Here is a 137,082-nt window from a genome sequence, read left to right as displayed (position 1 = left end):
GCTATGAGATATGAAAATTATATTAATCACTTGTTTAAATTTCTTACACCACTCTTTATCAAAAGAAAGCACCAAATCTTGGTAAAACCCATCGATTTATTTTTGTTGTTATGTTTAATAATAGAAATTTGAATGAAATTTTGTGAGAATGCTTAATGTGGCGAAGATGATATTGAAGCTACTTAAATAGCAAGACATTCCCAATCATAATAAAATAATTATAATAAACACTACTTAAAATGCAAAACTATACTTGTCGAGATATTATATTCTCCCTATATATAATACAAATATGTTTCGAGGTTAGTTTAATGCATTTGCATCAAGTTTCCAATTTTACGTTAATTGAGACTAGTTCAATGTATGTAGTTGGATCTAGTTTATGATTTCCCATTAATTATTCTTTTAGGTTAATTCAATGTAGTTGTATCAAGTTTCTGATTTCCCGTTAATTATTATTTGATGTTAGTTTAGTGCAGTTGCACCAAGTTTACGATTTCCCGTTAGTTATTCATTAAAGTTAATTCAGTGCAGTTCTATCTAGTTTTCAATGTTTCGTTAATTACTCTTTGAAATTAGTTAATTGCATTTGCATCAAGGTTCCAATTTTTCATTAATTACTCTTTGAGGTTAGTTTAATACATCTACATCCAGTTTCTGATTTCGCGTTAATTATTTTTCGAAATTAGTTCGCATCTAGCTTCCAATCAATTTTCGGTTATTTATGCTTTAAGGGTAGTTCAATGTAGTTACATCCAGTTTCATATTTCTAGTTAACTATATTCTTTAAAGTTATTTAAATACATTTGCGTCCAGTTTCTGATTTTTCATTAAATATTCATCAAGGATATTGCATCCAATTTCTGATTTCCCGGCCTGTTAGTTAATATATGATTTTAGTTTAATGCAGTTACATCCAGTTTTCGATTTTCCATTAATTATTCTTTGAGGTTAGTTCAATGCAGTTGCATCCAATTTCTGATTTCCCATTAATTGTTTTTTTAGGTTAGTTTAATGCATTTGCAGCAAGTTTTCGATTTCCCGTTAATTATTTTTTGAGGTTTGTTCAATGCAGTTGCATCAAATTTATGATTTCCCGTTAATTATTCATTGAAGTTAGTTCAGTGCATTTGCATCCATTTTTTGATGTTTCTATATTTGTTAATTAATCTTTAGATTAGTTCATTATATTTGCATTCAGTTTTCGATTTTTCATTAATAACTCTTTGAGGTTAGTTCAATACATCTGCATCTAGTTTATAATTTATGATTATTTATGCTTTGAGGTTTTAATTAGTTTGATGCAATTTCATCCGATTTCTAATTTTCCGTTAACTATTCTTTGAGGTTATTTTAATGCATTTGCATGTAGTTTCTGATTTCCCATCAATTATTTTATGAGGTTAGTTCAATGCAGTTGCATTTGGTTTTTGATTTCCTGTTAATTATATTTTGAGGTTAGTTCAATGCATTTGCATCCAGTTTTTCATTCACCGTTAATTATTATTTGAGGTTTGTTTGATGCATTTTTGCATACCATTTCCGATTTACCATTAAATATTTTTCAAGGATTTGCATCCAATTTCTAATTTCCCATTAGTTATTCTCTGACATTAGTTTAATACAGTTGCATCCAGTTTTCGATTTATAGTTAATTATTTTTTAAGTTTAGTTTATTGCATTTGTATAAAGTTTCCGATTTTCCGTTAACTACTTTTTGAGCTCAGTTCAATGTATTTGAATCCAGTTTTTTATTTCTTTTTAATTATCCAATGTGGTGTGTAATACCAATTTTCTACTTATCCATCTGTACTGTCCTTGCAAGCATAACATAAAAATAAATTATGCTTAATTTACTATATTGGATCATCAAAGATTATCTAGTTCCCGATTTCCCGTTAATTATTATTTAAATTATATACCTGACTCACTATGTGGGATCTTCAAAGATTATCTACGAACGGGTCCTGTCATATTAATTATTCTGAAAAATATATGCAACTATATATGCATAACTATTATATACATATATTATATTGCTCACTCATCCAAATTTCTTATAACATGAAAACCTCGCGCACTCTCTATTAAAAAAAATAACTCACTATTGATAAAACCTTTTAACTTCATTTATTGTTTAATAATATAAGTTTGATTGGAGTTTTGTGAAATTGTCTAATAAGATGAAGTTCATATTGAAGCTACTTGAATAGCAAGGTATTCCCAATTATACGAAAAAAGATAAGATAAACACAATTTTAAATGCAAAACTATACTTATCGAGACATTCCCACAACATATAACACAACTATATTTTGAGGTTAGTTCAATGCATTTGCATCCAATTTCTGATTTTCTGTTATTTATATTTTGAGATTAGTTCAATGCATTTGCATCTAGTTTATGATTTCTTGTTAATTATTATTTGCTGTAGTTTAATGCATTTGCATCCAATTTCTAATTTCCTGCTAATTATTATTCGAGCTCAGTTCAATGCATTTGCATCCAGTTCCCGATTTTTCATTAATCATTTTTTGAGATTAGTTTAATACATTTACATCCGGCCAGTTTCTAATTTCTCGTTTATTATTCGATGAGGTTGTATTTGCATCTAGTTTCTGATTTCACGTTAATTATTGTTTGAGGTTAGTTCAATGAATTTGCATCCAATTTCTGATTTTCCATTAATTATTTCTTGAGGTTAGTTCAATGCATTTGCATTAAATTTATTTTTTGAAATTAGTTTAGTGTAGTTGCATCTGGTTTCCGATTTCCCGTTAATTATTTGTAAAGATTAGTTTCATGCATTTGCATCCTGTTTCCAATTTATAGTTATTTTTTTTAGGTTAGTTCAATACAGTTACATCCAGTTCTGATTTCCCAATAATTAATTTCTGAGGGTTAGTTCAATGCATTTGCATCCAGTTTCTGATTTTTCGACAATTATTTGTTGGTGTTAGTTTGATATATTTGCATTCAAGTTTTGATTTCCCGTTAATTATTCTTTGAGGTTAGTTTAATGCAATTGTATCAATATTCTGATTGTCCATTAATTAATTTTTAAGATTAGTTTAATGCTTGCGTGTGCATCCAACTTCCGATTTCCCGTTAAATATTATTTGAGGTTAGTTCGATGCATTTGCATCCAGTTTTCTGTTTCTCGTTAATTGTTCTTTGATGTTAGTTTCATGCAGTATTATATATATTTGAAAATATTTGTTATTATTGGGGGGGGGGGGGGGTTCCAGTTGGTATTATATATTTTGTGATGTTAGTTTTTGTATAATTTAATTTTCTACATGTAATTTGTTTTGGTTTGGTTTGGTTTGGTATGGTATATAATTTATTTAATCCCAACGTCTACTTTCACTAAATCAATAGTTATATAATTTATTTAAGCCAACGTCCGTTTTAACTAAATCTCGTTCTTCCGTTAAATTTGAAAATTATAAAATTCATAAATTTAATTAGAATATGTCGTAATTATTGTGGCTTGTGGTTTTTGAAATCTTTAACTATGACTAAATTTTACACCTCAAATTGATTCAACTTTATTTGTTAGGCCTATATATATAGTGCATACAATACAATTTTATTTGTTTTTGGTGTACACTATTACTTATTTTATGATTAATTTTATTTTTTTTTATTTTTTTCCCAGTCACATGTGTGGTTAACAAATGCATAAAGTAAATGTTCAAGCAACTCAATTCATTTTTTCCTTTGTTCTTTCATAGTTCCATTATCATTTTCTAGAAAGAAACTTTGTTATGTTAAACTTGACCTGAGATTAGTGTGGAAACTATTCTTTGTGGCATAAGAGTTTTAGGAAAATCGTTTTTGGTTGAAAATATTGTTTTGTGCAATTTAATTATTTTTTTTAGGTTAGTTCAATACAGTTGTATCCAGTTTCCGATTTTCCGGTAATTTAATCTCTGAGGGTTAGTTTAATGCATTTGCATCCAGTTTCCGATTTCTCGACAATTATTTGTTGGTGTTAGTTTGATGTATTTGCATCCAAGTTTTGATTTCCCGTTAATTATTCTTTGAGGTTAGTTTAATGCAGTTATATCAATATTCTGATTGTCCATTAATTAATTTTTAAGATTAGTTTATTAGTTTAATGCTTGCATGTGCATCCAATTTCCGATTTCCCGTTAAATATTATTTAAGGTTAGTTTGATGCATTTGCATCTAGTTTTCTGTTTCTCGTTAATTGTTATTTGATGTTAGTTTCATGCAGTATTATATATATTTGAAAATATTTGTTATTATTGGTTGTTGTTTTTTTCCCAATTGCTATTATATATTTTGTGATGTTATTTTTTGTATAATTTAATTTTCCACATGTAATTTGTTTTGATTTGGTATATAATTTATTTAAGCCCAACGTCTATTTTAACTAAATCAATAGTTATATAATTTATTTAAGCCAACGTCCATTTTAACTGAATCTCGTTATTCCGCTAAAATTATAAATTATAAAATTCATAAATTTAATTATAATATGTCATAATTAATTATTATGGCCTGTGATTTTTGAAATCCTTAACTATGACTAAATTTTACACTTCAAATTGATTCAACTTTATTTGTTATGCCCATATATATAGTGCATACAATACAATTTTATTTGTTTTTGGTGTACACTATTACTTATTTTATGATTAGTTTATTTTTTTTTCCCTTTTTCTCAGTCACATGTGTGGTTAACAAATGCATAAAGTAAATGTTCAAGCAATTCAATTCATTTTTTCATTTGTTCTTTTATAGTTTCATTATCATTTTCTAGAAAGAAACTTTGTTATGTTAAATTTCGCCTGAGATTAGTGTGGAAACTATTCTTTGTGGCGTAAGGGTTTTAGAAAAATCGTTTTTGGTTGAAAATATTATTTTTTGCAATTTAGTTTTTTTTTCCCGTAATTAGCTATATTATTTAGGAAAAGTTGGACCCTCTGTGAAACTCTAGATGAAATTGTTTATTTATTTATATCCTACTTTTTCATAATTAGTAATAGAGTTTAGAAAAAACTGGAGTCTCTGGAGTGCTAAAAAAAATAGATTAGTGAGGGTATAACTATAATATATATCTAAAGACTTGAAATTCTTTTTTTTTTCGTAATTAGTATTAGAGTTTAGAAAAAGTTGGAGACTCTGTGAAGCCTTGAAAAATAGAGCCAAGAGGGTATATATATATATATATATATATCCTTAGATATATATTATAGCTATACCCTCTTGGCTATATTTTTCAAGGCTTCATAGAGTCTCCAATTTTTTATAAACTCTAACACTAATTACGAAAAAGTAGAATATAAATAAATAAACAATCTTATCTAAAGTTTCACAGTCTCCAACTTTTCCTAAATAATATAGCTAATTACAGAAAAAAAAAATTGAGACGGACAACTAAATTGCTAAAAACAGTAATTTCAACAAAAAACGATTTTTCTAAAACCTTTACGCTATAAAGAATAGTTTCCACACTAATCTCAGATGAAGTTTAACATAATAAAGTTTCTTTCTAGAAAATGACAATAAATCTATGAAAGAACAAAGGGAAAAATGAATTGAGTTGCTTGAACATTTACCACACATATGACTGGAAAAAAAATAAAAAAGTCAACGAATCATAAAATAAGTAACAGTGTACACCCAAAACAAATAAAATTGTATTGTATGCACTATATATATGGGCCTAAAAAATAAAGTTTGATCAATTTAATGTGTCATCCACTGTGGGATTTAGACATTTAGTTATAGTTAAGAATTTTAAAAACCACATCTCCGGCCACAATAATTACAACATATTCCAATTAAATTTATGAATTTTATAATTTCCAATTTTAACGGAATAACGAGATTTAGTTAAAGGAAACATTGGCTTAAATAAATTATATAACTATGGATTTAGTTAACGTGGAAGTTGGGCTTAAATAAATTATATACCAAACCAAAACAAATTACTATACATGTGGAAAATTAAATTATACGAAAAATAACATCACAAAATGTATAATAGAAAATAAAAAATAAATAAATAAATAACGGCAAACCAATAATGACAAATATTTTAAAATATATATAATACTACATGAAACTACCGTCAAAGAACAATTAACTGGAAACAGAAAACTAGATGAAAATACATCAAACTAACCTCAAATAATATTTAACAGGAAATCGGAAATTGGATGCACATGCAAGCATTAAACTAATCTTAAAAAGTAATTAATGGACAGTCGGAATATGGATAGAACTGCATTAAACTACCCTCAAAGAATAATTAACGTTTGGTTATCGAAAAAATAATAATAATAATTAACGTGAAATCAAAACTTGGATGCAAATACATCGAACTGACATCAAAAAATAATTGTGGGGAAATCAGAAACTTGATGCAAATGCATTGAATTAACCCTCAGAGATTAAATTAACGGAAAATCGGAAACTGGATGCAACTGTATTGAACTAACCTAAAAAAATTAACTATAAATTAGAAACATGATGCAAATGCAAGCGTAGAACTAATCTTAAAAAATAATTAACTGGAAATCAGAAACCAGATACAACTACAGTACTACACTAAACTAATCTTAAAAAAAAAATAGATGCATATGCATTGAACTAACCTCAAGAAATAATTAACGGAAAATCAGAAATTGGATACAAATTCATTGAACTAACCTCAAACAATAATTAATGGAAAATCATAAACTAGATGCAAATGCAACCTTATCGAATAATAAATGAGAAATCATAAACTGGATGCAAATGTATTAAACTAATCTCAAAGAATAATTAACGGAAAATCAAATGTTGGATACAAATACATTGAACTGATCTCAAAGAATAATTAACATAAAATTGGAAATTGGAATGCATTGAACTAATTGCAAAAAATAATTAACAAGAAATCAGAAACTAGATGCAATTGCATTGAAGTAACCTCAAAAAATAAATAACATAAAATCAGAAATTGGATGCAAATGCATTGAGCTAATCTCAAAATATAGTTGTGCTATATGTTGTGAGAATGTCTCGATAAGTATAGTTTTGTATTTAAAACGGTGTTTTTCTTATCTTTTTTCGTATGATTGGAAACGCCTTGCTATTCAAGTAGTTTAAAGTAGATTATTAGACAATCTCACAAAACTTCAATCAAACTTCCATTATTAAACAATAAAATGAAGTTGAAGAGTTTTATCAATGGTGATTTTTTTTTTTAGTGGAGAGTACGTACGTAGGGTTTTCATGTTATAAGAAATTTGGATGAGTGATCAATATAAAATTTGTATATAATAGTTTTGCATATATAGTTGCATATATTTTTCAGAATCATTAATATGACAGGACCTGTTCGTAGATAATCTTTGAAGATCCCATATAGTGAGTCAGATATAATTTAAAAACTAACGGAAAATCGAGAACTGGATAATCTTTGATAATCCCATATAATAAATCAAGCATAATTTATTTTTATGTCATGTTTGCAAGAACACTATAAGTGGATTAGTATAAAGTTAGTATTATACACTACATTGGATAATTAAAAGGAGGTCGAAAACTGGATTCAAATACATTGAACTGAGCTCAAAGAGTAATTAACGGGAAATCGGAAATTTTATGCAAATGCAATAAACTAAACTCAAAAAATAATTAACTAGAAATCGGAAACTAGATGCAACTGCATTAAACTAACGTCCATAACTAACGGGAAATTAAAAATTGGATGCAAATCCTTGAAAAATATTTAACGGGAAATCGGAAACGGTATGCAAATGCATCAAACAAACCTCAAATAATAATTAACGGTGAATTGAAAACAGGATACAAATGCATTTAACTAACCTCAAAAAATAATTAACATGAAATCAAAAACTGAATGCAACTGCATTGAACTAACCTCATAGAATAATTGGCGAGAAATCAGAAACTAGATGCAAATGCATTGAAATAACTTCAAATAATAGTTAACGGGAAATTAGAAATTGGATGAAATTGCATCGAACTAACCTCAAAACATAAATAATTAGAAATCATAAACTAGATGCATATGTATTGAACTAACCTCAAAGAGTTATTAATGACAAATCGGAAACTGGATACAAATGCAATGAACTAATCTTAAAGACTAATTAACAAAACATCGAAGACTAAATGCAACTGCACTGAACTAACCTCAATGAATAATTAACGGAAAATTGAAAACTTGCTGCAAATGCATTGAACTAACTTAAAAGAACAATTAATGGGAAATCGAAAATTGGATACAACTGCATTGAACTAACCTCAAAGAATAATTAACTAGAAGATCGTAAACTGGATGCAATTGCATTAAACTAAAATCATAGATTAACTAATATGCTAGGAAATCATAAATTGGATGCAATATCCTTGAAGAATATTTAACGAAAAATCGGAAACTGGATGCAAATGCATTGAAATAACCTAAAAAAATAATTAACTAAAAATAAAAAACCGGATGTAACTGCATCGAACTACCCTCAAAGCATAAATAACCGGAAATTGGAAACTAGATGCAACATTTTATAGAGTAGTTCTTTCCCAAGACTAATGCTTTTCCAATTTGCCTTGCAAGCCACTTTCTCCTACATTTTACTTATTTTTTTGTCTTGAAGTATGGTATTGGACTATTAGTATTCTATCAATCTAAACTCAAGTTCCATGAATTCCCATAGAAAGATAAGTACATATATTCATGGAACTGTAGCTTGTATTTGATCTTTGAATTAGGAATCTTAGCAGGTGCATCTTTTGAAGAAATGTGCTATGTAAAAAAGAGAAAGAAAAAGAATTTAGTAGTAGGCTTATTTGTGCTAGATGTATCAATTCAAACTTCTTCTATTCCTATATACTTCCGTAGTTCTTACAAGTAACACTTTCTTTAGTTTAAATACTTCCAACTGAATTTAAGATCATTTGGTATTAGATCAATTTTCCATGGTTTATTTTTTTTAATGGAAATCCATTTTTGGTGTTTCTGTTTTGTTTTTGTCGATAAATTAGGCATATATGTTGGCGGAAGCAAAGTGGTTCATTTTACACGTGAACAAGGTGGGAGTTCAAGCAGTTGGATCTTCTGTTTCAAGCTCTAAGCTTCCATCTCCCTATCCAACTTTCCCTGACTGTGGTTTCAGGCGAGAAAATAGTGGTGTAGTCCTCTCTTGCTTGGACTGTTTCCTTGGAAATGGATCCCTTTACTGCTTTGAATATGGAGTGACCCCATCTGTTTTCTTTGCCCAAGTCCGAGGGGGAACAGGCACTACATCAACATCAGACCCTCCACAGACAGTGGTTCACAGGGCAATGTTTCTTCTTCAGAATGGATTTGGGAACTACAACATTTTTCAGAACAATTGTGAGGACTTTGCACTTTATTGCAGGACAGGTCTTTTGATTCTTGAGAAGACAGGTATTGGGAGGAGTGGTCAAGCTTCTTCGATTCTTAGTGCCCCAATTGCAGCCCTTATTTCCTCTCTTCTGAAGATGTTAATGGCAGGACCAGTTGGGGTGGCTACTGTGACAGCTGGGATGTACGGTGTGAGCAGATATGGTGCTGATATGGGCGTTCGAACTAATGTGGTTAAGGTGGCGGTCGAGGACATGGCTGTGAACCTTGGTTGGGCTGGGAACTCTCCAGAGGAAACATCAGAGTCAGGTCCTAAAATGCCAGCTCCACAAAATCTGGTGGATTCTTAATTAATTAAGAAGCAAGCATCCACTTAACTGTAATTTTACGTGTCAGTCGTAGGTTCGCAACGAAAGCATTGCATTTGTCATAATAACATGTTTGTTTTGTGGGTTGTTGGCATTCATGTATGTGTGAAAGGAATTGTTCAGTGTTGAATATTATTTGTAAGTAGTTTAGATGGAATAAATAGAGATTAATGTAGTGTCCCGTTGTTTTTTTTTTTTTTCTTCTTTGATAAACCAATGTAGTGTCCCGTACTCCCGTTGCATTAAACAGAGTTCTTATTAATATTATTCTAAACACGCAATTTCAATTTTATCAGGGAACCACCAATCTGGTACTTTAACTTTTGACTACTGATCAAAATACATCCAACTTAACCAAAACGCTTTGCATTTTTCTAACACACGCGCTTTTCTAACACACATCCAGAGCGCGCACGCGCTCATGCTTTACCAGACGCAACTGATGATACCTATTTGTATGTGAAATGCTATAGGCTAACTGATGATACCTAGCTATTTGTATGTGAAATGTGAAGGTCTTGGCGAGAAGGAGTTATAGTTTATACATTAGGCCTACATGTCAAAGTTTGTTATAGTGTTAGTGTAAGTTTGGTATGCATATCAGAGTTTTGTTATGTGAGGAGTGTGCTTTGTCATGAGTCAGAATTATAAGATGGGATGCTCTAGCTAGATGAACTTGCTAGAGAACCCAGCAAGTTAAATTTGTCTTTCCTGCTCATTCTAGAATTTTGATGTGCAACTCCCTGAGCTTTAAGGAACTGCATAAACTTCTATTACTAAGCAATGTATAGCTGCAATGTACAGCTTCTCAAAAGTTAGAAAAAAAGAGCAGTACTTGCTTGCTATTCCAACACTCCCCACTAGCACGAAAGCCCAATTTACTTGCCCCCTCTTTAGTACACACGTCTGATCCCAAAAGCCTTCTCATCAAATTTAAAAATTCCACAAAGCTAGATTCCTCTGTCTCGGAAATAAAGCTATGGAAAGAGATTTAGTTTGCAGAAGAAAAACGTAATCAGAGATATCAACACATGACGATTAAAGATAAAGTGAGAACTTAATTTTTTTGAAAGAACACTACCTAAAAAGAGAAAATTGATACATTAACCGCCAGGAATTTTTGACGGTGCAGAGCTTTATCAATTGTAATTGTATGTACATAAATGGTTCTCTTGGTAGACAATGCCTGAATATCTTGATCACCTGCATGGTAGTTAAGCCTTTAAAATTAGCTTGCAAAATGCACGTATAATATATTCAACCAGCTGGATATTCAAACAATATCAAAATCCCTAACATTTTTTCCCTTTTAAACTGATGATACATGAACATGATGATCAGGAGAACTTGATACTTGATATGATCCTCAAGTCACCCTCCCCAAACTAAATTTGAGGACTCGCCACAAAACCATGTGTTGAAGGGAATCTAAAGTGCTTGAAGTGTCACAATAGAACAGAATATCTTTAAAAGTCAGAGCCTTTTGCTAATCCCAGTTGAATTGTAGATGTAATAATGGTGTCTTTGAGGGAGAGCTTCTATGGGATTGCAGAATCATTAGGAGGGATTAACAACTGGCAAAGCCATCCAAGGGTAGATACATAGCACCTAAGAAGTTGCAGAAAAGTTTTCAAACTTAGAGGAGTGACATACTTTAGTTTTCGGTAAGGTTGAGAGAGAAACAACTTATAATAAATTGAATATAAGTGTACCACAAGCTTATAAATTGAATTACAAGAGAAGCAATAATAAATTGCATTAATTTTACAACCGCAGCATTTATCCTTTACATGCAAGACTATGCAAATATTGTACCAGGAGCATCATCTCCTTCCATCAATTCATGGCTGTGGGAGGAATAGGAGAGCAAAATGCCAGACCAAAGTTGTAGTTGAGCGAATGCACAACTGCTGCAAAAAATGTCGAGTACAAAGAGCAGATCACCCTTAAGTTGCTGGGAAGTCATTCAACAATTGTTCAGATTCAGATAGTGTACAACCCAAGAAGATGACAGAATCGGATTTTCGGTACACGTGAAGACCCATTAGGAAGGCAAATCATATACTCCAATTCAGCAAGGCTTGTCCTTGCCCATTTTCAAGCGAACGTTGAACCATTTGCTTTTCTTTGGCCTATCCTTTGCCCAATGTTTTTTACGACTGGTTTGGCGTTCTTCTTCCTTCTTGGATTCTTTGAAGGAATCACTGCTTTTGCTACTACTTGAACTTCGTTTCAGAGGAGGAGCAGTTGAGTTACTTGAGTAGGAGGCATGGATTGTGTTTCTTTGTTTCAGTAGTTCATCAATAGCTTGCATTTCCTGTGCATATCTACTGGTCATCTCTGTGAATTGTGCCAACACCTCTCTATACTCCGTTTCAAACTTGGATAGTTCCACCCTTTTAGTCAAGATTCGAGCTTCCACAGCCCTGAGTTTATCCTTTTCTTCTGAAAAAAGTCTAGCACAAAGAATTTCTATTATGTAGCTTGCACTTTTAAAGAAGTTGTCACCATAAACAGAAAATACATGGGTGCCTGCTTTTAGCTCAGATATTTCACATGGCTGAAATCCGTCCAATTTTTTAAGGAAAGCAGTATCAGGATCCTTTGTTGCTGCCACCGAATTGACTGCTTGATCCAACCGGTAAACAGGAAAACCAAGAAAATACATCCCAGCTGAGGTACATTTTCCTATTTTTGCGCTCTCCTCCTGCAATGCCAGGCTTAATCCACCGTTATCCTCCGGTTCAAAATACAATAGCTTAAACTTGCTCTTGTCCGATGATTGGACTCGACAGACAAGGCCTGCTTGTGCTTCTTGTTCGGTTATGTCGACAGAATAAAAGTGAGCACACTGTTTCTCAACCTTCTTAGAACAAGATTGTCCCAGCTAAAGTGGATGAACAGTAACCACACCATTAAGTGCTTCCTCCAACACAGTTGCTGATACAGTAGTCTTTATTGCCACACCTAACTTACTAAAAAGTGCAGCGAACATGGTGTTGACGGTTCCCAAACTCGATAGGTCTAGCTCCAATTCTTGACTTTCTGCTTCAATAGCCTCAAAACCAGCTGTGTTATACTGACGGCGTTTATCCGGATCAGACAAAATATTGTAAGAAAATGCGGCTTCCTTAAACATATCAGCTGCTTCAGAATCATTTCTTGGTCAGTAGAGTTTCTAGAAACAGAAAGAACTTGATATGGATCTTTTCTTTCTACTTTGGCAGATTCACTACTACTACTAGTACTATTCTTCTTCGAACCCCATGCCCCGTCATTTTCACCTTTATTTCAGACCTACAACCAAACAATTATTTCTCTCATTTCATCCAAGAAGAGAGAGAGAGAGAGAGAGAGAGAGAGAGAGAGAAAATGGATGGGGAGATTTCGAATGAGGTGCGTACTGTGATACAGAACAAGTTAGCAAAGCTGATTGTATGTTATACTACACTGAGTCACTGACTACTAACAAATCTTTGTTGTGGAGAAGGATTGGAGAATGGAGAATGGAGAATAGTTGATTTCATTCATCCCAAGTGGTGCCCGCATCCAACTTCAAAGTTTTTAACAACTTTTCTTCATTCTTTCTGGTGGAGATGTGCTATGTACCGGAACTGTTTTGCCATTTTGTTTATTAGAACCTAATGATGAAATTTTAAGAAGATAACATGGATAGTCATTTGATTGAGGAACTGTGACCTCTGTTACAACTCAAAGAGCTCAACAAATTGACTATTGGATAAAAGTCATTCTACTCTGTATTTTATAACAACTTCTACACCTTACATCAGTGTTTGATTACAGCTCAAACATACCAATAACATTGGTGGCGGTTTACAACCACTACTTAGTACTTACCAATGTTACTGAACTAGGAGTTCTTCCCTATTTACTAGGACATTAACTTGACCAACTAGGACTCTTTGAACTCAAGAATTTAACACATACCACGGAACTTACTCAAACAACATGATTTTACATCTATGGCATATTCTAAACCCCCTCAAATTCATTCAAACTAAGACCTATGAGCACAGTAGCACACACCAAACTCACAATGATAAACATAACTTCAAACATCCCAATGTAGTGATGTGTACACGGCAGCGCCCTCTTCACTGTATCATCAACACCCAACAACAGATACCCAAACGGCCAAACATACACAATGAAATACAACTACCAACTGAAACCAGGAATTTAAGAACCAACAAGATGAGTCTGGGAATCAAAAGACAAATCAGCGACACGACACGGGATTGAGAAACAATTTGCAACAATGAATGTACACAAAAATCACTAAGAGTTGGATATAACGACAGGAAACTACCCAATTAAGCAGCGAATCAAATCACATACATAACATAAGTTAGAGAAACACTTGGGTACTTTGAGAGAGCAAAAGCTAGAAAATACAAATCAAAATGCAACTAGAGTTCTCACAGTTTCATAAGAGACTCCAAGCCCCATTCACAATTTCCCAAGAGAGAAATGTTCTCACAGAACTTGTATCAAATACCTTCAGAGTTCAGACTCATACTACACATCAGTAAAATCTTATTAAACTACTTAACGTCAAAATTATATCTCCAATAATCCAATTCTGATAAATAAGCAATCACGAGTACTACGCAGAAATTAACAATAGAAATCACATTACAACCATATTATTATTCGAGACACAAACTAGTTGTACTTATCTAGTTTTTGATGAAATATGTTGTTAGAGCACCACCATATTATTCTTCTTAGGACCAATACTGTCAATAGTGAACTGATCATTAGCTAGCCTTCGAGGATTAACCCGACGAAACGGAAGAAAAGTAATATACCCAGCAATAGCTATTAAATAACCAGCTCTAACTTTTTTCAATAAAAATCCTTTAACTTTTCTATTCATTCTCCAAATCTGATTCAATTCCTCCCAAGCACGAACTTGTCTAAATCTCTGTGGTAAAAGTATCGTCGGTTCACCAGGGACAGTATCTTTTGTGGCACCCACCATAGATTTAAACCTTGCTGTTGATTTCTCTTTAGTCCGGTCATCACCAGCCACTATATCGACAAATAGTTTCTGTAAAACCCTGCTTCGGATTAGTTGCTCCTTTGGACGGGTGTTTTGGAAACCTACTTTGGTTTCAAATGTGGTGTTTGGTGTTGATATTAGCTCGTCTTTGGAACAAAGTTTTGGGGATCCAATACCTGAATCTACTGAGTAAGTTCCATCAATTACGTGACTAGCTGTGGCTTTTAAGGCTTGTCCATTGCATAGGAGAAAACTCGCATTTGATTTTAGATATGATCGAGATAGAATACTGCTCATTTTTTTGGAAATGCCTACAAACCCTAGATCTTGGAACAAAAGAATAATGTTTCAAGAGATTGTACAGAGGGTACCTTTTGTCATTTACATTCGTTAAAGCGGCCAGGCCCATTCGTCCAAACTTGCCATTATTTTACTTGGATTTGGATTGTTAACTTGGATTGGCCCATAGTCTGGGTTACTTGGGCCCAAAGAGACTTATTAAGTTACTAATCTTAAAATGACCCCAAGGTTTTATCAACAGTTGCAAACTATTACTAGATAACTGCAAGCAGTGGGGGAGTGGAGGTGGAGAAGAGAGAAGGAGAGATGGATTTGTGGTGGGGAGAGAGAGAGTTGGATTTTGTTGAGAAAGAAGGAGAGAGAGGGAGAAGGAAAGAGAAATTGCTCGAGAATAATGACAAACATAAACCAACCAAAATACTTTTTGGACCACATAACCCCCTGTTGATCCAGAACGTTCGCTTCGCTCATTTGATTACTACTATGTGAAGTGATTTAAAAGATTTGAATTGTGATCTTGCATGTGGACGGACGGTCCTTTTGTTTCGTTGAAATGGAAATGATTATCGTACTCATTTTATGATGATGGATGCTTCGTTTTTCGTTTTATGGGATATTAAAATATTTTTGAAAAGTATGGACGAAACCAGAATTCAATGTCTATAGGTGTGAGGGTAAATGCAATCATAACTTTTGTTAAGATCTTGGGGTGTCAATCCTTATAGTTTGGCCATTTTTGTAGCAAATTGTTTTTTTTTTCTTTGCTCGCTGGGTAAGTTAAAAATTATATTAAAAATTAAATAAAGGTTACATTGTAAGTGGTAATGTTGCGTGCATTCTAGTGGTAAACTTGATATGGGACCTCCGATTTATGAATCCATGGAGGTCTCCCTATGTGTTCAATATGTCCACCTATAGGCATATTAGATGGTTTTTTTTAGCTACAATGGTCGGTGGCAACATTTGCTTACCTCTGTATGTGTGAAACATAGATGGACTGAGCTATTTTCAAACAAGTGTTCCACCGTCTTTGAGCTAACAAAGCATTGAACCGTTTTCGAAAGGCTGAAACAGCAGTGGAAGAGTCTGATTCAATCCACAAATTTAACCAACCTGTTCTATGGCTACTTCAATATTTTCCATGATTGCACAACACTCTGCAGAGTAGTTATCTGCCACGCCCAAAGCTGTACCTATAATCAACTTAAAGTTGTTGTCGCATTCCCTAAAGGAAGCATCGTAGACTGCAGGACCTGGGTTTCCCTTTGAAGCGCCATCCTTGTTTACCTTGATCTACTCTGGAGATGGAGGAAGGCATATGCATCCATGTTTATTACCACTACAAGCTATCTCACTCTGTCAAGTAACGGGCTCGAACTGCGGTTTGTTGCCAATTCACATTCATCATTTGTGTAATCAAAATGGTGTTCAACGATGTCCTATTATGCTATACATTCAATGAATTTGAATTTGCTTTAGATAACAATTCTAGTTCTTACTACAAGAACAATTTAGTAATCAAGTGAGCGGGGCGAACGTTCTTAGCAGAAAAAGGGGGTAAACAGACAAAAAAGTGTTTGGTTGGTTTCTATCTGTCTGTCATTATCTCTTATATTATCTTCGTTCCTCTCCCTCTTCACGCACTCTTAATCTCTCTCCTTCACTCTCCCTCCTTTATTCTCAACCAAATCCAACTCTCTCTCTCTCCACCACAAACCCATCTCTCCCTCTCTCTTCTCCACCCCCGCTCATGCCCCCACTGCTTGCAGTTATATAGTAATAAATAAAAAAAAGTGTAAAAGAGCCAATAGCTAGGGGTAGTTTAGTCATTGAAATAAAATTATCCGGTTTATCCCAGCGTCTGAATGCAAATTACACGTACACAAGTAGCGCACCTTGTCGACACTTTTTACGTTTACTGACTAAACTACCCTTGTGCACATCTTGAAATCACTCCAAAAACAAACCCTAGAAACAGAGCAAAACAAAAAATAAAAATGGCGATTGCAAGAACAGGAGTTTACGTTGACGACTATTTGGAATGTAAGTATCTCTAATTCGTAAACTTAATTAATTGTTTTATTAACTATTTGTTTATATTTGTTGTGTGTTTTCAGACTCAAGCACATTACCAGCAGAGCTTCAAAGGCTTCTCAATACCATGAGAGAGCTTGATGAAAGGTCTCAAGGTTTGATTTTTTCTCAATAACTTGTTGTTTTAAGGGTACTCTTTTTGTTATTTTGTTTAAATTTGAGGTTATTGGTTTTAAAGGTATTGTTAATCAGACTAGAGAACAGACAAAGTATTGTTTAGCTCAAAGTTTGAAGAGAGGATACCAGGAAGAAGATGAGGTGGCAATGGAGAAGATGCGAAAGGATATTGAGTCCAATCAAGAGAATGCATTGAGCTTGTGTACTGAAAAGGTTTTTGCTCATACGGCAAGCTTACGACCTTATGCGCATTTCTTGTTTGTTTGTTTCAGCTGTAGTTAATGTGCTAGAGATGTTATCAAATTACTTTTAACATTTTATGCATTATAACTTGTAACTTGATTGAATTTTGATACATTTTATTATAGAAAGTGTTTTCATTAAATATTTTATGAGTATTTGTGGAGTTAATCACTCTCTTGTTGTGGTGTGGGAAAACTGGTTTAGAATTCAAGAAAAAGAAGATAAAGCTCTACTGTAATAGAGTATACAAACGTTCAAATATAGTGGGAATAACATGTAGTTAAGATTATTGGTGAAAGTTGATAACATGAAATAAGGGTAGGGCTGTCCAATAATTTTGGTTTGGTGACTACTGACTGGAAGCAATTTATTGAAACAGACAGCTGCGTTGTCATAATGGGACACAGCTACAAGTCCAATCTCTTACTCTTGGAGAAATAACATCCACTTAAACCATTCAAAATACAGTGTCCTCGTTGAACTGAAGGGGATTACTAAGTACCAGTCCACAGTTTCTAGAGTAAACAGCAGTATCATAATCTGTGCTCCTGTGACCCACTTGAATGTCTGTGCTTATTATAGTAGGGACAATCTTCCACTTTTTCCTTGTTCTTGTCCATTCCTATGCAAAAGCCTTTTTGAAGTTTCTGTTTGCTCTATAGAAAATATTGAGTGGCTTGTTAGTTCATACTGTGTATGGTGAAATTGCCTAGTAAGGGGGTGCTTTGTAGTTGAACGTCATTGATGATTGGATGCTTACTTTTCTAGCAGCATGCCAAAGTACCAATGTTTAATTTGAACTCTTTTTAATGTGATGGAAATACGGTTCGGAATAAGTGTCGACTTTCTATTGATGGATTGAGTGCTTCCGAAACAATATCTCATGCCAGTACATTGCCACCAAAACTTTGATTACCCTGGTGGCATATAATTGTAATGACAATGCAGATAATGTTGCAAAGTTGCAAACCACACAAAATCATGCAATGAGATTTATGTTAGTAATTAGTAAGTTGAGATGACATATTAAACCCCTCACAGTTGAATAAATTGACGCAGAATCTTCAATGAAGTCGCATTGTATGATTGACATCATTATCTTTTTCGAAACTCTGTTTGCAGATAGATAGCCATGTGAAAAGGCTCGATGAAGATCTTATTAACTTTGCGGATGACCTAAAACAAGGTACAACGAGTTATCCTTTGAAACTAATGAATGTGTCATTGTTCCAGTAAGCTATATTATGCTAGTGAGAAGTCATAAGTTAAATTCGTTAATTATCTTTATTGTGGTTAAATCTAAACAAGGATTGGAGTGTAGCACTGAATAGGGCTTGGTATGTTTTAATCATATCAATTGCGACTTCCGTAGAAATTAATCTGGTGTAACTGCCTAACTATTTTTCCTGATATACAAATGTCAAGAAAAGGTGTGATTCTGTGAGTGAAGATTATTGAACCAAGCTATTTATAGACTATCAAGATTTGTAGATAGTGCTTGACACTTGACAGGGGAATGCTTTTTCCTGAAAGAGTTGTACGGAGAAATAGGATTTCTTCCTCAATGTTTGAGAAACCGTAAGTGTTTCCACTTGAATTTCTTTGTTTGACACATCTTCATCCTCTCCACTTCGTGATCACCTAGGTTTTTTTTGCGTGCGAATGCTTCCTCAACATAGAGACCACTGTTGTATAGTCAACTTATTGCAGTTGGGGCACGAGAATACCAACTAGATGCTCAATGTGCAAGTGCCGAGAAGAGGACGTCACCATCGTTTTCATTAGGTGTCAAATTTCAGAATAGGTACCGGGGGAATTACTGCAGTGATTATCCTCATTGTTGACTAGAGCGCTGTAAATTCATCATTACTTTCTTTTCGTTGTGCCCTGGCATGAATATTCTCAGAAGATGTTCAAGCACCAGTGCATGACAATCCTATGTGGTATTTGATGGGGTGGGGGGACGGAGTTTCAATTAGCTGAGCGTTTTGTTGATCGTATCTTCCAAGTCAAAGGAATTCTTTTTTATTAGTGCAGGGGATTCCCTACATTCCAGGATTATTACTTTGGTGACTTTATCAGAGGTTTAGTTCTACTACATATAGCCATGTGGCTAGGGTGCTAGGATAGCTTTATTTTTTGGATTGTACCTTTCTTGGTGCCATGTTTAAGGGGTTTATGCTCTTGTATTGGTTGTTTGTACTTATTTTCTGTTTTGATGAATTTGTTTTATCATTACCAATAAAAAGATTATCATTGTAACTTGGTCCTAATTGAACACAAATTTTTCTAAGTAGTAAAGGTGAAACCCTCTACTGCCACTTATTTATAACCTAATTCACCTATTTGTGCGATATTTTTTTTTTGAATGTTAGAAATGATTAGTTATGTTTGGGTTGCAGTGATTAAGAGACAAAGCCAAAGCTTAACTCATTTCCAGGTGGATCCAATTGAAGGGTGTGTTAATGAAAACATAAGAAAGAAAATAAATAAATAAAAGTACATGCACATGTGTACTGGTGTCCAACACTGGTATGGAATGTCAGCATGCTGTTTTATGTAGCTCTGATATACAGCTTCTAAAGTGTCTGCCTGTCTAACATCTGGGGCGTGATACAACAAGGTCATACATTTGTAATGTCCGAGTGTCTGTTTGTCCATTCATGTGCGTGTGTATGCATGTGAGCATGCGATTCTGTAGTTTGTTTAGAGAGTGACCTTGAAGTAGTTTACGATTATTTATAATCAGTATTTTCTGTTTCTCCTCCAGAGGGAAAAATTGCACTAGATGAACCTGCAATCCTTCCTCCACTGCCTTTAGTACCAAAAGATGAAAAAAAGAAGTCCTACTTTGGAACATCTCAATCAAAGCGATTTGACTACCGAGACAGGGATTGGGACCGAGATAGAGATTTTGAGCTAATGCCACCTCCTGGAAGCCATAAGAAGAATGTTCCAGCACCTGTTGATGTTGATCAACCATTTGATCCAAATGAACCGACTTACTGCGTCTGTCACCAGGTTACGTTACAGAATTCCTAATTCTCGTACGAGGTCTTTTCACAAGTCGCACATGGATTGCAGTCATTTTAATACTGTCTTTCCTGATATCCAGATTTTAATAGTTCTGATCTAATGAATTTCCAGGTATCGTTTGGAGACATGATTGCCTGTGACAATGACAATGTGAGTTCTTAAACTTTGATCTTCTCCGATTGTGGTTTTGCATATACATATATTTATTTGTTATTTATTCTCTGCCTTTTTCATCCGCCACTATTGGATTTCGTACCTTAGCTACATGTGAATAAACACACTCGAAAATGCACAATGCAGCAATGAGGTGTCAGGAACATCTTAGAAGACCAGATAGTGGTGCACAGCTCTGGATATGTGGCCAATTTACATATGAGAAACTATTAATTTCATGAGGAAAACTTACAGATAGTTATCCAATAAGAAGACGAGACACCATTCCTTCCTGACTGTGTACGACAAATTACTTGATAACAAACATGTGAAACACTGATAAAATCATCTGAATATTCACGACAGTGGAGAATCTGTTTGTGTGGAAGGATGTTTCATGGCAAATCTAATATTTTTAACACCGACATGTTTAATCTAATTGTGGTGGAATACACAGGTTATATGTACTGGTACCTGAACAAAAAGTGTTTTGTAATTGCCACACAGTCGACCTGAGTGATGTATTAAAAGCAAGTAAACTACTGGGATGAACTATTTTTGTTCCTTTTATAATTCATAATTTAGAAATTATACATCTTATAATTGCTCACCTACATCTTATCTGAGGAATGCATTAGCTAGTTCATGAAATTGTGATATAAGATGAGATAAAGCGTTGTAATTTTATTATTTTTTACAGTGTCAAGGAGGTGAATGGTTTCATTACTCATGCGTTGGGCTCACGCCTGAGACAAGGTTCAGAGGAAAGTGGTACTGCCCGACATGTGAAAAGCTACCACAGTATCATCCTTAACTTCGGATCTGTACCACTTCTGGTCTGTAAAATAGTCTTACTGCTGCGTTGTATTTTTACTTTTGGGCATAGTAGCATGTAGTACTTGAAATTTCTTGGCAGAATAGAAGGATTTTACATTTTGCTGGAAAATACTTCTCATGTGATGAACTGATGATTGATTGATATATACGAGTAAACGAGACGTTGTTTTGGATCCAACTCATGCAGATTTTTTATCACGCAGTCAGTCTAATGGCTTGGTACACCAAACTACACTAAAATTTCAGTTTTCACGTTGCAGTTTTAACCTTTCCAATGAAATGTTTGTCTCTGCTTAAAGTGCATTTTTGCTTTCAAAAAGAGACCCATTCATTACTACATGGCAAAAGAGTTATACAGAGCATTCTGGACTCTACTGAAAGTCTGAAACTTGCCCCGACTGACATAGGGATCACACCATTACATAACTGAATATGCAGTCTAGCCAATTCAGCCAAAAGATGAGCATGCTGAATAAGATCCCTAGGACAAAAGACAACTGTACAAAACATAAATGACTTGAAAATTTTGAATCTCCAACAAAAGACTAGACTGACTCCAACCCTCCAACAAACATTTGAAGCTTTTTCCATTTAGCTCATTGACAATTGTTTGATTGTCAGAGCAGACCACGACCCTTTCAATACTTTGTTGTGATGCAGACTGCAAACCAAGTTTTAGAGCTTGCAACTCGGCTCCTTCTGCTGAGTCGGCTTCAAGCTGCTTGCTTCCTACAAAAGAAATACCATTACTCAATTTATTTATTGTGAAACCAGCACCAGCATTTCTAGACGTAGGATCGAATCCTAAGTAGACAGCATGTCATGGCTGGCTCAAGCCAAAATGTGGCCTTAGGTGAGCCCTTCATTTGCGAAGCTTTTATTTCATAGGCCATCTATAATCACCAAAAAAATTCACTACATATTCACAATTTTATTATAAATTAAGAGCGAAAAATCTAGTATCATGACTCAAATCGAACGAAAAAACGACAAGAACGTAACCAAATAAACATCAAAACTATAAATAATTAAAATAATAGATTCTTATTGAAATTTAAAAAAAAAAAACAAAATTAAATTTCACAAAAACTGTGAGTATTAGATGATGAATTGATGATTCACAATTTATAACTCAAAAGTAAAATTGACAAATGGTTGAACTTGAAATTTGTGAAATATAACAAGTGAGAAAGAAAGATTTAATGAGAGAAGTGTAATGACAATTTATTTAATTAAGAGAGACGAATAAAATGCATAGAATGTGGAGATTCTTTCACTAAACGTGGGATTTCCCATTTGTTTTTATTCTTCCAATGAAACAATTTGATTAAATTAGTACACTCCTACAAAAACTGAAATTATTATGCGCTTGTAGCCATTAGATTTATATTAATACATTGAGATGTGCAGTGGACTATTGGATTATATACATTCCACATTAATTCACTCCGAAATTTAGTGCTTGGATAGAAAACCCATTGGTAAACAAATTGACTATCATATTTTTTGTTGGCGTTTTTTTCTTTATAAAATTAGGTAATAATAAACAAATATGTGGATAAATTAAGAAATATGAGGCCTTCCAAATTTGAGTCTTTAGAGCATCTTTAGCAGTGATATCAACCTAGCATCAAACACTGAGAATTTGGTGTTTTTTCAACTTCAGGAGAACTACACGTTGATAAAAATACCAAAAAAACACCAAACCAAACACCAAATCGACCAATATTTGGTTCCAGGTTTGGTGTTGTATCAAATCACTCACGTGGTTTTGCCAAAACTGCACAGTTTTTCCAACACCGCGTGGGCTTGGGCTGCTAAATGGGCTTCTATGGCGCGGTTTTGGCAAAACCGCGTGGGCTTCATAGAAGGCGTTTTTGCCAAAACCGCTGCGTCGTTTTCAAAAAATTATAACTGTGGTGCATAGAACTTAAAAAATTATGAGTTGTGCATAGAAGTTAAGAAATTAACAATTGTGCAATTGAAGAAATTAATAATTGTAATTCAAAATCGAAAAAATTAAATAAATTAAAAACCTATGATTATGATTATGCAGTCCAAAATCTATGATTATGATATAATCATATAATATCCAAAATAATCCAAAACCTATCATATTACATCAAATTTATTTAGCTCTTCTTCTACGCCCCTTACCACTCGATCCCTCTCCTCTCTCTATTTGGACGTTAAAGTCGCTCCCTCTAAGTTCCTAATCGAGAATTATGATCTTCTCTCATGCGCTTGGGAGATTAACTACTTCACTGAAGTTCCTCATATCCCCGATGTTCTTTGGGTGTACACTTGTCGATATCTTCATATACCTGGCGGGATTGTCGATATGTCTGAGAATATACCTCCTCTCTTTATTGGCTATAATGATACAGGCGTTCTCATCCCATCAAACATAAGAACACGGTTCTCATATCTTTCTAGAACCTCGGCCTAAAAATCCAAGAAAATACGATGTGAGTACATATTATATATATAATGAAGAAGATAAATAAAACAATTAAACTCACCATGGTATACTGATCAATATGCGGCTCTAACTCAAAGAAACGAGCATGAGGCACCTCAGGAATGGAAATATAAGTAGGCTCCCCATCAAGTCCACACACGACAAACATCTGAGGATTACCGCGGATTACCGGGAGTTGGTCGATATGCATTCGAGGTTGTGGGTTGTAAACAGTACGCGGGGCGGATGAGGAATCACGAGCTCACGCCTCATCCCTTCCAGCCCACAAACTCGAAGTTGCTAGCCCGACCAACGAGAGGCAACAACGGACCCATGGAGACACGTTTCCACCATCTATAATATCGGCGCGCTGCTTACTCGACAACAAAAAAGAAGACGATCCGGCCAAGGACCACCAACGGCATGAACTTCATGAACTTGAATTATACCCCACGACTTTGCATTACTAACATCCGCATGGGAGCACATGAAACTCCATAACGCGTCCGCGGTCAACATCCTCCGACATCTGTCACCACGGTACCAAACCCGACAAATCACGCGTCGCGGCAAAACAACTCGTGATGTGACAACACACAAGCATGCCGTATAACCGGATCGTCAAAGGCGGTGACAAACGCCAAGGTCTCCACTCAATAGATGACAATAATCTAATATCAATCTGAGCACAAGCCATACAGATATTATTCCTAATTTGCCCTCTGTTACGAGTCAAGTGAGGCCCTGACCAACTAGCAAATCTAAGGCGAGTATCAGCAATCATGTCTATGTTAGGACAAAGACATCGAAAGTACTCATAAAACCAAATCTCTAAAAGTCCCGTGAATCCTGCAATCTGAGGACTTCTACTTCTAAATGTCTGTGAAGCTTTATCTAACGCCGATATCAATGTGACATATACTGAGCTACCCAGGTCATAATCTCTCATAGTATGCAAATAAGATACATAAGCATAATATCCGAGTCGTACCATAGAATGACCATTGGGAAACAAAATATGCCCAATAAAAAACATCAAAAAAGCCCTAACATACTGATCAGCACCCTCACCACCTAGTAGAACAGTCAAAGCTAACTCCGCTCGTGTATCAGGATGCAAGAGGGGTTCCATATATGCAGTCTTAATATGAGATAACTTAATCCCAGAAGAATCATAAGCATCCGCACCCAAACGAGGAAAACTCATAAGCATACTATCCATATTCTCATAATTTGTATGAAAATGTATCGGTTGGCCTATACCGATACTCAACCCATAAATCATAGTGAAGTTTAGTGGTGTGAACCCTAACTCCGCACAAGGAAAATGAAATGTATGAGTTCTACTCCACCATCTTTCTACTAAAGCTACGACCACTGCCCAATTAGCCTTCTCATAATCCGTATCAATCAAAATACCCAAAGGTGTATACAAAATACTATCTCTAATATGTACAAACTCATCCAAACTCCTAATAACCTTTCACCACTCTCTAACACCAAGTAAAGTCGATCTAACTCGGTAGTCAACAACATGCTGATATTATAAAAAAAAAATAATGCGTATAAGATAAATAATTAATTGGTCCAACTCAACTAATTAATATTCAAAATATTTAATCAAAACTAATTAATTACGAGTATTAGCCATCGCGACTCGACCGTGTTTTGTATCACATGTAGAAGACACAACTTCCATATCAAGTGCTTCTCCGGTGCAAATTGCCAATCGAAGTCGTTCATCCGATACTCCAAAGACATAGAGATGTCTATCGGTCGGTAGCGACATCCTGGGTTCTTCTTCCCCAATCGCCTTCTCCCCCACCGTATTCTACTTCCTCAGGTTCTTCTCCCTCATCGCCAATGTCGTCTGTGTACTGCCAATCATCACCGTCGAAAGGTTCAAAAGGATCCATATCAAATTTTAAGAGTTTAGGTAGGTTTTGGTTTTTTTTTTTAACTAAGGAGAGGGTTTTATAATTGTGAGAAGAGGTGAAAGTGGACCGAACCGCATCGACTTTGAGTGTTTATATAAGTAGCACGTGTTCAAACACCAGCAGCGGTTTGCCAAAACCGCGTGGGCTTGGGCCTGTCAGTTGGGCTTTAGTGGCGCGATTTTGGCAAAACCGCGTGGGTTATATGGCGCGGTTTTGGCAAAACTGCGTAGTTGCTTGGTGTTTTTTTGATGTTGCTCCTAAAGTTGCTTGGTGTTTTTTTGGTTCAAAATTTTAGTGTTTTTTTGGTTGCTCTGCTAAAAATGCTTTTAGGTGACGCTTAAGGGTTGAGCCCAGCGTGTATATATAAAATGCATTTTTGCTACTGAAATGCAACTTTATCTATATCATCACCATGAGGCTCATCACATCCGAAAACCAAACCAATTTCCTTCTGTAGACAAGAATTTCATTGAAAAACTCAAAATTCCAACAAAAATTATGTCAAACTACTTAAATTTCAGAGATAATTACATAGGAATACCGAATACGGGTAAGCTCATGTGCAAAGTGGACCGGTAGATTCACGAGTGTAATAAGACAAAATTAGTCAACTCCCCGCGCCTGTTAGGACAGCGGGGGAATTATTACAAAAGATTTCAAATTTTCAAAATTTTAAACTAATAAAGAAACTAGGTCAGTACTGTGAGAAGTAGAAGATAAAACAACAGCAGCTCAAAGACTCCCCATATTCAATAAATAAATTTTAAAAACAGAAACTGATCTACGTTTCTTGGATTCTTCCTTAAATTCTATCTCCATTTACTAACTTCTCTTCTTGGGCTTTTTTTCAGCCCATGAAAGTTTGGCAAGTTTTGCGGAGAAGCAGAGAGAAAAGAGGTGAAGGCCTTCTGATTTCAGGTCAAAGTTAGTTTCTTTATGTGGTTTTTTTATGCTTGGGGTTCGTTTAAATTGAATATAATTAATGCCCAGTTTGTTATTTGCATGTTTTTATTGGTAATTTAGCTTGAGAAATGAGAATTTGTGTTTATAGTTGGATAAAAATTACTTCTTTTTTTATATTTGTGATTGTATTAGCTGAGAATTTCATATACACATTGCACCATTTGCAATTCTAGCTAGAAAACTCATTTAGGAAATTTTAAGCTTTTATAGCATGTACAACTCATGCAAGAAGAAATCCAGTAAGTTTTACTTAAATGCTTTCTCTGTATATTTAGAATCTGTATACAAGAATTATCACATACCACTTTTGTTATTTTCACCTTTTATAGCTATTGCAACTTAAGTAAAAATGATATACTTGTGCAGTAGAAATTATTTTTGTTGAGAATTTTTAGATGCCCATTTGCTTAGTTTCAGATTTTGTAGCTATTTCAGCTGCTCATGGTAGTTGACTAGTTGTGGCAATCTTTGAACTGTGAAAAAAAAACCTGTTTTTTTGGTTTTTGAGAATTATCAAATGTGCATATCAAGTTATTAGTTTTTTCTTCAACATCAAACAAACCTTCAAAAATTTTGTTGAGTTTATAATTTCAGTGGCTCCAAGGTTTGGCTGTTCTCTCATTTGTGGCATTGTTGTTTTAGATTCTTTCAATGGGACGTAATCTCAGTCCAGCAGTTCAAAGAGAGCTGGAAAATTTAGACAAAGATGCTGAAAGCCGGAAACTGGCAATGAAAGCATTGAAATCTTATGTGAAAGACCTTGATTCGAATGCCATTCCACAGTTTCTTGCTCAAGTTTCTGAAACCAAAGCTCCCTGTTCGTCTCATGTGGAACACACTATTTCCCTTTATGAAGTTCTTGCCAGGGTTCATGGTTCTAACATCGTTCCTCAGATCAATAACATTATGTCCACCATTATAAAGACGTTAACGTCTAGTGCTGGCTCCTTTCCCCTGCAGCAGGCTTGCTCAAAGGTTGTCCCTGCCATTGCGAGATACGGCATTGATCCCACGACACCATTGGAGAAGAAGGGAAATATAATATACTCTCTTTGCAAGCCTCTTTCTGATTGTCTACTGGGATCTCAAGAAAGCCTTGCCTTTGGGGCTGCTCTGTGCCTGAAGGCTTTGTTGATTCTGATAATTGGCGATTTTGCATCAGATGAGCTTGTTAATGAGGTTTGTCTAAGAGTTGCTGGGGCCTTGGAGGAGAATGTAACCCAGACGAATTCCCACATGGGATTAGCTATGGCATTGGCAAAGCATAACAGTTTCACAGTCGAGGCATATGCTAGATCACTCATAAGATCTGGGTTGAGAATTTTGAACGTTGGGGCTGTGGAGAGGAATTCTCAGAAGCGGTTATCAGCTATTCAGATGGTGAATTTTCTGATGAAAAGTTTGGACGTCCGAAGTATATTCTCAGAGCTTGATATTGTGATTGAGGAGCTCGAGAAATGTCACTCTGATCAAATGGCATTTGTGAAAGGCGCTGCTTTTGAAGCCTTGCAAACAGCTAAGATGCTTATGCAGAGGAAAGACCAAAGTTTGAGAGGGATAGTGGCTCTGTTACAGGGTCAAATTTTGGTAGGAGTAACAGGAGGAAGAATTTACGGAATGCTCGGGACAGATCTCCTTTCTCTACATCACCAGAATCACAGACTGTTGATTCTTTCATCAGGTATAACTCGTTTGAGGAGTCACCAATGTCAACTGGACAAGTTTCATGTAACTTCAGTTACGGTGGGAGATCTGTGAGTCGAAAGCTTTGGGGTGGTGAGAATGGTGGTGTGGATGTGTCTCTCAAGGATGGCTTGTACTCTGGGTTGTCTCTGGGCGGTAATGGTTCAAACATGCATTCTTACCATTACAATGATGGTGAAATCAGTGATACTGGGGAAGAACGTTCGGAGGAATTTTCAGGATTTATGCAAGCAACACCGAGAAATCGAGAGGTCGCAACTAGTATAAATAGAGCCCAACGGAGTACTACTCCCAGTCCTCAGGTAAATAACCTTCCTGTAGTTTTGCAAAAACAACCAAATATGATTCTGGAAACCCAAGGAGATAATTAACAATTATATAGAAGTAACCATTTTTGTTACGTTCCAGATATTTTACACCTGCTGTGTTCTTATATCTTTTTTTTAAAGTTATGCCAAGAAAAAGAAAAAGAAAATTTAGATCAAAGAGTTGGGTAATACAAAAAATGATGAGGCCATGAGGGTGATATCGAACAAATTCTGAATGTATTGATTGTTTCCATAATAATGCTTGAAACTTGAAAGATAAATATTGGCTTCTGAGTTAATCTGATTTGTATATGATGTTGTATGAAATCAAATCAACAGTCAAGTTTTTGAGACTTTACTTCTAGATAGGTCATGATGCATAAAATGCACTTTTTGAGGTAGATATTTATTTCACAACACTGTAGACCTTGTGTTTTAATTTAATCAGTTTCACTAAAGCTATTGTACTTATTTTGATGTTTCAGAGGAGAAGCTCCCAGATTAACATTGATAATGTTAAGATCTTTACCACGCCAAGGAAGCTATTACACTCTCTTCAAGATCTAGATGATGAAAACTCTGATTACTTTGAGGAACAAGCTAGGAGGATCATAAGCCCATGCTCAAGTAAATCTGAATGGAGTCCTACAAGTCCTTTGGATGGAGATGGCCATTCTCATAATTCCAAGGACAATGGCAACCGCAGCTATTCTGAACTTGGAGAGCAGGTAGAAGATGGCTCCGAATCTGTCTCATCAGTGGAAGGTGTCACTACTGTTTCACAGCCAGATGCATCTCTTGAAATAGGCTCTAATGAGAAAAGTGGAATTCAAAGTTCAAACACACCACCGATGGTTTCTTGGAAGAATGTTCTTAAGTGGGTTTTTGGTCTGCTCTTCATACTTCTAGCCTTTGTTGTTTCATTTATGTGGAGCAACAATGCGGAAGAAGGTTCTTATCTTCCTCCTACTTAACCTGTTCCTCAACTAATCAATGATTGTAATTGTCCCACTTTATAATTTATGTAGCAGCCAGCTTTACTTGACTCCAGTAGGACAGCTACTAGGTTAACCACTATGAATGTTGTGGATATAAGGATTTAACAATGTTCAGAGCTGAAATTTATTTATTCTGCTGTACTCTTCTCAGTAAGATATTGTAATTTATTTTCTACTTATTATTTCCTTTAATTTAGAATCTCTTTGATATTAGATATTGGCAGTGCTTTGTTTTCGCACTAAAATAGAGGAGATTTTAATGTAGCCAGTAGAATTGTGAGTGAGGAATATCTTTCTTGTATTATTAGTCCATGGTTCGAAGAATAAAAATGTCCTTACAAAGCATATAATCATCTCATGGTTGTGAGACTGATTCGTATCATTTAAAAGCAGCATACAACTTCCCTAGTACATGGCATATAGCCATATACCACATTACCACCTTATAATCTTTTCCCTCAGTTTCTTCGAAGAATTGTAAGCAGATTTTCGCAAAGAAGTTGGTTTGTACTTGAGAAAGATTTTCGAATTTTCGATGCAAGAGAACAGATTAGAACATAAGCATATTAGCAACTTAAACCAAGCATATGTGCTTATCCAACAAATGAGTGGTCACAATTAATTTTGGCAATCTTCCATAACTCAAAAGCATCATCAGTTCGTCAAAAGAATATGGCGATATTTCTCTGAGAACTTTTTCAATAGCTTAAAAGACCCTAATGAATAGATACTTCACTAAACAATGGTTACACTTGACATTAGGTGCGAAAACATTCATGGTCTTGGTTCACCAACACGTGTTCCATAACATAATTGAAGCTCAAACAATGATTTAAGTAGTTTAGAAATAAGTAAGGGTGACCTAGTGTTACCCTTACTAGATGAGCCAATTAGGATTCCCCCTAGAATTCCCCCTAGATGGGAAATTAGGGTCTCTCTCCATACACACAAAAAAAAAACAAAAAAAATCGGTCAACCCAATTTGGGCCCAATTTGACTTTTTTTTTTTTTTTTTTATTTAGAGAGAAACCCTAATTGGCTCACGGGGATCCTCTAGATGGGTAATATTGGTTAACCCGCACACAAAATAACTAGTTTGGAAATGTCTATAACATGGTATGCTGAATAAGTGGAACCCTGGTAATCTCAGCCAAACAAATATGACAGTAAGCATGGCCCAAAATATCGCCGAGATATCCGATATCTCGCCGATATATCTCGGTAAATTGGTACACCGAGATCGATATTTCCGAGATATATCCACCGAATATTAAATCCCTTTTTTTCCGAGATATATCGGAATTTCCGATATGAAAGTTTATATCGCCGATATAATCGATATTTCCGATATAATCGATATATATCGGTTGACTTTTTGACCAATTTTTAATAATTTAATATTGAAATTTCCGAAATATCCATATCCGAGATATATCGGCGAGATATCCGAGATATATCGGTGAGATATCCGATATTTTAGAAACTTTGGACTGGTCACCAAAAAAACCGAGATATCCGAGATATCTCGGTTTTTGGGTACACCGATATATTAAACGATATCGAAATTTTGGGCCTTGACAGTAAGTGACTCAAGGAGTGAAGAACCTGGTATGCCGTATTTTGTTGTGTATGAATCTCATAAATAAGTAAATAACCGAAAGTCTAATATTAAGTACAAAACTGCAAGTTCGACAATACAATAATCTGAGGTATCTACATTCTGCAGAAAATTTCTACACCAAGAAGAATGCGAATACTGCTACAATTGACAAAGTTACCAGTGACGAAGGTTCAGAAGAGTAAGAGGAGGAAATCTGGATTATGAAACTGCAGCTCCCCTGTGAGAGATTCTGTTTTGTCCTCATTGCTAGGCCTCCGAAACTGCAACTCATATACGCCTGGTTCTCAGCTTGAAAATACATGTTAAAGGCATAAGAAGCATTACTCTGGGCATCTAAGTTATTACAAGATGACCCATACCCAAGGGAAGTGCAATCAGAGAAGGTGCAAGCATAATTGATATTATCGCCTAACTTGCTCAGGTCCCTGGCGTTCGGATTGAAAACACACCATTCAGTGGGCAGATACTCCACATTTTTAGCTGCAGTTAGATATCTTTTCTGTCCCTGGCCTGAGAGATCCATCGGGAATTTAGGCTGACCATCGTATCTAAAGATTCCCCAGTGGCGCTCAAAATTACCAGGTGCTATGCTTTTCGCATCTTCATCAATCAAGCCAAACAAATATATTTCAATATTCCCTGGTCTCAATGGAGTGCCTTGTTTGGCTGCAACTCGTTTTAAAAGTCCAGTATAAAACCTCTCAGCATAACCAAGATTGGCATCCTTATTCCCGTCTGTAGGCCAGCCAACCTCACCAACCAGGATAGGCATGTTGCCCAACCCAACTGCTCTCAGAGACGAAACTAATGTATCAAAATTTGCATCAAAGACATTAGTGTATGTGATGTCATTATCAATCACAGTGCTTCCCCCGTCAAAGAAGGCATAGTCTATTGGGAAACCTTCACTGCCGTAAAGGCTCAAGAATGGATAGATATTAATACTGAAGGGAGCATTGTTCCTGTTAAGGAACTGGACAATCTCAGACATGAGGCCACTTATGTCAGCGCGAAACCTTCCAGAAGAGGGTACTTGATTGTTGTCAGGTGAACTGTAGACATCAGCATTTAGGGGCACAGTTGCCTTTATGTTGTCTCCAACCCCAGCCTCATTAAGGGCATTCTGGATGTTCTGAAGGGCTGGCAACGTAGTGTTTAAAAATGAACCGTTATAGGATGGCAGGAAGGGTTCATTTCCAACCGCTACATATCTGCCAGAAAATATTGCCAAACCGGAAACATTAGACACAGTAATACATGATTGCTAGTGATTACAATGAGCAGAAAAATTACAGGTGAAACTTAGGCACAATGTTGCTAGATGTTTCCTAAGTAAAAGAGTTGATCTGCTTCCAAATATTCAAATATACAAGGGACTTGATATATACTTATCATAGCTGCATCCCAAGATTCGGAAAACACACACACACACACGTTCCACAGCTTCAATCACAAAAAAAAAAAACCTGAATTTAGAGTACTCTAGAAACATATATACTCTAGTTATTAATTATCACAGATAAATCTTTTGTTGTTCATAGTGATGATATTATCATACATATAAGAATTGATTGCAATAAAAATATACATTTGTAGTGATATCTTTTAGACTTTTAGTAGCTTGCTACAGTTATCAAAAGTTTTCCCAAATCAAATTGGATGTCTTAGTTATAGAGTTTTGTATATCCGAGGGAACTATCTACTTCTAATTAAGATTAAGAATTTTCAACCGATGTATAAAATTTGCTTCGCTCCGCCATTTCCATTTTCTATCTTCACTGCCTCTTAAAAAAACTCGTGGATTCTTATAATAATACCACAATTAGAAGGCTGGCATGATGGTTGACAAATTTTGCTTTCTTTAAATTTATTTCAAACTCATCATTGATTTGAATTATACAATTATACCTAATAGTCACACAACTTAAACAGATAAACTATTCAAAACAGAAGCTGAATAAACTAAAACATTTTTTAGCAATACTATTCATTGACCAAATATTGATATACACTTCCCATATGAGGCCATATCTGATATGGTAAACAACAAATCTAACTAAAAGCTGATTTCAAGTGTATCTATAAACAAAATATTAAAACAGATGTAGTAGTATAAACTACAATACAAGCATAGCATGTCAAATAAGTACAAACTCAAATAGCTTAAGTCAAGTCTAGATCACAGCAATAGACACCATCATATAATTAAATTACTTCAAGATTGAACAAAAAAGATAAGTAACTGGAACTTTACTTGATATTTACTCCATTGAAATTGAATCTAGTAACATTTCTGCTGACCCATTGCTTAGCTCTTTTGTAGCTTGTCATCGACGCAAGCTGATCGTTCGGAATGGCTACCATTACTTCAATCCCACTTCCAGCCAATGCATTCATTGTATTTTGAGCAGCATCAAATAGTTTCACTTTGTTAATACCATTAGCTTGTAACATCTGAACTACAGTCTTAGGTGGTAACTGATGTGTGGCCATAGTTCCCCAATTTACACCAATACATTCAACAAGACCAGCACTCAATAGTCCTACAAGTATACTACTTAGTAAAAACCATATCTTTACCATTTTCAAGGTATGAACTATGGAATGAAGCAGCTGAGTTTTGAGGGGAAAAGATGGACTCAATTGTATATTTAACCTCAAGTGTAATGAAAACCAAGAAGAAAAAAATAAAAGAAGCTTTTGTTTGATTCTTATTTGGAGTGAGAAAGAGAGGAATAATAGAGTGACTAGGAAAGTAACTTTCCAGAAAGAAGGGGCACCAAAAAGATAGGAAGCAAGAAAAGCAAATGAGCTGAAATCTTATTATAAAGAATAGATAAAATAAAATAAAAATCTCAACTTTTTGAGAAGATAAGTTGTAACTGACTCCAGAAACAATCAGACAACATTTCCCAACAACCCCATCACTGAAACTAGCTCAAATATCAATTTCAAAAGATGGGGTTAACAGAGGATAGTGTGAAAAATGTGAAAGAAGACAACTATAAGAAGATTTTGAACATGAAAAGAGATGAAGAAGAGTGAGTTTCTTGAGCAAAGAGAGTTGAAAAGAATAGAAAGGCAGAACTAGGACAAAGCTAGAAATAAGTAGTCAGTAGAGAAGTTGGAAATGGTTATCGTTTCAAACAAAACAACTACCTCAAGTGATGATGATGTAAACTTGTAATAAAGAAGAAGATTTAGGGGGAGGTGGATTTGTCTTGATTTGCAGACTCAAATTTACTTTTTTGGAGACAAATCTCACCAGCTTGAGAGTGATGAAAAGTGTCTTTTTTTATATATCCACTTGGTTTTTTCTACAATACTATATTCTCAATTCAGTCTTGATCGAGTGGTCTCGTGAGTTACATATGTTAACGTGCTCAAAGGTTTCAATGGGAGCACAGACATTCAAAAGTTTTCTTTTTGAGCGAATTTGTGTATTTGTCTACAAAAAGCAGTTTTTCATTGGTCCAAACACTTTGTGGGCTAGATAAACATTTTCCTAGGCAGTCTTTCCACCAATCACAATATGAGGTATTGTGGACAGCAAATAGTGGTATGCTATGTTGCACGGACGTGGACGCGGACGCGGACACGATCGTGACGACTCGGTTATATCTTAAAAAGGTAGGACGTAAACGCAATAAAAGATGCATAAATTAATTAATATTTATAATTTTATTTTATATAAATTGAACATTAAAAACTAAATTAAATGTATCAACATTTATAAATTCAAAACTATTAAAGATAAATAGCCACAAAATTAAATTTAATATTTCTTAATCAAACTTTAAAAATATGTCATAAGTTTTAACAAAACAAAAAATAAAAAAATTGAGTTTTTTAATATTATTTTGATTTATTTTTTATTTTTTTGGTTAAAATCCTCAGAATCTTTGACCATATTGGTTTTAACCAAAAATGTCCGATTTATGTCTTGACCCGCGTCCAGTTTAGTTGACCACGTCCAACGTGCGTCCATGTCCGCATCACAGCCCATAGGTTGGTGCGTCTACAGACTTATTCTGTTTTTTTTAGTATAATAACAAGTAAATTAATCAAGTGTCTACAGTAAAGTAGCATAGCAAGTATTTACATTCCTAAATATTATTATTCCTCTCAAGCGACTTTTAATAAAGTGCTATGTATGCAACTTACGAATGTGATGCCTACATGAAAGAAACTCAATAAAAGCAAAAAAGTTAGGAATCAAAATCTAGTAAGAATTGAAATGGAAGTGGAATGTTGTCGTGGCACACGTTTACCGACCTAAATACATGAAAATAGATGATATTCTAATGCTTTTCTAGTTTGAATTTAAAATTTTGTTTTATTCGTTGTTAGTTGGACTTAGGTCGGCCACAATATGTGGTTATGTACCATGGCCCTTACAATGCACTTTGAAAAATTGTATTTTAGAATTTAAAAGGCTAGAAAATATTATTTAGTGAAAACATTTACAAAAAGATTTTAAAAAGATTATTCACTTTATTAGTTTCATGAACAATCACTAAGTTTAAGTTACATAAAACCCTGCTTAACAAAACTTGTTACCCAAGCGAAAAGTATTTATAAAATTGATAAATCTACTATCTTGACTGTTAAAAACTAAATAGGAATGGTGATGGTAAGAGAGGAGGCAATGGTGCCATAATTCCATATCCATTGATCACGATATGGACGTTACTGTAGGTTTCTGTGATATGGACCTACCATTAAATGTCGCAATAAGCTTTATTTCAAGGCCGCACCCTCAAGGGTGTCCTCTTTTGACCAACAGAAATGAATGCGCCACTTCAAAAACTTGCTGAACAAGGTCATTAATATGAGTACAAGGAAATGTCGACACCAAGTATGAAATTATGAATGCTGTGACTCCTTATTATATAGTCATATATATATATATATATATATATATATATATATATATATATATATATATATATATGTATATATACCGTAGATGGTCGCTATCACATATTCAAATTTTTAAAACAAAGTTTCTTCCAAATTCGCGATGTCCATAAACGTCTAAAGTTGCACTATCTGTAGAAATTTATTGATAGAGATTCTTTCGCATGTTTGATGTTTGAGACCATGAATTCTTTGGCTATATGTCATTACTCCCTAGTGCATACAAAGCGCCATAAAGAGACCATACAGTCTGTTGGGGCACCAGTATATTTTGATCTGGAGAGCAATGCACTGGCGTAGGGCACTGCATTGAGCTGATAGGCCAAAAATGCTATTAGATATGTACTCACGCTAGTGTAGAACTCATTACTTAAAGATTGACCAACACACACATTAGAAGCCCTAGCTTGATCTATCTATTCCATTTTGGATAAATTATTGACCGAATACAGATGCACACTGGAATACTAGGTGCAATTATTTCCTTTTGGTAAACTTTGCGCGTATCTAAGATCCTTGCATATCACAAAGTAGTACAGGTGAAAGACTGGAAGGATGAGTTCTATAAACTAGTGAAAGACTCAGAGGATGAGTTATATAAACTTTTTGGTCAGGGAGGATTGCTTGAATGCATTTCTCCAAACTGTTTCATTCCGCAAGTGATGCTTCAAATCTACGGGTCCAGTGAGAAGGTATTTGATATTTTCATCAAAACAAAAGTATCATGATTAGAATTGAATATCAGCTTTACCGAAAAATAGACATACTAGATCTGGTGACAAAGATAATCTTAAACTACACAAACCCAAATCAAAAAGTTTAAGTAAATTTGAATTAATATTAGGGACATGTATGTCATTTAGATTCAACAAAAAAACATGCATCATGCTAGTTAAGTTAATGGTCAGAGCCCCCACACACATACCTGCCCATGGACATGGTTTTAACTTTTCATAAAGGAACTGGTCTGAAATAATAAAATCACATGGGCACTCCATCTTACAGGCTCCCATAAACATGTGACTGAACGTCTGAACCCAAGATATTTGTGTACTTAGGCTGAGTTCAATGGTACTGCAAGTCTGCAATACACAATGGTTTGCAGTACACTAAAACACCAGCTCTTTATCTGCATCTCACACTAAATATGCGGGGTAAATGGGTAATATTAAGTAATGGGTCAACAGACTTCATTAATGCTCCTAACATAGTTAACAGATCAAACTGGAGCTCAACCAGAATTTCTTTTGTTTTTGTGAAGGACTCAAGGACTACAATACGAAAAGTATATGAGCAATTAACATCAGAAATTAAAACAACTATCCAAAACTAAACTTTGAAAAGAAAATTATGGAGTTATATGAAATATAATTTATGGCGTTCTTTCTTCTTTTTATTTGCCAATAACCATAAGGAATACATCCGATTATCAAACAACTGCACTGGTTATACAGACGTAGGGAAAAAATGTGAGAAGAAAAAGAAAACTTAGGGTAGATATTTATTTTTTTTTAAACGACAATTACATTACACAATTCCAGGAATTACATTATGAACTGGGGGGGTTGGGATTGAAAAATAAAAAATAACAGACAATACTATAGAAAAAGATAAAAGAAAAACTATAACCCAAAGCAAATTGGCTTATAAGAAATTTGGAAAGGAATGCGAGATATATCTTACAGCAGACTGGATGTGGGGTCAGGGCGCTAGTTGAAATTGAAACCAATTCCTTCTCTAGAAACACTTTTAGAACACCACCGGCTCCTTGAAAAACTTTTAAGAATGACGAAAAGCCATCTTGATTAGAACTCATTATCCTCGTAGCCATAATCCTCATCATCGTTCCGATGATACAAATCATCACCATACATATCTCCAGTACTGTAATCATCTCCAAATTCATCATTGTGTCCTATGTCATCATCATTGTCCACAAGATCCAACTCAACTTCTTCCTCACCCTTGACGTTCTGTTGTCCGTTAGCATTGTCCTTGGAGTCCGACTCAGTACGCGGTTTCTTAGGAGCCGGCTGTCAGGAAGATTTTCAACCAGTACACTCAGTTTCAGAAAGCAAAATGAGGAGCAAAACAAGTAGTGAACACAGTATGCAAGAGGGCTGGCATATATGAAAATTATTTTGACACTATTTGTTTATACAAGCAGGAATAAAATTTTATAGTTTAATATTAAGCACACATAGAAATTCAGAAATAACACAGAAACATAGATTAAGACCATGCACTCGGATACTATAATTTGCCTCACGGCTTCCATTTGCGCTCTATTCCTAGGTCTCCTCTTGATAATCATACAATTCTACCCTCTCTACAAAGCTTGAGCTTTTAGAGTAAATAAAGTTAGAAATTCCATAAATTCTATACTACAGTCAAGAGAACTCACTTGAGGGAAGTTACCTACCTCTAGCAACTGCACACGCTGTACACCACGGTGTCGGGTTTTAGAGTTATGGGGATACAGTTACAGCATTTTACAGATTAGTGCCTGAACTAGAAAGATTTTTACACCATTAGATGCACACTATTATGCATAGTGCATTAGTCCCGAAACACCATGGGCTAGAATAGAGAATAGGGTAATCCTTATACCTACAATTATTGCTATACACCAATACTTAAAGTCACAATAACAACTTATGTTAATTTGGAAAAATTTCCAGTTTGGGACATGGTTTGGAAACTAAGTAACAGGGACACTTGACGCTTCATATACATAAATAAATCATGTCAGACACACGGTCACGGTCCGCATACCATTTCAAACTAGGGTTTCTTTATATCCTAAAAGACTAACAAAATAATCTATTAACATAGTCACAACTCCATGATATGCTACTTTCATATTTATTATTTGCAAGGAGCCAATTTATAAGGTCTTGAGCTCAAAAATTAGTTGTGTATCTAAAGAATAATACTTACATGACACGGACAGGTGTGTACGTATACAACACGGATACAAAGTGTCTGACACAACGAAATATAAAACAATTCAGGTATGTTACATCAAAAAAGGCCAAAAACGACAGAAATTGCCATCCTAAATCGAGATTTACGACGGGAAATGGTGTCCTAGAGTTCATCGCGAATAGCCATGTCGTTAATATTAACGACGGGACGGGAAAATGCGTGGTAAAGGGAATTAGAAATGCGACGGGTGTGCAACACTTAAAGCCATCGTTAATTATAGGACATTCAAAACAGTCGCAAATTTCCTTTTTGCTACATACAATATGTGTCCAGGTGTGTCCGACACGGACACATATCCGACACAGATTATTTTAGATATATGGCATGACCATGTAACATAGAATAATAGTAACTTTATCTTTTGATTAGCTGTGTCCCCGTGTCCAACTACATATAGGTCATGTGTCGGACACCCATACCCGTGTCAAACACCTTCACGTGTATCCGTCTCAACATGACTTAGTTTGGAAACTTCCATTGAAACTTGAATCATGAATCATGTTCATACCAGCAAGGAACTTTTACTATCCCTTAGAACACACCAAATTAGAATGGAAAGAAGTACAGACACTAAATCCTGTTGGGCACCTCTCCTCGCTGTATTTATATTACTGCATTCATGCATTTCATTTGTAATGTGGAACACAAGGAACCAGCACACACACTTTAAGGAGTACAGGATGGAATCTCATTGTGAGTTTAAAAGTTGGATGACTAGACAAGGATGGTGTCCGGACATTTAGACTGATATCAATAATAGTTGCAACACCAAATATATATGAGGGAAGCAAGTATGAATTTATTGGCGATTAAAAGTGGACTTCTAGGGGTTCGAAAGAAATCTTGACTTATAGAATTATCAAGGATTCAATGCATATCATAATTTCTATAGGTGGCAATATCATTCACTCAAAGGCCAAACCAAGGATATAACACAGGTCTTTAATCATAGATAGCAAGATCACACCAGCTAATCTATAGGGGTTTAGAATTTAGACCTATAACATGCTTAGGCGGACTAATGTCTATCGAAAAAAGAGGACTACATGAAACGGCTCTGGTCAAGAAATAACATGGATTTCTTATCTTACATTCCTAGGTCATCTAGACGTGGGACACAACTCTTAAATTTAACATCTCAACATGTGCTCTCACGTGTGGCGTTACTTGAGCATAACACGTGGACAACATACTTGGGTGACATGGAGTAAAAATCAATAGCCAACTCTATACCATCTTAAACATTGGGACATCCAATCAAACCCATTTGGTGATGAGTGGAGAGGCCCAGGAAGATTTCTACTATACTGCAAGGTTCTAAACATCACACATGGGATTCAAATGTGGTTAAAGTGATCAGTGACTGAGAAAGTGCAACAAGGACCTGTTACTAAACAATTCCTAATATGTTCCACACAGTGACATACAAAAGAGATGGCAATTAAGAAAAGTACTTGCACTATGCGCTGTCACAAACATTTCAATAGGATGAAAAGGATTTCAATACCTCAAAATATTCCCAGTTCAGGCTCTCCCAGATTTTTGTTTTCAAACGCTTTTCTTCCTCGTCATGAAGGTACCCATTGACCTATGTAGCATTACCATTTCCGGATAATAAATCAACTAAAACAAACAGCAAGAAAACTTAAAGGTGTGCATATGTAAAGTGTCATAAGAACTAAAATATTCATTACATAGAGACAAACTAATTCCTTCTGAACTTTGTCGTTAAAGATACAATTCAAAAATAAAATATTAGGTTCGTCTACAATACAAGAACACGACCATACATGCAGACACAATAAACACAAATAAACAAAATATCTCATCCAAACAGAACTCTTCCCACTCCCAGGTTTTTTGGCCAATGATAAGCCCTTTGAGCATCGCCACCTCCAACTGCAAAGCTCTTCCTTATAATGTCTGGTGTTTGTCTCTAGCCATAGGCTTCAAGATAGTGAATGACAAAATGCGCCACAGCTTGCCCACCCACCAAGGAATGCACTCTCAAGAATCATGACGCTGAAAGAACCTCCACTGAATGATGGGATAGTAAAATATCCCTTACTTGGGTTAGGATGGGAGACATCACACCCTCCACTCTAGAATTTTGAAAGTTTAGTATGTATGTTAAAGGGTTTTGGACCAACCAATAGTTGTTGGACCACCTGAAGGAATTTTTTCCTTTTAGTTTAGTTACACTGAAATTCAATTCCCAGGTCCAAGGCCAAAGGGTTAGGAGGTTCAGTGCTTACTAGTGAATACGATAACAGAAAACTCGCAATGGTAGAGACATAAGATGAGAGTATGATGACCAACTCCCTATCTGCTGTACACAGTGGACTCTTTATCTAATTAGATTCACGATATAAAGGTTTAATTTTATGTTACATTGCATGAAAAATGGGACTTGAGATGGAACTTTGCACTTCCAAACAAAACTTTTCTTGGCACATGATACAAATCTAGAACGGTTAAAACAAATGAAGCCACAAACTTCAACATCATCGATATCTGAGAAACTTTCTGATTCATCTCCAGTATTATCTATATCCTCATGTCCAATTCATTGACCACAAACACCCTCCTCAACAGTCTGGTGTTCATTAACAACACCTGAAACATGACCATTTTTTGTACCTCTTAGTTGAATTTCGTAAACGCCAAAGTACTAGTGCCAAAACAATTGGTATCTCTCGTACCAAAACTTCGGAATAAGAACATATTTCGCAAATGGTTGATGGCATAAAAGTTTGAAGTTTGAACGCATCACAATGTTCTTTACGAGTTTTATGTGGAAGAAACTAACATATACCTTCTGACCGTTGAGAATCCAGCTTTTTTTCTACATTCACATCTGGGTTGGGCTGAGAAAGGATCCACCTCTTTCTCACAAAGCAAACAATCAAGCATCATGTTAAGTTGAACGAAAACAAGAAAAATACGCCCAGACTTCACACAATATATGCAATAAGGACTAAAATAAGATATCACATGAGATAAGAATAGTAGATCATATCCACACAAAAAAAACACTGAATTTACTTGGTTTGAAACTTTGGACCGCAAATTTTAGCATGATATTCAAGCCCTCCGAAAACTCAAATACAAACCAAAGCACAATGTGTCGTTCACTTTCAATATTGTAGTATTGTGAAATTTCGGCTTGTATATATATGTAATCAGATTGCAATATCATAATCAAAATTGTATAATGTTCAGAAGCAAACAAATTAACAGAAAAACTGACAAAGACATTGAAAACCCAATAACACAATAATAACTGACAAATAACAATAAATTTTTTAGCTAAGAAAAAATATACATAATAATGATAAGAAATGGCCTCAGAGATCTTGGTGGATAAGGATCATCAAATGGGATTGCCATCAAGAGTAGCAAATATAATTCTACATCACCGGCCATTTCACACAATGATTTTAAATAAATATATTCACTTCGCCTAAAATTCAATTTAGAAAAAAACCATTCATTGTAAAAAAAATAAAGTTTTTGGGATAACATGAAGTGTCAGAAGTAGCTGGTTGTAAGATCATATTTGCAACAAATCATTGGGAATCCGAACGATTTCTTTCATCACTCAACTTCATGCATAATGATACCCAAACTAATTTTATTTAATGAAATAAATTGGTATGATATATATATCTACCTTGTCACCGAAAAATCCTATTCTTAAAACTTTTGATAAAAGAAATAATAAGGATCATCAGAGCTAAAGGCAGAACTCTATCTAGCCTAAAGATAGATTCCTTGTTGCACATTATTATAAGCATCAAAGAATTGCAATTTTAGGCCCTTTCTATTTTGCTAAAATAAATTGAAGAAAACAATAGTTTGACCTAAGGAGAATAATAAAAAAAAGCTGGTTTGAGCTACCCATAAACCCTAAATCTTTTATAGAGATGAAAGTGACGAAAATCCTAATTTTCCAAAAGAGTAAAGAGGCCAGGCCCATTCGTCAAGTTGGATTGGCCCATATTACCCGGGTCCACGAAGAGACTCAAACTGAAGAGCTCCTTATAGCGTGATTTTAGTTAGTCGAGTTAGCGGAGCAAACGATTTTGGCAGAAGGGAAATATGTGGACAAAAACCAAATTGATTGGTTTCTGTCTGTCTGTCCTCAATTTCTCTCTTATTTTTTCTTCGCCCCCAATACTCTTTCTCCTTCACCCATCTCTCTTTCTCTCCGGGTGTTCTACCCTCCATAGCTTTGGTCCTCTCCTCGCTACGTGTTTGTCTTCCCTTTTACATCGCTTTTTCTTTTCCTCTCATTATTTGGTATTCACTATTTTTTGGACGATTTGCTTCCATCGCTTTCTTCTTTTCTAAGATTGCGCTTCTATCTTTTGTAAACTTCCTCCTTAAATCGTTTCCATTATGTCTTCATCTAATGTGAGGCTATCCGCTTCCACCCAATCCTCCGCCACCACCAAATCCGCTAATCCGGACCCTCTACCCATAGATCAAGTCACCCCTCAGCGGACCGATCCGAGTCCGCGGACCGATCCGATTCTACCGATCCCACCGGCCGTTCCATCTACTGGAAGGAAACCTTCTCTGCCACCTCCGCTTCTTATTACCGCCGACCCAATCTAGACGCCGTTAAAGCGGCTTATGGCATACCTAGTGACGTAATTCTCGAACACGGTCCGTGTCACACATTTTTCCTCACTTGGTACCACCGCTGTCCGGTTATCTCGCCGCCATCGTAGGACGATTAAGCGGCGGTTTTGTTCCCCGACTCTCCTTGATGTCGAGGTCCAGAACCATTTCAACATTCCTCCCCGCCAAGGCATAGGTAACTTTGGCGTGTTATTATGTATGCCGCCAATCACTACAATTTGACTCACTCCCCAAAATCCAACTCCGCGATATCCTTTCCCACTTCTATATAAAAAGCACTAAACCGGGGAGTGTGGGATATCAATCTTTCGCACTCGGCGTCCACAAAAGAAGTCTTTCCTTCTTCACATCACCACCTCCTCGACAAGGTGTGGCACCATTATCTCGCTTGTATGTGTCCCAGTAGTTTTTATCCGCGGACCTCCCCTCCAGAAGTTTCTTTGAGGCATCTCCATTTCCTAACAAGCGGTAAGTAAGCAGTTTTGAGTCGCGGTATGTAGATTTCACTTGTCGTTAACTTGCCCTTATTCTTGGTGATGTAGGTTGGAGACCCGATTCGCGATCCCAAGTATACAACGGTGTTTACTCAGAAATTTTCCAATCCCTCCGCGAACTAGGGAGTGCACAGTGTGAAGTCCTTGGTATCGATCCGGAAAAAGCCACTCCTCTCTTACTTGACCCTTCTCTAAAAGACATTGGCAAATACCAAGGCCCCTATCTATCGCCCGCCTAAAGAAAGAAAAGCCCAAACCATCCCCATTTCAAAAAGAAAGCGTCCGGCCTACAAGTCATTCAACTATACAACCAAAATCTCTCATTCACGAGCCGTTGCCGCCAAAAATAAGACCACTACCGCCGAGACGCCTAACCCTTTCAGACTCTCGTGGTGGTCGGAGAGGACGAAATTGTTCCTACTTCCCTCTTCCCTTCCCCTCAAATGGACGTGAACAAGTATAAGCTTTGGGACGAATGACTCGATGAAGACGCCCAAATGAGATGTCCCACAAGAGCCCTCCCACCAAAAGGGCTAAAGTTTCTTCCACCGCCTCCACCCACCTCACGGGCCGCAATGAACCACCACGGCTGCTATATCTTCTCGCCGCCCGGACAGAGTCTTCTTCACCGGTCCTTTAACGCCCCGCCCCTCATGGAAGTGTGGCATCCCAAGTTCAAGGCTAGGGACCGCATGATGTTACTACGCCGAGACTCAAACTTTGGACAATCCAAATTGCCGCCCCCCTATTCTTCACTCTCATCTTCCTGATCAAGCTTTACGGAGATTCCGTACCGCTTCTTCCCATAGGCGCCCATTTACACCGGATGGGAGAAGGTACGCCGCTTTTGACTCTATCGGCCACTATCTTTTGTGTTCTTACTTCATTGCGCTATATTTTTGGTGTTACCCTTTAACCCAGTATGTCTCCGCAGTTAAGCCTAGATATCGGCTATGTGCTTCGCGGCCTTACCAGCACAGTGGAGAACTTGGAGGCGGCTAAGCCGAGATTAATGGTCCCGATGGCTGGAAAGCCGGCATGCCCACCGAGAAGGAAAGGGATGACTTACGGATCAAGGCGCCAAGATCCATAAGGAGCTTCAGGCGGCTGAGGACAAGCACCGCGACTACGTAGCGGGTGTCAATTCTAAAATGGACAGCCTCAAAGAGAAGGAGAAGCTCGCCATCCAATCCGCTGTAGACAAGGCCGTCCAAGAGGCCGCAGATCGATTCGAAACCTCGCTACCAAGAAAATTGCACGGAATTAAAACAACAACTTGATCAACTTAGCGGCTGCAGCCGCCTTCTCCCAAATACCATTCCTGTTGCCGATCCCTCCTTGGTATTACCAACCGCATCCCGGCGCCGAGAGGCGCTTCACCGACGACGCTGACGACACCTATGACTAAGCCACCCTCACCAATGGAAATGAATGAAAACCCCAAAGATGGTCAGTTGGTGAAAATGAACATACTTCGCTTGAAGAGCCGTGCACTAATCCTCAACAATGATTTATGTCGGATTTCTTTCTTTGTTGATGCCTTTGGATTTGTTTATTTTGAACCCTTTCTTTATGCGTGTAAGAAACAATGTCCTTTGTGTTTGTGATGAACAATGTCTTTTGTGCTTGATCGAGATATCATTATTGTGTAGTATTTATCAATTGACTTTCCTTGTATTCCTTTTTATTTGCATTTGTATACGATAGCGTAACATTCGCAAGGGTTGCCCCCCAGCTTTGATTCGACACGAAGTCCGCCGGGGGCTCTCCCCGATCCTTCAATTGTATAGCGGTGAAGCTACTTAGGGTTGCCCCAAGTTTGATTAGGACACGAAGTCCGCGAAGGGCTCTTCCCCCCCGCTCTCCTCAATTGTATAGCTGTGAAGCTAATTAGGGTTGCCCCCAGCTTTGATTCGACACATCGAAGTCCACGAAGGGCTCTTCCCCCCCGCTCTCTTCATATAGCTGTGAAGCTAGTTAGGGTTGCCCCCAGCTTGATTCGGACACGAAGTCCACGGCGGCTCTCCCCCCCGCTCTCTTCATATAGTCAGAAGCTAGTTAGGGTTGCCCCCAGCTTGATTCGACACGAAGTCCGCAAGGCGGCTCTTCCCCGCTCTTCATATAGCTGTGAAGCTAGTTAGGGTTGCCCCCGGTTTGATTCGACACGAAGTCCGCGGGCGGCTCTTCCCCGCTCTCTTCAATTGTATAGTCTGGAAGCTAGTTAGGGTTGCCCCCTCCCTTTGATTCGGACACGAAATCCGGGGCGGCTCTTCCCCGCTTTCTTCATAGTATAGCGGTGAAGCTACTTGGGGATTGCCCCCAGTTTGATTCGACACGAAGTCCGCGAAGCTCTTCCCCGCTTTCTTCAATCAGTATAGCGGTGAAGCTACTTAGGGATTGCCCCCCAGTGATTTGGACATTTAAGTCCCCGCTAGCGGCTCTTCCCCCGCTTTCTTCAATTGTATAGCCGTACGCTTGTCCGACAGCTTATATTCACCTTTTATTTCATTCTACTATCTATTTCTAACTCATTTAGAAGAATGCTTGTTTATATCATAGTCAAAAAGTAAACAATACAAATAAAGTACTATCACATGCGAAAAGATTAAAGAAAGGTCCTAGACATGGAACTCTTTTCAAAGATTCTCGATATTCCACTTGTCTCTCTATCTTTTCTCCTCGCTAGCATACCGCAATCCATAAGTTCCCCGATGTACCCTTTTATCGATGACATATGGACCTTCCCAGTTTGGCCCCAACTTTCCGCCTTTTCTATTTTGGTTGCCGGAGTAACACGCCGCAAAGACATAGTCACCCACATTGAAATTCCGGGCTTCACTTTCGCTATCATATTGTCTCGCAGAGTCCGATGGTATTCCTCCAACCGAATCCGGCTATGTCTCTTTTTTTCTTCAACAACATTCAAATTCAAGGCCAATATTCTCTCATTCGTGCCACTTTCCACCGCTTTGTTCTTGTTGTGGATTCTATCATCTCTATTGGTATGATCGCCTCTACTCCATAATGCATTCTAACGGTGATTCATTAGTAGATGTTCGTGGTGTAGTTCGGTATGCCCACAAAGAAATGATGAGGTAAGTGTTCAAAATTCCATGCCCCCTTCCGCCTCCTCTAGTTTTTTCTTAAGGTTATCCATGATAACTTTGTTTGAGGCCTCGGCCTGCCCATTCCCTTCCGGATTGTAGGGGGCTGAGAACCCCTGCTTCACTTTGAACGCTTGAAGGAATTTCCGAACTTTCTTCCCTGTAAATTGCGTCCCATTATCCGCTATGACTGTATGCGGCAATCCAAACCTGCAAATGATATTCTCCCATAGGAATTTGATCACATTTTCTTCCTCGACTGTTGCGTGAATGCCACGCCTCAACCCACTTGGTAAAGTAATCATTGCCGCTTAACATGAACCTTTTTTTACCGCTTGCCATTGGAAGCGCCCAACTATATCCATTGCCCACATTGCGAACGCCAAGGGCGAAAGTACACCGTGGTAACATTTCAGCCGGGCGATGAATCACCGTGCAAACCTCTGGCATTTTGCGCATTTTTTGGCATACTGTGGCATCTCTCTTCATGTGTGGCCAAAAGTATCCCTGGGAGAGCAATCGGTGTGTGGTTGTTCGCCCCGCTGAATGACTTCCACAATCTCCTTCATGCACTTCTGCCAGCAGTTCCTGAACATGCAGCGGCCCTATGCATTTTAGCATAGGTCCACCGAAACTTCTCTTATATAGGCTCCCGCCTAATAGAGTGTATCTTTGGCTCATCCGCTCCATTCTACGCCTTTCCCGTGGTGTTTTCAATTTCCATCCCCAAAGAAAGTTTTGATGGCGCTATCCAAATAAGATCAATCTCGGTGGTGAGACAAACATAGTCCCCTTCCGCAGCAAATTTCTGGCTTGTCCAACACCCTTATTTCAATTGATCGCCCTCTTCCGATCCTCGTAATACCGCCAAGAACATAAGCTAATGCATCGGCATGTCGATTTTCTCCGCGATTCAAATGAGTAAATTTGATCTTACTGAATTTGCTCGCTTTCCTTTGTAAGACCTCCAGGTATCTTGCCATCCTCGGGCAGCGAGCCACAAAACCCCCGTTCACCGGCACACCACCAGTGTTAGAATCGTGAGTAAACAGATAATTCTTTTCACGCCGAGGTCCCGTACAAATCTAATCCTCGCTATCACAGCCTTCATACTGATTCATTGTTTGAAGCTCGCGAACCCTAGTTTCATTGACAATTCCAAATTTAGTATTCTCCGGGGTCACCAGACTACGCCTATTCCGCTCCTCAGTATCCAACAGAGTGAGCCATCTGCGAAAACTCTCCATCCATTCCGCTCATCCCATGGGTCCAAGGGGTCGGGGTTAATCTCTCCTTCGATCCATTACCATCTCCTCACCCCACGTTTGGGTCCTCGGTGGAACTCGCCAATACCTCCGCCATTGCTTGTGCCTTTTCTCGCAGCTCGACTTGGTAATGAATTTCATAGCAACTCAAAGATTACCATTTTAGCATTCTTCCCGACTTCTCGCCTCAAGGCTTGCTTTGAGAGGCAAATTTGTTACGACAACCATCGAGTGTGCCTCAAAATAAGGCTTTAACTTTAAGGCGAAAAATACCAAAGCCAAAGCGTATTTCTCAATCCGGGTCAGATCGGGTCCCCGCTTCTAACATGGTCTTGCTTTGAAAATACACCGGCTTTTCTACTTTGTCAACCACGCCAGCACTCAAGACCGAACTCACCGCGTGCAGACAAACTCCCAAGTACAGATATAGTTTTTCCCCGCTCCGGCCGCGATAATAAAGGTGCTTTCCCTAGATAACTCTTCAACTCTTGGAAGGCTTCTTCACATTCCGCGTCCAATTGAAGTCTTGTGATTTCCTTAATAATCGATATAGAGGTCGACATTTATCCGAGGACTTCAAATGAATCGATTAAGTGCCGCCTCTCTCCCTCGCTAAGCTTTGCACCTCTTTCACATTCTCGAGGGGACGGCATTTCTATCGCTGATCCGATCTGCTCGATTTTTGCCTCTATACCGCTGTGTAACTATATATATAACCCAAGAACTTTCCCGAAGTTACCCCAAAAGTACACTTCGTGGTTGAGTTTCAGTTTATGTGGATCAGTATATGAAAAGTTTCCCTGCAGACCTTCCAAGTGTTCCTCTTCCGACATACTCTTTTCCACCATATCATCAATATATATCTCCATCCCTTCCCTAATCTTCCCTTGAAACATTCTTTTTTTCCTAATCTCCGGAAAGTCGCCCGTTTTTTTTAAACCAAAGGGCATCCCGGTGTAACAAAGATGTGCCCCCCTCTACCACGAAAGTGGTCTTTTTTCCCGATCCGGGCCATGCATCGCGACTGATTATATCCCATGGACGCTGCCCATGAAAGAGAAACACTTTGAACCCTGCTGTTTCATTCCACCACTTCGCCCACTCGCGCATCGGGTAACAATCCTTTGGGCACTCTTTGTTCACATCCGTGAAGTCAACACACATCCCCGACCTTTTATTCTTTTTCGTGGATCACGACTACGTTAGACAACCATTCTCGTATTCGACCTCCCTTATTATTCCCCCCTTTCAACCGCGCCACTTTTTCGCTAATAGCCTCAAATATTTGGGACGAAACTTCTCATTTTCTGTCTAACCGCTTGGCATTTTCATTCATATGTAAATGGTGGCATGCAAACTCGGGTCTAAACCCTCGATATCCTCAATCGCCCACGCGAACACACTTGAATTTTCTGTCAAGAACTGCACTAGTTTCTTTTTCCATTCTTCGGGCAAATCAGTCCCTATGGATGTAAATTTCTCTTCAACTTCGACTCCTAAGTTCACTACTTCAATCGCATCCAATGTCTTTGGTCCCAACGGCGATTCACACCCTTTTGTCATCGTCGCTTCTCAGAATCGCTATGAAAATCCCGGTTCCCCGCGGTCGACCTTTCATTGTACCTCGAACGAAACTCTTCACCGCGGATCCGTTGATGTCTCATACGCCACTTGATCTCCCCTGATTTCATATGTTCCCCCATTGGTAGGGAAGCGGATCACTTGGTAATATGACGATGGAATGGCTTTCATTTCGTGAATCCATTTTCTTCCTAAAATTGCATTATATCGCACGCAGCGGTCCACCACCATGAATCTAGTGAATACCGCCGACGGGCGCCTGCTGCCATCCGGCAAGCAGAATTCCCTATGGGCTCGGCATACTGCCGTTGAACCCATACAAGCTGGTTTGAGGAACCTTCAACTGGCCGCTGTCGATGTTCATCTCCTCCATGGCCCCTTTAAACAATAAATCAACCGAACTGCCGCAGTCTATTAACACCCTTCGAACTAGATAATTCCCCATTGCTATGGTGATTACCAAGGCGTCCTCATGCGGCGTAATTATCGGCTCCAAATCTTTTGGGGTGAACATAATGATCCTTCGCCATCGCGCTCCACTAACTAACCAGCGTACACTCACCACCTCATTAACCTCGCTTTGAGGCTTGTCGTCTTCCTTACCTTGTCCCTCGGGGCATTCCTCCCCGTAGTCTCTCCACTAAAGATGACATTGATCGCATCTCCAAAATTCTGGCGGGTCGGCACTCTATCGGCTTGACGCACCTCCGCGACAAACTCTCCTCAGCATTCCTTTTTCAATCATCCTCTACTAACCATTTCAAAGGCATAAACATTCGCTCGCGGCATGGTTTCGGATTTGATGATACTTTCGAAAATGGTTTCCCTTCTATCTCTCTAGGGATACTTCATGCCCTCAAAAATTTTGGTGCTCCTTAATGAGAGCCAAGATCTCCTCTAATGGTCGGTTAAGAGGAGTCTCCGCTCCATTTCACGCAGATGGCCTTCTCTCGACCTCTTTTGCCCCGATCAAGTGTTCTCTCCGCCCTCGCTTCTCCCTCAGAAGATCCTCTTTCTATGTCCTCTACTCTACCTTTACCCTTCGATCATCTTTCTCAACCTCCTGCACTGCCTTTCCCGACCTCTTCTGTTCCTTAGCAGTTCTCTGCATTATATCCTCATATCGTATATACTTCTCTACCTTCGGGTATAGGGCATGCAATGTAGTAATTTCAATCTTAGACACAGACTCATGAACTCTGGTCCCCGATCTCAAACCATGCTGGAAGGCTATGACCGCCGTATGTTCATCCGTGTTTTCCACTCGGCGTCTCTTCCTTGAATCTGCATAAAACTCCTCAATGACTCCGCGGCTCTTTTGCTTTATGTTAAAGAGGGTCGCGATATCAACCACTCTTCTCTTCCGTGAATGAAGTGATCAACGGCGCGTTCGACTCTTTTCAACCCTTTTTATGCTTCGCGAAGCCAACCGATAATACCAACCGAGGCTCCCCTTAAAATCGGCCGGAACATCATACAACGTAGTCCATCATACTTATTCTCTCTTGCCATAACGGCATCTCATTTGCGAAAATGATGCAAATGATCGGTGGCCTCCTTTCCCATCATACCGCTCAAACCCTAGGGCGAGAAAACCTCTTAGGAACTTCGAATTCCATATTGAATCCGCCAGCCGATTTTGTTGAGGCTAGCCACCTCTTTTCTCTTTGCGCTCCTGATCACTCTTTCTCGCTACCCGATTCACTTCCCGATCTTTTCTCGATCATAGCCCGAACCACCCCTAAAGTAATGCCCACTGTTGGTTCGGCGTCCGGTAGTGGGCACTCTATATTCTCCCTTCCGCTTCATCGCCCCCTGGTTCCCCTCGCCCGCTCCACCCCGTGTAATCTCCCTCTCCTTTCTCAACTCGCTATTCTCCTCTCTTAACCTAACTATCTCCTCCTCCTAAGAGTCCGGTATGCCTCTGCCACATCTGATACTTCTTCTTCTCCTACCACTCCCATCCCAGCACTCTCTACTTCCTCAATGGTTTCTCTGATTGGTCCTTTCTTAGGTCTTCCTACTCCTCTCTTTATTACCGTAGCCATTTTCTTCTCTCCCCACAGACGGCGCCAAAATGTATGAACTAATATTACAACCACCAATCTCACTCGTCTCTCTCTCGATCTTTTTCCCTCCCCTCTTTTCTCTCTCTATCTCTCTTTTATATCTTTTCTCTTCCATGATCTCTCCTCTTTCCACGTGTCGCTAGCTACCCCTGCGATTAAAGGTTCCGCCTCCATCACCCATGTCTCGCAAAGAGCTATTCTGAACGGTTGAGATACCGCGGATCTGATCTGGTGCGACCTGGCTCCCCCAGCTATACCGCATCCGGTCCCCTTGTGCCCACTAACATCCTATGTCATGTATACGTCCTATACAAAATGCTTATTGTATACCCCTTATATTAAGGGTCCTGTTATTAGACCACATTTTGTATTGCCATACCCCGACCCAATTTGGGGTCTGTATTTACGTGGGCACAACATTGAGTTTTGGGCAGACCCCATCACCAAAGCCCGCACAAACGTAAACCGGAAATAACCAGTTAAGTAAAAGAAATCTCCAGTCCATTTTTTCCTCATCAGTGACTGTATATTGTCTAATTTGAGCGGTACAAATAGTTGAGCATGAATTCAAACTCATGATTTTGAAATTAGCTTCAAACATGAAAAACTGAAAAGCAAGAGATGCTCAAACCCGGGAAGAGAAGCAAGAGAACTTCGTTCTCCTTAAATTCGATATGAACAAAACATTCTTCTTCTGTCATTAAATGGGTGGAATAGATATTAAATGGGTGAGCAAGAAAGATGTGTCCATGAGTGATATCCTTACTGCGCATAATAGGCTATATATACCTAGATAAATTGAACAAGTTTTGACTGAATCTGAAAAGAGTTATTTGAAGATGGGTCTTGAGAGTGAAATTCAAGTATTGGGGTAGTATATCTCGATATATTTTTATTAGGCAGTGGAATACATTTGTCGAAAGACATGGGCTTCAAGCAAATATTCATCAACTTGATATTTGGTCTTTTCGACGGCCTGGGCATGATGATCAGCAGGGAAAGCTTTGTTTTGCTATCAATGTGAGATGGAAGAATGACAAGTAGAACAATTTGCAAGCATCTTCTAGCAAGAAGTGGGACAATGAGGCTAGCACGAGTGGTGGCGATGTCAGTTTTGCAGATTAGGCATGAACTTCTAATTCATGTGCATTGTATTCTCTTAGTTCCAGGGTATCATACTTTCTGATTATTTGTTGTTTGGTTGAGATCGACTGTATACAGTTAGTAACACTTGTTCTTTACTTGAGTCTAGAAGAGTTAGGATTTGATTTTTTTTTTCTAGTAGTTGTGACTGTTTCCATGTAAAATCTCTTTATACAGTTTGGAGACAGTTCAGTGATGGAGATAAGGTATTCTTCATAGATGTTCATATTGTCCTGTTTTTGTATTATTTTTTCTTACCAAGAAATGGAAGCAGATTTTTATTGATGTTTTGTTGATTCTTGGGATTTCAAATCGTTCTTAACAATTTATCAAGAGCTCCGAGGGTGCTGGTTTTCTAAAAGGAGCTTGGCTCCTTAGTAACCCCATCGATGTGGTGAAGTCGGTGGTAAGTGATTCCTGCGATGTGGTTGGCCCAGCCAAAACTCTCAACTGGAGAACCGTCATATCGTTCAGGCTTAGCTTCTGCGACCGCGGGGTCGTTTGGGAATTGGATGTCCCAACGATTTAGCAGTGTCGTCTGGGCTTAGCTTCTGCAATCTAGCCGGGTCGTTTGGGAATTGGATCCCAACGATTTAGCAGTGTCGTTTGGGCTTAGCTTCTGCGACCCAACCGGGTCGTTTGGGAATTGAATTCAATACTTGATGGTTTAGCAGTGTCACTCTAGCTTCCCCTGGACAACTTCACTAGGTCGATTGAGCGAACTACATAGCAGTATTTATAGCTGTCTAGATATGTTTGTTTTTGGAAATTCTTTGATTGAGAATTGTTTTTTGGAATTAGTTTTTTTTTTTTTTGGGAGTGGGGTCTTTTAGGGTAAGGACAATAGGAGGTTGTAACTAGTTAACTTTGACGTAGGTTGGGGGTGCCCAACACAAATTACGATTTTTTTGTCAATGGCAAATTTGTAAAATAATTTTTTTTGGGGTCCGCCCAACACAAAATGGGTTGTGCCCATAGTGAGTACCTATATTAATGGATGCCTCGTTTCTTTTCATTTTTTTTTTGTGAGCAAAAGTGAGTTAGCCCCTAAAAAAAGGCCGACTCCCTAAAATTACAAAATTACAGACTCGATGATAACTCAACTAAGGACCGTGCTGAAACAAGGTCCAGACAAAAGTACGGAGGGGTCTGTCTACCTCTAAAAGCTAAATTATGGGCTACAAAGTTCAGGTCCTACTAGGAGTGTAAAAAAAAACCGTTGACCCATCATCCGGTAGGGTACCCGGTCTTCACCCGCCACCCAAACCCGCACCGACCCGAGAATAGACCCGCCCCACCCCGCCACCGTTTTTATGCGGTCGGGCTATGGGTGTAGGTTCTATGCTCAAACCCGACCCGTCAAGCCGCCCGACCCGCACCGTGTCAAAAGCCGTTGAGCCAACCCCGTTGACCCGCACAATTTCAAGACTCTAACTCTAATATTTTTGTATTTTGTTTATAATTTCTTTTAACTTTTATAGGAATTTGAGAGATATGAATACAAACTTATGAGTTCAACATTAATTTCACATATTCAAGTTTGAACATTGGGAAAATATCAAAAGTTCAAATTCAACTTTCGAATTTTGGAGAAGATAAATCATTCATCCTTGTATTCATTTCGAATTCTTGTAGTTTATATTTTATTGTTTTATACCATAGATCCTCGCTCCCATCTTCATTTTATCATGCTATGGAAAATAATCAATTTACAAATGGTAAAATCCGCGATAAATAAGTTTCAAATTCTGAGATATGGTTTTGGGTTCAAATTCAAGTTTTTTTTTATTTTTGTTTATTTTTTATTGATTGATTCCATTTTTTCTCTATGCTGTGAATTGGAAATATATTACTTGCAGAATTAGAAAGTTTTTTTTTTTAGTGAAATTGGGTTAAAATGGTAATTTCCACCCGACCCGGATGACCACCAAAACCAGCCTTTGTAAAGTCGACCCAACGGGTGATGGTGATGGTACTAAAACATGACACTTCAACCCGCCCCGCCCCGCCCCGTCGGGGACCACTGGATTTGTATCCCCTAGCCCCACCCCGCCCCGTATTACACCCCTAGGTCCTACTAACATAGTAAAGTTTATACTCAACTAATTTAGATAATAAGAAGTATATATCATGAGCTATAGACGTTGCTCCCAGAAAGCATTGTTCCTCTATCTCCAAGATAGCAACAAAGGTTTGACAAATCGACAATATTGCTACTTTATTGATTTGTAACTGTTGTGCTAATTGCAATCCTTCAAGGATAGCTCTGGCTTCAGCCTCTTCTGCGTCCCCAGCTCTAACCCTCATGCATGTCCTACACCAATGCATATACCAGGATGCCTCATTTCCTAGGATGCAAAAATTTGTTTATGAGAACACTTTAATGAGGTGCATCTATTTATATAACCAAATGGTGTACCACAAGCTGATTGTATGTTATATTCCACTAAGAGCATCTTCAATGCATACACTTCATTTAGAGACCAAAGTGATGTCATCAAGTTAAAAGATGATGTTAATTGAAGTCTTGAAAATTATCCACACCAACCCATACACTCTATATTATTGTTTTTATAATGAAACTTATCTTATAAATCCATTGGACACTTATGTTAAAATATTTGACCACTCTCAACTTGTCAATACCCTACATCTTTCTTCCATATTTGACCCCTAAAATAGAATGTAATAATATAAAAATAATAAAATTGGTTGTTTGCATATGTGGCAAAGTAGGGCAGCTAGTATGGAGTGACACTTGATATAGTAAATCAAACTCTATATTTGACCCCCAAAATAGTGTGGTGAGCTGTCCACTTGTCCACTTGATATAGAGTATAGGTTGGTGGAAAATTTGAGCTGCCCACTCGACACGTAAGACTATAAAGTAGCATTGAAGATGCTCTAAATGAACTAAATTTGCTTTAGATGGGAACTCTACTTCATTTTATAAGCACTAATTGCACTAATTTGTCATGGAACAATTTTAGAAGAATTATGTTTTATGTTTTATCACTTGTAGGATTAATTGTTTGAGAGGTCCTTGTCTTTCAGTGATTTAGCCTTGTTAAGTGGCTTGTAAAATGGCTTGTAATCAACAATGAAGGTTGAGAATTATTGTTGCTTGAAGCAGATTTCTTGTTGTAGTGTTCAAAAGCTCCTCCACGAGCCTTGTTACTCTACACATACTACTAACAAATCCTTGTTGTGGAGAGGGATTGGAGAATGGAGAATAGTTGATTTCATTCATCTGAAGTGGTGCCTGCATGGCCCCATCCAACTTCAAAGTTTTTAACAACTTTTCTTCATTCTTTCTGGTGGAGATGTGCTATGTACCGGAACTGTTTTGCCATTTTGTTTATTAGAACCTAATGATGAAATTTTAAGAAGATAACACGGATAGTCATTTGATTGAGGAACTATGATACAACTCAAAGAGCTCAACAAATTGACTATTGGATAAAAGTCATTCTACTCCCTATTTTATAACAACTTCTACACCTTAGTACTTACCAATGTTACTGAACTAGGAGAAGTTCTTCCCTAGGACATTAACTTGACCAACTAGGACTCTTTAAACTCAAGAATTTAACACATACCATGGAACTTGGACCCAAACAACATGATTTTCCCTTTATGGCATATTCTGAAGTCTGAACCCCCTCAATTTCATTTAAACCAAGACCAATGACACCAAACTCACGTAAGTAGCCAATGTTAGCCAAATGCTAAACATAACAGAACTTCTTATGAGCCTGGTAGCCAATGTACACCAAACTCACGTAAGTGGCGAATGTTAACCAAAATCACCCCAATTCAGTGATGCGTAGGTGACGGCCCTCTCATCATTGTACCATCAACACCCAAAAAAATACATAAACAAAGAAATACAGCTACCAACCCAAACCACAAAGATATTGTATACTCCTTATATATATGATGGATGCCTCGGTCCTATGATACAGAAATTTGTTCCTGAGAACACATTAATGAGGTGCGTCTATCCAACTAAATGGATTGAATCTGCTTTAGATGAGAACTATAGTTCATATTATAAGCACTAATTTGTAATGGGAAATTTTATAAGATTTAGCGAATAAGGTCTATGTTTTAACTGTTTCCGAGGTCCTTATATTTCAGTGATTTAACCTTGTAACTTGTAAGTGGTTTGGTTGCAGTCAGTGCAAGTATGAGCCTCGTAAAATGACTTGTAATCAACAATAAACGTAGAGAATTGCCGTTACGCGAAACTGACTTCCTGTTGCATTGTAGTGGTCAAAAGCTCCTCCATGAGCCTTGTTTAATTTACTTTCTTTGACATTTCAGTTTATTTTACACAATCACATCAAGACTATCAACTAGGAGAAGATTCATTCTTCCCTCTTTCGACACAAGAATTTAACAACCACAGAACTTATTCAAACAACATGATTTTACATCTATGGCATATTCTAAACCCCCTCAAATTCATTCAAACTAAGACCTATGAGCACAGTAGCACACACCAGACTCACAATGATAAACATAACTTCAAGTATCCCAATGCAGTGAGGTGTACACCGCAACCCCCTCATCAACTAACACCCAACAGATACCCAAACATACACAATGAATTACAACTACCAACAGAAACCAGGAATTTAAGAACCAACAAGATGAGTCTGGGAATCAAAAGACAAATCAGCGACACGACACGAGATTGAGAGACAATTTGCAACAATGAAGGTACACAAAAAACACTAAGAGTTGGATATAACGCCAGGAAACTACCCAATTAAGCAGCGAATCAATGCCCTTCAAGCAGCAAAGAGAAGGAAGAAATGGAGAAAGTTTCATATGCATCAGCCATAGGTAGCTTGATGTACGCCATGGTATGCACACGGCCAGACATCGCCTACGCAGTTGGTATAGTGAGCCGATTTCTTTCCAATCCCAGGAAAGAACATTATATTGGGCAACAGTGAAGTGGATCCTAAGGTACCTCAAAGGATCCTTTAGCGCTTGCTTATGTTTTGGAAGTGAAAAACCTATATTAGAAGGGTACACCGGTGCAGATATGGCGGGTGACGTGGATTCCATGAAGTCTACTTCCGGGTATTTGTTTACATATGTAGGGGAGCTGTGTCATGGCAATCTAAACTACAAAAGTGTGTGGCTCTATCGACTACGAAAGCAGAGTATATTGATGTAACAGATAGTTGCAAGAAAATGTTGTGGATAAAGAAGTTCTTTAAAGAACTTGGCGTGAAACAGGAGAAGTATATATATATATGTCATCTATTGTGGAAGTCAAAGCGCCATCCACCTTAGCAAGAATCCAAGCTTCCACTCCAAGTCGAAACATATTAAGATATTAAGGTGAGATATCATTGGATCCGAGATGTACTTGAAGAAAAGATGTTACTTGAAAAGGTACGCACCGACAAGAATGGTTCCGACATGATGACAAAGGCATTACCCAAAGGCAATCATGAAATATGTTGTTCCATTGCAGGATTGGGTATGACGTATACCTTCTCATAAATCGGGAGGGGGAGATTGTTGGGTGTCCCTCTTTGTGAGGACCCAATTGTTAATAGACCATTACTAAAGGGTAGTCCAGACATTTTACATTTAAATTAAGAAACCATTGTCAACAAAAAAGAAAAGTTTGGAATTGTTCGGACTGTTCTTCTTCTTCTTCCTCTTCTCGCGATGGCTCCCAATTCTTCTGGAGAACTCTTCAATGGCGGTTTATTTGGTGAACTATAAATAAGGAGATGAGCAGCTATTGATCAAGTCAAGGAGTTTATCATTCAAGTGTTCTTCACTCACTCAGTAGTTCAGTATTTGTGACGATTTATTTGCAAATTAATACAAAGGTCAATTTTCTTGTGTCCATTTTTCATTAGTTTTCATTGTAATCTACTCTATTTGTTTGGGTAATGAATATTGTGTTGTAGTGTATCCCCATTTGATTGAAACATTTGAATCCCATATATCTCTTGATATTGGAAGTTCTTTTATTAGAGTAATTGTGTCTCTGTGATGTTTTTACGGTGAGTTATTGTTGTGTTGTTGTGTTATGTGTTTGTGCAAAGTAGTTGTCTAGGGTATTATTCACCTAACATTAAGTCTTATAGGTATATGTACTAAGTAATTTAATTGATTGAGTTATTTCTAAATAACTTACCTTTTGAATTTGACTCTAAATGCTATATATACCTCCTGTAATTGAAATGGTAAACTGGAATAATTTTTTCATAGAGTTTGTCTCGACAACTATTTAAATCTTAGAAATGGCAAAGCTTTTTTTCACCGTACCCCCATCTTCTGTCTTGTTCTTATCTTATGTTCATGCAGGGCTGGCTCACCCTATAGTCTAATGAAGCAGCTGGTGAAGGCCTCACCCTATAGGGGGCCACATTATTTGTAAAGCCTTATATACCTTTTTGTATTTGTCTTTTAGACTTTAAAGTAAATTTTCGTAAGCTCATTCAATATTTCAGAATTTGTAGATTCTCACATGCATTTTCGTATGGTCATTTAATTAACTATATTAAAAAACTTTATTTCCTATCTCTTATAATCGTTACAAATTAATGGATGGACGGCAGAAACTGTGCTGTAATTATCCAACTAGCACTTCAAAACAGAAAAAAACGGAATGAAATCCAAGATTTTGGCCTGCCATATTTGGCCAACAATGTAAAAACCCTAAACATCCTATGTGACAAGATTTTAGCAGCGCCCCATTGTTGGACCTACTCTTAGCACCACTACATTTAGCCCCCCAAAAAAAAAAAAAATAGGACCTCCATCCAAGAGCCCATCACAAGTCCAACCCAACATTTTAATGAACTTGATAGAAAATAAACAATATAGTGATTCAAACTTTGCTTAGCTTTGTCACATTAAGGTTACATCCATCCAACCATACACATTTTTTGATGGTTAAAAAGGATATAAAGTAAACAACTTCTTAAACGTCCGTTAATTAAAAAGGTACTAGCAAAAATGTACATGCGGAAACTAAATTGTAAGTAGAGCTTGGATAATTACAGATGTCACAATAATATTAAAGCAACATCAACATTAGATTATAGAATATAGGCTTTCATGCCTATACAACATAAGTAAAACTCAGTCCAAAATTGTTTATAGTACTAATTTGTCGGCCTCTTGCAAGGTTTGATACTTTTATCATGACTTAGTTGACAATGATGGTCCAAAGTTGTTTGCAATACTCACACAACTTGTTCTTGATCAACAACCCTGCAAAAAAAAAGGAGTCCAAATTCAATCTTATATAACAAGGAAGAGCATGGCACCAATCCAAATTCAACTTCATTCATGTTGCCTTCCATAATTTTAAACCTTCTATAAAGATTTGTAGCAACTCACCACAAGTAGTGACTGAACAAATAATAAAATTGCTGACATTATGTTGTTAGCTACAAACTACACCAATACAAAATGGAAATTGACATTGTACTTGTTGTCTCATATGGAAGGAAAGCTACAGCAAGAGATTCAGTTTGCAGAAGAAAAGTGTAATTAGATATCAACACATGATGATTAAGCATATAGTGAGAGAACATCAATCAAAAACTTAAAAAGGAACCTTTTTTGAAAGAACACTACCTGAAAAAAGAGAAATTTGTTACGCACATAAACTGCCAAAAAGTTTTGAGGGTGCAAATCTTTGTTAGATTGTAATCAGTATGTGCATACGGTTTTCTGGATAGACAATGTGTGAAATCTTGTTAATCTGCATGATAGTTGATGTCACAACCCAAATTTCTAAACAATTACACAATGAATATTTGAAATATAAATATCTCAAACATTGCTATATTATTGTCTAAAAAACTCAGGCTATGACGGGGGAGATACAACACATATCAAAACCTAAAACCCAAATCATAAAAGCATAAACCCAAGAATTTTCCACCATTACTTTATTAAGCTATCATCCCTCCAAACAAAACATCAAACAAACTCTAAGAATAAAAGTCTTCAATATCTTATTCTCATGTAATGCTAAAAATGTAAACTACATTATTACATCCCTCCAATAAGAATCAGACCTAATAAAAGAACTAACGGACTGCTCCATGCAAGAATCCAAATCACACGTCGTAGTTCCACTGCCTTCCACCTATGTTCCCAAGAACACACCCACGTTGTCAAAACAAAGCAAACATGGGTCAGCAAAATGGAATTTGCTGATATGAGTAGACTAACCACATATAAACATTTCTAGACTTTACTTATCAAACTAACACTTTAAATATATCATAACTTAAAAATTCTCAGCTTGGAAGACAGGTAGTTCCGTCATTTCAACCGGCATAGTTTCTTCCTAAGCAAGACTTCCATTTTATTAACTCATTATAATAACTGGTTTTAATAACTAAGTAATTGAATTAAAACTTACCGATATCCACTGCTGTATAAGGGTAGGACCGCGTCCCTGCACAAAATATTATTAAGTCCTACCCTCCTGTAAACGGAAGTTAGAAATTCGAAATAAACATATATAAATATCCTATCAGTATGCAAATGCAAGTCCAAGCACACCCGTACAATTAATGAATACAACTAACTCGCAAGGTGAATATCTTAGTTCCTCTCTAGGGCAGTTCAAACAATCTAATCATTCATAACACATTCAATGAATACCCATTTATAACGCTAACGGGCCATTTATGACACATTCAATAAATACCCACCTAACATATGACATCATCCGTCATACAACTCATTTCCAAAACTTGAGGCGTGGAGAGTTCTAAAAGGGTGTGGTAAATTGTTTACGCATTATTGAATTTTATTGCATATTTTATTTCAAAGAATGGAGGAGTATCTTGTTTCATGTATTTTTGGTTTACGCTATTATTAATTAGATTGATGTCTAAGTGTCATAGCATTGTATATCATCAAAGACCTAAATATCACATAGTAGTTAATACACACGTGCACATCGATATATATAGAGAGGTCTTAGCCTAAAGCCAAGCATGCTAATAGCCCTAGACCTATCCTAATAGACCTAATCATAATCCGAGTTAAAAGTCAAACTTGGTCAACTGGTCAAAGTCAACCCTAGTCAACAGTCAAAGTCAACCAGTCCTAAAGTCAATCCCTCCAAAGTCCCATAGATTAAGGCCCAAAACCCTTGGCCTTTCCCAAGCCCAATCTACTTAAGCCCATGAGTGAATATCCAAAAAACACTCAAGCACACTAGCCCCTCAAGCTTCGCCCAAGCCCAAGCAAAACTCACTATTTATCTTCTCCTTCCTCACAGCACCTCTCCTCCACCTCCAGCCACCACCGGCCATCTAACAAGACTCTTGGTTTGACCTAAACAACACCATGAGTGGTTCGGCCCAATCTCAAACCCAACCAAGGGTCGTCTCCCTCACTAGCGCCATCAACTCTCTCCACCGATCAGCCACCACCGGATCAGCCACTCGCCAGCCCTCCCCACCTAACTGGAAATACTCCCCTTCAAAACCCCTATAACATTAACAAAAGCAAGAACCTCAATTCTTAAATTCGAAATCCTTCAACCAAAACTAGATCTAGAATTTCTCGCCACCATTAACGCTCTTCCGGAGCTTCAACAACCACACCCAATCTAGTATTTAATCCTCCCACTACAACCAACATCAATCCAAGAAATAAAACTTAATAACACAAGAGTTCAAACAACAATCCAACCAAGCAACGCCATTAACATCCTTCTCCAAAGCTTCGACAACCACATTCTTCCATACCCACACACACCTAATAACTACCTCCAACTATTTGTTCAACCCAACCAAACTATATTAGGACCACCTGCAATATAAATTGACAGTCCTAACTATTCTTTGGCTTTGGTTCACACTGCCATTAACGCCCAGAATAGAGTTTCCGCAATAGTCCAACAAAACAAAATACCAAACCAACAGTGAACCGTTTTTACCAATTTGCGAGACCACAGATTAGTATAGAATAACTACAGAATGATAAGTAGAAAAACATACTGCGTGGAAAACTTTTTGGACAATAAAACTATCTCTGTATAGACGTGAAATAAAAACTAAACTACTCACCGATACATAACTTATTTGCTCCTCCTGTTGTCAGCAAGATCTCCAGTAAGAAACTTCTCTCCTCCCTTTCCTCTCTGAAACTCTCTTTCTCGTAAAACTCTCGCTTTTGCCCAACCCTATCTTTTTCTTTTCTGTTTTTAAAAACCCCCGAAATAGGGAAGAGGGTTTATCCCATAAACCCACGTCTCCTATTTCCACTAACACTTATCCTATTTTATTTTATCTATTATCCATTATAATAATTATTATTATTATACTAGGAAAAATAAAAGAAAAAGACGGGGTGTTATAATATACACACCTTAAAAAGATCTTGTCCCGAGATTCAAGGTAGAGTGTAGATTAACCAAACAAACAGTACGTCAAACAATAAATCTTTATAGAGTATAAAGTTAACAGATTATATCCCAACAACTAAACTTTAATAATGTAGAACATGTCAGCAGGGAGATTAAATTAAACACATCATTTACCGTTTGCACCCAATGATCATAGTAAACCAATATCAGAAATGAGACATACGTGTATACGCAAGTATACACACCTTAAAAGGAATAAACGTAATTAGTTTCTTCAATTGTCAACACTTAAGTAAACTCATTATTTCTCAATTTAGCAAAACTCATATTCTTCGAGTTAAATCATACTAAGAAGGCAAGGTAGTTCTTCTCACACCGAGGCAATCAGTTCCTCTCTTAGTATTTCCCAACTAGTCCAAGTGTTCCATATTTAATATACATCTAATAATTTCCTTTCCAATGATCTTCCCTGTCAAAACTTTTCGTTTAAAGACTCATATGTTTTCTCCACCACCTTAGTGTTTACAAATATATCAACATTTCTCTCAGTGTCTCATGAACACCACATGTTCGAAAATAAAATAAAAAGTTCCATTATATAGGCTGATTCCTATCATCAACGACCTATACTATGTCCACTATCACATAGGATCAAACACCTACAATGTGATGCATGTACATTGGCTCACACACCAACGATGTACAAGTATACATTGGTTCACACACCAACGATGCATACTAGCTCTCTACCATCACATAGGATCAAACACCAACGATGTGTGGTATGCACACTGGATCACACTCCAACGATGTACATGTACACACTGGATCAAACTCCAACGATGCATACAGAGAGATGTTATGTATATTGGATCACACACCAACGATATACATAACTTGGACAATATTAACAATTCCAAATCCAACTTTTACCAAAAAGGGTTTATTTATTCCTTGGGTAATTCCAAATTACTCAAATATGAAATTTTAAAATAACAATTTCTTCTTTAGCCAATACTTATTTAAAATAGAAAACTCCGTTAGGAAAACAACACTATAACATGCTGAACAATTTCGATTATAAATTTAATAAGAAACTAACCGATAAAACAACCAGTATTTTATTTTCATAATCATACGATAAATTCTTACATGCTAAGTACCAATAAAGGAACTAGTAAACAACAAATTCAAACATACATAACATTAACCAGTGCAGTTCTTAACGTAGTGTCCCAACTGTCCACATTTATAACATTTGCCTACTAGTTCATTTGGTTTAGAACATCTTCCAATAGTATGCCCAACTTCCCCGCAGTTCAAACAATTACCATCAAATCTCTTTAGCGAAGCACTTGCGTCCTTATTCACATTCTTACTTGTTTGCCTATTATATGGGTGATGCCGGCTTTTTCTCTGCCCTTCACGTGGTTGACTAGAAATAAGGTGTAAGCTGACTTGTTTTTGGTCATTCTCTTTAAACTTCTCATCTTTGGGTTTATTATCCAATTGTTCATATCTTAATGCCAAATCTAACACGCGATCGAAAGTTTCTAAATCAAAGGGTATCAAATAACTCGATAGATATGGCTCTAGTCCACGGATGAACTTCTAGTTCTTCTTTACTGGGGTATCCACTAAATAAGGAGCATACCTCGATAGTTCATTGAACTTAGTCACGTGCACTCATGCACGTTTTTCCTTCCTTGGGTCGATTAAAGAATTTCTCGCTTAATTGCTCCTTAACAACATTAGGAACAAACCTTCCCTCAAATCTTACCTGGAAATCCTCCCAAGTCATAGTTCTTACATCCACATTATCCTTGATAGACCTCCACCAAAATAAAGCTGACCCCTCCAACTGGTGAGAAGCCAACTCGCTTCTCACGACCTCAAATGAGTTGCATCTTAGCAAACACGAACTCACACATAGTAACCCATTTCTCAGCATCAATGTCCCCTTTCTCTCCCTTGAACTTCTGGCTTCCTAAAGTTGCAAAATCCTTGTTTCTCCTAGCAAAAGGATCCCCTAGATTAGCATGTTGACCCCTCTGATGAATAGTTTGCACCAACTGAGTTAATATTGCTCCCAAATTAGCAGATATGGTATTACTTCTAGTACCAGTAATGTCATTGTCATCTCCAGCCATCACCTTAAAACAAAACGGACTTCTATTAGTACTCTAAACATCTTAAACTCAAACACACCCAATCACTACATTCCGAGGATCACCTAGACCTTCCAAATCTAGGCTAACCTAAGCTTTGATACCAAAAATGTCACAGCCCGAATTTCTAAACAATTACACAATGAATATTTGAAATATAAATATCTCAAACATCGCTATATTATTGTCTAAAAAACCCAGGCTATGACGGGGGAGATACAACACACCCAATCACTACATTCTGAGGATCACCTAGACCTTCCAAATCTAGGGTAACCTAAGCTTTGATACCAAAAATGTCACAGCCCGAATTTCTAAACAATTACACAATGAATATTTGAAATATAAATATCTCAAACATCGCTATATTATTGTCTAAAAAACCCAGGCTATGACGGGGGAGATACAACACATGCCAAAACCTAAAACCCAAATCATAAAAGCATAAACCCAAGAATTTTCCACCATCACTTTATTAAACTATCATCCCTCCAAATAAAACATCAAACAAACTCTAAGAATAAAAGTCTTCAATATCTTATTCTCATGTCATGCTAAAAATGTAAACTACGATATTACATCCCTCCAATAAGAATCAGACCTAATAAAAGAACTAACGAACTGCTCCAGGCAAGAATCCAAATCACACGCCGCAGTTCCACTGCCTTCCACCTATGTTCCCAAGAACACACTTACGTTGTCAAAACAAAGCAAACATGGGTCAGCAAAATGGAATTTGCTGGTATGAGTAGACTAACCACATATAAACATTTCCAGACTTTACTTATCCAACTAACACTTTAAATATATCATAACTTAAACATTCTCAGCTTGGAAGACAGGTAGTTCCGTCATTTCAACCGACATAGTTTCTTCCCAAGCAAGACTTCCATTTTATTAACTCATTATAATAACTGGTTTTAATAACTAAGTAATTGAATTAAAACTTACCGATATCCACTGCTATATAAGGGTAGGACCGCGTCCCTGCACAAAATATTATTAAGTCCTACCCTCCTGTAAACGGAAGTTAGAAATTCTAAATAAACATATATAAATATCCTATCAGTATGCAAATGCAAGTCCAAGCACACCCGTACAATCAATGAATACAACTAACCCGCAAGGCGAATACCTTAGTTCCTCTCTAGGGCAGTCCAAACAAATTAGTCATTCATGACACATTCAATGAATACCCATTTATAACGCTAACGGGCCATTTATGACACATTCAATAGATACCCACCTAGCATATGACATCATCAGTCATACAACTCATTTCCAAAACTTGAGACGTGGAGAGTTCTAAAAGGGTGTGGTAAATTGTTTACGCATTATTGAACTTTATTGCATATTTTATTTCAAAGAACGGAGGAGTATCTTGTTTCATGTATTTTTGGTTTACGCGTTATTAATTAGATTGATGTCTAAGTGTCATAGCATTGTATATCATCAAAGACTGAAATATCACATAGTAGTTAATACACACATACACGAATATATAGAGAGGTCTTAGCCTAAAGCCAAGCATGCTAATAGCCCTAGACCTATCCTAATAGACCTAATCATAATCCGAAAGTTAAAAGTCAAAACTGGGTCAACTGGTCAAAGTCAACCCTCATCAACAATCAAAGTTAACTCAGGTCAATAGTCAAAATCAACCAGTCCTAAAGTCAATCCCTCCAAAGTCCCATAGATTAAGGCCCAAAACCCTTGGCCTTTTCCAAGCCCAATCTACTTAAGCCCATGAGTGAATATCCTAAAAACACTCTCCAAGCACACTAGCCCCGTTTTCAGCCCAAGCCCAAGCAAAAAAACTCACTGCTTCATCTTCTCCTTCCTCACAAAGACCTCTCCTCCACCTCCACCACCACCGCCATCTAACAGACTGGTGGTTTGACCCAAACAACACTATGAGTGGTTCGCCCAATCTCAAACCCAACCAAGGGTCGCCTCACACCAAAGGCCATCAACTCTCCACCCGATCGACCACTTTCACCACCCTCCCCCACCTAACCTAAAAATACTCCCCTTCAAAACCCCTATAACATTAACAAAAACAAGAACCTCAATTCTTAAATTCAAATCCTTCAACCAAAACTAGATCTAGAATTTCTCACCACCATTAATGCTCCTCCAGAGCTTCAAATGTACCACACCCAATCTAGTATTTAACCCTCCCACTACAACCAACATCAATCCAAGAAATACAACTTAATAACACAAGAGTTCAAACAACAATCCAACTAGGCTTAATTTTATTAACATCCTTCTCCAAAGCTTCGGCACCACATTCTTCCATACCCACACACACCTAACTACCTCCAACTATTTGTTCAACCCAACCAAACTATATTAGGACCACCGCAATATAAAATTAACAAATCCTAACTATTCTTTGGCTTTGGTTCACGCCGCCATTAATGCCCGTAATGAGTTTCAGTAGTAGTCCAAAGAAAACAAAATACCAAACCAACAAAGGAACTGCTTTTACCAATTCTATGACCACAGATTAATATAGAATAACTACATGAAATTATAAGCGTAAAAACATACTATCAAGCTGAAAACTTTTTGACAAGAAAACTATCTCTCAGATAGACGGAAATAAAAACTAAATTACTAACCGATACGTAACTTATTTTCTCCTCCCGTTGTCGCCAAGATCTCTAGCAAGAAATTTCTCTCCTCCCTTTCCTCTATGTGAAACTCTTTTTTCTCAAAACTCTCTCCGCTTTTGCCCAACCCTATCTTTTTCTTTTTCTGCTTTTAAAACCCTCCTAAATAGGGAAGAGGGTTTATCCCATAACCCACGTCTCTTATTTCCACTAACACTTATCCTATTTTATTTTATCTATTATCTATTATAATAATAATAATTATTATACTAGGAAAAATAAAAGAAAAAAACATGGTGTTATAGTTGAGCCTTTAAAATTATCTTGCAAAATATACTATAATATATTCAACCAGGATGTTAAAACAATACCAAAATCCCGAACCTTTTCTCCTTTTTAAACTGGTGATACATGAACATGATATGATCAGGAGAACTTGATATATGATCCTCAAGTCACCCTCTCCAAACTAAATTTGAGGACTCTGTTACAAAACCATGTGTTGAAGGGCATCTACAGTGCTTGAAGTGTCACAATAGTATACATTTTTCTAAAAATTTCAATGCATAATAGATCAGAAGTTGCTCGCTGGTTGGACACGTGTAAGAAAATTAAGGTAGACAATGAAACAATGTTTGAGCATTTTTAATCACAAACTCAGTAGCACACCTGTTACATATGCCATTACTAAGCGCATTAGCGTACTCTATACTCAAGCAATAGCTATTGCGAGTGAGACTTTTTAGGTTAAATGTGTATGCATAGTGTAAGACTAATAACACTTTCAATTTCGATGTAATTCTAACACCCCTTAGCAAGCTTGAACTTTCTATCAACTGATTCCACAAAACTATCAGTGTTTTGTAGTATGGCTCAAATCAATAGCATGCCCACTTATTTGATCAGTCCACTAAAGCCAAATCACCTAAGGCACTATAAATTGGAAGCCCAAATTGTATAATGCCTACATATATTTATTTATTCGACACTCTAATTATTGAAATCCTCTTAATTGTCTTCTTATTTTACTTGCCCATAAACATAGTCAAACTTAGAAAGAATCGTCTTCTTTACTTGCCCAAATTGTCTTCTTAATTGTCTTCGTATGCAAACATCAATTAAATTTTGGAGAAAGGAGAATCGTTGTTGGCTTTGAGTTAAGTGTCTTCACCAAACGAAAGACCAAGCTATCGTAGAGATAAACTGCTCCAAAATTATAGGAAGATCCTTCGAAGGCATGAGTAAGGCAACGTCAAAGCTAGCTAACTTCATCAAGTAAAAATTTGGAGCTTTGTTGCATTATACGAACCTGAAAGTAAAAATTCAAGCCACTGAACTAAAATATCCATAAAACTGGTGGATCTTCTGAGGTTTGAGAATGATATAAAGGAGAAGATAGGCCAGCACATACAGTTCTTTCCACCATTTACTTTTAGAACGCTATAGTTTAAAAGAGCTTAACGTACCTCACAAATCCCTGAACATCTTGCTAGGTGATAGGTGCATGATTTCTCAGAGTCCTACTTGCGTTTGGTCACTCTGTTTCTCTTGATTCTTAAAACTTCCATGTACTGTTGTTGAACTTGTTGAAGAGTTATGCAATTAACAGTCTGAATTTGAAGTGAATGTCAAATACTTTGAATGGTCTTTTTCAATGTCAAAGTGATTCAATCTATATTACAAAGCAAGAAAACAAAATTGTTAGCAAAATTGTTAGCATATAAAACAAAAAAATTCTAAGAATATATAATAACAAATAGCTGAAACATTAGAGTAGCATTCAAAGTTGCAAAAGCGCGCAACAATTTTGTTGCAAAGACATAAAAAATCACTAAATAAAATTAGGGTGCTGAAAAAAAACACCCAATAGCATAACATATCGACCAAAAAAACCAATCTTGAAACAGTCCCGCAAAGAGAAAGAGAGTGGATAAATTGGATATACCCATCAAAAAAGTTTCTTTGATAGAGTGCGAGATGTTTCTTCTTACTCAACTGAAATTGGTTTGTGTTTTGTTGAGTATAAACTGATTGATCATTTTGTTTCTTTTATTGTTGTGTAATTGGAATCAAGAGAGTACCCAAATCTGAATAGAAGCCGATGAGATTCGAGTGAGAAACTTGATTTTTGTTGCAAAATTTTTTTTTTTACTGTTTGCAAAACCAAAAATTCTATATGAACAAACTCTTTTGAACAAACTGATGTGACACTCATCAGGCAGGGGTGTGTGTATTGCTCCAAGATGTACTACAATCAAGGTCTCTCTGTTTGCCATGTCGGGTTTGTTTTCTAGAGTTTGTTCAAAACAGTTTGTTCACGTAGAAAGACCCTTGCAAAAGAGGGTAGATGGAAGGGGAAAAGAGGATAATGTATTTATGATGGGTGCTGTATTGGGCGCCACCAGAATTGGAGTACTTAGCATTGAAAATAGGTATACTATGTCTTATTGAGTTGGTTATTCGATATAATATGTTGTTTCTGATTGATTACTGCTTTACCGGTTTGCTATAATGATACTAGACCAACCATCTAGCATTATCGACCCCTTCCTGGTAAAACGAATCCATTGTTCTTGGAGACTATACTTTAAGCACTTGAATGGAAGAACTTAATGATATGGTTTTGCAGTTTCACTGCTCATGAAAAACATTGTGAAACGACATTGTAGTATATTGGTATTAAATGTTTCAGTGACAACAATGAATTATAAATATGTTTAGATTACAGTTATGGAAATAGTGAAAAATTCTTTTTAGGAAAAAATTGTCTATTATATGTCTAGATATTTCCTGCACCAAGTTCCTTCTATTAATTTCTTTTCATGGGATAGCATATAATTTACTTTTTCGATTATTAGTTGCTAATCCTTCTCGATCAATGCATTGACTATAACTATGGTAGTGTTTCTTTTCTTTGGTTATGAGCACGCAAAATAATGAATCAAGTCCCTTGGAGTCGTTGTTTTGGACATTCCTGTGATACCAACACTTTATAATAGTAGAAAAGAGCTTATTGCTCATTGTGCATTGTTGAAATTATTGATAGGCTTCCTTAGGTAACTTATACACATTGGCCATATCCTTTTTTGTTTTTGCCAACATGGCTTTGATTGCCAATGGCCAAGAAAATGAGGTAGCTACTATTGACATTGGTTGTGGAAAGATTTACCTATCTCTTAATCGCTTTGATGAAGCTGACTTCTCCTACTAGAAGGTCCTGACCGTTTTCAAATCCACCAAGGGAGATAATTAACCAACCTTCGCCAGATCAGCTTTTACCCTCCCCCCGATCTCTATTATCGAAAAGACAGTTCTCGCGAGTCCGACTCTTTACCGCGGAGAACGCCTTAAGAATATATACAAAGCCTATGCCAGGGACCACAGTAGAGGAGAGTGCCAGTGGGATGATGGATATATCTGCTATATATGAAGATGTGGATGAGCCTGAGTAAGCATTAAAACTTCTTCAGAGGGCAATGAAATTGTTGGAAGACACGCCTGGTCAGCGAAATACGATTGCAGGAATAGAAGCACAGAGATTGGTGTGATGCTTTACATGGTTGCCAGGTTGGAAGACATGGGAAGGTTTGTAGAGCTCTTTTGAGAGTGTTGTAGCAAAATTCAGAGCCAGTGGAGAGAGAAAATCAGCCTTCTTTGGTGCTGTACTGATCCCAAATGGCTTGGGTACAGTTGTACAAGGTTGATAAGGCTGTTGAATTGTTTGAAGAAGCAAGAAGGATACCCATGTCATCCAGATACGCTTGAAGTCTATAGCAATCTCGCGGCAACTTATGATGCCATGGGTAGGTGAGGTCTCCTTCACCTCTAGCTCTTCTGCACCTAAGTAACTTATTGATAGGCTTTCTCAAGTCACTCAAAACATATCTTACTATTTCTGTCAAGTAAAATGTCATGAAATCTTTAGAATTGACTAATACAAATGACACGAACCAGATGACTAGAAGTATCATTTAGTAAAATGGTTCACCATCCATTGCTCAAAGTTTAGTGTTGTTTTGCTCATCCAGTATCAAATTTCTTTTAGGGATCCCTTTCTTTTATACCCATTTCATGAAATTGTTTTTAATTGGCTTATTGTTTGAACAGAGAACATTACATGTAAGCCTTAAGGTAGATGCAATTGGAAGTTATAGTGTCAACTGCAGCAGTTTCAATTAGCTTAAACAATGAGTACTAGGAAGGACATTACATTTATTATTACTATTACCTTTTTTTTTTAATGGAAAGAAAATGACAAAACTGATTTGAATTGGATACCATTTTCTTTTGGCACCATGAGTAGCAAAATATAATCAATGGCATGACACGATTACGGGTAAGTAGCTTCAAATGGGCTTAATTTATGGTTTCCAAGTGTTTGGCAAGCATACCCCATGTGATTACCATTTACTTTGATGTATTGTGAGGCATGATAATATATAGTTTGACATGTGCAGTCCAAACTATATAGTTTGCATGATATGGGTTACTTTTGGAACGTAGTACTGTTTATGCATTCACAACTGAACCAAGAAGGTGTTCCTGCTAAGTTATACCCAGTGCAACATCTATGTCTGTTTCATTTTCGTTGGACTTAGCAATTTGCCCATTTGATGATATGCATGTTCGATGAATTTCCAAATCTCAAGTGTTCGATCACATCTAACCCAATCTTTATGTGTATTGCAGACTTGTAGGACATGTAGAGTTGTGCAAATAAGGTTAATAAGCTCAAACTGCTTTTTCTACTTGCTTTGTGTATAAAAAATTGGGATTTTTAACCACATGTTTATGCACTCAAGAACTAATGTATCTTTCTTAATGATATCTACTAATTGAATTGCTATTCACATTTACGCTTTGCACACCAAAAATACATAGAGGGCTTGAACCAATTTTTTAAGTTTTGATAATAGACCGATATAAACTGTGTTATGCTTTTCTTAATATCATTCAGTAACTAAGAATTGATACCTTCTTCATTCTTTATAGTTTTGCTATTCCCGATTTTGAGTTTTATATGTATTTATCTGAATTTTCTAAGTGCAAACTGCAAAGCAATCGTCCCTGGATCAGTGATACTTACATTGAATTGTTTGGTTTCTTCAATATCAACGTTACAGATTTCACATTGTAAAATTTCACTTTGAAGTCCGATCTTCATTTGAAGTAATGTGCTATGATGTCATCTACAGGAGCTGCTCTGATGTCATTTAAGCAAGCTCATAAAGAGGTGTTTGCTGGAGTGAGGTGACATTGTTCAAAGGTATTTTTGTTATTTAAGGTCATAGATTATTCACTCACTCATGTAACACAAAAGTTCGAATTATATTTCGACTTTTGTTACTCAATCTGTTTAAAGAGTTTAGAGGATATTGAGGGGTCCTTCATTCATAGCATTGTAATATGTTTGAGTTTAAAGGATTATTAAGGATCTTTCATAGCATTGTAATGCTTATTTTGTTAACACTTGAAGACTATATCACACATGTCCCCCCCCCCGGTAAATATTCCAAAATGATTCTCTGAGGCTATCGTAGTTTATTGTTATAGTTGTGTGTAATTTATATATGTTATATGTATTATGTTTTGAATGGTATTAGGCTTTGATATGATTCTAATTCACAAATAAGTCCGTTTTGACCCTTGAAAGAGTATTATGTTGCTTTTTAGCTTAGTCCAGATATATACTTCTGAGTTGGAATGATGTTGCTTTTAGAATGTTGATAAAATGATATGGCCATGACACCTAATGAGCTTACTTTTCATATTTAAGGGGAAAAAAAAAATAGTTAGTTAAATGTGTGTTAGTCATGGTGCTAGAGGAATGGACATCCGTATATTTGAGCTTGAACTAACTACTATGAGATTTGGTTTTCAAGACCGAACCCATCTCTGATCTTACATTGTTTTAGTAAAGCATGTATAGAAAGAGCTTATTATGCTGATAATATGGATTAAAAAACTTGATAGATGGTATAATTGTTTTTTGAGAAGATACCTTAATATAAGTATCAAGGTGTTTTATTGGAAGGTTGCAAACTCAATTTCCTTAGTAAGAGTTCAGGGCCAAGTTTGATCCTTTTTTGCATGCAAGCATATAAAATTATAAACATGTTAACGAATGTTGCATGTGTTTATAAGTGTTAGAAATACAAATACATTTGGGTTCTAATTGTTGAATAACTTAATTTTTTTTTTTTTGTGTGTGTTTTGTTTAGCTAAGAAATGGATTCCAGAGCAGGCTGAAAGAATTATAGGAACGGATCACAAATAAGAACCCATTGTTTGGAAACTCCGGTGTTAGAGCCATCACTAAAGAGGTTGATCGTCTATATTTCATAGCCAATGCCAAGCACTCATGTAAATGATGGATAAATATCATACTTTGCCTCAGAAGATCTCAACCAGGTTTGTTACAACTTTTAGCGTTAGTCGATTACCTCAAAGGTAATTGGAAGAAAACTTGCCAAAATCAATCAGGGTTTAGTCAGTATAATTGTAATGATTCTTCTTTTGGTACATTGCAATGCTTTCTCTTTCAATATTACATTGTAATTATTCTTCTTTTAGTACTCATAGTTTGGGGTTGTAAATGTGTGATATGGTTTTCCCTTACAAACAAATTGGGGACCGAATAGACTATTGATGAGACCGAAGTTCGACTTGAGAGTGAACCGCCTACGATCTTACTCCGGGTTGTATGGGGAGAGTAGAATCGTCCCGGCGTAGTTCATAGGGGAGGTATTTATAGAGGTTGAGAGTGTATCCTTGATCACCACGCGTCAAGGATGTCCTAAATGAAGGGTGGAGATTAGGATCACATGTGAGAACCGCCTCCCAGGTCTGGCTGAATGATGTGGAGTGGCAAATCAGACAAGTAGCTTGCGGCGTGATAAGTGGTCGACGGTCAAGATATGTGTAAGTACACCTTTGGTCATGATTGCTTATGGATAGGGAATCCGTCACTTCCTCGTAGTTCAAGCGGATACCGCGATCCGCTCAGAAGGCTCTACTAGCTCATGGATGCGAATTCGATACACAAAGTCGATGTGTCATTCCCACCATGTTAAGCTGTTGGATATATAATATCACTCCCCTATTGAAAGCCTCAAGAGGGTTGTGAGAACGACCGGTGAGAGAGATCGGTAAGCTGCGGAGTATGTGAGAGGTGGAAATCTCCAACGACCGCGGAGGAATGGCTCGTGTTAACCATGTGAGCTAGTGGAGTGCGAACGCTTGACGCTGCAGCGGACGCGATGATCCGAGCAGCAGTAGAGAAGAAAACGTATTCCGCTTTTTCGGATGTGAAAAGACAGATGTTTGGTTGGAAGTCGTGGGGTAGCGGGCAGCTAGGGGGCTAGGGTGTAATCATGATGCCTTGAAACCGGAGGGGCGGTTGCTCAAAAATTTCACTTGCTCTGTTGAGACTTCATTTGGTCAGCTTCGTGGGTAGATTTAACTTCATTACCGCGATCATCCTTCAAAGTTAGTTCTCCGCCATTTTGAACCTCTTCTTCTTGTTTGGTGCTAAGCCTCTGTGCTAGAGTTGTTAGGATACCCCGTTAGATACTAGTAGCTAGATTTGTTAGGGTTAGAAGAGACAATGTCGGACTCGGCGACACTCGATCTAATGAGGTTCTCGAAGTTTCTCTGGCCGGGATGACGGTGAGGAGAAGGATGAGTCCGTGTGTGAGATGGTTGAGAGTGATGATGAAGGCGCAGGGCGGCCGAGGGGATAGCAAAGTGAGGAAGATGTGGCTCGATTCATGCTCAGAAGCTGCCGGCTAGCACTTCGTGTCGCGTGAGGGTCGCCGCCTTCGCCGCCGCCTCTAAGTAATGTGGATAGACATGCTTTGAGGGCGTTCCCATATCTGAGAAAGAAATATGGGATAACCATAAGTGATCTGGAGATCCATGAGCCTGATCGGAACGCTCTGGTTTTTAGTGAGAGGTACACCCCACCCAATCATGGGGTGATCATCCGCGTGAGGGACACCGAGGGCGCCATGACGACGATACCGCTTCTCCAAGCCGGTTTGGCGAAGTTCCCCGAACCGGCTGCGGCAAGGCACGCTCAGTTTGTGGGGAACACGTGGCGATTATTTAAGGTTTTTGACCTCTTGAACGCCAGTGGTGAGTACCGAATCAAGGTCGCTGATGTGATCGAGCACTACCTCGTAAAGCGATCTAGGTTGCTGAACTTTAGCCTGCAAACACGAAGCTACGCCGTCGAGGCCTGACGGTAAAGAGTAACGAAGTCGGGGACAAACGACACGCTTGCCTCCTTGTAGGACGCCATCGGTTAGCGGTTCAGCAGTGAACCATAAAATATGCAACTTTACTGGTGGGTAGCAGCGCGTTGTCTGATTAGGTCAACTTGGTTTTGTTGAACTTTTACTGAAACTGTTGTCTTGTTGCCTATGCAGATATCCGCCTGAAAAAGGAGTCAAGTCGACAAGTGATCGAGAAGTTCGCTAGCTTGTCGCGAGCTGAAAAACAGGTCAAGCTACCAGAAGTTGCGCATTTCTTTGAAGAGCGCGGAGGACCTGCCATCCGGGAAAAAAGAGTAGAGCAGAAGGCCCGAGCGCGGGGTAACTTGAGTGGGAATACGTCGAAGAAAGCTGTTATGGAGAAGCGTAAGAGCGATCTGGTGACGCGGGAAGACAGGCAGCGGGGCCGTACTGGGGTGAAGCGACCCGTTGGAAGTGCTGGGGCCTCTGGGTCTGGGGCGGGGAAGGGTCGAGAGGACGCTCCTTTTGATGTGGACGACGTTCTCTTCGACATTCCAGAGTATCGACCTGCAAAGGCTGCGAGGGTAGCCGGAGACCGCGACGGGTGGTGAAGTGCGAATCCGGGAAGCGGGCGGCGCGAGCTTGAGGGCGAGGCCGATGCCCGACTTCAGGCCCTAGGTGAGGACGCCCCGAGGTTGCCCCTGAGGTCGCCGACCTGTGGTTGTTGGAGATCCTCCGGCAAGATGAAGGGGAAAGGTCGGTGCAAGGGAGATCGGTAAAGGGCACCCAAGATCGGAAAGGACGAACCGAGCGCAACCCGATGTACATCGATGAGGTAACCGAAGAAGCGCTATGTGAGGAGGTCCGATCAGAGCTACAAGTTCGCCTCTATAGCCGCTTGTTTGTTGAGGGGATGACCCCGACGGTGATAGGAAGGACTTGGATGCTAATGAGCCGGAGTCAACCCCGAGGGGGATGGACAAAGCGATGTGCCCGGTAAGTAACCTTTTCATTCTCTTCTTGATCGTGTTATTGCACTACATGCTATTGTTTGATAATAACGTGATATGTTGGCGAAGTCGCCGCATTGATCACTGGGTACCGAAGTCAAAGACGGCCGCTCGTGATCGCTGAATTGAGAAGGCGCTGAGGCGCTACCGACGGACGAATCGAATCGCCGAATCTGGTAAGAGGAAGAAAAGGCCGAATCGATGCCCCTCGAGGCCTCACCACTGCCCCCGACTCGAGAGGACCTCTGCTGTGAAGCAGAACGAAGTCGATCGAGTTGAAGCATGAGGTGGAGGCGCTGAGGGGCCAACTAGCCGCGACAACATTATGCCGAACGAATGTAAGACTTCCACTCGCAAGCAAAGAAGCCTATCTCACCATCCGTCTTGAAGTGGAGGAGCGGAAAGGAAGATGGACGACCCCGCAAGAGGAGCGGGAACGCCGGACTTCAGCGGGCTCGGCGCGAAATCGCTTGAAGATGCCGCCCTCGTCCTCGAGTCGTGTCACCCTCCCTCACCGGTCCGATGAGTGAGCGCCTTCGGGGGTCCAACCCGATCTCCATGTGGTTGGTGCCGAGGCGCCACGGGCGCCTCCTCCTGATCCAAGCTCCGCCTCGCTTTGAATGTTACTCTGGAGAAGATTTAGGTGAAAATGTTTAGAACATTTGTTTAGCACATGCGGTTGTAATGGCCTCCGGGCCTCGCCAAAACAATAAGCCGGTTTCCTAGGTTGACCGGGCAAACTTGCTTTTTTTTCTTTGTTATTGATTACGATGTCGATGTTTAATTGTGGCCGGATTTCCGAAAGTATTCTCAAAGAAAGACGGTTGATCTGTGAACTAGGGCGTCCTTCTTGTCGTTAGGTCGCCCTTGTATGAATGTGAATCTTGTTGCTCTTCCCTTTATGGTTGGCCTTGTGTATGAGAGGAATATTTATATTTGTAAGCCGCAGGCCCTACGTTATGAACTAAATGGTGCGGTCGCCATCTCGGATGAGGGCGCCATGCTTCTATACCGGGCGCCGCCCGAAGCTATAGTGCGTGCATGGCACGGCTCGGGATGTGGGTGGTCGGGGTATGAAATGATGGCTGCCAAAGTCGGGCGCTTGCGTCTCGGATGCTATAATGGTGTGCCTTGGGAAGAGACGCTTCGCGAGAATAAATAATGACCGGCCTAGGGAGAGCAAACGGTATTTGCCCTTCTTGTTCTTCCCATCGCGTCGTTTCTCCTTCCTACCGCTTTCGGTTTCTCTCGCTTTGCCTTTTACTCAGGTATGTTTCTTTTTTGCTTTCGCTTAGATTGTGAACGTAGATGTTACTGGTCGCTCTGACCATCTTTGTTTTGTTTTCTGTGTTCAGCTTTCATTATGGCTCGGTGTTTGCCCCACGCCGAGGAGAAGGGAGTGTCGAGCGAGTTCCCCTCCGCCATGGAGGAGATGGAGTTCCGGCCCTCATGTGGACATGGGGACCGCGGTAAAGAGCAAACGATCCAAGGAATCGCCGACGGACGGCATTGTTTTCGTGTCGCCGCAAACGAGCCGGAATGCTCCCATCGGTCAGCCGAGGGTTAACGACCGGGGCAAGGTCGTCACGTCAGCTAGGAGGGTTCGCCCCTGCGGTGGTCGGGGACGGGGAGCGAATTCTACCACGGGGAGAACGGGAAGAAGCATGTCAGAAAACATTCTCGATTGCAGCTTCCACTGGCCACCATAGCGACTAATTTCTGCCAGGGGGATCGTGGTTAGATGGGGACCGAAATGAAGTCGAGGATGAGGACATGGACACGCTGTCGGGGACCATGGATATGGCGAAGTTGTTTGGTGAGTATTTCGCCATCATCCTTTGCCGCTTTATTTTTTAAGTGATTCGATTATGACTCGTCCTTGTAGTTTCGGATGGGTATGATAAACTCAAGAACGAACCGTACTGGGCGATAATCGATGTCAACTCCCCGTAGAGCCGATGCTTTGCGAAGCTGCCCTGGGCCGGCAAGAGGAAACTTGACGCGATGATCGCTGGAAGACCGCGGTCGGCCGCTGATGAGAACGCAGCCGGGTCAGCCGCGATGGCCGGAGCTGCAAATGGAGGTAGCGTAAGTCACCGAGTATGCTAAGCGATGTCGGGCGGTTGCTGCGCAAAGCTCAAAGCGCCGATACCACGGCCTGTAGTGAGTATGCCAAGTCGGACGAAGTATTGTCACCGACTAAGGCAGATGGGGTCAAGGGGACGGGTATGCGCGTTGCTCTCTGGTGGCGCAAGGCATGTTCCTTCGACCAGCCCTGCTCCTCAGGGCAAACATGTGGTTGGTGCTCCGTGATGTTGATTTTGCTTCTTGGTAAGAAATTTGGTTTGTGTTTGTAATGATCATGCTTGTTCTTTGCCCCTACGAAGGTTAAACATTAGAGCTCGCTTTTCGTGCTTTGCCCGAAAGGTTAAACGGCCTTTTATACACAGAACTAGTGTCCACGAAAGTGGCGCCGTTAATCCCCCTTGTTTTTGTTGTTCATCGGTCCGACCGATTTCTGGGTAAACCCAGCCAGATCGGTGGGTTTGAACCGATTATCGGGACTTGTCAGAATGCCACGCGGGTAACTTTATGCTTAATGCTTATCTTTTGCTTGACCGCTTGTAGCTATTTCTCTTTAATTGCTCATTTGGTTTAATTCTCGATGTACTCGTGAAGCGTTATGCTTGTGTACCCTTGTTCGAGGCGCTTGATCTAGGAGATGTAGATGTCCAATTTGTGTAGACTTAGGGGGCTCGTGGGCCCCGTGGACTCCCGAGGGCATGTTGGTGGGCTTCTTTTCGGGGTTCTAGGAGATGGTTCTCCACGAAGTAAAACTTGAGGGCGAGGATAGTGATTGCTCCTGGCGTTTACCTTTTGCCGGCGTGTGTAACCCCGAGGCGGCCGCTCCCGAAATAGCGATCGGAGCTTGATCCTAGGAGTGTAGGTTCTCAACTTAGCAAGATCTAGAGGGCTTTGTGGGGCTCATGAGGGCTTACGAGCCCGAGAGTGTAAGCCCCGAGGCGCTTTGCTCCCGAGGCGTCTCGCTGAGTTGATCCTAGGGGTATAGGTCCTCAACTTAGCGAGACCCGAGGCGAGGCCCTCAGGGCTCCCCGAGCTCCTTGAGCAAGATGTGTAGCCCCCGGCGTCTTGCTCCTGAAGTTGATCTCCTAGAAGTATAGGTCCTCAACTTAGCGAGACTGGAGGCGATGAGCCCTAAGAAGCCCCCTCGAGAGAGCGCTCGCTTGAGAGCACGCATAGCCCCCTGGAGGGCGTCTTCGCCCCGGTGCGTTCTTCGCCGAGTTGATCCTAGGAGTGTAGGTTCTCAACTTAGCAAGATTCGAGAGCCGATAAGCCCGTAGGGCCTCGAGAGCTTCGCTCGCCGCTGAGAGCGTGTGTAGCCCCTGAGGGCGTGCTGCTCGAGCAGCATTCGCCGAGTTGATCCTAAGAGTATAGGTCCTCAACTTAGCAAGACTCCTCGAGAGGCGATGAGCCCGTAAGCTCCCCGAGAGCTTCGCCGGCTTGAGAGCGCGGCGAGCCCCCCGGGGCTTCCGCTCTGAGCCGTTCTCGCCGAAGTTGATCCTAAGAGTGTAGGTTCTCAACTTAGCAAGATTCGGAGAGGCGATAAGCCTGTAAGCTCCCCGAAGCGCATGATGCTTGTGGTGCGAGTGGCATGGTTTGGAGATTCGAGTAAAACCGCAGTTTATGATAACAATCTTGAGTATCTTACACTTGAGCTTGTAGTACATGGAAACATGAATTACAATACATAATGCAACTACCGGTAAAACTGTTTTAGTAAGTATGTGTTCCAAGGTCGTGGCAACAACTTCCCTTCCCGGTTTTAATCCAATACTCCATTGCCAACGCACGCGTCCACTATGTAAGGCCCTTCCCACATTGGTGCTAGTTTAGAGTCATCTTGAGTTTTCTTCAAAACTAGATCCCCCTGTTGAAAAGATCGAGGATGTACTCGTTTGTTGTAGGATCGCTTTTAGGACTTGTTGGTAGGATGCTACTCCCGATAGGCTGCTAGATCGTGTCGCTTCCTCGAGGGAGGTCGACCTCTCGAGCTAAAACCGAAATCATTATGACTAACTCGACAAGCTCAGATCGGGTTGTCGTGATTGTCAGCTCGGTGGGGATGACGGCTTCTGTGCCATAGCATAAGGAAAATGGTGATTCGCCGGTGCTAGAGCGAGCTGTAGTGCGGTGAGCCCATAGTATGTTCTCGAGCTGATTTGGCCATTGGCTCTTGTTCTTTTCGATTTTCTTCTTCAAATTCTCTAGAATGGCTTTGTTGCTGGCCTCCGCTTGTCCATTGCTTTGAGCGTACTGGGGCGTAGAGAATGCATGAACGATCTTCCACTTGGCCAGGAACTCTTTGACTGTTTTGCCTTTGAATTGGGAGCCATTGTCCATCACCAGTGTGTGTGGTAAGCCAAACCTGGTGATGATATGAGTCCAAAAGAAATTCCTGACATGTGATTCTTTGATGTGTGCCAACGGAATTGCTTCGACCCACTTAGTGAAATAATCTGTGGCAGCTAGGACAAAGCGAAAGCCGGTGCTCTTCTGAGGGATGAATGGTCCCATAATGTCCATGCCCCACATGTGGAATGGCCAAAGGCTCGCGATTTTGATCAGTTCGCAGGCTGGCTGTATGATGTTGTGACAAAATGTTTGACATTTGACACACTTGAGGACATACGATTTGGCATCAATCTGCATAATGGGGCCGGTTATCCTTGGGAGATCGCTTTGGGGCAATGAGCGACCTCCCCAAGCATGATTGCCACACTCTCCTTCATGGATCTCGGTGAAAATTAACCGACCTTTGCTCGGATCGATGCACCTCGGATGAGGTCCTCCCCTAGCGGACTTCGCGGAATAACTTCGCCATTCACCAAACAATAGCTACGTGCCTGGTGTGGAACCTTTCTGGCTTTGGTACGCTCATCTGGGAGTGTGCCGTGCTGGATGTATTGTATAATAGGTTGCATCCATGTTTGACTCATCTGATCTTCAGAGAGTGGGCACAGGTCGCTGATTGCCAAGACATGGTCCGCTTGGTAAGCTGGTCGATCGACCACTTCAATGGTCAGTTGTCTAGGCACAATTCGGTGTCTGAGTGGCTAGGTATGCTAAGCTATCTGCGTGACGGTTCTCATCACGCAAAAAATGGTGTACCGTAGCTCTGCTAAAAGAAGGAAGCAAATCATTAACAACTTGAAGGTACTTGGAAAGGTTACCTTTCAGCGGGTAGTGTACTCTTTTGCAACCGGGCGAACACCGATTCGCGAGTCACTAAAGATTTAGAGTTCCCTTTACACCGAATTGGATTGCCGCACGATTCCCATTATTAGTGCTTCAGACTCGCCTTCGTTATTGGAAGTTGCAAAGTCTATCGCGGATCGCTTTTCTATCATAGCTCCCTCGGGGATACTAAAACGATTCGATACGGCAATTTTCTGGTTCTTTGGAACCATCGGCGTAGGGACCAAACTGTTTTTATGTTCGCTTTTTGTGGGTGCGACCTTTGTTTTCGACTCCCAATTAATTAGTTGTCGACCGAAAATCTGCTAGGAAATCTGCGACGACGACCATTTCTTCGACGATGTGGGGGACGAAGTCCATGTGGTGCTCTCGCCCGATTCTTCGCCCATATTGCCATCCTAGTGGTTTTATTTTCTTTGTGAAGGATCCTCTTCAACGGAGATCGCTAAGTACTTTGATTGGATGGGCTTGGAAGTAAGGTCTGAATTTTCTTGCCGAGTATAACAAAGCAAGGATTTCTTTTACGCGGGAGTAATTCCTCTCGGCCGGAGTGAGTGTCTTACTTGTGAAGTAGATCGGCTTTTTCTGAATTGGTTCCTCTTTGAATAGAACCAACCGATGGCGGTCCGATCTTGCCGATAAAGCCCCAGAGTTTCTTCGATTTATCGGCTTAGCTAAGACGGGGGTGTTATCGGTATTCCTTAAGAGTGGAGAATGCTTGGTGGCATTGATCGTTACATGAAAAACCGCCGCGCCTTTTTAGTATCCTCAGAAGAACGGCCGACATTTATCTGATGCTCTCGATATGAATTGGTTGAGTGCAGCGACCATGCCTGACAACTTTTGTATCTGTTTCTTTGTTTGCGGGTCGGGCATGTCTAAGAACGCCCGAATTTGGTCTGCGATTTGCCCGATACCGCCATGGTGACCTGATAAACCGAAATTTTTCCGGAGGATGCTCCAAAAGGCACTTCTCCTCGGGTTCTTCATTCCGGTTCGTTGAACGGAGAACGCTTGCTCGAGGTGGGTAAGGTGGTCGCCTGCTTTCTTGCTTTTGACAACCATATCATCGATGTAGACCTCCATGGTATCTCCTAACATGTCCTGGAACATGTCAGTTACTAGTCATTGATATGTCGCCCCTGCATTCTTCAGTCCGAACGGGAGAACATTGTAACAATAAATTCCTTTGCTTCGATGATGAATGAGGTCTTCTCCCCGATCTTCTTCAACGAGTGGTATTTGGTTGTACCCACTATATGCATCCATGAATGATAGCAACTCGTGCCCACAAGTCTGGTCGACAAGTCGGTCAATTCTGGGTAGTGGGAAGTCATCCTTTGGAGTTTCTTGGTTGACGTTGGTGAAGTCGACGCACAGGCGGACTGTACCATTCTTTTTTGGAACGACCACTATGTTTGCGATCCAATCTGGGTAATCGACCTTCCGGATGAAACCTACTTGTTTGAGTTTATCGACCTCATCGTTGACTGCTTTTTGAAAACGTAATTACAATCTTCTAAGTCGTTGTCGAACTGGTTTGGCACCAGGGTTGACGTTTAACCGGTGGCATGCAACGCTAGGATCTATACCGCACGCCGATATACGCACCAATTAACACATCTTTATTCATGGACAGAAAATTTACAAGATGAACCTTAAGTGTGGGGTCGAGGTTAGCCCCGACATAGACGAGTTTAGGGTCATCTTCTGTTCCCAGATTCACTTGCTTTTAAAGAGTTGGGTGTTTGGTTCGTGGCGCTTTGAGTGCTCTCTGGAGGATTGCACTCTGTAGATGTTGTGCTAGTATGATGACTGGTTGGAGTAGCCGTAGGAGCTGGAGCGTCTTCGTGGTTTACAAATGGGTCGATGTGATTTTGCCGTGACAACGTAAACCGGATGGTTTGCTTCAACTCGGCCGGTTGTATGAGAGCTGGTAGAGGCAATCTCGAGGCTTTGTTTGCACGCGGACGTTCTCCATTTGGGGCAGACCTCAAGGATTTGCAATGCCGGTACAACGGCCGCCTCTTGGAGGTCGGATCCGAAATGGGTGAGAAGAAGTTCTTGTTGAGCCCCCAAGCTATTTTGGTTTTGGCTCTCACCTCGACCACTAAGTCTTGGCCATTGTATAGGCGGTGGGCTAGTTTCGACGGTGATGGGAGATTCAACCGATCTTGTTTATCGCGATGATCTAATTACAATGATGGGCCTCGAGTGGTTGCTTCGAAGCTCCATCATTCCCACTGGGCCGGAAAACGGATCACTTGGTGCAAAGTGGACGCATCGCCTGCATTTGATAGATCCACCGTCGCCCTAGAATGGCGCGTTGTAAGACGACTTGGTATCGAGGACGCCAAACGCGGTGTTGAAGCCGACCTTGTCTTCTCGAGCCCACCGGCCGGGAGTATGATGTCTCCTATTGGGTCGGCCCGGAGCCATTGAATCCGAAGAGGGTGCGATTGGGTCTATGAAGACCGACTTTGGCAAGTTCATCTCTTGGATCGTGTGGTAGAACAAAATATCGCAGAGCTGCGCCAGATCGATCAAAACTTCTTGACGGGTCCGGTCCGTCGATTTTGGCGTGGACCACGAAAAGGCCATCGTTGCGGGAGGCAAACCTTGTTGAGTCGGCCTCGAGAAGGTGATGTCTCCTATCCTGCGGCCTAAATCGGGTGGCGCTGGTGCGGCCTGAAAGAAAAGTTGTAAACTTGAAGGGAGGCAACGCTTCTTTTTCTCGCGAACTTGAGACGGACTCATCCCGAGTGTGATCATGTGGATGGTTCTCGTCATACTCGCGACCTTTGATGGTTGACGGTGATCTTGACGGGGAGAGTTCTGCGAACGCCCCTCTGCTGAGGACGACTTTGGGACCGCGGATCGCTACGCGTCGGGTGGGGATCTGCCAGATTCTAGCGGGCCATGAGCTTGTGACGCAGGTCGCCGTCGGGTATATTGGTGTATTGCTTGATGTGTCCGGCTTTAACCAGGTCCTGCAAATAATGCTTGAGCCCCCAGCACACGTTGGTCTCATGGCACCTAGCACGGTGAAACGCGCAGTAGGGCTGGTCGGGGTGATCTGCTGGCTGCCTTATCTCCGGTCGGTAGAAGGCAGCTCGCTTGATCTTCTCTATTATGTAACTAGGAGATCTGGTGAGCACGGCGAATTCTCGGTTATTGCTTGGTTTGGGTTTGGAGGATTGCCCTTGTTGTCGGGGTCGCTTTTTGGAGGATGATGTTACCTCGTAAACCTCTCCTTCTTCTGTTTCTTCTTCTTCTTGGTTCTGATCTTTCAAACTTTCTTGCAGCTTGATGTATTTATCAACTCGAAGGCATGGCGCCGCCGGCGTTCGGTTGGTCTTTCGAGCGATCCGCGAGTGGGTATTAGCGGGTGCGGCAGCGATTGTGAAAGCCACCGCAAAAAATGACTCTTTGAGGCCGCTTTCCATGTCCAAAGTTCTGTTTTGAACCGCTTAGGAAGGAGTCAGTAGGTTTCCTCCTTACCAAGAGCGGAAATGGAAGAGTGAATTGAGATCACCCTTCTTACATCTATTATGGACGATATTATTGGCTAAGCAATTCGGTGAGCCGCTCGCTTTTATTGAGTCCGCCTCGAGGGAGAAGAACCACCGAGTGGGCCATCTTTTAGACTCGCTGGAAATCAGTCTGCAATGGAGATGGTCGAACTTTGGTGCACTGTAGGGTGCAAGACTTTGAACATATCGGGCTATATCTTTGGCTCGGGCATGTCGTCAGTCGTCATTATCGGGAATCGTGGTTGGACAAAGTCTAGAGGAGAGACTTTGTGAAGTATTTCAGCATCAAATGGAGATCTTGGTAGGTTTTCAACATCTTTGCACTATCCGGTGGAATCTTTCTTTCTTCGCGTTTTTGTCGAGCCTTTGGTTCATTTCGGTGATCCGTTGGATCGCGTTGATGGCGTCGTCCTCCTGATGACACCTAGTGGATTCTCGTGTATCCACACATTAACGTAGTGTGACGTTTTCTTGCCCGAGCTCAACTATTTGCTCGCTCAACGTCCCTAGTAGTCCCTGCTAAAAGGTGGAGTTGAGCTTCGAGGCTTGCCATGCTTCGTGGGCTTGAGAGTTTTGGCTACTGATTTGTTTGGAAATGGTCCGGTTTCTCAAGTAATCGAGACCACGACGCACGCCAATGTAAAGGTGTGATTTGGTTTTCCACACAAACAGTCACCACCGGACCGAATAGGTTATTGGATGAGACCGAAGTTCGACTTGAGAGCTTAACCGCCTCCGTGATCTTACTGGGTTGTATGGGGAGAGTAGAATCGTGTCCGGCGAGTTCATATGAGAGGGTATTTATAGAGATTGAGAGTGTATCCTTGCTCACCACGCGTGTAAAGGATGTCCCAAATGAGGGGTGGAGATTAGGATCACATGTGAGAAACTGCCCTCCCTAGGTCTGGCTGTAATGATGTGGAGTGGGCATGTCATACAAAAGTAACTTGCGGGCGCGTGACCGTGGTGACGATCAAGATATGTGCAAGTACACCTTTAGTCATGATTGCTTCTGGATAGGGAATCCGTGTCACTTCCTCGTGTAGTTCGCGTGATGCTGTGATCTGTCTGTAGCGTTCTACTAGCTCATGGATACGACTTGGATCCATAGGTCGATGTGTCATTCCCGCCATGTTAGGCGCGTGCTAGATAGAGAATATCACTCCCCTACATGCACCCAATGTAAAACACAGTTATGGCAAACTTGGAGCACTAGCACTGTACATCCATACCATATCCTTCACTCGTATCAAATACCATTATTTGACCACCATCAATTTAGAACTTGATAGGATATCAACTTAGGCATAAGAAATAATAAAATTTTAACTTAAGTACATCACAATAACAACCGGATAGAAAATTCAATGTTGTTGCACTAACTCCACAACATCAACAAGAGAATGTTTGTCAATAGTCTAATCCGAAAAAAAAAAGCATACACTTCTACTCAATAATGAAAAACATTTTCTTAATAATAACTGAAAATATCAATAAGAGAATGTTTGTCACGTCACGAGATGACTAACCATCCTTACTACGAGATGGCCTAAATAATATATGAAATGTCTTCCTGTAGGTTTACACAAAAACCATATTAGTTCAAAATAAGTGTAAAGAAGTCATAAAGTTGGATGCGCAAAAAGTAGAATGAAAAAAGAAAATTTTAAATATTGCACAATGTAGGAGCCTCCTACCAAGTCAGTCTGAATCACTCAGAATCACATGGTCGCCCAAATGATCATCTCTGTAAGAGACAAGTGGAAATTCATCAAAGCGAGACATGAAATATGATTTCTTCTCATCTGCGATTTCACAATGATATTTTTCCCAAAACGTTGCAATCTTTGGCATTGGACAATTTGCTTCCAAATTCAACTTTAAAAAGTGGTTTGGAACATGCCTAATACCAATGACTTTATAGTCATTCTCATTGAATGCTGACTTTAACGGCAGAAAAGTGTGACAACCTACCATTGAAAAATACACAATCGCAACGCTATACTTTGACACTGCAAGATACCCATGTTCAGGTAGCAACATCCATTTCTCTTCAGGAGCATGCTACAGAATGACACATATACCACGGTCAATAAGAACGTTTATACCACGGTTCTTCTAAAAACCGTGGGAAATACTTATATACCACGGCGGAAATTTCTTTGGTCATTGGTTTACTAGTATATGCCACGCCATACATGAAAAACGGGATAAGTTGGGCCATATACCATGGTTAGTTTTTTTTTTAGCATGAGAGTACTCCACATCCCCACTACCTTAAACATAAACGATTGGTATATAAATTTTCCACTTTCTAATGTGGTTTATGACTTTATACCAAATAGTCAAATCGCCAAAAAAAAAACACAAGATCTGAAACTCATTCAAATTGGTTTCCCGCTATTCTCTCGGTCTCTCCCTACAACTTCTACAGTTCTACGACTCTTAGGATTCCCGCAACAGTGAGAAAACCCACCGTCACTACACCATAACAGCTTTTTTCACTACACCATAACAAGGATTTTCTAACAATTGCAATTTCTCATTTGTAACACATATACATCCGTTAGTAAGTTAATAACAGTTAGTGTTCCGTTACATAATTACTTAACCATTAGTAAATTACCGGAATTATTTTGTGACGTTTATAGAGATATTAACTAACGGATGTACAAGCGTGACTAATGTTAAAATCTAATTAGAAAATTTGAGACCAATTAAAAAAATAAAAGAAAGAAGGCGAAAATTTTAGCGGGATTTTTTCACTTAGCCGTTCATTAGGTCAACTGGTCAGTACCTGGAAAAGAGTAAACAAAACAAAATGGGAAAAGGGATGAACCGTGGCCGCTGTCACTTCCAGGAGCCAGATGGGGTCTTTCTTTTTCTTTTTCTTTTTCTTTCTACTTTCATTTCAGTCAATCTCAATTCTACTTCATCAAGTGAGCGTATGCGAACGTTCTTGAGTTGGATATTTTCCCGAGGGTGTAAAATGTCTCTCATCTGCCCTGTCTGCATGCCCCCTCAAAACACACCAAAAAATTCTTTCTCGACATTTTCTCTCCTTCTCTCTCGGTTCATTTTCCTTCCCTCTCAAAAACACTTTCACCACATTTTCTTTCCTTCTCTCTCTTTTTCATTTTCCTTCCTCTAACAACCACTCAATATAGTGGCCATTTCCTTCTCTTTCATGTTAGGTGGAATTTTTCATTTTTATATTTAGTTGGGTGATATCCTTTTAGACAATTGTGCCTTGCTTTATTTATTTGGAACTGTGCCTTCCCTAGCAGTCCGGGGGAATCACTCTGGCTGTCCAAGCTGCAGGTGATGACATTAATCTTGGATCAAAGCATTCTTAGAGGGATCAAATTGAATTTTATTATGGCGGATCACGAATGCAACGTTTTCATGGGTGCAATTGGAGGTACTATTACATCTTTCTTGTATGTATGTAGATAATGGGCATTTCCTCCTCTTTCATGTTGTGGAATTTGTCATTTTATATTTAGTTGGGTGATGTCCTTTTAGACAATTGTGCCTTGCTTTATTTAATGGAATTCACTTGTATAGATGATAATTGTTTGATGAGAGTGTTTGAGTGTGTAAAGATATCTTGACCTATATCACGGAAAAGGAACCCTCTCTTGACTCTTGAGTTCATGTTTATGAATTTGATTAGTAAATGTTTCCAGCTATTTAACTTGTTTGCCCGACGTTTGATTGTATAAGAGGAATAAGACATTTTGAGGTAACCATCTTAAGAAGATGGTGTAGTTTTCTTCTCATTTTATCAAAAGTTACTGAAACAAATTGGCGTAGTTCCTTTGGTCATGAGCCATCAACTATATTAGTAACTTAGTTTTATGTAACTTGTGCCTTTCGGTTCAATAGAACTATAGATATCCCTCAATCCCCATACCTTTGTCACATCCTCGATAAAGCTCATAAGTAAAGCTTTATCCGAATGCATGAATTTTGTATTTTGGTATTTAAGTAAGATGATGCTTGCTATTCTAGAACTTCTCTTAAAGTACCGATTCCATAAAAAAAAATCGAACATGGGAGGAGAGTTCCGGTCTAATTAGAGTCGAGAGGCGAGGAGCACCGAAGAGGTTAAGAACTAAAGCCACCCCATCTTTGAAGCTTTGAAGCGCCTTTGAAAGAATGGTAACTCATGTGTAGGATACATTTAGCCTCTCTTCAACAATATGTGGATGCGAGAACCTAAACGTTGACTTCACTTCAAAATTTCACACCAAACAAATATCTAAAAATCATATCTAGCACGTGTAATCACACATGAGTTTTCACACCAACATTGAATTTTGTTGGAGTATGGAAAATTGACATGAAAGAGGAAACAAGAAAACTTAAAATATGTGCATTTGGTTCATAATCCCATTTGCTTAGAATTATTGAAAGGCGACAAATTGATTGTGATGTGAGGTCTTTGAAAAACAAAACAAGCTATGGTTTTCGTTACTTTCCAAGCCGTCAAAATAATGTGCTTAAGATCGTAGGTGGAACCCCTAACAGTTTAGGGAATCACTCACAGGCTAGCCTTGTGCACTAAACATTCGGCCCTACTCTATTACTTGTAATGGAACAGTCACCATGAGGGCATCTTTACCATTGCGCCCAAGTCATGTTGCCGCCTCTCTGGAGTCATTATGGGCAGATATATATATATATATATATATATATATATATATATATATATATATATAAGATCACGGACTCACGGTTCACTTGCACATACTTGTGGATCGAATCGGGTTAGGTTGGTCTTTAGTCCCGACATGAAATTTCTGATGACACATTCAATCATTCCATCTTTCAGTCCCATATCTTTGCAAGTTACAATCCGAGGAGTCACTTTTACAGATTGGGAACATTATTTCGCTTTATTTCACGAGTGTTACCAATATTCCCAATAAAAACTAGAATGCATGACCGCTTGCACCGTCTCAAACTAACTCAAAACCAATCCACATATTACGCTTCATTGGTTACCTTGCCCCTCGCCCAGGAGGAGTGGAGTCGGGGCATAGCTTCAGCTTTGCTACGTTCTTGAATTTGATACAAAAAAAATCAGCACTCCTAACAAAGGTTTCAGATAGCAACTCATAGGCATATCATCCCACATTGTGACGTGATCAAAGGTTGGTTCGATATATAAAATAATAAAAATAATAATTTTTTTTAAAAAAAAAAAACCAAATAAATAATATACTACGCTCCATTTCAATCGCAATGCAGTATACTAGTATATGATAGGATTAATAAGAATTTGTTTTTTTGGTCGATCTACTAGGTTTTTTGAAGTTAGTTGGTTGTGTACCCAAAGGACAAAACTTTCATTATTTCAACACAAAATTCTCGATCTATGGAAGAAAGCTTGCTTTAACCAAGGTAACAACTAATTATGGGGTCGATTTTTTGAAAATGGGGTTTTGGCTAAACATAAAAGTGTGTGATCTGTTCATTCAATAGTTGTTTGTTGTGCTTGTTTAACCTTAAGTAAGTTAGTTATTAAAAGTTAAGATCTTTTTAATTTCGAATTGGTTTAGTTTATTTGTTATTGTACTTTTCAGTGTTTGATTTTCTGGTTTTTGCTAAACATGTTCTCCTACTTATCTTGAATGGCCTTGCTTTGTTCTTGAAGCCCTTCGTGATTTTAATGTATTATATACATCAAGATGATAAGTTTGATGGAAGAAGTCGAATCTGAAATTTTGTTTGAGTTTGGGGATCTTTGGCGTGTTTTAGGTTGGGTCTTCTTCATGCGATATTGCTTTGGCTTCTCGAAAAGCACTTCTTGGGTACTTGTCCGAAGTATTGCTATCATTCTTGTGCAGATTCAATCCGTGTCGGATGTCGTAAGTTTTAAGTGATTTATTTGGTGGAAAATAGGTTTTGGGCTTGTATAGAATTTGAGTTATTGGTATTTTACTTGTTTTCTTAGGTGCTTAGTGGTGTGGCATTGTGGTCGTTTAAAGTTGCAAGGGCTCCTAAGGATAAAGAACATCCATATGGTCAGTTTTGATTCGTACCCACACGCTACTCTATATCTTTAGTGAGTATCAAATTATGTAAGTGTTTAACTATTGTATCTTTTATCCCGTCCCGGGGGCATGGTAAATTTGATACTTTAGGAGCTCTTGGGATTTCTTCTATGCTTTTAGTAACTGCTTGAGGGGAGGTATTATGCGTGGCATGCTATGGATATTTTACTGGTAAGGATCACATTAAAGAGGCAATGAGGTAGGCGTGTAGAACATTGCAGCCAGTAGTATTTTTAGTTATTTTAGTTTTTCGTACTTTGATTGGTTTCTTCATAATGTAAGTTCTTGAAAATATCACGAGGGACTTCGGCATCAAATGCAGGAATGGATAGCCATGGCCATAGTGGAGGGCATCATCACGGGTTGACATGGATCACCCCATCTTGGCTGTGAGGATGATGATTATATCAATTTCTGTTAAAGAAATGTACCGACCAAATCTAAAGGTTTTAACTCTTAAATATTGCTAGTCTTGTTGGTCCAAAAAGTGGACTGAATCCGGCTAAAGTCAATAAAAATCACATGGTGCCAATGTGTAAAATAGGTTTTTGTGTTGTCTTTCAGTTTTATATGCCAAGCATTCAATGTGTACTGATGTGTATAATATTGCAGGGGTGCCACCAATTAAGGGGAAGGAGGGCTGGATCATCTATATATCTTGATGTACGCATAAAGGTGTTACGTCTATATATGTAATTTTTGTTAGTGATACAATTGTTATTTTTGTTAGTGAATTGTGTGACATAGTACCACGTCGACAAATTCTTTAGTGTGGAAAGATATATGTTTTAAACATCTTCCAAACTTGTTGATTGTTTTCATAATAACTCCTTGAGTTGTTGTCTATAAGTGGCGTCACCGCAAAGATGAAAAAAAAAAAGAGATGACACAAGTTGGTGCTTGTACTCTGTTGGAAGGCTGATTTGTCATTAGCTAATTTTGTACATCCGTGTACATTGGCTCCTTTAGTATATTTGTTTTGTTTACTTTCCCATTGATACTTCTTTTTTAGGGCTATATCACAATTGGGCTATTCTTTTGTTTAAAAACCTGAATCGGAGTGAACTATCCTTCCACGAGTCATTCTAGTTTGAAGTCAAACTGCTTCATTTAACTCACAATACCAGAAAAATCTCGGATTTAACATTAATTTGACTTTTATCCTCCATTTTTACAATTGGATTGCTTTGGGTTTTGATTAGATATCCTGCATACATGTTAGTGTGCAAGGCATAATAAGATTTTGGTTGTTGTGCTCATTGATAATGTGTTTTTTTTTTCTTCTGGTTATTCCAGGGTTTATTCTGGTTTTGCTAACGTATTATGTCTTGGAACATAACATTGGGATAGATGATATTGATGATTATTGTTGTGTTTGAAGTGTGTTGTTTGTTGGACACTGTGCTTAGCTCTAGGAGTGTCACTATTAACATAATCACAATATGAGATAATTGTATGTGAATTCAGTTACAGAATTTGACACATGTTCCCATTCTTTTCAGATTTGCAGCAAAGAAGATCGATTGATAAGCCCCTTTGGGTAATGAGTGTGGTACCAATCAATCTACCAGATACTATGCGTGTTGTTTTCGACCGAGGTTTTATTGGTATATATCATGACTAGTGCGAGGCTTTTAATACATATCCTCAAACATATGATCTCCTGCACACTAATTACCTCTTTGGAAATCTTACAAAGAGGTATATAATTGCTACACTGAAGGAGACATACACGCAAGATGAACTTGACGGTGTTCGACTCGATATTATTCAGTTCATCTAGGAAAATGGGGTGTTTCAGTCGGAAGCGAATGAGGATGAGTTTTAGCTATGTTCGGACCCCTCCAGTTTAATTTATGAGTCTTACATTTTTAATTTATGAAAAGGAACTTGAAGTTTGTTTTCTTAGTGCACTCAAAAAATTAATGGAAGTTTATTATTATTATTATTTATTTTTTTTTGCAATGTTTGATAATTTATTGTATATTTTGGAATTTGTTGGGAAGATGGAAATGTTGTATATAGGCAGGCTGTGTAAATTTTGTTATGCAGGTTCGGTTTTTAAGTGGAAGACTGTTACTAGCATTATTATTAAATATATATATATATATATGAAACCGTGGTTTATATTAGTGTATGTGTAATAATACCGTGGTATATAGTTATACTAAACACTACGGTTTATGCCAAACCATGGTATATATATATATATATATATATATATATATATATATATATATATATATATATATATATATACCATGGTTTGGCATAAACCGTAGTGTTTAGTATAACTATATACCACGGTATTATTACACATACACTAATATAAACCACGGTTTCAATAGCTTATATGCCACGGTTCTGTTGACAACCGTGGTATATAATGGGCATACAAACCACGGTTCTTTGAAAAACCATGGTATCCGTTAAATATATATACCACAGTTTTGCTATTCTTACATACCACACCACCTATTGTCACGGTTGTATAACAGTGGTAAATATATTTATACCACACTTAAAAACAGTAGTATAAGTGTCATTCTGTAGTAGTGGCATCACCTTTAAAGTGTAATAGACTTCTCTTACAAGTCACAACGAGTCACATTTTTATAACCGAACATCCGTATGTATTATTCCATACTTGCGTGCAACTCTGAAATCAGATTAACTCGTACTTGGACCCAACCCTCCTCGCCATACCTCAATGCCATGGCCAAGGCCCTAAATCTACAGTTGTCGTCACCCTTTGGATCTTCAATATCCAAAATTAAAGGTTGTAGAACGTCTGGGAAGTAGTCCAAATAGTGATAGAAGGAGCAATCACCCATATCCTTACCAAACCCAACCTAAAACAATAACAAATAGTTATTTTCGTGCTTGTAACAAGTAAAATGAGTATTATGTGAATGCACATTTTTTGTTGTTACTATGGGGGTATTGTCTAAAGAATCTCTAGCACACACCGTTCCAAAGGTATAACAACATCTCACTATGCAACTATTTTTCTTTTCATTAATATAGTTTCTACTTAATCATAAAATCCTTAGCATGAATTTACCTTCCGTTTTGCTTTCATTGTCTCCTTCATCAGCTCAGGAGTGATAGGTGAAGCATCTTTATATCTAATAATTGGCACAGGAGTATTCTCTAGTTCCATTAAAGCTGCTTCGAAACATCTCATCTCAGGATCATTCTCCCATTTCTTTGCTGATATTTCTAACTTAACTCTATCCTCAATTTGGTTGACATGGGACTCTAAACCTTTAAAACTTTCATCAAGATACGATTTCATTGCACATAAATCTAACTTCACGCCAACCACCTCCTTATGTAGTTTTTCCATTGGAACCTGAAAATCAAAACTAAATAAATAAATATTAATATTTGAGGCTTCAACGACATATTGATAACTCTAGTCGAGCATAACAATTAACCTTTAACATCTTTTAGACGTTCATTTTGACTTGCAAACGAGAAGGTGCAGTATACGAATATATGAGAACTAACACAGCAAAATTTAGAAAACAGTCAAACTTCTATTACTTCTATTACTTCTCAAGAAGAAGGTATGGGTATTATCTGAACAAAAACAATAATTACTACCTGGGAGGCATAATGAAACTAAGTAACAAAACCAAGGAACAAAAAGAAAAATAACATGACAAACTAAAAACTTCTAAACAACGGGAAATGGGTGTATACCTTGAAAATGTGAAGTCCATTGATATCCTTTAATAAACCAATGCTAATAAAAGTGTCACCTCTAAGGGTAATGAGCGTTATAGAGGAAACAAATGAAGAAAACGACTAGAGACGTGGGGGGTTTGAACCTTGTTGTGGGGGGTGGTTTGGGAGTTTCGAAATACCTCTGAAATAACCTCAGCAGTTTCTTTTTTAAGTTTGTTTACCTTGTCAACCCTATTTAGATTCGGTTTACCTTGTCAATCCTTGTCAACCTCCGAATCTAATGCTAACTGATTAGATTCAGTTTAGCTCATCAGTTACCTTGTTTACCTCTTAGAGTCCATTTGAGTATCTCTACGTGTTTCCTGATTTCTTGAAACAAAAAGAAAGAAATCACTCTTCATTCTCTTCCTCCATCGCCCTCCTCCTTCACCAAAAAATAAAAAAACACTCTCCACCCTAAAATAAAAGACAGGAGCCACGCCTTTTTAGATTGATTAGGAAGGCACGAGTTCTTTGATAGGTACTCTTTCTCTCTCAGCCTTCACTTTGATTTCTTCTCAATTTTGGTTTCATCTTTTAACTAAGATTTGATTTTATTTACAATTCAAGGTTTTCGATTTAAATGAGATTGACTGTCATAGAAAGATATATTTGTTTTGATAAGATAGATTAACTTGTGATTTTTTTCGTTAAGTTTGGTTGTGTGTTTGAGGTGGTTCATGTGTCTGCATGTTTATAGTTAATATACAAACTCTGACTATTATAGTTTATAGTTTGCATGTTCATATATATGAGTTATATAGTTACCAAATATCGTTGAGGATAATTATGGCCTATTAATGCAAAGACAGAATCTGACTAGGTTTTAAAGTCACCTATTACATTACATTTGACAATGAGTATCATAGATTAAATATGCGGAATGGTTTTTTGTCTGACAATGAGTATCATAGATTAAATATGTAGAATGGTTTTTTTCTTTTTCCCTTCTAACTTTTTTTTTCTAGATACTTTTTAACTCAGTGCAAAAAAGTTGTTGACATGGATTTTATTTTTTTGTCTAATTGGGAACACCCCGTGGTCTAATTGAAGTCATGATGCATAAGAACCGATTGCAAGAGTATGCTCAAAAATCCAAACTGCCACTTCCGACCTATACTACTGAATGCTTTGGAACTGTGCCACAATTTAGATCTTCTATTTCTGTTGATGGGGGAAATTATATGTTAGTTGAGACATTTCTACATAAGAAAGAGGCAGAACAGAATGCTGCTAAAATTGCTCTGGAATCTATATTGAATAAGGTCAAAGACAAAAGATGTCCAATAATAGATGAGGTGTGTTGCATGCATGCGTGTGTCTGTGTGTGTGTGCGCGCACACATGTCCGTATGCGTACTCATGTTATATGGCGATTATACTATTTTACTTGGATGACATGTCCAAAATCCAAATCATAGTGTCGTCCAGTGGCCTACTGGTCAAGACTTGAGAGGTTGGTATCAAGGTCTTGGGGTAAGAACTTGAGGGGAATAAATGGTATTAAGGAAGAAAAGTTTTAACTATAATTGAAGAAAGACATGTCCAAGTCATAGTTATGTTGTGACTTGATTTAATTAAGCATTACTTATGCTATTTTACTATTATGTTAAACTTTGTTCTACTTTTTCCTCTTAGGTTATATATTTTTATTTGTTTTTGTCACTCTTGCAGGATATGACCTATTGCAAATCCATCCTTAATGAATTTGTTGTAAAGATTGGTTTGGAAATGACTATTTATACAACTATCCAGTCAAATTGTCTTATTCCAGTGTTCATCTCAACTTTGGATTTCTATGGTAAAACATATATCGGTACTCCGCCTTGAGAAAAAAAAAGGTGAGAACAAATGGGTGCAATGCGTCTTTATCAAATTAATTTTAGGTAGTTCTTTATGTTTTGATTCATGTTGATTAGATTTGTGGTTACATGGATTTTACGTTAACTACCTCTTAGATGATATTATCATGCAATTAGACCTGTTTGTTAGAGTGCTTTGAGTTCGCTTATTGAAGTAATTTGCAGGTACTGAGGCAGGATCACTTCTATCTCAAATCATCAAATCCAAAAAGAACGTTTTTGATGCATGCATTGCCCAAAGTCAGTAAGAACGCAATGTTGCCAATAGTTCCGTGTTCAAAAAAATCTGCACAAATTAGAGATGCCCCAGAAATGCATTTGGATGTCCAACCATCAAAAAGAGTAAAGTTAGAACATTTGTGTGGATGTAGTATGGGTGTGGTTATCAGTGTATTGGCAAAGCAAGCTAAAGATCAAGTTATGTAAGCCTTGCGAGGTGTCTCCGATCATGGTTATATTGTAGTTTGTCGTAAATTTTTTGATTATCCGTACTTGTTTGAATAAAATAGGGCAGTCTGGTCTAGTTGTATTCCTCTGACAGTATAAGGCTTTTCTAGTAACGGTGTTTATCTATGTTAGTTGCAATGGTATGAGGCTACATTTGTTCATTAAATTAAAGCGAATTGCTAATTAGTCTTGGATGCCTTACATTATCTGCTGTCCACCCGTAAGGCTGAAATTGATATGATATTGTGTGCTTTAATGATTGATATTTGATGTTTGGTGTGATCCCAAAGATCTGAATTTGATAGCTGCAAGCCTTAAAATTTTCAGAATATCAAACGAGAATAGAGACGGCAGTCCACAAATTTGTTGAGAAATGTCTATCCGTCTTCCCTCTTTGGGCGGGATTTTTCCAATAAAAGGCGAGACTCATCAAGTTTTGTGCCAAATCAGCACTTTAGCACCTACTTTTAGCATTGTTAAATAGCAGATTTTGGCCTGTTTAATGTAACGAAATGGACTGAAAATTCTGAAATTGTGTCATCCTCATGGAAGAAAAAGCAACTCTTAAGGATAGAAATCAGACTACGATATATTCTTCTGAATCAATATACTTGATTTACTTGTTGCACTCAACATTCAAGAATACAATCACTATTTTTGCTTTCGAATTTCTATACATGAACATCAAATAGGCCAATATTTCTAAACCTCAATTGGGCAGTCAGGCCCAATAAAAAAAATGACAATGGTATCTCCTTTTCTCACTCTTAACAAGTAACTCTAAACCTTAATGTACACCAGCGCTTGGGTAATGATCGGGAAAGACCCATGAGACCCAACATCAAAGAATTCCGTAGGATATATAGAACCACCGTCCAAACATGAAAAAGAAGCAATGGTACGTGGTGCTTGGACGAAGAAGCAACAACACGTGGTTCACGATACTTCCACTTGGAGCTCATCCATGCCGGGTGGAGACAATGGTGGAACTGCTATTACATGAGACGCGTCAGAAATCTCAAGGACCTTCCTTGCAGTTGCCTGAGAATCTTCACTTCTGCCAAACTTTCTCATGGATAAAACATTAGACTTATCCGTTCTACAAGAATTGCTGCTCTCAATAGAGGATAAGAACTTCTCCTTCGATAGAGTCATTTGTGCAGACATGATAACAGAACTGAACACGCCTGGCTCCCTTAATCCTTGAACAATGGCCTGAAGAAGAAAATATTAAGTGACGCATTTTATGCTAATTAAACATTAATAAGGTACATATCTGCACATGCTTATCAGTATAAAAGCATCACAAAGTACAGGCAAAACTTGACAATTGATCCCATGAGACTTTCTGTCAGTAAATAACATACCCTAGCGGTAAGCATAAGTAAACAATACACGGCTTCAAGATTAAGTCTAAGAAACAGACTGAAACTATAGTGATTTCCAAATAATTGGAGTCAAGGCAACAGTCTTTATCTCTTAGGAAAGCAGTGATAGAAAACCACGTGCATGTTTTCTTGAAAGACACACGTATGTTGTAATTGAACGTACCATGGGAGCATATATTCGAGTTAGAATGCCCTTCCTGAGAAGTTTCAGGTTTAATGTTTTATCAGCTCATACAATGTGCTCATGGTACCTACAATAGAATAAGGTATTGTGTCAGCCAAAAAAAAATGCCTTCCAAAACAAAAGGTAAACAACAGCAGAGGTATCTTAACTATCCATGGAAACAAGAAAGGTAGTGGCAATTAATACTACTACAAAAGAAAATCATGACCAGAAGTATTTCTGGTACATTTCCCTACATCTCATGACCCTCCAAATTTAAGCTATATACTCAAACCTTCAGGAACTGCATCTCAACAATTTATCTCCAACGTTACTACCAACTTTTGTTTTCTGTATAACTTTGCTACGACAGGTTAGGCTGCAGTTATATTGCAAGTCAAATGAAAATGAGAATTATTGACCCAGGTTGTCAAAGGTTACCAGTGTAGCATTTCCTCCTCTATAGCAGTTGAAGCAATTATGAAAGCCTGAAAAGGAGGGGGAAATTATAAGATTAAAATGTTGATTTCTCTAGAGGATACTCAACTTTGAATTTCAGCAACTGAAATATTTATTGACATCCAACAGATGTTGCTATTACTTTTAAGTTCAAACCAGCCATAAAATATATGAATCAAACAAAATAACCATCTCATAACATTGAATACTACTAAGTACTAACAATCAGCCAATGAGAACAATAGAACAGTAACAATTGTATTTATAATTATGATCTTCAAGACGATCCCATAGCAAAGAGCATAAGACGATCCCACTTGGCAAAAAAGGTTCATAGAAACATCCTCTAAACTCTTTGAATACTTTAGACCACCGAAACAACAAAGTCCAATGCCAAAAGGTCCTTGATATGCATTCTACTTTGAAAGGAACGAGTTCCAAGAGACTCTCCATTTCAGGGCATGGTAACTGCTTGGAAGAGATGGGTGTATTAAACTTAGCCTATCACTTTAAACTACAATAGCATAGACTTTTTCGATCTGTCACATGCATAAATATATCACAATTAATCCTATTAATGGAAGATTAAGTATTCAAGTATTGAGGCAAGAAACTATTTTGAAACCCTTAGCACTTGCTAGCTAATCAAGAAAAACTACCCCACACAGGTATCACTCTAGCAGTGTAACATATTCTAGTCAGAAGAGATGGAGAAAAAGACATAATGAGATTGCAAGCTATCAGTGCATGGTGTGCTCAGTTGCAAAGAGATCAACACATTGCATATTCCTAATTCACATACAAGAAACAAATTATTTGTAAGTATGATCATTATGGGAATCATAGCTATACCCAGGTAGTTTTTTTTACAAGGAAATTAGTCGTAAACGAAATTTTATTTGCTATGTGACAGATAGCTATGATCATTATGAAGAAAGGGTAAACGAAATTTTATTTGCTTTCAAAGAAACGGTTGGCTGATTTGCTATTACGACTTGTCTTTTTCCATGATAAGTTTAGTGCATCACTTACATTCAAATGCTTCTTATTAGAAAGAATAATGTACCACCTACACCCACATCATCATCCTCAAATTTTTTCAGTGACTTGCAAACATTTATGGACATTTGTCACCTCTCTTTGACTAATTGTCAACCACCGTATTATAGTCATCTTCAATATTCCCTTCACCTCTCACATTCAACTTGTTATCTAGACAAGTTTTCACCCACATTAAAAATGAGACAAACTCAATATACAATATTATACATCATCAACTTATTCCACGATGTTACCTTCGATGGATCCATTATTCCAGTAGCCATTAAATCCTCGTAACAGTCTTTTGCAGCATTATATCCATAATTCACTTCGTCACAAGACAGAACCTGAAAAATGGAAACCAGACGTTCCAATGTGTTGGGGATTATACCAATACCAATCGGTTCCCCCACTACACAGATAACTTGTATGAACACACTTCAACTCCAGATGAATCTCAAATATCACAAACTACCTATACTACAATGCCCAACTCGCTAAACAACTATTAACAACAGATAATAATGTAAAGCAGTAAAAGCAAACCACAACACAAAGATTTACCGTGGTTCGGCCAATGATGCCTACTTCCACAAGAGCCAGTTCTTAATAAAATGGGAAGGAAGATTACAATCTCTCCTTACAGTCTCTCACCTTACTAGATCACTCTTATCTCTTTACAGGGTTGTATCTCTGTAAAGGTACTCTCTCTTTGTTTTTAGTCTGGATTCCAATCCTTCTGACTTGTTTGGTTCTGTTTTGTTAGGTTTTCCAAAACCTTGATTTTTGGTTTTATCTCCAAAAACCAAATTTCGCGGGTACTGTAGCGAGGCCCACAAAATTATGCTGGCGGCGCTGGCGCTCTCTGGCGAGGCGAAGTCAACTGGAAGACTGAAGCCCGGTCGGCCTCTATTCTTGGAACTCGAAAGCCGAAGTCGCGCTATATCTGGCCGGGCGCTTCGACTTGTCGCGATGCCGAATTAAGCCCGTTTACGTCGACTCGGTTTCTCTCCTCATGTGAGGGATAACTCCAACAATCTCCCCTCCCGAGCGGTGAGGGGGATACCTCCATGCAATTGCCAAATCAACGGGAGGAGTGTCTTTGCCATTCCGCAATAGCCTGACAAACATCAAACTTACCTTTCGGTAAGACTTTGGTCATCATATCCGACCCGTTCTTGTCGGTATGGATCTTCTCGATACCAAATGCTTGTCTTCGAGTACTTCTCTAATCGAATGATAACGCCGTGTATGTGCTTGGATCTAGAATGAAAACTTCGGATTCTTGCTCGTGGATGGCGCCTCGATATCACATAGAACTACAAACCGTTTACGCTTTAGCCCTAGTTAGTCGAAGAACCTCTTCATCCATAGCAACTCTTTTGCAACACTTCGATTGGCTGCAATATACTACAAACTACGTAGTGGAGAGGGCAACACACTTTTGCAACTTAGATTGCCAAGAGACTGCTCCCCCGCAAAGTAACCGGATAACCGGAGGTGGACTTCATCGAGTCAACATCACCGCCATGTTGCGCATCGATTAGCCTTCAAGTAAGGGGCTTACTTCCACCAAAAGCACAAACATGATTTGGAAGTGCCTTTGAGATATCTCAATATCCACTTAACACCTTCCCAATGCTCTTTTTACCGGTTTGTGAAAATCTGCTTACAACCCCAACGGGCGAAAAGCAATATCCGGTCTAGTACACACCATGGCATACATCAAACTGCCCACTGCGGATGCATAAGGAATCTTTTCCATCTGGCTCTGCTCATGCTCACCCTTAGGACACATCTCTTTGGTCATGCGGGCGGCCACCAAGCGGACAACCGGTCGGCCGCTTTGATCCATGTTGAATCTCTTTAACACCTTCTCAATGTAGCTTTCTTGAAAAAGCCACAACTTCCCACTCTTTCTGTCACGAGTGATCCGCATCCCAAGTATCTGCTTTGCTTGATCCAAATCCTTCATCTCAAAGGACTTACTTTCAAGTCTTTCTTCAACTTGGATATCTTGTTGATGTTTGGGCCAACTATCAACATATCATCCACATACAATGATAGCCTGATGAAATCCCCATCCGAAATCTCACGAACAAACACACAATGATCGGGAGCGGACTTCTTGTATCCTTGCTTCGCCATAAAGGAGTCAAACTTTATGTACCAATCGTCTCGGTGCTTGCTTCAACCCATACAAGCTCTTTATCGGCTTGCATACTAGGTGCTCCTTGCCTTTGACCTCAAACCCCTCGGCGGGTCCATGTAGACATCTTCTTCAAGGTCTCCATGAAGAAAAGGCTGTCTTAACATCTAGTTTCTTTCAACCTCTAGGTTCATACTTTGCGGCCATACCCAATACCACCCTTGATAGAGAAGTCATCTTCACTACGAGGAGAAAAATCTCATCAAAGTCAATCCCTTTCCTTTGACCGAATCCCTTCACAACAAGGCGAGCTTTGTGCCTTGGGTGAGGATTGTTCTCCTCATGCTTGACTTTGTATATCCACTTATTCTTGAGAACTTTTCTCCCCGCGGGTTTTTCAACTAACTTCATAAGTGTGATTCTTATGCAAAGAATCCATCTCGTCATGCATGGCCTTCAACCACTTTTCTTTGTCCGCGTACCTTCAAGTGCCTCTTGATAGTACATAGGTTCTCCACCATCCGATAGTAGCACGCGTCGCATTATGTGGTGGATACCGTTGAAGCTAGTCTCTCTCTGTCGGACCTCCTTGCCCCATCTGGCGGTGCCTCGTGGAGGATGCACTTCGCTTGCTCGGTGGTGGTTCATGCATCTCATCTGCATCTTCTATACCAATAGGTTCTATCCCATCATGAGCAATAGGATTCTCATCATGAGCTTCAAACTCATGGTTCTCTGCATTCTCAATGCCTTCGCGACGTTCCACGGTAGGAACTTACGGTTCGAATCAACAAGATCATTGGTGAAAGCCTCAGTAGCTTCACCCTCCTCAAAGTCTGCTATGGTTTGGTCTTCTAAGAACACAACATCTCGACTTCGGATTACCTTCTTGTTAATCGGATCATAGAGTTTGTAACCAAACTTTTCATCTCCATAACCCGGAAAAATGCACTTTGCTTGGCTTTGTCATCAAGCTTGGATCTCTCATCCTTCGAATATGCACAAATGCCCCGCACCCAAATACCCTCAAGTATCCATAATCAACATCTCGCGACCATACTCTCTGCGGATAATCACTATTCGGAGGCTTTCTTCGGTGACGGGTTGATCACATGCACGGCATCGCGCATTGCTTCTACCCAAAGAGCTTCTAGGTAGCTTAGAGTGAGATAGCATGCATCTTATCCTCTCTACAATGGTGCGGTTCATTCTCTCTCGCTATTCCATTCTTTTTGCGGTGTCTTGGGAACGGTCTGCTCATGACGAATCCCATGACTCTGGCAATACTCTTCAAATGGCCCAATGTACTCACCCCCATTATCTGAGCGAATACACTTCAACAACTTTCCGGTCTCTTTCCACCCACCATGCTTTGTGGAATTTCTCAAACACGCCAAGTACTTCATCCTTGGTCTTTAGACTATAGGCCCATATCTTTCTTGACGCATCATCAATGAATGTCAAGAAGTACGAAGCTCCCTGGTGGGACTTCACTCTCATAGGACCACATAAGTCTGTGTGCACTAGCTCAAGGACAGTGTCCTTTCTGTGAGACGGGAATCTTTGGAAAGACACCCCGTGTTTGCTTTCCTACCAAACAATGAGTACATGTATTTAAATGTGTACCTTTAATGTCCGGCATGGCTTTTTTGCTTAGCAAGAACTTCCATCCCTTTTATGCCCATGTGACCACGGTCTCTTGTGCCACGGATTCGGATGAAGCTTCTTTCTTCGCCAAGATTAAACCTTTACACAAAAACTAGCCTGTGTTTTGTAAAGAGAGCAAGTTTTCTTTCCTCTGGCTGCTATAATGGAACCTCTGCTTACGGTTCCATACCCCGTTACCAAACGAGTTTACAAAGCCATCATCATCTAATTTCCCAGCCGAAATTAGGCTTAGCCGTATGTCAGGGACATGTCTTACATCCTTGAGTGTCAAGGTGTAGCCGACATTGGTTTCTACATGAACATCTCCAATGCCTATAATCTTCGAGACTCCACTGTTACCCATCCTTACTTCACCATATTCACCACAGCTGTAGGTAGTGAAGAATCCCCTGTAATGGTGTGGCGTGATAGGATGCTCCCGTATCTATCACCCACTCAGATCGACATGAGGTACTAAGGCAAAGCCACACACCACAATCCGACACAATTCCCACTAGGTCGTCGACTAGTGCGATGTAGTATCTCGCTGTGTTTCCGTTCCTCCGCACCATGTCTTCATGTACCGCGGTTATTCTTCTCATCTCTTCAGTTTCGCGACTCATATCTGAAGTGGCCTTTTGTGGCACAATAGTAACATTGCCTCTCTGCCTTAGGAGTTCTAGCTTCACCCCTAGATTTACTTCTGTCATCACCTCTAGAACGAGATGGTTTTCTGCTTCGACCTCTCCCCCGTTTCTCTGTGAAAAGGACCTCTGAGTTAGAAGAGCTGCTTCTTGCACTCCTTCTAGTCTCCTCATTCAACAAAGACGTGGTAGCCATCTCCATGGTAACAATTCCATCCTTGGCTGCTCCATGTAGAAACTGCTAATGTCTCCCAACTTTCGGGTAGAGAGCCTAATAGAAACAAAGCCTCAACTTCGTCTCCCAAATTGATCTTCATCAAATGCATCTGATTGATGATATTCTGTACTTCATTAAGATGCTCAGACATTGAAGAACCTTCTTGGTACTTCGTGTCTGCAAACTTCTTAACGACTAGCACTTTGTTTCCACCCGACTTCCTCTCATAAAGGTCTTCGAGTTTCTTCCATAGACTGAAGGCTGTAGTCTCTTGGGCCACATGGTGAAAAACACTATCGTCAATCCACTGTCGAATGTATCCAATCGCTTTTCTGTCAAGCTTTTTCCACTCAGCCTCATCAGTCTTTTCTGGTTTTACTCCCTCATTCTCAATGGGAAGTGCCAAGTCCTTGCAGTATAGCAAGTATTCCATCTTGGCTTTCCAGATGGTGTAGTTTTTCCTATTCAGACTCATCATGCGAGTGTTCACGGAATGGTCCATCTCTACAAGTTATTTAACCTCAAATCTTCTCTCAGGAATTTCGTCAAACACCTTCTGACCAAGATTCGGATAACACCCTAGGTTATTCTAACCAAGGCTCTGATACCACTTGTTGGGGATTATACCAATACCAATCGGTTCCCCCACTACACAGATAACTTGTATGAACACACTTCAACTCCAGATGAATCTCAAATATCACAAACTACCTATACTTCAATGCCCAACTCGCTAAACAACTATTAACAACGGATAATAATGTAAAAGCGGTAAAAGCAAACCACAACACAAAGATTTACCGTGGTTCGCCAATGATGCCTACTTCCACAAGAGAGCCGGTTCTTAATAAAATGGGAAGGAAGATTACAATCTCTCCTTACATCTCTCACCTTACTAGATCACTCTTATCTCTTTCTGAGGTTGTATCTCGTAAAGGTACTCTCTTTTGTTTTAGTCCGGATTCCAATCCTTCCGACTTGTTTGGTTCTCGTTTTGTTAGGTTTTCCAAAACCTTGATTTTTGGTTTTATCTCCAAAACCAAATTTCAAGCCGGGTAATCTTGTAAAGAGGCCCACAAAATTATGCTGGCGCTGGCGCAGCACTCTGGCGCCGAAGTCGCTACCGGACTGGAAGACTGGCTGGCGCCGCTTTTTTTGGAAGCTGGTCGCCCTCTATGTTTCGAACTCGGAAGTCGAAGTCGCTGGCTGGCTATCCGACTTGCTTATGCGATGCGAATTAAGCGATTAAATCGGCTCGGTTTCTCTCCTCCTCATGTGAGGGATAACTCCAACACAATGGTCAATAAACCATGACAAAAAAGGATAACTATTTTTAGTTTGAATCAGAAAGTTACAAGATACATGTCCTCATGGAAGCTACCTTCTCTATGACAACACTTCCATTTACACCTGCATTTTTAGCTATAAGTCTTGAAGGGTATGTTAAAGCCCTTGGAAGTTAGAATTGGGTCGGGTCAATATGATCGAATAAGCTTTTCACAAGATTAGCACTTCTATTACTTCTCAAGAAGAAGGTACCGGTATCATCGGAAAAACACAAAAATTACTACTTGGTAGACATAATGAAACTAAGCAACAAAACAAAAGAACAAAAAGAAAAATAACATGAAAAGGTAAAAACTTCTAAGCAATGGGAAATGGATCGTGTGTATACCTCGAAATGTTAAGTCCATCGATATCCTTTAACGAACCAATGCTAACAAAATTGTCACCTCTTAGGGTAATGATCGTTGAAGACCGAAACAAATGAAGAAACGACTAGACACATGGGGGTTTGAACCTTGAACGTGGGGGTTGGGAGTTCAAATACCTCCAAAATAACCTCAGCAGTAGGGGTGTTCATGGGTCGGTTCTGGGTCGGTTCTTACCGGTTTCGGTTCTGGGTCTATTTTTAGCGGTTCTTATCGGATTCGGTTCTTTCGGGTTTTTTCTTATATTTTGAAAACCCGAACCCATACCCATTAATTAAGTCAGTTCCGATTTCGGTTTCGGTTCCTTATCGGGTTATACATTTTTATTGCTAAAATTATTTTTTTTAGTTATATAACCGATATAAAAGTTGGTTTACGGGGACTATATATAACACTTGTCATCGATATTTTTGTCCTCTCATAAGAAGTAATGGTCCTAAATTCAATAATAATATTTGAAAGTTATCTAAAAATTTTAAATACATTCTCATACATTATATGTATGTGTATATTTTAAATTGAACATATGTATATTATACTATTGGTAATGCGTCATATATAGAATAAATACCACATGTACCACAATTGTTAGTTAGTATTGCACGTATTCGTTATCTAATATATATACATGTAATATACACGTTCATGTATTAGTTAATATAGACAGTGCATAAGTTAATTCATAGTATACGACTATACGTATAGACGTAGACACGTAAATATTATTATTAATATTTATAATACACATATTTAATGTAATATTATAAAAGATGCATTTAATAACACACATTCACTATTATGCTAAATGTTATATATATTTAGTATAATTTTACACCTAATAAATATAGACTATATATAATAATAATGTTTGGGTTTGTTTTTATTTAGTGTAATATAATATTAAATTCTATATATCAAAATCAAACTAATCGGTTCCGGTTTCGGTTCGGATACCCATCGGTTTTTTACTATTCGGTTCTAACGGGTTCGGTTCTTTATCGGGTCGGTTCTTGAAGACCCACTTTAAATGGGTATAACATTTTAGGACCCATACCCGCTATAAATGGTTTCGGTTCCGGTTCCGATTCGGGTAATTGGGTACCCATGCACACCCCTACTCAGCAGTTTCTTTTTAGCTAGCGGCTGTTTTACTTGAGTTCGTTTACCATATGGATTCGTGGGCTTTTCTCTTTTGGGCTTTTTTGTGGACTTAAATTTGAGTAGGACTACACAGACCTACTTTTTAGATCTACTATTGAACTCACTATTTGTATGACGTTGGTTTGCATTGCAATACACACAGACACATATCTCTATGTAAATCAATGATTAGGACTTTTGACACATCAATAAGTTCAAATAGTAGGTCAAATAAGTGGGTCGGTGTAGCATTACTGTTAAGGCCTATTAAACAAACAAAAAAAAACCTGCAGACCTATTAAGGCGACGCTTTTTTTTATACCAATTTCTCGAAAATCTGTCTTAAGCGGCGGTTAATAGGCACTTGAACTACCCAGGTTTAACCTCATCAATTACCTTGTTTACCTCTTAGAGTCCGTTTGAGATCTTGAGTATTACCAAACAGCAGTTGACTTGATTACACAATGAAATTACTTTAGTCAAATCAGGTCAAGCCAAGGCAATATATTATAAATACAATAAATTAGCCCAAGGGCCCAAGTTCATTTCAAAACAACTCTAGAGGATATGATTTTTTTTTATAATCACTCACAAACAATGTACATCAACACGAGCTATGAGTATGAACAATGATTATTCATACCTATAATGATTGTTCATACCTATTTGGGAGGTTTCATACCTCAACTTGAGCTATGAACAATCATTGTTTATATGAATACTCATTGTTCATAGCTATTTGGGGTATGAACAATCATTGTTCATACTCATTTATACCTCAATATAAGTGTCAACAATCACTGTTCATACCTTAACATGAGTTATGAGCAATCACTATTCATATGAACAATCTATCATTGTTCATATCTATTTGGAGTATAAACAATCATTGTTCATAAGTTCATATCTATTGGAGTATGAACATACATCAACATAGTGTATGAAGTATGTTAACCTATTTGGGTATGAACAATCACTATTCATACATCACATAAGGTATGAACAATGACCAAAACGACATAAAATGCAAAATCGAAAAAAATTTATTTCAAATCTAGGATATTTGTCATTATAGGAGAGATATATAAAATCTTTATCTGAGCTTTAGTGGACGACATTTAATTTGGAAGGAAAAAAATGTTCGAAGATTTCAGCAAACATCTAAGCTAGCTTCAATTGTCTATAACAAGAAGGTAAGAGACATAAAGAACTACTTGCAATAGCTAAAAGCTGTTGAAGTATATATACTTAGGTCGATGTATTGAAGAAGGCGATAAAGAGGTTGAATTGGAATCTGACTCCACTAGAGCTAGCAATGCAATCAACAAGCTTGAAAAACCACCATGGTATTGTCTAGTCTTAAGGATATGGGGTTTTTTTTTTATAATCACTCACAAACCCAATCTCCACATTTAAATAGCCCACGAACTCAGTTTTTTTATTTTAATAACTCTTAAGGACGAAATGAGCTATGAACACTCATTGTTCATAATATACATCAACATGAGATATGAGTATGAACAATGACTGTTCCTACCTATAATGATTGTTAGTACCTATTTTTTTTGGGGGGGGGGGAGTCATATCTCAACCTGAGCTATGAACAATCATTGTTTATATGAAGACTCATTATTCATACCTATTTTAGGTATGAACAATGAGTGTTCATACCTTAACATGAGTATGAACAATGACTGTTTATACCTTAACATGAGTTATGAGCAATCACTATTCATATGAACAATCATTGTTCATATCTATTTGAGGTTATTGAGCAAACACATAAGTTGATTGTACTTCCCTCCTAAACCAAAAATTGAAAAATAAAAACGTTATTGAACCCCTAACTTAGTTCTTTTTCTCTTCAACCAAGGCCGAAAATATCATCTGATATATCAATATATCAGAATATGGGTACACGATATGGAAATAATGTGATATTTCAGTTTGATATTTTGATTCATTTTTGGACCGATATATATTAGCAATATATCCGATATATTTGATATATATCGATTGACTTGTTGACTGTTTGACCGATTATATTGACTGTTGATAGATAATTCTGACATGTGTCGTTATATATCAGTGATATATTAGATATATATAATGATATATATCGAAATTTTAACTATTTCAAAAAAGCTGGATTCTCTGAAATATTGATATAGACCGATATATTTCAATTTTGGGTGGGGAGGGTTTAGGGGGGAATATCGGCAGATATGGAAAAATTGGGCACTGTGGATTTGGCCCGTTACCCACATTTCGGATGAAGTACAATTTTCAATTTTGTTTCAGTTTATCAGAATTTTCAAAATTTCAAAACTTCAAAAAAATTCAAGAATTTATCTTCCCGGCTTCCCCACACACACCATGTGGAAACCCACGATCACCATGTTTCCCCTCTCCACTTTCGAATGGATCTCCACTGCACATTTTCTATTTCCGCTCCATTTATTACCTCCCCTCCCAATTGGAGGCATCAACCATCAACAGTCAACAATTGTTCTCTGCTTTGTATCTTTTTCAGCTCTCGTGTCAACACTAAAAGGTAATATTTTCTATGTTCTATATGTTCTATGTTTTAGTTCTTCATGTTTAGTTAATGGACACCTGTATATATCAATTATTCTCTGCAATTATTCTGATATTCATGCATGCAAGACCATAGCATATTACCCAAAAATGTAATCTAGTTCTGTAAGTGGTTTTTTTAGTTTGTTGTCTATGTTATAGTGACCAATTTGACAAGAGACGTTGACCATGGTAATTGGTTCATATGCTTTTGAGTTGAGTTTTATATGTTGTAGTCTCTAGTCTGGGAACTAATCTTATGTCAATGAACCCCAGGAATTCACTACCCCTGCATGATAATGATGTTATCTTTGAATCTTGTTCCTTTCAGTTCTTGATTTGAGAGAATGTGAATAGGACTCTTGTAATTTGTTTAAAGAGAGCCTTTATTTATGTTAACATATTGTCTCACTTTTAAACAAGTCCTGTTTATATTTGGATGGAAGGTTGTTTTCAATAAGCATGATTTGAGACTAGAAAAGCTGACCAGAAATCAAGCAACTCTAAGTGTGGTGTATGTTCGTCCCTGACATAACTAATCTATTCTAAGAGTGAAAGATAGACTATACTTAGCTCACTATTCCCGTGAAAATTTCAATAAGGTATGAAAATAGAGTAACAAGTTAACTATTTTACAGTGCTAAAAATTCGCTAGATAGTATATGTAATGCTGATGTTGTCCTAGGTCTAAATGTTTCTTTATTTATTTTTTCTCTTAGATTTTCAAGTTCCAATGGATCGACTAGAGGAGGAGGTGGCTGGTCTGAAGATGAATTTGTATGCAATAAAAGAGTACCTTGATGAGGCTTTTATTGGCATAGTGTCCCATATTAACAATATTGAGAAAAGAATTCAGTTGATTAAAGAAAAAAAAGAAATTTGCAAATGATGCAAATATTACAGATCAAGGTGCTAGCGATGCTTCACCCGTCACTCCTGGTAAAAAAATATTTATATTGCTAATTTTCTTAAGCTAGTTTTAGGCTTGGGAATAATTCTAGAATAATTTTACAATGATGTTTCACCTTTCTAGCTATCTTCAATCTTATGAAGTAATTTAACATAATAAATGAGTAATTATGGCCACCCCTTGTTTTTTTTTTATCATTATTGGTAACCTTCACAGGTAAAGATTAGATTAAAATTTGAAGAAATACATTATATGGATTATTGAACTCTCGAAGGTTAAAACTTATCCCTTTAAATGTTTCTTCTGCTAGATATGGCCTCCTCATGGTTTCGGATCTTTGAGACAAGGAGTATGGGAGCAGTGGCGGAGCCAGGGGGGGCCCAGGGTACGCCCTGGCTCACCCTCAACTTTCGGTAAACAAAAAAAAAAAAGTTTTACTTTGAGTGTTTGGATGAAACTAAAAAGTGGTAACCCAAAAACAGTATAAAAGACTAAATCCCATCGTACTCCTCACTTTCTCACAAGTCAAGACAAATTTAAAAATATCATCACTCAACTGTATTTGCATAATTACCTCCAACTAAAAACCCAAACCCATAACCCATAAAAAGACAAAAAAAAAAAGCATAGCATACACCGAAACAAAAAACTCCAATACTCCAAGATAAATAATGAAACAAAAATCCCGGTACTCGATTTTGACTCTTTGCCTCTTTATTCTAAAGCCTTTTTATTCTAAAGTCTTCTAGGTAAGTCTAATATTATTAAATTTCTTGTCTTAGTTTTTATCTTTTCATGTTGATTCCTAAATCATGTTTTTTTAATTTTTTTATATTCTTTTTGTAAATTCATTAAACCACATATTTTTATTTAATTTTATTTTGTGAATATCATAATAACATTGGCGGTTTATTTTAATTAGTGCAATTTCAATTCAATTGATTAATGGTTTATTTTAATTATTTAAACAGATATGTTAAAGTTTTTGATCAAAGGAAAGTCGTTACCCGCTCAACCTACTCAGCCACCTAATAACACAAATAATGTTACTAGTGTTGAAGTAGGATCCTCCTCAAAGCGAAGTCACCAAGAAACTGAGGATGGTGGTGTTGAACAACCCACGTCAAAGAGGGTTCAACGTGAAGAACTTGACTTGTCTAGTCTTCAGGGAGACCCTGCACTGAGGAAAAAGATTTCAGATTATCATCCTAATGATCAAGACTCGGTGAGAAGAGCATATTTGCTTAGGGGTCCTTGCCAGCCTAATCATGCTTTTCCTCCAAGAACAATAGGCAAGAGAATCCGACGCTTTCAGAAAGAGTGGTATGAGGAGTTTAGTTGGTTGGAATATAGTATTCACGAGGATGCCGCGTTTTGTCTATATTGTTATCTCTTTAAACCTAATAAGGGGGCACAAGGAGGTGGGGATGTTTTTTCTCACAGGGGGTTTACTAATTGGGAAAGGAAAACCAAATTAAAAGAGCACATTGGAGGACCAAATAGTGCTCATAATATTGCTTACAGGGCAGCCCAGGCTTTGTTAAATCAAGAGCAGCATATCGAGACATTTCTTCACAAACAATCTGACCAAGTTCGAAGGGATTATCGAATACACCTAACTGCAATAACTGATTGCATTAGGTTTCTTTTGAGACAAGGTTTAGCTTTCCGTGGCCATGATGAATCAGATGAGTCGATCAATAAAGGTAATTTTCTTGAACTTATACAGTTTTTGAAAGATCATAACGAAGTCATTAAGAAAGTTCTTGATAATGCTTCTAAAAATCGGAAATTGACCTCACCTGATATCCAAAAAGATATTGTGAATTCGGCTGCTGTGGAAACTACAAATGCTATTCTAAAAGATTATGGAAATTCATTATTTGCTATTTTAGTTGATGAAGCACGTGATATATCAATTAAAGAGCAAATGGCAGTTGTTTTACGTTATGTCGACAAGAAAGGTTGCGTGATTGAGAGATTTTTTGGAGTTGTGCATGTTAAGGAAACTAGTGCAGTAACACTTAAAAAGGCAATCGATGAGTTGTTCTCCAAGCATGGGTTGAGCATATCTAGACTCTGCGTGGACAAGGGTATGATGGGGCCGAGAATATGCAAGGTGATTTGAATGGCCTAAAACACTTATAATGAAGGAGAATGAGTGCATTTTTATGTTCATTGTTTTGCTCATCGCCTTCAGCTTAGCCCTTGTATCGGTTGCAAAGAACCATGAGTCAATCGCTAACCTTTTTAGTATTCTCTCTAATGTGGTAAATACTTTGTTGGAGCATCATGTAGCGGCCAGGATATGTTCTTGATGCAATGAAGGCTAGAGTTGTTGCAGCGTTACAAAGCGGAGAAATTTCAAGTGGCAAAGGGTTGAATCAAGAGACTAGTCTTAAACGATCTGGTGACACTCGATGGGGCTCACACTATTATACACTTCTTGGCATGATAACCACTTATGGTTCAGTAGTTGATGTGCTTGATAATGTAGCAGAAAATGGTTCAAGCTCGGAACAAAGAGGTGAGGCTTACGGATTATTGGATTCAGTGCAGTCTTTTGAATTTATCTTCAATTTGTATTTGATGAAAGCGATACTAGGAATTAGCAATGATTTGTCAAAGGCTTTGCAGCGTGAAGACCAAGACATTGTCAATGCCATGGCTCTTGTTAAAATAACAAAGGTACGCTTACAGGCGATGAGAGATGATGGATGGGATAGTCTTCTGACTGAAGTTTCTTCACTATGTGCCAAACATGATGTGGTTGTTCCAAATATGGAAGAGAGGTATATGGCTCGAGGGAGGTCTCGACGAAAAGCAGAAGGAAACACCAATTTACATTACTATCGTGTTGGATTATTCTATCATTGTATAGATTTGCAACTTCAAGAGTTAAATGACCGGTTTAATGAAGCAAACACAGAATTACTTCTTTGTATGGCATGTCTTGATCCTAGTGAATCGTTTGTTTCTTTCGATAAGCAAAAGTTGATCAATTTTGCTCGACTTTATCCCGATGATTTTTCAGAGATAGATCAGATGGAATTAGCGGATCAGCTTGAGAATTATATTATTGATGTGCGTTCCGATACTAAGTTTGGTACAGTAAATGGAATTAGCGACCTAGCTAAAAAAATGGTTGAGACGAAGAAAGACATTGTGTACCCACTTGTTTATTTGTTGATTAAGTTGGCGCTGATTTTACCTGTTGAAACTGCCACTGTGGAGAGGGCATTTTCTGCTATGAATATCATAAAGAATCGTCTGCGCAATCGGATGGCGGATGAATGGTTGAATGATTGTTTAATAACATATATTGAAAAAGAAGTTTTTGATAGCATTGATACCGAGTTGATCTTACAACGCTTCCAGAAGATGAAGAAAGATAACGAAAAAGAAGGCCGCCGAGGACAACTATGAACAAGTACTTGTTTAGATTTGATTATTTCTAATATTGTTTAGACTTGATATTATTATTATTATTATTATTATTTTGTATGCTTGGTTTTTGTCTGGCTGGCTCACCCTCACTTACTTTCCTGGCTCCGCCACTGTGTGGGAGTGATTATGTAAAAGGTACATCTTCACTTACCGTTGGTCCCCCCACTGGCCCCCTCTCCCAACACACACACACACACCAATTTTGATACCTTTGTAGATCTAACTTGGTATTCTGCTAGCAGGGCCGGCTCTGAGGGCAGGCCAACTAGGCGGCCGCCTAGGGCCCCCAGCTTGTTGGTTAAATTTTGGGCCCCCAAGTATAATTTTATACCCACTAGACCACATGTAAAGGACTCAAGGTTATTCAGTCCAGTCCACTCAAACATTGGCCCACGTCCCATCGTATAAAAGCATTGTTCTAAAATTCGGTCTAGGCGGTCTCTAGGCGCTAGGTGGTGCCCAACCGACTCGCCTAGGCCCTAGTCGTTTAAAAAATCGGTGGACCGACTAGGCGGGTCTAGACGGACCGATTAGACGGGCTAGGTGAGTCTAGGCGGTCAGTCAAGTTTTTTTTTTTTTTTTGAATGATTAAATGTCGAAAAATAAAGGCCCGTGTAGGCTTAAGATTTGAATGAGTTTAAAAGACTTAAATCTAATGTAAATTATATGCCACTATAACAAAGAGTATGTTTTTATATGAAGTCAATATTTCTCAACTATTATGCATTTTTGTAATAAGTATATTTGTATGTGTTTATTTTTTGAGTTATGGTAAATAATTTTTTTCATTTCTTGTAGTATATGTGTGTATTACTATATATATTAGGGAAAAAAACTGCCTAGCGCCTAATCCATCTAGGCACTGCCTAGAAGGTCTAGGCGTTAGGCGCTCTCCCACCGCCCGACTACCGCCTAGCGTTTTTTAGAACACTATATAAAAGACTTGTTTTTTTTTTCAATAATATAGGGCCATTTTAAGAAACTCGCCTTGGGCCCCTCAAAGTTCAGGGCCGGCCCTGCTGCTAGTCATATATATCATACCATTGCAGTATTTATATTAAGGCCTGATAGCATGGTTTACTCTGAGGATGTGTGTGTGTGTGTATTTGCAAGCTTTGTGAAGGAACTTTTGCACTTAATTCTCTTTTATAATATAGCCGTTACATATTTGTGACATCGTTTGTGATGTCTGTTTGTGTGCTTCTGGCTACAGTGATGCATTTGCTATTCATAGTAAAAGAACCTTAGAATGTAAATCACTGGCACAGCCAAATCCTCTGTCACTAGAATGTGACTACTGATATTTGAATTGGTAATGTTCTCATGCAATTTAATTAGGGAAGTGTTGGACTTTGGTTTCTCATAAATCAGACCCTGTTCTGGTTTGCTCCTTGTCAATATATATGCTCTCACCGCCAGAAAAACTCGTGGAACCATTATGTTGGCTGAATGAGGAATTGGAACAAGTGTTTCGGCTACTATTTTCCCCTTACTTGAGGCTTAGCACATCTAAGTATACTGATTGCATATTTGTCAGTCTACTCGATTTCCATTACTTGACATTGTTTCCTGCGGGCTGTGCAGGTAACAACCAACATTGCTCATGTTCTTATGCTATCCCTAGAATTTTTTTAATATATATTTTTTCAGTAAGTCGTATGTATATTATCACCATTTTGTGAATTTCTGACTCTTTTTTCCTTGCTTTCCCTTCTTTTTGTTACACAGATCTTATATTGGTTGCTGCAACAGAATGCACAACTGCTCAAATATTCATTTAAATGGCTGACATTCAAGTCCGGAGGGCAGAAGAACTAATAAGAAGTGCAAATGTCAACTTGTAATAGTACCAGCTAAAATTTAGTCATAGGGTTGGTTGCAGATTTTCAATGTGTGCAACCTGAACTACTACTGAAAACCATTGTTTTTTTAGATAAGTTGGACGGTGAGGCATTCGACTTTCTCGGCTATTCTGTGCACTGTACAAGCTGAAACATAAATTAATGTACGAGGAATTTGTTTTCAAATATTTGCTCGTGCTCAGTAAATCCTTTTTTCTTTGAATGAAAACTTTAATTATTTTGTGAGAAAGAAACGTTAGAGATGAAAAATGTCTGCTAAAACTTGTGGTAAACCTTGAGGAATGTAACTTGAATGTTTTTACATGGCTAGAAAAACCTCGTGTTTCAACTGAAATTTTCTCATCTTTGAGTGGTTGTGTGATAAATAAATATTACTACTGATTATATAGTCTATTTGATGGTCAAAGGGTTAGGAAAGAGTGCAAGCAATGGATTCAATCTGGGTCAAACTATTTAATGCAAATTTAAGCTTCTAATGTGAGTGCGAACCTGTAAAGTTCAACGAAGAGAGTTGGTGTCACAAAATTAGTATGCAAGTCAGAGCCAATTTTCAGGCAAGTAATACCTCTATGTAGTGGAAGAACTATGAGAATACTCATAAGACCTGGTAAACAGCCGGGACTTGGCTAAATTAATAGAAAAGATTCAGCTACAAAACTAAGTCATATACATATGCTCAGTAACAATAGAGATCCCATGGAACGACACATAGTGCACAAACACATCAGTTTTTGGGGATTGTCACAGCTTTAGTAATGCTGATATCTTGTAACTGATGATGGAGAAAAGTGGAAAACAAAATGTATCACAAATTTAGTACAACCACATGCAAGATCTGCATACAAGTTTGACGACTGATATCACCTACATTGTTTTTCTTTATGTCAAAGATGTTTCTTTTACCAAAAATTCATGCCACATGGATCTGCTGCCTGAAAGGTTCCCAATTTTTTAGCCCAAAATTTGATCCCTGCACGTCATACCAACTTTCTGTAGAAAATGATGGCGAGAGCGGAGGACGTCAAGTTGGCCTCTTTACTCCAGACCACAGTTTACTGCAAGAGATTCTTATTTTCAATCTTAACAAGGCGACTAAGCTAGAGAACCGGCAATTTGACTAGCTGAGATAATCAGGATCAAGCACTTTCGAAATAGCCCATATTTTGGATGCAAGGTTCCTCACTAGATGGAAACTTATACAAATGATTTACAATGACGTGAAGCCGATAACTCCAAAACAGCTCTAGTATTTTTTTTTCCAACTGCCAGAAATTTGTGGCTATTTACACGAGCAAAATGCCAAGAAGCATGGTGCAAGGCAACGATTAAAACCTTGCAGTCGTGGTCCGGATGCTTGTCATGGAGGAATTTGAACTACTCCAACCTCGCCATTTCCACTGTAAGCAGAAACATTTACTGATGAAGCAGCTGGCATGTTTCCTCCAAGAAGTTTGGGAAAACAATTTATCACGTATATAATGCTCATTTAGATGGGACTTGCTCTTGATGCCTGGAAAATGTCAAGTTAGGTAAGTTTGTGCTTCAAACATAACTAATTAACTAGAATAACTAAGTCGGGGGTAAAGCTAACATGTAAAACTTGATTCTGGGAGGAAGTCGCAGAAGTCCAGCGTTGAGAATTATGCATCGCCACTGTTGTGTCACTCATGAAGGTCACTATGCTCGATTGTCTTTCACTATCAACTGCAAATGCAGGAGGCAATTCCCTCATAATCCATAACACATAAGCTGAGGGTACGGATGAACCTGGTGAACATCACAAAGATGGAACCTTAGATTCATAGAAATTTCTAAAAGTTTTTTGTTATCAGGTACACGTTCTTTGCTGAAGGAATTTCTCTATGGAAAATAGAAGGCTTTGGTCGACAACCGTTAAGAACCTTCATTTTTCTGACAATCATTTTATGTCCTGTCAGGCAGCTTCATACCATTTTCCTACCTCAGAGCAGGAAGTCTAAATTGTCTTTGGTATTTTTTAATCAGGAAGTCCACTTTTGCGATTTCATATCAGAAGCCGTATTATACCCCCACATGTCGAATAAATGGAATGCACTTTATTATAACATGTTAACTACAATTATGAGGACAAAGAAGTCCAAGAGATTGTACCCTTCTTGAGCACCACCACAGTTTCTCAAGTGGATATAAACTAAAATAGAAGAGTGATGTCTGAAAGCCACAATCAGTTGGATGATGATGATATTGTTGTTTCCAATTTAAACTGAGTTAAAACAAACCAACCCATAGATGCACAACATCTAATTAGCAAAAAAAAAAAAAAAAGAAAGAGGGGATAATATAAAAGGTACCATAAAACCCAAAACTATGTTTCTAAAACTGACTTGTTAAGTGAATAAGTTCGTAAAGGTAGTCATTTGGGGCAGATGTAGAAATGCACCATTGCCCCTTATCAGCTATTAGTCTATCTAGTAATATCAAAGTATGCACTATTTCTTCCTTGACAGGTATGGGGTCTTTATGGAGGTTAAGTGATTGAAAATGTAACTTCTTAGCTAGAGGTATTTTGCATCAATTACGAATACTTATGTTAAAGCAGTCAAAGATTGTTAAATAGTTATGATCAAGCAATGGCATTTTGATAATTCATATAAACAAAACTGAAGACGTGAGAGAAAAACAACGTACCTATGAAGTAATACAAAAAAACCAGAATCGACGTTAGTATTCCATTCACGTCCCTTGGATGCCAATGGTACAGAAGCTGCAATTAAGAAAAACAACTTAGAGAGGGTATATGCATGCCAAGCTTAAAAACTGTAAGACAATCAAGATTTTCAGACCTCCAAAAGGCTTGTAACATTCAAGGGTCAACAAAGAACTTAAAATAAAAGACAATAACAGATCAAGGGTCAAGGAATTAGGAGATAACAATAATGAAGGGATTCATTCACTTTGGTCGCTGTGGGGAGGAGTTGAGAGATATCCCACTCAAGCACATCCTATTCAGATGGGAGATTATTATATGTGGCTGAATGGAATCGAGGTATTATCGTATAAATGGTTGTTTTAGTTGCCATTTTCTTTCTCCTTTCAATCTTTATACTGTAGGTCACCTCATCGGATAATTTTTTTAAACGAAAAAAGATTTGGTCACACAAACAGCTCCAGCAAATAAACGAAACTAAAAGTTAAATGTACATAAGAGGACATTTGCTCACCATAAACGGCTAAGGCTCCAGACATCGCTCAACAGCACATTGGGCATACAAGCAACCCATTCTCATTGCACTGTGGGCACTGAACTGACAAGCCATCGTCACTCCCATCTGGACTAATTTTACGACTTCCATTGCAATTATAACATAATATGAAGCACATTCCTCCACACCCGTCACACGGACTGGTGGACTGATCCCTCGGCAATCCTTCTAATAACTGCAACAACTTCCCTTGCTCATGCAATGTCACAACAGCATCTGCACCACCAATATATCTCCCCTTAATGAAAAGCCTTGGAAGTACTACTCTACTATCAAGGATTCTCCACATTTCTTCCCTGTACTCCAAATGCATTGATACATCTCTTTCGTGGAACAAAATCTTAAAACTATCCAACAGAAACCGAATACTCTGGCAATCCTAAAACCTCATCCAGTTCTGGAGACCTTCCCAACATCATCTAATCTCACTACTGATCACCCTGCAAAAACAAATACAACAAAGTTAATGCCTTCTCAGTTTACATTCGTTTAGTAAATATGGTCGATTGGTGGGAAAATATATCCTAGAAGATAAATATAATTACCTGAGAAGGCGGAGGAGCTGTTGGAACCTTAGAAGAAGAAGCTGTTTGAAAAGAATTCAAGCAATAAATTCAATAATGAAATACTAAGATTTTGAAAATACTAATATTAAATAAGTATATACATAATTCAAGATATTGTAATCTTCCAAATATAACTACTCAATATGCTTTAACCACCTCAGTGCATGTTCCTTCTATATACCACTCGATACATTACCTACCTTGTGATTAAGGTTTAGGCCATGTACACCGCGTTGTCTTCGTTATGCCTGTTTCACTGCAATTTCCACACCCTCTGATTCGAGATCTTCCTTTCCTTTTATCGAATTCTCCGTAGCAACAAAACCACACGCACCTATATTAGAACAAAAATTGAGAATTATATTGAGCTTTGGAAACCAAATTTGAGCAAATGGCGATTACCTACCACTTTCGTAGAATGTATCTCCTCTTCTTCGCTCAAATCGGCTGATCGAGCACATTTCCTCACACGTTTTGAGTTTGTACTTGGACCTATTACACACACATAGCATTGTAGTTATTAAAAAAATAGAAGTACTAGCAACGCAACATGTTTAAAAATTATAGTTCTTCAATAATATAGATAGTTGTATTGGAAAAACTAAAGCGGTGAACATAACTAGTTACCCCCAATTTCTCGATGTTTCTGGGCACGTGGGTTTTGTATGCCCAACAACACCACATTCGCCACAATTTTCTTCCTTGTCTCATTGTGTCCTTTAAGTCTTTTTGGTCGACCCTTAGGTGCTACCTGGGGTGGATCACGTATCAGTTCTAAGTGGGCCGCATCTCCGTGAGTATCTGATGGCTCCTCAACAGGAACTTGAGGATTTTCTTCAGCAGTTGATGGGATCTCTTTTGACATAAAATAAGAATGTAGGAAATCTTTGAACTCTTCACTAGCTTCTTTAGTTTTGGAGGCCTTCAAACAAATATTCTTGCAAATCCCCATAAGCTCACTATAACAAATATATAGCAGAAGTTGCTTCATTATGAACATTAACTGAAGTAACAGTAGGAATGACCGTTTTCACATATCGCGTCCACCTCAATAACATGTAACTAGAGGACTAGAGGGTATTTCAGCGACGTCTTCATTTTTTAAGATGGAAATGATGTGTCGGCATGGAAAACCAAATTACTCAAATAGACCACAAGAACACTTAGCATTTTGATCAACAACATTGTATTCCACAATAGACTTGCAGTGCCTATACAAATGACAATGCAAAGTGTAGTAACGAATATTGTCACCTTGATGATCCTTCATTGAATCAACAATGTACAATGCCTCTTGCTACAATTGCATCTTAAACACATTAAAAGCAGCCCAGATAGATGGAGTTCACGATTTTCATACTTTCGGTCGGTGGGTCACAATTCTTGGCTTGGTTGTCGAGTAATAACTTCTTCTTCGTGCTCCGCGGTGCGGATCTTCTCAAGTGCTAGCTTCATTTTTCCATAGAGCTCAACCATTTTTAAACCGGGCTTTACATGAAGTCGTTATAACGAGTTCATGCTTTCTGGCGTTGGTTGGTTCTACAACCACCAAAGAATCGCCTCGAAGATATGCCTCACGCCCACCTCATCCTCTTTTTTGTATATCTTCTTCACCCACTCATGGTCATGGACTGGTGTGCTTCTAACAAATGTTCCCACATTTGGTCAAACTCTTCTTCAACATTTCATAAACATGAGTGAACAAAAGTCCCTTTGAAACCCAGAAACACGGACATTGTCAATACAATTTTTCAAAACGTGTCAAGCACATAAGCGATGTCTAGCACTAGGTAAGGTAGCTTTAATAGCCTTGCGAATTACATGATCACCATCTGTTATGACCGACTTAGGTGTCTTACCGCCATCATTATTTGTTAAACGCTCTAACGCCCAAATGTAAAACTGCTCTGACTCACTAGTCATAACTGCAAAACCAAATACAATAGTTTGTCTATGATTGTTCACTTCAGCAAATACGACAATTGGCATTTTGTATTGATTTGTCCGGTATGTTGAATCAAACAATAACACATCACCAAAACAACTGTAATCTGCACGAGACATCAAATCTGCCCAGAACAATCTGACCAATTGGCTAAGTTCATTCAACTCGTATGAGTAGTAAAATTCTGGATCAATCTTCGACTTGTTTTTCATGCAGGAAACAAGTGTGCTAGCATCTCCATTCATATAACAAATTTTCCTCATCCTGGTCATATAATTATACAAATCATTTCTTATGTAACCAACTTTACAAAACTGGCCAACCCTATAAACTAAGAAATCCATCACTTGACATTGTCTAATGCCCACATAAATTAGACTCTTTGCCAAAGCCGCATCTTCACTGCCCATCTTTCTATGTGAGCGACCAAATATCGAACTAGGATAAGGCACAATTGGATGAGTGTGTTTAACAACAAACTTATTAACAACCCACATATTGCATTTAATATCAAAAATCACTTCAAAAATCGCAAGACACTTTCATCTAGACAACTCACGTTGTTTCCTTTTGTGTTCCATATTCAAATATTTCACCTCTTTCTCACCTTGGCATGAGCACACACAATTTCTTTTAATCGGGATATCTTTATGAAATCGGTAGACACCCTTGCGTACACTAAACCCAACAACCTTGGCATACTCATTGTAGAACTCAAATGCATCATTGCTGGTTTTAAAACGCATTGAAAACATGATTGCATTTTCATCTAGATCCTCCCCTCCCAACTTACCACTGAATAGATTGAAATCATTCTCATTAGTTTGTTCACTTCTTGCATCTGTTTCATTTGACTGTCCTTCAAAACCTTCAATTTCACTAATGCTATGGTCATCTGATTCATCTTCGTCTTCCAAACTCACATTGGTTGAACCTTCCACAACATTTATTTCAGTGTCTGAAAAATCACTTTCCTCATACGGACATGCGTCATTACACATATTTGTAGCCCAATCTCCGTCTTCATTAGAGATATCCACCATCCATCACTTGATCACTAAAATATAAATATGCATTCATTACTTCTTGCACTATAAGTGGAAAATAAAATAAACAACAAATAAATAGCATTCACATGAAGCAACGTTAATTTGAAGTTAAAATTTCATTTTAAAATAAAAAATAAAACAGACAATAGCATTTTAGGTTCACAAATAAACAATTAAAAGATTCACCTTTGTGTCATGAAGGGACAAAAGGTGAAGGTGAGTAATAATCTTGAACGATAATTTAAATAACGGAAGCAAGTCAAAAGAAACTAGCGATAAAAAATTAAACTCTCTTTATTATGTGACATAAGAAGATAAGCAAGTTCAATATGTGATTAAACTCCCCTTATGGACCTCAATATTTACATGTCTCGAATCCTAGTATTGAAAATCTGATCAATTTCAATTTTCAAGGAGTAGAATACCTACATAATTGGCAATCCGGCCAGGCCAGGAATCTACTTATAAAATATCACTACGTCTCTCGTTATTACGTTGTATAGTACTATAGTTCTTTCAAGATGTGATTCCAGAACTAGAAAGGAGGAGGTAATACTGTTCCAACATCATTTTTTTTTTAACATTTATGCTAGAAAAAGTGACAATTCAGTTTCTCTGGTCTCAAGGATTGTTTCTGCTCTTGCATGTGTCATGTGTGCCACTGAAATTATAAGATCAACTAACAATGCCAGCAGTGATATCAGGATGAAAGTAAATCAGTTTAACTGTTTAACTAGTACACTTTTAGGTGAAGACTATGTTATGTACGTGATCTCCAGACAACCAGTGCATCTAGTACAATCCCTATGCAAGAACATTATGCTATTAAAAGTTTGGCACTTCTGAGGGCAGTTAAGTTGGTTGTTTCAAGAATAAAAAGTAAAAATCTCTTGAAAAAACAATTTTTGCATTTTCATTCCAATGGACAAAGCTAATGTTACAAAGTAGATTAAATATAATTAACCGTCCCTTATAATAGAAGGATTCAATTGCCTCTTATACAAATTATCCAAAAAGGACCATTTTGAATCATCAGGTTATGAAACTATCCTTTGTTGATTGCACTATTGCAGCACTTCAGCCATGAAAATAAAGTTGTACGTGACTACAGTCTACATTCTTAATTGTTTATACATGTTTTTAGAGTTTGAATTGAACCTACTTTAGTCTAAAAGTCTGTACTAATATTATAGATGGATGCACAAAACTTGAGAGGGAAAAATTGCTCTTGAAAAATTGAGGAACTAAGATAAGGAGACAAAGAAGTGAGCCTCTGAGCGATCACTGCTCTTAGCCTTAGTAGATAGTACTACTCTCGCCTAGCACATTTAATTGCAGATTCTGATGGCATCAGTGCATTTATATAGAGGAAACCATGATATATGTGTGAAAATCATAAACAAGCAAGAAAAGCAAACCATTGAACCAAAATATACATGTAAAAAACTTGTGTTTGCCATTGAAGACCAAGCACCACCATATGTAAATAACATATATTTTGAAACTAGATATTAATTCACTAATCAATCCATAGAAAGATTTCATGAACTAAGCCTAAATTACTAAATACTCATATCTAAACCTTAAGGAGTACTGAAGGAGTATTTGAGAGATGCCCAATCCAGAGTTTGAAATGCAGAGGATTTCTCTTGGAAGATAGTGAGAAAGGAAAACAATGGAGATGAACTCGATAGTTTAGTGGAGATGAACCCGAAAAGAGTATGAGAGTTTGGCGCTAACTATTTTCCTTTTTTTTTCGAACCAGCCGGAAGTAAATAGCGAAGTTTTATTTCACTTTCCAATTTCCACGATGGTTATTAGGTTGGATTAGTTTTTGGGTAAATTTGGTATTTCATGTACTTGTTTTTTTTTCCAAACCAATTGATCCGGTTAACAATTGGATCATGGATTTCCCCACAAAAATCAGATGTGGGGCTGAGATTAGTGCACATTGGAATGCATTGGAATGCATGTGCATGGAAGCAAACCTCTTTATATATATATTTTGTCGTCCACCAATATCAAAACTTCTTTGTTTGGATGTGTTTTACGACTATATTCCATCATACGCGTTCATGAAATTGGGTCATTGTTATTTTCTCAATCGTTGTATTTTAAAATGCACTCAACTATAAATCTTCAACATGATTTTTAGTACTACTAGATATGCAATATGCATGAGAAAGTCGGATTAGTAGTCATAACTAAACAACCTGAACAATTTTCCTATCATTTCTCAAATTAACTCAAACCAATGGAATCTCTAAATTATAAGATTGCCAGATGTTAGTGATAGATGATGCTATGAGAGTTTAAATATAATTGTAATAGAGAAACCAAGAAGAAAAAGAATGGAGAAGATTGGAGGCTAGAATAATAGGGTTAGAGAGTTATTTCTCTTCACCTTAGTTCATATATTTATACTTGACTTATTTGGGTGTCAAGCTACTCAAAACAACAACTACTAAATACGTATCCACACTTATAGAAACATGGGATACTTTACATACTTCAACACTTCCCCTCAAGCTGTAATTACGCAAACTATGCAAATTACAGCTTGGATTGCAAAAATAAAATATAAGAATATCTCTCTCCTCCCCGCCAAACCTTTGGCATAGAACTGTCTTTAGTTGAAGAACTCAAACAAGCTGTTGAGACATTCGAAAAGTGAAATCTGTCGGTGTAGGCAATGGCCTAACTTTGAAATCTTGAAGGTGTACCACAGTCCTGGCCCTGAAACCATAACACCGGTTTAGTGGCGCGCTGCTTGGCTACTACTCACTCCATTCGCTGTTATGGCTGTACTATCATAATATAAATTGAAAACAATAATATTGATTTGATGTGCGCTTCTTGGCTACTACTATCAATATCACTAATGACGTCAACAAAATACCATTATGGATACTCCTGAATACTGAATACTGGTGCAGTTTAGACTTGACTGCTGCATGAATACTGATGAGTACAGTTTAGGCTTGACTGCTACATGAATACTTGATTACTACCTGAAACATACGTGCATTTTAGGCTTGACTGCTACCTGAATACTGATGAGTGCAGTTTAGGCTTGACTACTACCTGAAACATATGTGCAATTTAGGCGTGACTTCTACCTAAAGCATACATGCAGTTTAGGCTTGACTGCTACCTGAATACTGATGAGTGCAGTTTAGGCTTAACTGCTACATGAAACATACGTGCAGTTTAGGCGTGACTGCTACATGAATACTGATGAGTGCAGTTTAGGCTTGATTGCTACCTGAAACATATGTGCAGTTTAGGCATGATCAAGCACACAAACATATGTCTGCGGTTTAGGTGTGGATTGCTACGAATACTTGAGTCTTGATATGCCCGGTATGAGGGGTGCCTCATGAAGTGGGTTCGCCAAGGCATTATGGAATATGGAGACATGAGTACTCTTCCCCATATCTCCATATTCTCTTTGCCTCATATACTCAATGTCCTCATATCTCCATATTCTTCCCCTCAAGTTGGAATATACAAGGCTAAGTTGAAACATATAAATGCTTATCTATTCCGACTTGAATTTGAAATAGAGGAGACCAAATACCAACCCAATAAATAAACTGACCACCCTACCATACTAAACTTAAAACTTGAAATTATACAACCAACTAATACCCACTTCAAAGAACAAAGCAAAGACGAAGTTATACGACCAAAGATCAACCAATGCCTACTCCAAAAAACAATACTTCATACTCCAATACACAAAAAATTCTAACAGAACATGTATCAAACAATACTCACTATAGAGGGTGGATGGCGGGTCGCGCTCCTTGTTATGATTGCGAACTTCTGGAATAGTTCCGAAAACAGAGGAAGATAGAAAGAATAATTCCTCGCGAGATAGAGGTCGTGTGCTCCTATAATACTTCAAACAAACAACTTAAAATATATAACAAATACTTTGGTCATTAATACCAACTGCGCGGAAGCTAGAAACTCAAACATCCATAACAAGACTGACATCAAACTTTATATTCCTCAAATTTGACATACCAACAATATTTGAAATTACTCAATGAGCTCATATCTCCATATTTTCACCATACACCAACTGTTGAAGCGAACCAATACTTTCAATCAAGAAACCCAACGATTTCAATAAACAAACAGGTTCATATGTAGCTCATGAAAATAACGAAGGTCCAACATCATAATAGGAGCCTATTCTCTATATGGATATGAAGAGAGCGTGCTAGACGAACAGCCCAGAGCGCGTGCGCGCCTTCACCTAGAAACTGCGAGATACAAAGCCCAAAGTGCGTGCGCCCCTAGCAGAAGGCTAAACTGAGCTCGTCGCGTCTCGTCCAATACTAATTTCAGAGATACATAGAGGTTGTGCCCCTCTTATCAATACTAAGACAGAGAGATTGCGGAAGAAGGAGACTGCGGAAGCGAAACAATACTAAGAAACCAATACTGAGAAATTTTGGATCTCTCTTCTAACATTCTTCAAACAAACTTTAAACACTAGTGGAAACTTCTTGTGAGAAAAATTAAAACTTGAATTGAATACTATATTGAAAACTGAAAAAGAATTGATTTTTTTTTTTCTTGTATATTTATTTTGGGGGTTACCTCTCCTAGCATACTACTAAACTTAGATTTGACCCTGATGCTCCGAGACCATGTTAGTGGTGATGCTAGGAGAGTTTAAACATAATTGTAATAGAGAAACCAAGAAGAAGAAGAATAGAGAAGAGTGGAGGCTTGAATAATAGGGTTAGAGAGTTATTTCTCTTCACCTTAGTTCATATATTTATACTTTACTTATTTGGGTGTCAAGCTACTCAAAACAAATACTAAATACGTATCCACACTTATAGAAACGTGGAATACTTTACATACTTCAACACCAGACTTTCCACAATCATTCTCTAAGTACCAAGTACCAAATAGTGTATTTGTTCTCATTATTTTTTCATTGTTTAGTAAGACCTCCATGTATCAAATTTATTCCAAATAATTTTCCAATTCTCTTTGTACTCTTTAGTAACACCTCCTTGTATACAATTTATTCGCAAACAAATAACAATTTCTATTATGATATCTTTTCGCTCAAACTTAGGTATAAGACTGAACTAGTTTCACAAAGAAAGATGAATAGAAATGTACGTAAGGCTGACACCCAAGGCTGTCTAGGGACGAATTACCAAATATTTGGGTTTACGGCGCAAACTCGCAAAGTCTGGCTGATTAATGTGTGTTTCAAAATATGAAATGGATCTTTGTTATCAGCAGCCCAGGATTACCTCCTCTTTTCCGTACCACACGTTCACAGTCCACAGTCCACACCTCCTAAACGAATTGAATCAAATGGACCCCATGTCACCAGACTACCTCGCCAACCATTTTGCTTTCAAAGAAGTTTCTTCTCTCCTTGCACACCTTAATCCAATCGTTTCACAACATGACTTTTCACATACACCCACCTAACCAGCAAGTTCCCAAACTTAGATATCCAAGAACTACATATAGGCATATCACACACACATATATATAGGAGGCATTTAATTTGTTTGATCTTCAATTCTACTACTACTTTTTGCACCTGGCCTCAAGCCGATTTGATCAACCTACTTCGTCATGGAAATGGCCAAAGCCTATGAAGCAGCACCCCCAGCTGTACCAGATTGGTTAAACAAAGGCGATAACGCATGGCAAATGACAGCTTCAACACTTGTAGCACTTCAAAGCATGCCAGGCTTAGTTATTCTCTATGGAAGCATAGTCAAGAAAAAATGGGCTGTTAACTCAGCTTTCATGGCTCTCTATGCTTTTGCTGCTGTTTTAATTTGTTGGGTCTTGTTATGTTATAGAATGGCTTTTGGTGACAAACTCTTACCATTCTGGGGTAAGGGTGCACCAGCTCTAGGACAAAAATATCTCACTGGCCGAGCAGGTGTACCTGCAAGTACACATTATCATGCTGATGGTTCAATCGAAACAACAAAGAGTCAGCCTTTTTATCCCATGGCTACACTTGTATATTTTCAGTTTACTTTTGCTGCTATTACTATGATTTTATTGGCTGGATCGGTACTGGGCCGGATGAATATCAAGGCTTGGATGGCTTTTGTTCCACTTTGGCTCATTTTTTCTTACACTGTGGGTGCATTTAGTCTTTGGGGAGGTGGGTTTCTTTATCAGTGGGGTGTTATTGATTACTCTGGTGGTTATGTCATTCATCTCTCCTCTGGAATCGCTGGGTTCACCGCAGCATATTGGGTAATTATTCAAGTTATATATTTTGAAAATTGAGTTGATTCAGCTGAGTTTTACTGAGTTTGTTGTACATATGGTGCGCTTGTTTATGATTTATGTGTTGTTCAGGTTGGGCCTAGATTAAAAGTGATAGGGAGAGATTTTCTCCAAATAATGTCCTACTTATGCTGGCTGGAGCTGGTTTGTTGTGGATGGGATGGTCCGGTTTCAATGGGGTGCACCTTACGCAGCGAATATTACTTCATCGATTGCAGTTTTAAACACTAATGTGTGTGCCGCAACGAGTCTTTTGGTATGGACTTCTCTTGATGTGGTGTTCTTTGGAAGACCTTCAGTGATAGGAGCTGTTCAAGGAATGATGACAGGACTTGTTTGCATCACTCCAGGGGCAGGTATGCAGCTCGCCAGTTGTGTATAATCCAAAAATAGCTTGTCCATGTGCAAATTTTCAATAGATTTAGCAGTTACATTACATGTTATTGTCCCACTACACGGAAAAAGGCTAAAACTCACCAACTAAAATCAGTTCTTAGGGATAATTGCCAACCAGCCTTAGAGTTAGAAATGTAGTTAATGGAAATATTTATTCCACTGCCTAACAGGGCCTAACAAGTAACACCAGCTTGCCTTTGTAGACGTAGAGATCATTAATTCTATGGGTTATTTTCATTACTATATTTAGTGGTTGACTAATTGTGTAAATGTTGCAGGGGTGGTGCAATCCTGGGCAGCAATAGTGATGGGCATTCTTTCTGGTAGCATTCCATGGTTCACAATGATGATTCTCCACAAAAAGTCCACATTACTACAGAAGGTATGCAGTACTTTTGGCAGTGATAATGATATTCCATTAAAACGTCTTTTTTTTTTTTTTGGGTAATCGGCGGCCGCCGCCTATGGGTTGTTGGAACCAGTCCTGAGCCTGGAGGCCGCCACCTAGGCCCGTAAGGAACAAGTCGTGTACGATCTGGAACAAATCCCGGAAAATCCACACTTCACAAGGCTCGAACTCGAGACCTCATGGGGGCTAGATACACACCAACGCCTTCCTTAACTAGTTAGGCTAACCAGTTGGGTGTTTGAACGAATTTTAATATTCACAAAATTCACACAAGCTGCCAATACAAAAAACTCTCACCAAATGCACTAATTTTTGAAACTTTTTAGTAAGCTAAAAACCGGAAAAAAGTCAAAGATAGAGATTTTGTTCTCTATGGGCGTCTATTTTGTAGTTTACAAAACCTTTTACCATCTTTACCAAAAAAAAACTTTTGACCATCTCTATGAGCTGTGATAATAAGACGAACAGGGGATTTGAAGGTCATTTGAAAAAAAATTAATTTAGACGGCACTCTATTTTGCCCCCAATACAGTTTGAACTAAATACATTTTGCCATCTGATCAGGTGGATGACACACTTGGTGTGATCCATACGCACGCCGTAGCTGGGCTATTGGGCGGGCTTCTTACCGGGCTTTTGGCAGAACCAGCTCTTTGTAGACTCATCTTACCGGTAAAGAACTCCAGGGGTGCATTTTATGGTGGTGAAGGTGGGATACAGTTCTTGAAGCAAGTGGTTGCAGCTCTTTTTATTATAGGTTGGAATTTAGTGTCCACTACACTTATTCTTCTTGCTATAAGAATGGTCATACCCTTAAGAATGCCTGACGAACACCTTTTAATTGGAGATGATGCTGTGCATGGTGAAGAAGCTTATGCCCTTTGGGGTGATGGAGAGAAGTATGATGCAACAAAACATGGATTGAATGCATCTATGTACTCTGAGCAAAGAACTCCTTCAAACTATGTTAATGGTGCTAGAGGTGTAACAATTCAGTTGTAAATACCCAGTACATAAAATTTTGGAGAGAGGGAGAGAGCGACAGAGAGAGAGAGCAGCGTATGTAATGTATATCTTGTAATTATAATTTTGTAATAGTTATTTTTACGCACTTCGTTTTAGGTGGAGTTTTAAGTTATGAAGCAATCATGTTTCACATACAATTTGAGAATTTCTATATTGCATGATTTCTAGTTCCATACTTCCATGTTCCATCTATACCGACAACAATATTTGGGGTTAGTGTCATTATTATTATTATTATTATTATTATTATTATTATTTTATTTTTATTTTTGTTCGGATGGGATGTATTATTTTGTCTGAAACAATTTTTTTTTAAATAAAAATTTTATTGATACTAATAACGAATTTTACAAATAATTGGACAAAGACGTCACAAACTACCAAGTAAGTCCTTTTCAATAAAACATCCCATGCGAAATTTAAAATCACATCTACATTGCGCAACTCCTACCAGCTTTTCACCCAGAAAGTAAAAGTGAGGAGAAATAGTCATGTAGAGGTAATATATTTACCTCTACATGACTATTTCTACGTTATAATGAGGCCTTGCCGCACCAGCCGGTTAGCTGTCATGGTGTCCGACATACTAATTAAACTTATTTTTCAGCCTTTGATTAAAAACTACTTTATTTATCGTTTTCAAGGACATAAAGGTAAAATTCTAATCTACAAAAATTTGTACCACGTGAATTGAAGACCCACCAGTTTTGTTTGCATGCCAGGTGTTCAGAGCTAAAAGTTGATTAATAATTATTGATGCCCTATTGAAAACGTGCAAGACGCGTGTTTTTTGCTAGTCCTTAGATATATATTATAGTCATACACTCTTAGCTCTATTTTTCAAGGTTTTACATAGTCTCCATTTTTTTTTTATAAACTCTAATACTAATTATGAAAAAAAAAAATCCAAATCCTTAGATATATATATTATAGTTATATCATCACCAATCTATTTTTTTTGTAGCACTCACAGAGACTCCAATTTTTTTTCTAAACTCTATTACTAGTTATGAAAAAGTAGAATATAAAGAAGCAATTCCATCTAGAGTTTCACAAAGTCTCCAACTTTTTCTAAACAATATAGCTAAAACAAAACAAAAAAAAAAAAAAAAAAAAAAAAAAACGAAACTAAATTGCTAAAAACAATAGTTCCAACAAAAAACGATTTTCCTAAAACCCTTACGCCACAAAGAATTCAGGTGAATTTTAACATAACAAAATTTCTTTATAAAAAATGACAATGAAACTATGAAAGAACAAAGGAAAAAATAAATTGAGTTGCTTGAACATTTACTTTATGCATTTGTTAACCACACATATGACTGAGAAAAAAGGAAAAAAACCAATTAATCATAAAATAAGTAACAATGTACACCCAAAACAAATAAAATTGTATTGTATGCACTATATATTTGGGGTTAAACAAATAAAGTTTGATCAATTTGATGTGTTATCCACTGTGGGATTTAGACATTTAGTAATAGTTAAGGATTTCAAAAACCACAATTCTGTCCACAATAATTACGACATATTCCAATTTAATTTATAAATTTTATAATTTCCAATTTTAGTGGAATAACGTAATTCAGTTAAAGCGGACATTGGCTTAAATAAATTATATAACTATGGATTTAGTTAAAGTGGGCGTTGGGATTAAATAAATTATATACCAAACCAAAACAAATTACATGTGGAAAATTAAATTATACAAAAAAATAACATCACAAAATATATAATAGAAAAATAAAATAAAATAAAATAACGGCAAACCAATAATGACAAATATTTTAAAATATATATAATACTACATGAAACTAACGTCAAAGAACAATTAACGGGAAACAGAAAACTATATCCAAATGCATGCATCGAACTAATAACCTCAAATAATATTTAACGAGAAATCGAAAATTGGATGCACATGCAAACATTAAACTAATCTTAAAAAGTAATTAATGGACAATCGGAATATAGATACAACTGTATTAAACTAACCTCAAAGAATAATTAACGGGAAATCAAAACTTGGATGCAAATACATCGAACTAACATAAAAAATAATAATTGTCGGGAAATAGGAAGTTGGATGCAAATGCATTGAACTAACCCTAAAAAATTAAATTAACGGAAAATCGGAAACTGGATGCAACTGTATTGAACTAACCTAAAAAAATTTAACTATAAATTGGAAACAGAATGCAAATGCGTGAAACTAATCTTAAAAAATAATTAACAAAAAATCGGAAATCGGATGCAACTACATTGAACTAATCTCAAAAAATAAATTAGATGTAAATGTATTGAACTAACCTCAAGAAATAATTAACGGAAAATCGGAAATTGGATGCAAATTCATTGAACTAACCTCAAACAATAATTAACGGGAAATCAGAAACTAGATGCAAATGCAACCTTATTGAATAATAAACGAGAAATCAGAAATTGAATGCAAATGTATTAAACTAATTAATCTCAAAGAATAATTAACGGGAAATCAGAAACTGGATACAAATGCATTGAACTGACCTCAAAGAACAATTAACATGAAATTAGAAATTGGATGCAAATGTAGTGAACTAACTGCAAAGAATAATTAACAAGAAATCGGAAACTGGATGCAACTGCATTGAACTAACCTCAAAAAATAAATAACAGAAAATCAGAAACTGGATGCAAATGCATTGAACTAACCTCAAAATATAGTTGTGTTATATGTTAGTGAAATGTCTTGATAAGTATAGTTTTGTATTTAAAACGGTGTTTATCTTATCTTTTTTCGTATGATTTGGAACACCTTGCTATTCAAGTACTATAGTATGAACTTCATCTTATTAGACAATCTCACAAAACTTCAATTAAATTATTATTATTAAACAACAAAATGAAGTTGAAGGGTTTTATCAATGGTGAGTTTTTTTTTTTTTAATGGAAAGCACGTACGTGGAGTTTTTATGTTATAAGAAATTTGGATGAGTGATCAATATAATATTTGTATATAATAGTTATGCATATATAGTTGCATATATTTTTCAGAATAATTAATATGACAGGACCCGTTCATAGATAATCTTTGAAGATCCCACATAATGAGTTAGGTATAATTTAAAGAATAATTAAAGGGAAATCGGGGACTGGAGAATCTTTGATGATCCCATATAGTAAATCAAGCATAATTTATTTTTATGTCATGTTTGCAAAGATACTACAAATGGATCACTAGAAAATTGGTATTACACATCACATTGGATAATTAAAAAGAAATCAAAAACTGGATTCAAATACATTGAAATGAGCTCAAAGAGTAATTAATGGGAAATCGGAAACTTTATGCAAATGTAATAAACTAAACTCAAAAAGTAATTAACTAAAAATCGGAAACTAGATGCGACTGCATTAAACTGACGTCAGAGAATAAATAACTGAAAATTAGAAATTGGATGCAAATTCTTGAAAAATATTTAACAAAAAATCAGAAACGATATACAAATGCATCAAACAAATCTCAAATAATAATTAACGGAGAATCGGAAACTGAATGCAAATCCATTGAATTAACCTCAAAACATAATTAACATAAAATCAAAAACCGAATGCAACTGCATTAAATTAACCTCATAGAATAATTGACGGGAAATCAGAAACTATATGCAAATACATTGAAATAACCTCAAAGAATAGTTAACGGGAAATCAGAAATCGGACGAAATTGAATCAAACTAACCT

The 137,082-nt window shown here is 38.1% G+C and overlaps 8 protein-coding genes, 3 long non-coding RNA genes, 2 other non-coding genes and 2 pseudogenes across 16 annotated transcripts; 6 read left to right on the top strand and 9 right to left on the bottom strand.

Moving 5' to 3' along the window:
* The first annotated feature begins 8,879 nt into the window (after positions 1 to 8,879).
* LOC147483382 (protein LEAD-SENSITIVE 1 pseudogene) lies at positions 8,880 to 10,033 on the top strand (annotated as a pseudogene). The gene has a single exon (XR_015204931.1). The product of XR_015204931.1 is annotated as a protein LEAD-SENSITIVE 1 pseudogene (transcript).
* Positions 10,034 to 11,411: 1,378 nt separating this feature from the next.
* LOC147483381 (chaperone protein dnaJ 16 pseudogene) lies at positions 11,412 to 15,144 on the bottom strand (annotated as a pseudogene). Its single transcript, XR_015204681.1, has one exon. The product of XR_015204681.1 is annotated as a chaperone protein dnaJ 16 pseudogene (transcript).
* A 1,695-nt stretch (positions 15,145 to 16,839) lies between these two features.
* ING2 (PHD finger protein-like protein) lies at positions 16,840 to 21,725 on the top strand. The gene is given in 8 exon segments (XM_086580428.1): positions 16,840 to 17,110; positions 17,185 to 17,256; positions 17,340 to 17,494; positions 17,496 to 17,526; positions 18,648 to 18,707; positions 20,292 to 20,542; positions 20,669 to 20,707; positions 21,411 to 21,725. Coding segments are annotated over 8 exon segments (768 nt in total). The 5' UTR covers positions 16,840 to 17,064; the 3' UTR covers positions 21,525 to 21,725.
* A 5,010-nt stretch (positions 21,726 to 26,735) lies between these two features.
* Positions 26,736 to 30,129, top strand: LOC147483379 (protein SINE1-like). Its single transcript, XM_086575909.1, is given in 4 exon segments — positions 26,736 to 26,869; positions 27,551 to 28,433; positions 28,436 to 28,914; positions 29,406 to 30,129. Coding segments are annotated over 3 exon segments (1,842 nt in total). The 5' UTR covers positions 26,736 to 26,869; positions 27,551 to 27,559; the 3' UTR covers positions 29,895 to 30,129.
* Positions 30,130 to 31,515: 1,386 nt separating this feature from the next.
* On the bottom strand, positions 31,516 to 34,840 carry LOC147483378 (glucan endo-1,3-beta-glucosidase 8-like). Its single transcript, XM_086575910.1, has 2 exons — positions 33,794 to 34,840; positions 31,516 to 32,750 (listed from the first exon to the last, which is right to left on the bottom strand). Exons 1-2 carry the CDS (start codon positions 34,120 to 34,122, stop codon positions 31,652 to 31,654), a joined length of 1,428 nt encoding a protein of 475 aa, XP_086432036.1. The 5' UTR covers positions 34,123 to 34,840; the 3' UTR covers positions 31,516 to 31,651.
* A 3,095-nt stretch (positions 34,841 to 37,935) lies between these two features.
* On the bottom strand, positions 37,936 to 43,360 carry LOC147483375 (uncharacterized). Its single transcript, XR_015205851.1, has 3 exons — positions 42,263 to 43,360; positions 40,955 to 41,035; positions 37,936 to 38,492 (listed from the first exon to the last, which is right to left on the bottom strand). It is a non-coding gene; the product is annotated as an uncharacterized LOC147483375 (long non-coding RNA).
* On the bottom strand, positions 42,791 to 42,871 carry LOC147483377 (small nucleolar RNA SNORD24). The gene has a single exon (XR_015207074.1). It is a non-coding gene; the product is annotated as a small nucleolar RNA SNORD24 (small nucleolar RNA).
* Positions 42,974 to 43,054, bottom strand: LOC147483376 (small nucleolar RNA R12). The gene has a single exon (XR_015207160.1). It is a non-coding gene; the product is annotated as a small nucleolar RNA R12 (small nucleolar RNA).
* A 26,551-nt stretch (positions 43,361 to 69,911) lies between the features above and the next one.
* LOC147483374 (uncharacterized) lies at positions 69,912 to 71,133 on the bottom strand. Its single transcript, XR_015205157.1, has 3 exons — positions 70,863 to 71,133; positions 70,384 to 70,589; positions 69,912 to 70,226 (listed from the first exon to the last, which is right to left on the bottom strand). It is a non-coding gene; the product is annotated as an uncharacterized LOC147483374 (long non-coding RNA).
* A 19,215-nt stretch (positions 71,134 to 90,348) lies between these two features.
* LOC147483371 (uncharacterized) lies at positions 90,349 to 118,615 on the top strand. 2 transcript variants are annotated; one of them, XM_086578361.1, is made up of 3 exons: positions 90,349 to 90,392; positions 117,906 to 118,151; positions 118,296 to 118,615. In XM_086578361.1, exons 1-3 carry the CDS (start codon positions 90,350 to 90,352, stop codon positions 118,346 to 118,348), a joined length of 342 nt encoding a protein of 113 aa, XP_086434487.1. In that variant the 5' UTR covers position 90,349; the 3' UTR covers positions 118,349 to 118,615. The 2 variants fall into 2 exon arrangements, 1 of the variants encoding a protein (XP_086434487.1); XR_015205359.1 differs by lacking the exon at positions 90,349 to 90,392 and adding an exon at positions 116,680 to 116,702.
* On the bottom strand, positions 99,715 to 102,480 carry LOC147483373 (uncharacterized). The gene is made up of 4 exons (XR_015204926.1): positions 102,379 to 102,480; positions 101,066 to 101,112; positions 100,625 to 100,712; positions 99,715 to 100,288 (listed from the first exon to the last, which is right to left on the bottom strand). It is a non-coding gene; the product is annotated as an uncharacterized LOC147483373 (long non-coding RNA).
* LOC147483372 (uncharacterized) lies at positions 114,094 to 116,546 on the top strand. Its single transcript, XM_086576203.1, has 3 exons — positions 114,094 to 114,778; positions 114,938 to 115,239; positions 115,419 to 116,546. The coding sequence occupies exons 1-3, from the start codon at positions 114,094 to 114,096 to the stop codon at positions 116,544 to 116,546; spliced, it is 2,115 nt and encodes a 704-aa protein (XP_086432329.1).
* Positions 118,616 to 121,657: 3,042 nt separating the features above from the next.
* LOC147483370 (uncharacterized protein At5g39865-like) lies at positions 121,658 to 121,984 on the bottom strand. The gene has a single exon (XM_086579544.1). The coding sequence runs from the start codon at positions 121,982 to 121,984 to the stop codon at positions 121,658 to 121,660; it is 327 nt and encodes a 108-aa protein (XP_086435670.1).
* Positions 121,985 to 123,998: 2,014 nt separating this feature from the next.
* Positions 123,999 to 124,592, bottom strand: LOC147483369 (protein FAR1-RELATED SEQUENCE 5-like). Its single transcript, XM_086579543.1, has one exon. The coding sequence runs from the start codon at positions 124,590 to 124,592 to the stop codon at positions 123,999 to 124,001; it is 594 nt and encodes a 197-aa protein (XP_086435669.1).
* Positions 124,593 to 130,286: 5,694 nt separating this feature from the next.
* On the top strand, positions 130,287 to 133,575 carry LOC147483368 (ammonium transporter 2-like). The gene is given in 6 exon segments (XM_086579382.1): positions 130,287 to 131,495; positions 131,601 to 131,616; positions 131,619 to 131,702; positions 131,705 to 131,884; positions 132,203 to 132,306; positions 132,898 to 133,575. Coding segments are annotated over 6 exon segments (1,464 nt in total). The 5' UTR covers positions 130,287 to 130,853; the 3' UTR covers positions 133,336 to 133,575.
* Positions 133,576 to 137,082: the final 3,507 nt, after the last annotated feature.

The sequence above is a fragment of the Coptis chinensis genome, chromosome 8 (genome assembly GCF_015680905.1).
Source record: "Coptis chinensis isolate HL-2020 chromosome 8, ASM1568090v1, whole genome shotgun sequence".
In the NCBI taxonomy this organism is placed as follows: Eukaryota; Viridiplantae; Streptophyta; class Magnoliopsida; order Ranunculales; family Ranunculaceae; genus Coptis; species Coptis chinensis.
This window is presented reverse-complemented; position numbering and strand designations above follow the sequence as displayed.

What these genes read in the sequence shown, in the direction of transcription:
- LOC147483378 (XM_086575910.1), bottom strand. Translation starts at nt 34,122, where the DNA reads ATGGTAAAGATATGGTTTTTACTAAGTAGTATACTTGTAGGACTATTG. An exon ending in TTCAATGGAGTAAATATCAA is followed by an intron (nt 32,751 to 33,793) that starts GTAAAGTTCCAG and finishes ATTTTCTGGCAG; the next exon opens with ATATGTAGCGGTTGGAAATG.
- LOC147483371 (XM_086578361.1), top strand. Translation starts at nt 90,350, where the DNA reads ATGGCGGATCACGAATGCAACGTTTTCATGGGTGCAATTGGAG. An exon ending in TTTCATGGGTGCAATTGGAG is followed by an intron (nt 90,393 to 117,905) that starts GTACTATTACAT and finishes CAATTTAATTAG; the next exon opens with GGAAGTGTTGGACTTTGGTT. An exon ending in GTTTCCTGCGGGCTGTGCAG is followed by an intron (nt 118,152 to 118,295) that starts GTAACAACCAAC and finishes TTTGTTACACAG; the next exon opens with ATCTTATATTGGTTGCTGCA.
- LOC147483372 (XM_086576203.1), top strand. Translation starts at nt 114,094, where the DNA reads ATGTTAAAGTTTTTGATCAAAGGAAAGTCGTTACCCGCTCAACCTACT. An exon ending in TAGGTTTCTTTTGAGACAAG is followed by an intron (nt 114,779 to 114,937) that starts GTTTAGCTTTCC and finishes ATATCCAAAAAG; the next exon opens with ATATTGTGAATTCGGCTGCT. An exon ending in TGGGGCCGAGAATATGCAAG is followed by an intron (nt 115,240 to 115,418) that starts GTGATTTGAATG and finishes AGCATCATGTAG; the next exon opens with CGGCCAGGATATGTTCTTGA.
- LOC147483370 (XM_086579544.1), bottom strand. Translation starts at nt 121,984, where the DNA reads ATGCATTTGGAGTACAGGGAAGAAATGTGGAGAATCCTTGATAGTAGA.
- LOC147483369 (XM_086579543.1), bottom strand. Translation starts at nt 124,592, where the DNA reads ATGGGCAGTGAAGATGCGGCTTTGGCAAAGAGTCTAATTTATGTGGGC.